This window comes from Fringilla coelebs (genome assembly GCF_963513975.1).
Source record: "Fringilla coelebs genome assembly, chromosome: 1".
Classification (NCBI taxonomy): domain Eukaryota; kingdom Metazoa; phylum Chordata; class Aves; order Passeriformes; family Fringillidae; genus Fringilla; species Fringilla coelebs.
The window spans coordinates 68,391,967-68,536,145 of record NC_140028.1 but is presented as its reverse complement, the minus strand read 5'-3'; positions in this window follow the sequence as shown (position 1 = coordinate 68,536,145).

The following is a 144,179-nucleotide window of genomic DNA, read 5'->3' as shown; positions in this document are numbered from 1 at the left end:
CTATTTTCCTGTAATGAATACTTTCATTTATGACTGGCCTTTCTGAGTGCAGCAATTACAGCAATGTTATAGTCAAACATCTTTGAACACAGAATGCATTTTCACTGCTAAAGAGAAATATTCAGCCTCTCAGATTTAAAATGCCTTAGATGCAAAACTTTCAACCAATGCGTGGAGAGTAAGATATGCATGTGAATCTAAAATGTCCTGACTGCTGGATGCACAAACAGATATTTGGAATTGCTAATATCTGCTCTTCTTGGACAAGTTTCTCTGTAAGATGGAAGTTATTTACACCAGACTTCTCCTGTACAGAATGATAGGGATAGCAATACCACACTTCTTCTGTCCCCAAAGACTTCTAAGCTGGAAGATTTATGGTCACTGTTTAGAAAACAAAAAAATAAGAACCAGAATTTTAAACATAAACTATTCTTTAGACAAACTAAATTTATGTTTACATAATAATTTATGAGCACAGAGAGTCTTAAATCTATTTATAATTCTGTCCAAGTAGCTCAGCCTGTTCCAAATCACACTTTGTCAGGCAATCCAGATTTCACGTTGTCTGACAAAACCTGAATGTGCTGAAGTAAAAAAAAACTGACATGAAGAGACTTGTATGTAACATGACATTGTTGCATTTGGGGAGGGGAGGGAGATAACATCCCTCTTGGCACATGCTTATGTAATGGGTATCTGTAGAAACACTGGGTTCTGTGATATTAAGTAGCCCAAAAAGAATTAATGATGCACAAAAAAGGATTCTGATGCAAGCCTGGCCATTTACTGAACCCCCGTATGGCCCAGTTCCATCTTAAAAAACCAAGCCATAAATTGATAAAGGATATAAATAACATATAATAATACAACATTAGGATCAATTTAGTGAAGAAATTAGAAAACACACTTATCACCTGTGGTGGGGTGGTCTTGAACAGCTGCCAACCCAACTATGCTCTGAACCTTCCTTACCTGATAGGAGAGGACAAGGGAGAAAATTAAGTAAAAGTGCCCATGGGTCCAGATAAAAGCAGTGATATCAATCACAAATATGTGAGTGATGTCACTGTCTTCACAGGCAAAATAGACTCAGCTTGAGGAAAATTTAGTTTACTGTAAGCTACGACAGAGTTGGGAGTCAGTCCAAAAGCCTTTCAGTCTCTGTGACCAGGGAGGCAGACTCCTAGCACCCAGAAGTGTCAAATGTTCAAAATCCAGTATATGTCAGGAGTGCAGACTACCACATTATGCCAAACTAAGGAACGGCATTTCCCCATATCTTGCCAATCAAATTCTCAAACCAGGAAAAAACCCCAAAGCATTATTTACTCAATTACATAAACAAATATTATATTGAGGATATCAAGTCTAATTATTAAAAATACACTGCATATGCAGTGGGTCTACTAAAATCAGCCATTTATTATGAATGCTCCAAAGAAAAAATGTGAACAGTGAATTCAGACATATTTACCCAAAATCTTTTTAGGAAAGAGTACTTTGGTACTCAAGAGAAGTTTCTCCCTCGCAGGCAGTCTTTCTTCCTCAGTGCATCTGCCCATTCTGAATGATGTCTTCAAATACTCTCTTAACTCCTGCAAGTTGAGATATGTCCAAAAAAGAAAAGGAGACAAGAGAACAAGGCTTACAGACTTTGTACAAAATTATGCTATCTCTTATTAGACGGAGAGAATAGTGAAACACTCAACACAAAATAAATACAAAGCAATAGAGAAGATGCAAGGATATTCCTTAAAAAAGAAAAGGCAAGTTAAGAATTTTAAAAAAGGTTTAAAATAGTGAAATACACAGTTTAAATATAGTGATGTTTAAATAGATACAGAGAAGCAAATCCATTGCTCACATACTTGGGCCGAATCCAGGGGAATTACACCCACTTAACACAAGACATGATTTGATCTGTGATCTTTAATTAGCCCAGCAGAAGTAATTTGCCTCATACAACTGCCACAGGTTTTTATTCAACCTGACCTTTAAAGTCACAGGCTAAATGCAACTGCTATTTAACGTCCAAAGCTGCTTGGGAAGAAGTGGCATACAGCCAAGACAAAGGAACAATTGAAAGTGACAGGCAGCAGGAAAAAAGTCACCAAAATTCCTCATCATAAGATTATATATGTCCTTTGATGTTGTCCAAAGGAGCCGATCTTACTAAGGAGGGGAAGAAATGGAGGATGTGCACTGTTCACATGTACAATAGTCCTTGGAGACAGCGATATTCTACTTGTGAATCAAGGACAGGTCACGGTCCTGACTTTCCAACAGTGCAGAAGTTGCTGTCAAATTATATCTGCTATTGCACATTCTCTGCAGCCGATTCAAACCATCATTCCCCATGACACCCTTTGTGATTTCCTTTGGTTTTTATGAGGTGAAACAAGCTTCCAGCTTCCCTTCTGGGCACAAACACTGCCTTCATACGCAGTCTTTCATATCACATTGCATGTCACTCACCAGGATATAAGCAAGTAGCTCAAAACCAGAATTTCAAGTACTAGCTTAACTCTCTAACTGAATGTTTTATTGCTTTTATTCATAGATTCACAGAATAGCATGGGTTGGAACAGACCTTACCATCTAGTTCTGACCCCCCCGCCATGAACAGTGACACCTTTCTGTAGGCTAGATGGCTCAGAGCTCTATCCAAGCTGACCTTGGATTCTTCCAGGGATGGGGCACCCACAACTTCTCTTTGCAATCTGCTCCAGTGCCTCATCATCCTCACAGTATTTGTCCTGGTTCAGGGCAAATTTTGGCGAGAACCCCCAAAGGGTTCCTCTAGGAAAGCAGATTCAATTGACGCCTCCCCCCAACAGTCCGGGAGAAAAGTGGAAAAAACCTGTTGATTAAACAATAAAACCAAAACAATATTAAACCATAAACCCCCTTGCTGCTCCAAAAGAGGTGACAAACGGAGAAAGTCCCCTCCCCGGGGACTCAGCTCCCTCAGTCCCTCACCAGTCCCTGCGGAGCCGGAAGTGCCGCGGCCCAGGCCCGGCCCGGCGGGCTCAGGTGCGAGCTCCGGGTGCTCTGCTGGGGTTCGGTCCAGAGCAGGTTAAACAGGTCCAAAGGAAAGGGAAAAACCCCACAGTCCAGGGAAATTCTTTGCCTCAGCTAGCTAAAATTAACTAAAACAAAGGAGAGCTCTGTCCCGCTGTCTGTCCATCCGCAGACAACAGTCCAGGAGCAGGAATGTGGAGGAGTGAGTGCAGTGTCTGAAAACAAACTGCACTCTTCTTCTCTGCCCCCTTCACTCTCTGGAACAAGTCTTAAAGGTGCAAAACTTACTATTCAGCATAAACAGAATAAGACTACTGGAGATAAAAGCATCATATATTCAACCAGGACAGCGAAATGGCTCAGAGCTCTATCCAAGCTGACCTTGGATTCTTCCAGGGATGGGGCATCCACAAGTTCTCTTGGCAAACTGCTCCAGTGCCTCATCACCCTCACAGTAAAGAACTTTTCCCTAATATCTGATTTAAACTTACTCTCAGTTTGAAGCCATTCCCCTTTTTCCCATTACTATATGCACATGTAAATAGTCTCTGCATTTTTCTCGGAGGCTTCCTTCAGGCACTGGAAGTTTGCAATTAGATTACCTCAAATCTTTCTCTTTCCCAGTCTGAATAAATCCAGTTCTCTCAGCCTTTTTTCATAGGAGAGGAGCTCCATCCCTCTCAATATCTTGGTGTTCCTCCTCTGCACTCACTCCAACAGGTTGATGCCCTTCCAGTGCTGGATGCAATACTCCAGGTGGGGTCTCACCACAGTGAAGTAGAGGGGCAGACTCAACTCCCTGAACTTGCTGGCCACACTACTGTTAATATTTGATTATTGAGAGATGCCTCTGCCCAAATTAAGTTGCAAATGAGACCATATGCTGAAGTCAATAATATGGATTCTATTTAACAGTAAATTTGAGGATCAGATATAGAAAGAATAGAAAAGGGGAGAAAGAGAGACGGATCAAAGAGAAGACAGTCACCACATGTGGATCTGGAGGTATCCTGTTTGTCCTACTCCACTCTGAGCTTCTTGGTGGTGGAGGCTCCAGAGTTTTCTCCTGGAGGTACCACCAGCACCCCCAAATCTTTCTCAGCAGGGCTACTCTCATCCTCTTCATCCCCCAGCCTGTGTTCATATTGGGGGTTGCCCTGACCCAGGTGCACCTTGGAGCTGGTCTGGTTAAACATTGTGAGATTCCCATAGGCCAAATTTTTGAGCTTCTCCAGGTCCATCTGGCACTCTATTCCTCAGGTGTGAACTGCACCACTCAGCTTGGTGTCATCTGCTAATTGGCTGATGGTGCATTCAATCCTTTTGTTTTTGTAATTAGTGAAGTTATTAAATATCATTGGTCCCAATATGGACACCTGAGGGACACCACTCATCACTGATGTTCATCAGGACTCTAAGCCATTTACCACTACCCTGTGGATGCAACTTCCAACTTTCTTATCCATCTAACAATCCTCTCAAAAATCCATCTCTCTCCAATTTAGAGAGAAGGATGTTGTAGGGGACCATATCAAAATCTTTACAGAAATCCAGATAAATGACATCTGTAACCCTTCTTTATCCATGGATGTAGTCACTCTGTCATAAAAAGCCACTGAGTTGGTCAGGTAGGTCTTGTCCCTGGTGATGCTGAGCTGGTTGTCCTGAATCATCTCTGTGCTCCCTCTGTGCATAGCTTTTAGGAGGATCTGTTCCATGATCTTCCCAGGCACAGAGGTGAGGCAGACAAGTCAATTGTTCTTTCTACCCCTTTTAAAGGTGAGTACAATGTTTCTCTTTTTCCAGTCACCTGGGAACTTTACCAAACTGCCATGATTTTTGAAATTTCATGGAGAGTGCCTTGGCAACTACATCAGCTGAGTCCCTGAGGACACTAAGATGCATCTCATCAGGTCCCATAGAATTATGTTCATTCAGGTTCCTCAGTTGGTCATAAATCTCACCTTTATTTGCAGTGGGAAGCACTTTCCATCCACATCCTGCTGTCCACCAATTCAAGAGGCTTGGGAAGAGAGGTTGCCAATGAAGTCCTTGTTTCTACTACCTGTAAATTTGTTTCTTTCCCTTTAGTTTGATCAGCAATTCTTTACTCAACCATGATGGTCTCCTGCTTTCCTTTACCCAGTTTTCTTTCTCTTGTGCTTTAAGGAAAATTTCTTTAGTGATCTTCCAGCTCTGTTCACAACACTGTCCTGGCTCTCCTTTTCCCAAGTGCAGTCTCCCAGGGAATGCCACTGACTGCCTTCCTGAAAAGCTGGAAGTCAGCTTTCTAAAGTTCAGGGGCCCAATTCCACTTCTGACATCACCAACATCTCTCAGGGCAGCAAATTTCACCAATGTATAATTGATGCAGCCCAGGCTGCCCCCAGTCCAGACATCCCAAATTACATCAGTTACATTTATGACCAACGCATCTGGTAACATATCCTGTCTGACAGAGCTGGCTATTGCAAAACAATTACCTTTATTTTGAAAATGCTGGCTCTCATATGGCCAACAACAAAAATCAGTGTGTTGTAATAATCATATTAAAGAGAATATTGAATATCTTTATAATACCTGAGGGTTGTATAGTGGTATTCCATCATTTAATGAAACATAGGCTATTGATTTCTAGGTGAAATTTAAAAAATCAATATGAATTGAGAAATCATGTTCTCAGACAATCCTAGCTGGATATGTGTTGGGTTTTTTTGTAGAAAATGCTCTGATGACAAGACAGGATTTCATTTGAAAATAGAGGTTATCATAAACAATAAAATAGTTTATATATTTAGGCCAAGCTTACAGAACAATCTTTAAAGACACATTTTCTGAGTTATCATTAAATGTATAAAGTGATATGAAATCTCTAAGCAGCAAATAGAGAACTTGGAGGTTTTAAATTATTTTCATTTCCAATTCATCAACCTTTTCCATGAGAATTTTAAGACATTGAGAAGCAAAATGTATGGCACAAAACCCTTTTTTAAATAACAGAGGAATAAAAGCTCATCTCATCAAAGAGCATTTAGAAGGACCAGTCCTTGGAATTCAGTGAGCACACACAAGGTTACAATCCACTTGAGAGATCCTGGAAAAGTCATAAGCCAGTAGAGAGCAGCTCAAGCAGCTCATGAATGACAAAAAAGCCAAGAGAGATGATTATAACCTTGCAGTCATTCAGCAATCAAGCATCATCATTATCAAATATAGAGAAGCTTAAAATACTTATGCATTTTAAGGTTGGTCAGGTCTGTCAACTCATTCAACAAAATGTCATATGAAAGTAAAGTAGGGTTGGAGAGATGGTGGAGACTGTGGGGTTTTGCATTTCCCAGTTACTTAGATAATAGTTAGGAGAATGAAACAAATTATTTTTGTAAAGACTGGGTCTTACAGGAGGGATATTTTCACTTCTGACCACTTCACAAATCTATGAAAAATACTTGTAAGCTTTTAGGTCTTCTTTTTTTAGTTATCAATGGACTTAATTTATTCAGCTGAACAGGTCAAACAATTTTCTTTTTGTATTTAATAGTGCTTTTGTTCTTACTGTCTGCATACATACCCAAATTAATTATCTCTGGATGAAAAGCAAATTTTTTAGTATTAAAATGAAAAACCTCATGTCAACAGAACCATTCCAAATTGCTTATGCCTGTCTGTACCTGTAAAGAAGAAAAATTACAAACAGCAACTTAAAAGGAAGGCCTGAAATCTTGAAAAACACTGAACTATTAATTTAAATAACTGCTATTATTTTAGGTGGGATGTAAGACTATTTTAGTCAGAGATGATCATTCAAATTTGGAATTCAACTGCACATTTTCTTGCTACAAAATAAGTCTGCATAGGACTTCAACAACTTCGCAATGGAAGGCTATAATTACAGTATTAAATTTTCACTGTTCTAACTTTTGGACTATTACAAGTTTATTCTAATGTAGTTAAAATTAATTGGACAAAAGCAAGACAGACTCCTCTGTATGACGGCATCACTGCTTCACTGCCTGTGAGGACGGGCCTAGATAGAAAGGGAACAGACACATCAAATCCTTCAGCTTTTCAAGGATTACTTGGACAAGTTAGAGCTTCTTAAAAAAAACTACCTCCCTATTTCCTCCTCACAGATGATGAAAGAGTCATTAAATTATGTATTTACAATGAAAACAGTAAATGAAAGAAGAAATCTTACAACTCCCCTTTTCAAATAATGTTGACAGACAGTTAGCAGGCTTTCTGCAACCTTAAAACATGCTGAGTTTATAAATTGCTTTTTGCTACAGTTATTTCCAAACTTAAATATTTAAAATGTATGAGTCAAGATCGAAAAGAAAGAAGACAAAAAAAAAAAAATACACTTTAGTGAGTTTTGGGGGCTGAATTTTAAAGACAGGGGGGCTAAACTGAGAAACTTTACAAAACATACTTAAAGAATGGCACTTATGCTCTCACATAAGTGATAAATTCTGAGTACTACCCACAGTCTGAAAAATATTGATGTATTGTCACTTAGCACTGAAAAGAGAAGAGATCCAAGTACAGGTTCTATATGAAATACTGATAAAGTGAAACTCACTTCTGTAACTTAATTCAGTTTTAGATCATTTTTTCTGGGCTAAAAAACACCCCAGTTAACTGTAAAAACCAAAGAAAGCTTCATATTTTCTCTGCAATCAAATATGTAACTATAGTTCATAGGAGTAAAGTTAAATTTTGGAAGACTGCTTTTATAAGATGGATAACTCATTAACTTCCTTCTGACCTGGTCAGCTTAGCTGGAACTACTACAGGTTTTCATGCTTCCACTCCATCCCCAAGCTTGTATCTCAGCTGAGTGTCAAAGCTGTGAAAAGCACTTGCTCAAAGCAGGATGACTGCCAGCATCAGATCCATGGCATTCTCTAACCAAGACCAGGAAATCCTGTGGGATGGAAGGATCCCAGTGCTGCTTATCTTCCCAATAGAGCAATTTAACCTAATATGTAATTAAACCTTGAACACGCTGATGCCTTTCCTACTGTAAAATTAATTTCTTTGAACAGGAATAGCAGTTTTGTTTCTCTTTATCTCTAGATGGCATGAATGCTAGTGAGGGGAAAGCTCTCAGATCATCTGGATAAAACAGGAAAAAAATCCTCTCCCGTGCCCTCTCTTCTAGCAGTGTTGGTCCTCTCCTGCCGACCATATAAGCAAGAATGTGATTCAATAGCAGCAGATGCAGACAGAATGAAGAGGTTGTTGCTGCTGATGAGCCAGGAAATGCATTTCAGGAAGTTTACACTTATTATTGGGTCAAATTTGGTGTCATGGATTAAATATTCACTAGAAGAAGTAGAATATCAAGTTATTTTTGGAGCAAATCTGGTTTTGAGTCCTCAAAGAAATTTGATTCAGAGAGTATGTGAAAGCTCTATAACCTGGGACAAATTTCAGTAAGTGGCTACCATCAGGAGGTTAACTTCAAAAGCACACTGATGATCTGAACTGCAACTCATTTCCAGCACTCTCTGCCTTTCAAATCCAGACCCTCACTGTAGCTCTTAGATTGAAAGTATTCTCTGTCTTCTGCTCTGGGACACTAGAAAAGACTCCTTTCTATCACATCCACAGCTTCAGTGTCACAAAGGATATTGATTATTAGCAACTGGAAGAAAAAGAGTCAAAGGCAATCCTGACTTCTAACCCATCACCTGGAGTACACACAGTACCTACTAAATACTTGTGCTGTGATGATGGGTTCCACATAGACCTTGACATCCTGAAGGATTTGTCTTGCCCAATTCAAAGTTGTAGCATAATTAAATGTTCAGTACCCAGGCTGGTTATATGGGGGCCTAAACCTGAAATATGTTTAATATTATGTTCTTATCTGGAGCTGCAATAATTAGCTACCAAAACCTAGCTGGGGTGAGGCTCATTCCTCTGAGAGAACAGATCCTGGAGGCCCTCTCATATCATGACTGACGTTGGAAAATAATTAGTTCACTGCAGGGAATAGTAACACTTCTCCCAGAGAGATTCTCCACATAAATGGGTTGCATTTTCAAGGTTTTCAAGAAAAATATTCATGCAAGCCCTTTATTTTCAGGATGAAACCAACAGCTAGTAGTCCAAAAAGAACATTATCCACAATATTGCAGAAAAGCAAGCACTGCTCTTTTAGACAGGGGCTGCTCACCCACTGGGCAGGATTGGTGAGTGTCCAGAAAACATGCCAGCCCTGCCATTTCAAGTGCACTAGAAGCACTATTAAAACAGCCTCCTCACAGCATAAGTACAAAGATTAATTACGTGTAATGTCAGGGAAATATGTGTAGAGAGTAGTGATGCTAGAGCTCCTTTTAAACTGTTCTCAACAGGCAAGACATAAATATCAGACTGTTTTTACACACATATGTTCTGACAGTGCATTTCTGTGTACAAGTGTAAAAATTGAGTCAATAATTGGAAAAGCTAGAACTCAGAAAACAAGGTATTTGTACAGATATAAAGAAAGTAAACACTTTCAAATGCAGTCATATTTGGATTTTCTTTTCATGTCTTCATCTTGCTTTTATCTCAGAATAAGCTTTTTGCTTTTCTGGTTTTGCCCAAGTTCTGATTTTTAATTGAAAGTAAGTGACACAAACATCATTTTTCAAGGGCTTTTTTTTACTCATCTTCTACCCATTCTCACAATGCCACTAATGCCTTAAAAGTAAATATTCTCAAAAATAAAGCTTTTTTGACAGTGTTATTTAGCAATCCTTCTGTGAAAGATCACCTTGCTTAGTGCTCATTATAACAGAAAGACAGATCCCCTCAACCATTTTCTTCAGTTTGCAGAGAAACCCTCTTCTTCCTACTCATAATACCAGTGGCAGGGAAAACAAAAAGTAATGGCATCATTTAAATCAAAATCGGTGAAAATCCAAAATCTGTGTAAATCAGTGACTCAGCTGACCTCTGTGGAGGGATTTTGACAACAAATTTTTACAACAGATCTAAGTAAAAGAAAAATTCATTTTATTGTTTGTTGTTTTTTTTTTTTTTTCAAAGATACAAAGCCATGTTCACATGGCTAAAATTAATAAGGTCTATGAACATTTGGAAAATAAATTACTTTTATTTTATTTCAAATAAGATTGATAACTTTTTTCCTTCCTAAGCAAACAAATATTAATCTATTGTTTTCTGTGAATTTGACACATGTGGTTACAGAGGCAGCACACAGGTCTCCAGTACGTTAGAAAACTGGAAGCAAACACAATCATTGTGTCTTAGTGTTTAAATTTGAGGAATAAAAATACTAAGGGCAATGGCAAAGTGTCACATTTCCTCCTAATACTCTGATTCTATAAGGTTGTCTGAGTCAAAACATTTTCCTGCGATATGAAGTTCAAGTAAGAGCAGGATTTTTCAGGACTGAAATCTTAGGTCGAGATCCACATAACTGTATACATGTCATTGAATATATACAAGTATATAATATATACAATCTACATACTTGTATATATGTCATCCTCATTATCTTTGAATAGTGAAGCCAAAAATTCCAAGTTCATAATGAAGAGAATTTGAAATAAATATCTGGAAAACTGCAGAAGCCCAGGCCCTGCTGTGTAAGGAATAACTGCCTGAGTTCTTCCTGCAAATAACTTAATTTCTCTACTCATTGTCCTTTACCCAGGACTGATGCTCAGAACTGAATATTTGAAAACTAGAGTCCTTCATGACACAATCATGATTGCCCTGTAGAAGTGTCTACACTGCTTCCTGTAAAATGCCATGTAAAACACTTCATTTTTTATAGATTTTGTTCACGTCTCCCAATAATTGCAATTGCATAACTGGTTCAGTGGCGTGCTTTCCCGTAACATACATTTTTAACAAGTGAATGCATCAGAGCAATGAAGGAAAAGGATTTGGTCTGGAATTATCTTGTTCAGATGAGGCTGGCAAGCCACAAAAGCCATAGCATATGCAAGCAGGGTTTAACTTTCATGATCAACTGTGACCAGCAAGCTTAATAAGAGCAGTTAAAGCTGGCCTTATGGCCACTAAAGTAATGACGGCAATGAGGACAAAAATATTTTCACATTTGAGCCATTTCTCTTGAAAGTAAAGTATTGTATGCTTTAAGAAGGCCCAACTTTTGCTTTTATACTTAATTAAAGAATGGATCTTTCTATAATAAGGCCTCATTATACAGCAAAATGGAGGAATAATCTCTCAGGCTTTACATGCTAAAATCCTTATCAAGGTCGGGAACTCTGTGGAAGTTTTGAAGTCTATCCAGGCTTCAAATTCACTAGCGTTTTCTTAAATTAGTCCTACAATATGTAAGGGGTTAAGACTGAGGTCAGAGTTGTTAAAATACACAATCTTTCATTGTAAACAAACCTATCCCCAGTCTATGACAATGTGTCACAGATTCCACTGGATGCATCTACAGCTATCCTGCCTAAAAGTGATCTGAACATTAATATGGCGCATCTACAGGCACCATTTTCTGCTTCTGAAATGCAGAAATCTGACCCACGCTGAAGTCTATCTAACACTAGCATGCTACTGGATGTGGAGTCCATTCCCATGTAATGAATACAAATATTAAAAAGCTTATTGTAGGCTTACCATTGGTCCTATATTTTCACAGCTTTTTCATTTTCTTGGATGTCAAACAGGGGTTTTTTCCTGCTCCGCTGAATTAGAGATTATTATTTACTTCATGTCCTATGGTCTGTAATTTATCATATGACCTTGTTCTTCTTAAGAAAAAAATACATGTGTGTGTGGCTACAGATTGGGTAGTCTATCAAGCTATTTTTGGTGAAGAAGAGGAATATTAGAAATCAAAAAGGCAGCTTTGGATTCCTTTTCTGGTTCTTGCCCACATCCTTTTTAAAAAAATAAACCAACACACAACCAGTTGGCAACCTCTGACTGTTTTATCTCAGACAAGTCCAACCACAAACTTATTAATTTGGTTTTTATACTTTCTACAGTCTCCAGTCACCAGAGCTGACCTCTGTCATTACCCAGCTTTCTCTCAGATCAAGACTCTGCTCAGTAAGACCTCTACCTACAGCCTATCATCTTTGGCCTTAGGGAGTCCTCTTCAATATAGAACAAATCAAAACTAGAACTTCTTTAGTAAGAAAGGAGAATCATATTCTGAAGCACTCATGTGAAAATAAAGTGGTTTATGAAAAGACTGCCAAAACACTATGTTCAACAAATAAAAAGACAACTCTGGGACATTAGAAATCCAGGCTGTAGAGTACAGGAACCATAAGGTCCCCCCTGAGAAATTTTTATTCAGAGAACCTTTCTTGGAGCTTAAGCCCACCCCACAGGAGCACATCCTTGAGGTCTATCCTCTTCTTTCAGTAAAGGTCACGCATAAAGTAAAGTGAACCTTCAGAAATTTTCTATACTAGAGTGGACCAAGCTTACACGCTGGATTTCTCACGTGAGACAAAGTGGAGAAAAATGAGTAAACAATTCCTTAGGTTTCTTATCTCTCAATTTGTAGCAGTTCCAAATCTTATATTCAAGCAACAGGTCGAAGGAATCTGCAACACAGTAACCTATAGCATTATTACTGTTATTTGCCAATAAGCAGTAATGATATGCATTACAGTGTAATTTGAGGCAAGCAATCCTATGAATATTATTTGACCTAGCTTCAAATTCAATGAAGCGTTTCTAATAACTTGCATGTTCAAAGATGAAGTTTAATGAATGAAAGCAAAACAGAAATACACAGTCAATCTAAATATCAGCACAGGCCAAGTTCTGCCACACATGCTGACACCAAACCTGACCATACAAGCTCTTCTAGTCAGCATTAGTGGAACAACATTTTTTGAAATAATTATATTTCAATAAATGCCCATAGGAAGGGACTCTATGTTATTCCTCACAATACATAAGCAAGCAATCAAAATTAATTTTTGTTGCTGTTACTTAGTCACACCATGCTTACACAAAAGCATCTCACCCAATACAAGGCTGTGGAGCCCTCCACCATCACACACTATCACTAATCCTCATCACACTCATGTACCCTTTGTCCCTTGGCGTCATATCCAATACAAGAAACAAGTTTCCCTGTTGTTCGCAGTGATGCCTCATTAAATTATGTTCCACCTTTAAGATGATTCTCCAAGAACTTCACTAGAAACAATCCAAGTTTTGCTGCTGCAAACAAGACTAAGTAGCCACTATAAATCCCTCTTGTCAGAAGTATTATACATTTTGTTCTCTTTCCATATTGCTAGTATTTTGCAGTGGTAAATGTAGTACAAGGTTACAGTACAAATTATCAACAAGGTATGTGCAGAAGTAGAATTAGAAGGAACAACAAAGTTATATTATATTGCTTCAAAATACTCATTTGCATTTTTCTGCTTAAAATACGGAGCTTCTCTGCAATATCTAAACTGTGGGGTATTGTTGTGCTAATGGCATCGTATGTAAAGCATGAAAAATTGAACAAATGCCTATTGAAATTATATCAGATGATAAATAATTCAATGGATGAGCTTTATAAAATGTAAACATTCTCAAATTACTTTGCTATGAATTAGTAATCAAAAACTAAATTATTTAAATTTCTGCCGCAAAGGGGAAACCTAATGAGATCATAAAGATTCCTTGTAAGAGATTTCCAGACTAAAAGTATGTTTTCCAAGCAGGTAATTTACAGTCTAATAATTTATAGCCATAAAATAGTGTTTCTGCAGTCAGGATGATTTATTTTCTGCACTTACCATGATGAATGTTTGAAGTGCAATGATAACCTCCTTTTGCAACTGTGCAATATCATAAACACTGAGAAGGTCTTTTCATAAACTAGACTTACTTTCAGTCCAATTTTCTAGAAGCTAGCTTCAGGTAGTCAGTAGTTGAGAATATAGTCATTACTTTATTTTAAAATATTTACAATGCAATCTATCTTCAAGAGTGATGCCCCTAAGAGTGTCAGCACAAAAAGAGGAGAGCTAAACATATTAAGATGTAAAAACCCATCATCTTAGTCTCTATGAGAATCTTTCATAGTGAAGAGACAATTGACAATTTTTCTGCTTCTTTTTACTCTGAAGTCCTGAACTATTGATACAGTTGTTTATATTCTTACAGGAAGAATTTCCCTTTTCTTTCACTGATTTTAGTTTAATTTAGACTCTAAACACAAGAAAAAGACACCAAAGCAGATGAAGCATTAAAAAAGCAATTGGTAGATTCCTGTTTAATTTGCCCATGACTGATAAATCTGTGACATGCTTCCTATAACATAGGAAATACAATAAAAAGAGGTGGAGATTCTTTCTCAGTCCGGCACACAAGAAGGCAGCTGGAGAGGTGGCTGCTACACTGAGACAAGCTGGGCTCATGAACAGAAGGGGAGAATCCTGCCTCTCTCGTGCCCTTAAAGAATCTTAGTTTTGCAGGATGGGTCAAGCAGGGACTCAAGACTGCAACCCATTTGGCTAGAACTCCTAGGGAACATGGTTGGTAACTAGAACAAATTGAAATATTACTTTCTTCTTTATCATAAAGAATCAAAGTAAGAATGGTGGAATATAGCTTTGAAGCACTGTTCTGGATTATATCCTTAATTTAAGAAAAAAATACTTGGATACCTTTTCTATTCTGAGTAGAACTGGAAGATTTTAATTTTGAAATTACTTATGACAATCATAAGGACCTTATATATTACAGAAAACAAAATTCATCTTTACTGTTTTGATGCTGTGTTAAGATCCAGGACAAGAAAATTTACAGGAGGTCTACAGGACAAACTTTGGAGAAGTAATAGTGACAGAAAAACCATGCAAAAAGAGCAGTAGAGGCAGATGGTATTGGGCCACTCAATTGGGCACAAAGTTACTCTCTGAAAATCAGGGCTGAAAACATTGGTAAAGTATACAATAAAAATATCATGGGCTTGGAAGCCCATATTTTGGAAAACATGCAACAGAAATTGCTTAAATACTTTTGTAAAAGTACGTAAGTGTAAGCACAGACTTCATATCAGGAGAAACAGCACCACTAGCTCTGAGCAATTCCTCACAGGGACAACAGACAACACTGCAGATGAAGATGAATGGGCTATTAGTTTAGAAGTACACTCAATATTTATTTTTTAGTTTACAGGCTTATCAGCTCCCGTCAATTACATTACCAGAGAAAAGAAATCAACAAAACAATAAAACTTGCAGTGCTGATCTAATCTCTTAAACAAGTTCACGAAGTAAATATGATTCTGAAGCTGTCAAAAATACAATTTGTAATAGTACTGTGGAAAAAATACTTTATAAAGTTATTGGATTAAAACTAAACCCATGTTCTATTGCTTTCAAGATGATGCAATTTTTGAAAAAGGCAGAGACAAAAACATCCCAAGGAGAAATTGAAGAGTGGCTCTGTAAGAAGTGGAACTTCTTGACACTCTCAGAAAAAAAGCTCAGCTTGTCCAGCTTTTTTTGCTGGGAAGAAAAAAAAAAGTTACTTAATTGTCTAGCCAGAGTTCTAGTGTCCAGAAGGGGAAAAAAAAAAAAAATCTGTATTTTCATACTAAAACCTGTATATCCATCTTTTCTTTAAAGTGCCATTTACGTTGTGCATTCAGACATCTGAGAAAATCCACAGAGGAAAGAGGCAAAAGATACTAACCTCTATAAGGACTACAGTCCAGTGGTACAAGAGAAAAGAAAAAAGAGAAAAAGAATGAGCACAGTGAGATGCACTTCAATTGTTCAAACACTGAACATGGCTCAAAAGGGTCACCATCTTTGTGTCACCTTTTTCCATGATGGCATTTCACAGTCCTGAGCCTAAGAGAATGAAATTTAGCTGTCTTTCTCTGAGAAAAAAGAAAACAAAACCAAAGGAAAACAAAATCAAAACCAAACCATAGAGCAGAGGGTATCTGTTAAGGATGCTGTTCCAGACCTAAGCAAATTAAACCACAGCGTTCCTCTGAGAAGAAACCATCAAATCTGAATATTGACTATTTTTTTTTTTCAGAGAGGAAAGATGTGTTGGATTAAGGCCATATTTTGAATCTCCATTGTTCATTGTTCTCATTGTTATTCTCTCTTCATTTTACAAGGAACTGTAGGCCACCCCGAAATCAAACTGATCTGCTCTGCCACTTCTAAAGGAGAAAGTAACAGAATTCTTACACAAGCATGAGAAGCTTTGAATTGAAAATAAATAAATTAGTTTAATTGGCTGTAACAGCCTAGGTTAAATTTATTTTAAAATTCTTCTAAATTATATTTTTTATTTCTTTTTTAACTCACACATGTTAAATTTGTAATGAAAAGAAAACTATTTTCAGTATTTTCTTCACATCTAACACAATTAAAGCAAATTGTGACAAGGCTTAAACTCTTTAAATAAGCAAGGTAAGAGAGAAGCAGCGTTGCAGCCAGAGCAGCTCAGGTTGGTTATCAGTGCACTGTAGACTGGTGAACTAGTGGTAGCCTACCTGAGCTCATGAACTACCTCTAGTGAAGGAGCACTAGTGCCTCTAAACAACTCAAGCTCCATGAGAATGAGATATGGTTATATGATGTGTAGTGACAGAGTAGTGATACCCTCAGTCATTCCCAAAGTGACAGTCCAGGAGCCAGTGAAAACTGCTCAGTCAGCACTGAGCACCACAGCACACTGGTTACTGACAGCCAGTCAGAAAATACACTTTGAGTGCTTGCAGTTTATGACCCACCAGCTTTCCATTGTTTGCCTCCCCTATTGCTCCTTTCATATTCTTTTTCCTTGTCTTGTCACATCTCTTTCTCTCTTAGACCTCTTTCAGAATAAATCTCCTGCTTTCATGTCCCCACTCTCCCATAAGATTCTTGTATCTTCCATCTTTTGTACATTTCCTTATCTCTCCAGCCCAGAAAATCCCCTGATATCCATTCCTTGAATACCACTTCTCCTTTCCAATTCATCCATTATTCTTTGTAAAGCTCCTGTCTCAAATTCAGCCCTTGATCCTTTATTCCGGTTTCCACTTTCTGTTTCACCTAGACACCTCTTTGACAATTTCTTTCCCATTATATATGCATTTCCCATGATAAATCTAGTCTTTCTTCCCTGAAGCCACTGATTATGTCCCCAATCCTTTCCCCATGATTTGACACCCACTACTACATATCTCTCTTGAGTAAAATTCACTGTGTTTCCTAAAAGTCACAGGTACTGCAGGTCCAGTAAGGAAGTAAAACATCCTCATCTTCCCTATCATGTCTCCTACTTAATTTCAATGTTCAGAGCCCTATTCATTTTTTACTCTGTTTCTGTAACCTAGGGTGTCCTATAATGTTCAGACCTTCTGTCTCCTTCCTGCTGTAGCTAACCCTAAAACCCAAGACATTTTCCCCTCAGACCACCTATTTTAAGTGACAGACTGCCTTACATAAGTCCCCAAGCCTGGGTAAAGTTACTTATATGTTCTGCTTTTGTCACACAAAGTGTTACCATTCTCTTTTCCAGTATAAGCTATAACATTGTCCACTTTGGAAATACATGAAGCAAGATGCTCAAAAGAGATTTTGTTTCTAAAAATTCTGAGCATTGAGACATGCTTTTGTACAGCTTTACCTAAAAGCTCCTTCGCACATTTCCAATGATAGATTAAGTAATAAGATTTTTCAAACTTCTTTTAAAACCAAATGAACCAGTTAGGCATCTGTTGAAAAATGAAAGTACAGGTCAAGGGCAGCTTTACTCTGCTAATCTCTCTCAAGGACTTTGCCAGTAGTCCTGAGTTGATAACACTGAGACTGTGAAGGGTGTGGTGTAACCATTCTTTTAAGGGAAAGACACCTTTTGTGCTCACCTCCAAGCATAAGAGTGGCAAATTAAAATCACAAACATAAGAGTGAAACTTTAAAATCTCTACACATACAAACAATGTTCAAGTAGAGTGCACTGGCACATAACCCAGAAAAGGAAATGGAGATCCTTAGGTTAACTAACCTCATCAGGCATGGATCAGGCCTTGAGATGTACGAAAGCTGCCATAGAGGAAAATCACTCTTGCAAATGTCCAGTCTGTATCTCACGTGTCCAAATTTGAAGCATGCTTAAACATGGGGATTTCATCAGGCTTTATCTCAGTTCTGGACTTTCTGCATATCTTGGGCTGAATTATTGTCAGTAGTAACATAGAAGATTGGAAGAACCTACTTTGCTGGAGGAAATAAAATATGCCCACATTTGTGAAGTGGAAATTATTAAGGGAGTAAGTATGAAATTCCACAGTGGCAAATTTTTACTGTAAAATGAAAGGAACGTTTAATGCTGGTAAGAGTATGGCTCTACAGAGACTTGAAATTCATAGTGAGAGGTTAAAGAATATATCCAGAAAGCACAGCAGCTTAAGGCAAAAAAGGTTTCCACCAGAGAAGGAAAGGTATTCTTTAGCCAACATTTTTTTCCTAAATAAAATGGAATTCTTTATTGATTACATCATGCAATATATAAAAGGCATGGCAGAACATGGGTGTTCTTTTGATTAATTTCATCAGCGTTGACATTGCTCTGTCCATGTTTACTTAACATACTGAGTTGAGTCACAATTTTAAACCACTCTAACTGCACTTTGGTAGTAGATACTGAAAATTCTATTTTCAAAGTGGAAAATAACAGTTAAAAGGATAACAGAACCATGTAAATGCCTGTGTGGAGGAAGCATGTGCAGAGCGTGTGCAGAGTAGAATGTAGGAACTCCCAAATGGAAAAGCAGTGCTGAAATACACTTATCATTAGTATATTCAACCAATAGAAATGAGTATTGTACTTCTAAGTTATTCCACCTCCGCCTCCTAGGTGAATCAAAATGTGTCTTGCCCTGGAAAAAGGTATGACCAATTTAACAGTAATGTTGGGCTTGGTGGAAGCAACAGTTTTCCTTTATACACCTCCTTAATTGCAACAGCATAAATCACATTTTCTACGACATGGCTTCCTGAATCCTTTGAGGACCAGTCCATGAAGCCCTTGTAATTAACATCATATGACCATCTGCAGTTCTCTGCACAGTGCTTCAACCTTCCCTCAGCTATTTGCCCACTTGGATTTTGCAATAGGAAAAAGGTTTTAGTGCATTTTAAGGCCCAAGGTTTTTACAAAAGGAAGGTAGCCACCAGACCTATTTTACCCTTCATTTATCCTTCTAAGAAAGCAAACTTTCTTAGAAATTTTGTCTTTTTGGCAGGCACTCCAAATGTAGGTTTGAAATTAATTGACCTGAACATAAATTTATATTTAAGCACTTTCTAAAATGCAAACTTTCTCCAAGTTTTATTAATTGTGCAGGAAAAAAAATGGTTTTTTTTCTCTTATGTACCAAGACATACACTTACAGACTATGTTCAATTTGATTTGCTTTAAGAGAGAAAAGGGAATCATTCCTATGCAATGGTAATCATCTAATTCACTGCTTCTGTCAGGCACATTTCTTTCTTTGAAAAATGTATTTTAAGTCCTTTCTGAATCTCATCAGCAAAAACAATTTTTTCCTAAGACAGTGCAGAGTTACTCCAGCAAGGCAAGTGCTTTATTATGTTGCATGAGAGATGCTCATGCACACAAATCACAAATAGTTTGCTGCTTTTTTAAAAAATTATTATTTTGCTGCCTTTTTTGCAAGGTGACACCAAAAAAAAAAAAACCAAACCTTTAATACTTAGAAATACTCAGAAAAAGACTGAGGACTTGCAATCATTATTAAAATGTACAGTTTCCTGACCATTGATGCATTCTACAGAGGTTTGCGTCACACTGCCCTCATCAAGTTCTGATACTTACCTGGAAATGCCATTGCTCAGACACTGAAGGAAGCAAACTTCTGGATTCTTTGGCTCTTAGTGGTTTATGCCAATATGTAATCCCCAAAGATACGCCATCAAAAGAAATGTTAATTGTTAACATAAAAAGCTAAAGCTCTGGTAAATGGGACAAAGAAAACTCACTCTGTATGTGCAGGGAGCAGGTGAGGAATAGAGGGCACAAGCTGTGAAATGGTTTATGTTTTTACAGTGAGAGGAACGCAGCAGTAAGACTAAATCACAGAAGTGTAATACTACACTAGAGACAAAATTCAAATTAACGAGATATGTTTAATCAATAAGAAAAATAAGCAAGCATGAAGAATCTATGAATAAGATGCTGGTGAGCCATTCTCGAATTTTTCAAAACTAATTGGGTTTCTCATAAGCAATAACATGATTGGTACCTGTAGGTGAAAAAAGGTAATTCTGAAGAGTGTGCTGGATGCCCTGAAATAAACTCTAGGCAAAGCAAAAGACCCTGTCAAAGAATTTATCATATTCATATGGATGGTTATGAAAGACAACATCTGCCTATACTTGTGGAAAATTACTAAGGAAACCCTATATTTTATGGAGCTTATAGTCAAAGCCTTCTCACAAAGAGTATGTGAACCTACATGCATTAAAAGGTAAAAGAACCAATCTAATCCCATGTAGCAGGCACGTCTGGGGAGAAAAAGTTAACACAACTAAATTAACATTTCCTCTCCATTAGCACTAAGTATTAAAACATTTTTAGCTTATAAAGGTGCATGGGTAGGCTCCAGGTAGTCTGTCTGACTGGGACTGCCTTTACAAAGTTTGAAGAATGAAGTAATTTCCGCTGTAAGCATCCTCTTCTCTAGTAAATAAGATCTAAAAGTTATAGGAAGAACACTCTAATTTTAAAGCAGGGAAAACACAGCATGTTGGTTTTTTTTTTTCCTATTGTAATAATCACAGTACCACATGACACAGTATTATCTAATAAATCTCTTAAAGTTACATGAGCTCGTGTTTCCTTTATGTTTCTGCCAAAAATCAACCATTACCCAGCTGTTCTTGTGTACTAGATCATTCTTTTTTAGGACTTAGTCTCCAAAAGATGTTTGCTCTACCAGTCTGGGTTAACTGTGAATACATATAGGGATATTTCCTAACCACATCAAAATAATTATAACAATGTGAAGGTAGATAAACATTATGTGAGAAATAGGAGGAGCATACAGAAATTAAACTTATGACTAGCAAATCCATTATACATAAGTCTGTGAATCAAGGCAGAGGGTCAAACAATACATTCCATGTAATCAGGAGAAAGCAGTAGTGACAAATGCAGCAGGAATATTGGCATTTCAAGAGAGTAAAATTGAGTGACTAAAGTGAAAGAAGAATAATTAAAAAGAAAAGAGAAAAGGGGCAATTTGGGTTGATGAAATACAACGTGGCATCTTTTCCTTTTAATTTCTCAACCAATGTAGTTTCTGTAGGCTGGAGCTAAATAGGCCTCTGAAGTAAAACTTTTCAGTTGTCTTTTTTTTTTTGGGACAAAATGGAAAGAAACGAAAATCTAAATATTCCCATAATCTGCTTACAACAAAAAGCTCATCTCATAAAAAAATATGATCATTTCTTTTTGTTTTAATTCAATTTCCAAATCTTTAGATTATCTGGTTTAAAAAAAAAAGAGTTTATATATTGTAATATCCGAATCACTATAATTCCATAAAGCAAATATATATTCCTTTCCTTTTTTTGGTAATTATTATTTATGGAAAAAAATATTGCTCAGCCTGGATGCTATTTCAACAGACTAAGGTCCTACATTTTTAGCATGTTAAAACCATGCCACAAATCAAGTGAACAAAGTTATCACTTAGTTTTCTTAAAAGAATTTACAAAGCAGTAACAGTGACAAGAAAACTCACAAAAAACCCCAAACCCACAGGTTTTCACATTTCAGAACTTCATTTTCTCTTTTTTTTCTACATTACTAAAAGATGCAATTGCACTCATGTTTCAATTTAAAAAAACCTAAACAAACAACAAAAACCCTCACAATCTTCTTTCACTTGTCAAATAAAGCTTTCCACAGCATCTGGCTTTACTCACAACAAAAAGTGACTGATTTTGCCATGCATAGGTGAACTGAACTGACTTAGCTTAGCTATTCTGTCTCTGATGTGTTATTCCAAGTAGCTCCACAAGCAGGAGAACTAGTCTCCCTTTACTGTGGATTTGTGTCTCAGGACCAAGCTTCCATGAGGATTTTCAGTTTTCTACTAAATGAATCTCTCTCACAACCACAGCATTCATAGGATATCAACATCCATGACTCCTCTGCCAGTTCTGCTCCAAATGGCCAATAGGTTTAAAAACTTCCAGGTGAGAATGAACTTCTTATGATGTGTGACTTAAACCTCCCCTGATTTTCATGGCACTCAGTATGAAAAATTATGAGCTGTTAAAATGAACCCATTCCTGACGGAGATATGACATGAATTTGATGGGAAGAAATAGCATCTCTTGAATGTGACAATCAAGGTCTGAACAGCAGTCATCACAAAGCAAACTAAATCAGCACTAATCTTACTGTAGTCATGATATGATGGAATCCCTTTCTTTTATGGCCAGGAAGAATCAAATAAATATTTTCTCAAACTCAAATAATTAACAGAAGTTGTGCATCTTTTTGCTTATCTCAATTGGTGTTTATACTGTACCAGTCATTAGTAGTGCTTCAGATACTGCTTGCTCCAATTAGAGCTGACAGCCTCGGACACATATCTTCTTCTTTACCCATAGCTGATAGATTCAAAGAAAGAATGGAAAAATACAGTTCTGGGAGGATAATTTAGAAACACTCCTCTTTGAAGAATTTGGTGTGAATGCTTAGAAATAATTCTTTAACAGACAAAAACGACATTTTATGGGACAATAAAAAGAGCATGGGACTAAGAACACGCTTTTCTCTGATAAGACTCCACAACTCATGTAAATCAGATACAAATATAAAATAATTCAAGGACACACTAGCAGCAACAGAGGTGTTCACATGAAAAACTGAAAGCAGCTTGAGAATGAAGAGAATTAATTACCAAGACAAAATTTATGGTAGAATTTGCCACTTAACCATTAACCATTTTGTTAGATGAATTAATTTTAATACCCATGCAATTGCCTTGGGAAAAAACCTTGGTAATAGCTTTGATGACTTTTTTCAATTCAAAGGTGTGAGTCAGTTTCCAATGAAAAACCTGAGGAAGAAAAACAAAACTACTAAGTTTAATGCATTGGGATGTTTAGGAAGATGAGGAACTCACAGAAGAGTCAAGTGCATGGAAAATACCACTCTACAGGTCTTCTCTGTGACAAATAAAATATCTTATGAGTGTAAATGAGAAGAAAATCTCAAATTTTTATGCCTTGAGGACAGAGATAAAATTTGTTAACTTTACAATATTCTGGCAAAGAAGGAAGATTACTTAATAGAGATTTGAAGGCTGCAATAAACAATGAAACCCACAAAATTGCGCTGTAGTTTTAGCAGCTCCTGTAAGTTACCAAAAAAAAAAAATTCAAGACTAAAAACAGGTCAAACAAGCCATATATTAATTTGCTAAAAGTTATAGTACTGAGTGGGGATTTTGTAAGTAGACAGTGTTTGTGGATGATGATTTCACCAAGTGAGATAGAGAAAATGGAATGAATTATCTTCATTTTCCACTTATTTTTTTCTTTAAAACTCAGTCTAGGAGATTTGATAGTGAAAGAACACCCAACACCTCACATGATCATGCTCCACTAAGAAGTCTAACAAATTATGCATGTAGTTATTCTGCAACAGACCTAAGATTTCATTTTCATCATTACTTATTTCTTGTTCTTCCTTTTCTGTGCAACTTTTGCCTACAGTTTTTTTGTGAGTGATCAAGAGTGATAGGTACAGGAACACCATGTACTTGCAACATAAAATGTCAGTCCCCTCTTTAATTTTTTTTTTGTTCAAAAATAAAACTCAGACTTACAAAGCTTGCATTTTGAACATATCACCTAAGATATGGAAACAAGATGAGCAAACAGCTTTCATCTGAAAATGTCATTCTCTACTAATTTTCACTGTTTGGTGCATGTCCTGTGGGTTCATTGGGATGCTACCCCACAAGTGATGCTTCAGTCTGGTATCACAGTTTAGATAACAATGCCTTACGTTATTCTGAGAACAGTTGGTTCATTTTTATTCCCTGCATCCTTTGAGGCCTAATGCTGATAAAAATTTCAGGAGTCTCAAGATATACCTCTCTTTTACCTTACCTGAATTAGTTTTTCTTCTGTCTTCTCAGCCTGTGAGTGACCCTTGTGCAATTATGGTGACACACCTTAAGGTGAGGTCATTGTGGGTGACAAACACATTGCAAAGGGCTTTAGTTTTAAACTCTGCAAGCTGGAATGCATTGAGAAGTGAAGAGCACTTTATCATCAAATTAGCACAATTGGTTTTTCTCAGTCCTTGTAATATTTGTTCTTCATGTTCTGAGCCTGGAAGCATCTGTCATAATCTCAATTGCTGCAGAAGAAAAGATGTGCAGTGAGAATCCTCATGATCTATATATCAACTCCAGTCTTTTCAAGAGCAGCCAGAGGACTTTGAAAGTCAGTGACTTGGAAACTTAAATTTTAGTCTAGTGATTGTGATTCATCTTTACAGCTATAATTTGACCTTCAAAATTGCTGGTTAAATTCCTGGTGACTGTCTAGAACACCAAAATTGTCCTGATTGGCTGCATTTCCACTGACATTCACTGAGATAATGTTTTCCATCTCAGTAATCTAACTATGGGTAGTATCCAAATAAATGATCAAAACAAAATACTCAGGACCTTCTGAAAATATTTTGCCTGTCTTAGATTTCTTCATTCTGACTGCATCCTGTATCTCAGTTTCTGCGGCTTATACCAGAGTCAAGCCCAATTTTGATGCCTTACATTCAATTACCAATGCACTTTTTATCAGTAGTATATATTCCCTTGCTTATGATATCTTGTAGTTACCTGATGTGCTATAATTAAATTAAAAAACCACTGTTCCTAGGTGCACATACATGTCCTATGTTTTGGGACAAAGTAATGTAATTCATATTCACTATAGGTATTGCTTCATCTTTTCCATGTTCCTTCATTTTCATTCTTATCAGAGTACGAGATCATTCATTTAGCATTTATGTCACTTTAGTTCTTGTTTGTGACTACCCAGATGCTTGTTCTTCTCACAGGCATTTTTCAGTATTTCCATTAGCTCCTAAGGCATGCTGGGCATTCACTGTTTTCTATTTTCCTTTTCTAGGGTCAGGCCATCCACAGTTAATAGGCTTTCATCTCTCTCTGAGGTACAACCCCATTAAAATTCTGTTTTGACTTGTCATCCTCATCTAGAAATGCATGGTTTTATGAGCAGCAGGCGAGGTTCCAATTTATCTTTGTTGTCTAGTGAGCCTTGAGTCCTTCCATGGAAGTTTGTAGTTTGAATGGGAGTGCTTTCAGATGGCTCACTCTTCAAGTAAATTGGAGACTTGTGATCATCAAGGATTATTTATGCATAGGATTCCTATTCTCTTTCTTTTTTGTCCCATGTATATTTGAAAGTATTCAACATTTTAAGTTGCTGACCATCTGTCTCCTTCAGGTCCTGCAGACATCAGCATCACCCAGCTCCTTCCATCTGGCTATGCTTTCAGAAGTGTTTCCATTTTAAAAATCTCTTGGAGACATTTTTCTAACAACTTTAGCAGCCATCTCAGTTTTCCTTTGATGCTTTGCCTTCTAACCAGAAAAATTCTTTAATTTAACTTCCAGAAATTAAAAGACTTGTTTAATTCCCTGATGTGCTTTCTGTCATTTTGATTGTGTCCACACACAGAAAATGGTAGGTCACTCTTTTGAACAATATTTATGATAATCATAGCAGTACCTCCAGCCAAAATAACTGCCTGGCTCCTTCAGGCATCATGTAAACACTGTAGAATGACAGCCCTGGTGCCCAAATTGATCCATCTGCATTCCCACTTAGAGATCACAGACATGACACCTATCAATAGAAGTCATGCCACCTTTCAACAGAAATCAATACAGAGACATCAGAAAGAGGTCCTTTATATAAGAAACATTTTACATTACAAAGAAGGTGACCAAATGATAGCACATTTGCATAGTTAATTTCCTATTTAATGGTCACATAATTAGCTGTCATTTCTAGTGCAGTATAAACTTTTTGTTTAAGCACAAAATAACACCATTAAATATTTATTTTTACTGCACTCTTCCTGTTATTTCCAAGTCTAAGATATCATATAAATGCTATGTTTGGTTTAATTACTATGAATATCTAGATAATGTTCTTGTTTTTAATGACATTCACTGCATGTTTCTCTCATCAACAGATCAGAAAGGGGAAAAAGTAACTACCTTAATTTGTATTTTCTTTTGTCCCTCAGAATGTATTACCTGCCAACTTAAAATATATAGCAATGCCTTTGTGCTTCATCAAAGTTGAACGTATTCAATAAAACACTGCGAGGGCATTCAATTTCCCATTTTCTCAACTTTTCTTTTGTCTCTATTGTAAAACACTTTTTCTTGTCCTTAGAACTGCTCTCCTGTTTTAAAAACAGTGGAAATGAATCTTTTTTACTCTGCAGGATTGTTTCAATAAATTAAGGGGGAACAAGTGGGAGGTTGAAATGAAAAACTGATTTTCATTTTATGATCTCAATAAAGTAATCTACTGATAGAAAGAAAAATCACACATCAACAAGTCACATTGTAATACAATAATTCTTCTCTACCTTGTGAGCATCAGTGTCACATCAACAGGTTGAAAGTCAAAAAATGCCATAAACCTTAGATTAGTAGCTAAGTAGGGGAGGGGGAGGAGGAAGCAGAGCAATCTCTCAGATGTCCAAGTTTCTTTCACTCAGAAAAGCAGAAATGCTTGACACAGCAGACAGGCCAGGTCAGTATACAGGGAAAAGCTACTCAGGGAAAAGATTGTAAGATGGTATCCAAACTCCAGCTCTAAAAATTAATGAGTCACACTCTTTCTTTGCCCTCTTCTGTACATAGCTGCTCTATTCCTGGATACTTGTAAAAACACAAACACTCCAAAAACGTTAATCCTATTGTGTTTTCACATATTGTATTATGTGAGTACATTTACTCGCTTTCCATACTGCTCCACCCTGATTTTTTTTCAAAAGGAATCACACTATCTCCCTAGAGGCTTAATTTTTAATGCTTTGGTGGAGAACAGGGAGAAATGAGAAGTAAGGGGAAATGAGAGAGTGGCATCTCACACAGAGTATACCAGGTGACTTGTAGGGTAAAAAATCATTTGAGAATAATTGAAGCAGGTGTTATTCCGGAAATAATTTACTCTGGAAATCCATTACCTACTCTATATCTCACATAAACCTGAGGGCAAGAGCCACTCTCAGTGTTGAAGGGAAAAGTCACAACAGAAGTCCTTTCCCATTAGATAAGTGAGCATGAAAGTCTTTCAGCAGGTTTTGAGGGTCTGAATAGAAGAGGGACTCTCTAGTCTTAAAAAAATGAGGAGGATATTTTCTTGAAGCACAGCTGAGCACCTGTCATCTACTGGACAGTACCTGTACAACCTGGACAGTAACAGTAAAAAGCACACCAAATGATGGCAGAAGCATTTTCATTGACCCAAGTGGAAGAAATTCTCATTTCCTCCTTGAGGCTGGGAAATACATTTCTGTTATGACATTCTCATTCCTCAGTTATTTGCAGTAAGTACAGTTAAGAGTTGGAAGGGTAAATTTAAATGAATTTAAGTCAACATCCAGGAAGAAATGAAATTAATAATTGCTATCAAACTGTTACACATTGATGAGGTTGTACAATAAATATACCACAGCAGGATGATATTTGCATTGAATAATGAGAAGCCGTATGTAATGAACTGAGTATCAGAGGATATTCTCAAATGTCAAAATCTTGAGATACAGTCTTAAGATATACTTGTGATGTTTGTCCTACCATTCAATTATTTGTCACTCTAAATGTATGAACCTTACAACTGCTAATCACAAAGTGATTTTGAAATCCAGATTACGATCTCCCTGTACAAAGTAGCTATCCAAACTTTTAGCGAGTACTAATTTTTATAGCTCTAGCTGAGTGAACAAACCTTAGCAAAAGTTATACGTATACTGAAAATCTTAATGTTCTCATTGATATGAAAAATGCTGAAAAACTTTCCTCATGCATATGTTTAAACATGCTAGAAAATAAGGAAAGAAATGTTGTTATACAGAGGCTTTTCAAGTTGGGGAAAAAAAGAAGAAATCAGTTGCTGATGTCCAAGTAGCTTGTGGTTCCTATATGTCATTTCCCTTCATTTTTATTATTTCATGCATGCCTAACTCTCTCCAGTTCTTCAGACTTACTTCTGTTTCACAGTCCTTTGAGCAAGCAGATGAGGCCCATCAGGTTAATACATTCTTATTCTGTACTCATGTATTTTAGTGTTCTTGCTTCTCAGACATAAGACTTTATTTATTTAAATGTGGCATTCACCCTTTAGTGCATTTATTACAAGGCTGACATTTTACAATTTTTTTCCTTCAAAATCAACCAGGAGCATTAACTTTTATTGAGGCCTTTATCAGCATTTATCTGAGTTAAAAGTTTTAAAGGCTACTTATCATTTAGATGTTGTTTGGACTTGTATAATTTTACTTCATTCTCTTTTTAGAAGTCACACATTTTTCGGTGTGCAAAGGAAGAGTCCCGAACAACAGCACTGCTTTGTGAGTCAGAAAAGGGAAAGCAGAAAAGGGCTTTGGGCAAAGGGGGGTGGGGTGTTCTTGGTAGGGTTTTTTAACTTTTCTGAGCCAGGAAAGAAAATTCTGATTTCACTAAGAGCGAGAAGAAGCCAGAAATCCTTCTTGTCCCATATCTATCTCTAAAAGAAGACCTCTCTGTTCTGCCACTCTATGTAGTAAAAGACAAGTTGAGGAGAAGGAATTAGGTGCAGGAATGAGACAAGGAGTTAGAAAGGGATAAAATGGCTTTGTTTGTTTTTTAGCTTTTCCAACCTGTGTCTTTCCTGAGACAAGGTCAGGAGAAAACTTATAATCCATATGTTCCATGTGTTGTTGATGCCACACACAGCAAGCAGCATATTATCCTAAAAGTTTTCTCCTAATGGTCAGAGCTGATACCTCCAATGAAATTAGTTTTTGTTACAAACAGTCCATAATAAAAAGCAGGAAAATTCTGAGTCCTTATTTCTTAGTCTTCTAAAAGGGAAAATAATCAGAGAGTTGACATGGAATAACCAATGATCTTGTTGCATTCGATGATTTTGCATGTAATAGCCATTTCAGCAGAGATGCATAAGATGAATCCTGGATGTCATTGGGTTTCCCTGATTATGAACTCCTAAGTACTTGTTAATTTTTTCCTACTTAACAGGAAAGAGTTTAAAAAACGTTACAAAATTTGGAGCCATTAGGTAACTATTAACTGTGTGATGAAACAATTTGTTGAAATTATACTGGAATTAAAAATGCCCAATAATCATGATTTGATCATTTTTCTAGCTACACAAACTCCACAACTTCCTTCTCAAAAAGAACCCCAAGTTTTCTTCACAGCACAACCTGCTGCATAACCCTCAGGTGTACTTGTCATCCACTCAACTCTGCCAGGAACAAACCTCAGGTGTGAATTCTCCACTGAACAGACAAGACACAATACACAGGAGGAGCACAGCAGCTGCCCTTTCTGGACATGGGATAGCAGCTTGCTGTCTGAATGTTAAGGAACACCTTCCCCCCACAATTCCCTCTGCCACTGGCTCTCCCTGAAGCACAGCCTTTTCCATCAAGAAAAATCCTGGGGTGCCAGGGGATGAGTGCTTTCAAGGCTCTCTCTCTTCCCCAGGCCCCATAATAATTCCTGTCTTGTTCAACTTTCACAACACAACTGTTAAACAATGAGGATTTTTTAAAGTCATCAGGGACATGTCTAAAGGTCTTTCTTGTCTGTCTTCTGTTTCATGCTTTTTTTCTTTACTAGAGTTTCTATTCTACATTACTTCCCAGCTCCTTTGCTACTGTCATGCTTGTTAGCAGCCCCATCACAGCAAGTAATGTTTAATTTTAATATTGGCTTGTTCCTTTAATCATCTGATCACAAAGCATTTTATGAAAAGGTTAGTGTTATATTTCCCATCTGTTAGATATGAACAGAGGATCTCAACCTAGCATTCAACTCCTTTGAAACACTTCAGTGGGAATAGCGTATATTATTTCTCCATTTAAGCATAACTGTAACATTCCCTATTTAAGCCTAACTAAAGACAAAGCAAAATCCAAACAAAGCATGTTTTCTAGGCTTAATAAGATAATTCTCTTATGGATTTTAAATGCCAGCACAAGCACCATTTGAAAATATTCCATTAAGCACAATTAACAGATAATTGTGGGGATTCCCTGTAAGAAAGATATTTGTCCTTTCTCTATCTCCAAAGCATCTCTTCTGACCCTGGCCCTGTCAAAAATTTTCATGATTCAAACTGACCTTAGATGGAAGTAGAAAAAAGTAAGTATTAAAAAAAAAATCTCTGCAGCCTCCCTATTATGTCTGTGGATGTGACAAAGTATTTGAGAAAAATAAGCTAAAGGATTTCTAAATTGATTGTAATATATTCCTGTCTGTATATAGATTTATAGTTTCTCCCTATGAAAGTGCTAGGTAGTTCTAAATTTAATTACAAAATTACTCTGACAGAAATTGTTAGTCTGGAAAGCAATCCCATAACTGATATTAATATTTTATGTTCAAGAATTACATTTTTGGAGTTCAGTTTGTAGAATAAAATAGATTCTTCATACTGTCATCCAGATTATTTTTTACAATTTGAATAGATTCTGTATTAAACTCATTGCACAACTAGCAAAAAAGGCTACTTGAAATCATAGTCTAACAGGAAAATTATATAAAAATTAAGAAACTCAGGCCTTCTATGTATAAGGAAACTTCAAAAGCTATTTTTTCTTTTTAATATATTCTCAATTTTATTGGAGAGTGGACTCTTTTTTTTTTTTCCATCGAGGATTCATTCACAGTCTGGCAAAAAATATGACTCTACTTTAAACATTAAGAAGCGCTGTAGTGCTTCTACATTATTTCACAATTATCAGAAAATCTTAAGCAAAATTTCTAGATTTATGTCCTCAGCTCCACAACTTGGAAAGCCTAGATATCAAAGCTCTTCTTTGCTTTGGAAAACTAAGGTTTTCAGCACAGTAAGTGATGAATGTATAGCTTCCTAATAGAGTGTTTACAGTATAGAGGTATATTTTAATTTTCCTTTAGGGTATGTTTACATTGGTGGCAAAGACAAATCAGTCTTGAATCTTGTTGTTATGTTTTGGTTTTTTTAATTAATAAACCCTGATTACCTCTTGTTAACATTTTTATTTTAAAAAAACCCAAAACCCAACAACAACAACAATAAATAAGGAAGAAAAAACAAGTACGGAGGAGGAATACCAAGTAAAAGAGCAAACCAATGTTCAATCTTTTAGCAAATAAAATCTTGTAAAGGTTGTAGTTAGGACTGGATGCTGGCAAGATTGAAATGGGAATACATTTCAAGGGAAATACCTGAAATTTTCAGTGTTATAGAAGTAAAAAATAATAAAACCCAAATCAATTGAAGCCACTTTATAATGCCAGGATGCAAAAAAAAAAAAAAAAAAAAAAAAAAATCATCTCTAGCCCAATATAAATTAATTTAAAAATATTTTCAGGCATAATACATATACAGAAAATTCAAGTAGTACACAGAACTTTTCCAAGCATTAGAATGTTGGGTATTTCTAAGTATCCACTGTCTAAAGAGGGAATACAAAAAGGCTAGAGTAGGACTTTTTAAATGGGAATGGAGTGATAAGACAAGGAGGAATTGCTTTAAAATAGAAGAGGCTAGATTTATATCATGTATTATGAAGAAATTCTCTCCTGTGAAGATAGTGAGACACTGGCACAGTTTGTTCAGAGAAGCTGAAAAACCCTGGAGGGGTGTTCAAGGTCAGGTTGGATGGGGTTTGCAGCCACCTTGTCTACTGGAAGGTGTCACTGCCAATGTCAGGGGAGCTCAAACTTTGTTTGAGTTTTATGTTTGATTATGACTGAACTTTTCTGCTTGACATGGGAATTGTCCTCATCCTCATTTACCTGACAAAAAATACTATTAAAATGAAACTGAAAAATTAGTCCAAAATGACATAAAAATTAAAAATTAACTGAAATTATGACTAGTTGCCCTTACCTATTAGGACATATTTGTTAATGTCCAAAATATCCTAACATTCTAAAACAGAAAAACCTGTACAACACCTTACTTCAACTAGTTCAGAGATTAATAAAGTCCTTCAGATTATCTCATCTAATTTAAAACAAATGCCTCAGATATATGTTGGGACTTTCCATGACTGCTGGTCCTAGCTGATCATAGCAACCTGATCGTGATCAGGCCACCCTGTAAGCACCAAGGCATTGACAACCCTCTGTCCAAGCCTATATTTGTTTAACATTAATGACTTGAGCTACCTTTTAATGACAGAGAGAGGGGCTGGAACTTTACTCATAGGACAGGAACAGGCAGAAGGTTTTGCATCAGCATGACTTGAGTAGAGAGGGCTCATTTTGAAAAGAAATGTACCACAATAGTGTTAATCTGTCAGGAGGTCGACAAGGACACTCAAGGATGGAAAACTATGAATAATAAACTGCTCATGAAGACTTTTAAGACTCACTGTCAGTCCTTCAAAGGATATGCAGCAAATCAGTGTAGATGTGTGCCATGATAAAGGGAGCAGGTTGCACAATGAAGAGCAGCTCCTCATCAGAAAACAAAGCCGGTAAGGCTTGAACCCAACCAAAATAAAGTAATAATGTATTAAGCAAGTCACTCACATGCCAGTCTTCAAGGCAAAGACTAGAAAGCAACTGAAAACAAACTGTGAAAGAGAGAGACAGGCTTTCTTACATCAAACAGTCCCTCAGGTGAGTCAGAAACAAGGGCTGAATCCTTCACCTCTCTTCTAAGCACATTCAAACTCTTCCAGTGAAATGAGTCTCAGGACAGCATTGTACTTAAAAAGAATATATCCTTTAGTATCCAGGCACTGAAAAATGGAATTTCTTTCACGAATATGCTGAGAGGGAGAATATCTATAGACCAAGTGTGACTAAAGATAAATAAGAGATAAGCAATTGCATTACCAGCAGAAGACAGAAAATGGTAAAGGCTGAACACCAAGAAAACTGATGTTCTTCATCTCTCAATCTCTCATTTCAATACAGACTAATTTGTAGCTCAATTAGCACTTTATGAGATGTGAGAAATACAGATTTAACTTCTTTCAGGCTAAAGTCTTATTTGAACTGAAGTACCTCATTTCCTGCTCAATTGTTCTAGAATTTGTAGGAAAAGACCTATTAAACCCCACCACTTCCTTTGCTTCCCAGTCATTACTTTTCAAAGAAGACTGTAAGTTAAAAAGGAGTGATCCTACAACTGGTTTGGAGATTCTTTGCATCTCTTTTTTGTCTTCCCACTAAAGGCGCTTGCTAGAGCTCAGCAGGAACACTTAGCTTAGATTGAATTCTGCTGCTCAGAGTAGGAAGAGTTTCCACCCTAGACATCCGGTGAATTTTTTGGAATATCAAAGAGATACCTGCAACATCAGCAGGACATGAGTGTAAGATAAATGCTGGACTGTAATTTTGTATGAAAGACTTACCAGATCCACCTACATTGTTCTTCACCATCAAAATCCCTTATTGACCTTGGTCTTTGAGTTTGGTACTTTTAGGTTTTAAGATATTCTGTGGAAGGCAGCTTTGCTATGGTTTCTTTTAACTGATTTAATAGAAACATTTTAGTGTTCCACCAGTGATTGTTACCAATCCTATGTGTATTACCATGATGGCTTGAGCCCAGATAACAGCTAGGTACTCACTCACTTGCTCACTTCCCAACACGGGGCTGGGATAAAGAATCGTGACGGTAAAAGTGAGAAAACTTTGTGGCTGAGATTAAGGCAATTCAATAGCTAAAGCAAAAGCCACATACAGAAGCAAGGCAAAGCAAAATAAGGTATTTATGCACTACTTGCTAATGTGGTAGCACATAAACCTCTCTGCAGTCACTTCCTAGAAAGGAAGGCTTCATCACATGTAGAAGTCACTTGGAAAGACAAATGCCATCAGCACAGGTATTCCCATCTTCCTCCTCCTTTCCCTGAGCTTTTATGGCTGAGCACAATGTCATGTGATTTGAATGTCCCTCTGGTCAGCTGACATCACCTGTCACTGCAGTGTACCCTCCCTACTTCTTGCCTTCCATCACACTAATGGCTATGGAGAAGAGTGAGGAAAAGAAAAAATGTTGTGGAAGTACTGTGCAGCAATAGTAAAAACATAGAGCAACTGCTTTAGTCACAAGTCCAAAACAGAGCACCATAGGGGCTGCTGTGAAGAAAGTTAACACCATTCCAGCCAGATCCAGTGCAGCAACTTACTTTGGATTACTGATTGAGATTCCATACAGTTTCAATATGGAAAAAAAAAAAAAAGGTCCTGTTAAAGTGCCTTATTTGTCCCATTCTGAAAAATATAAAGGTAAATTCCTGCTTAGAATAGGGTAAAAGACAGGCTAAAGCACTGAATGGGCACAGTTCTCAAAGAAATTCTCAAATCAAGGGAAATAAAACCCTCCTCAGTGTGGAATACAACAACACAGGTTCTCAAATACCTACATGAATGAGAAAGACAAAAAAGGCAGCTCTACAATTGTTTTCGTAGGTGTCAATAGATGCTGTTAGACAGGTGTAAACCTCACTGTTATTTTTTTGTTCTGTATTCCTCCTAGAATTTATCACTAGAACCTTGGCCAGACCTAATTTCAAAGGGAGGTTAATACATGCTTCATTAAGAATGAAAATGTGTGCCTTCTTTAACAACATATGGATAATGCATGGTTTTAGTTTTTGATCTTACTTGCATGTTTTTATATTAAGAAAAAGTTCTAATTACACTATTGGAATTATGTGCTGACAAAGTCACTGTAATTGATGAGTTCAGTATTAGTTATACAGAAAAGAAAAGGCAAGAGGAAAACAGACACCAAGCGCTGGGTTACAGGCTCAGCATAAGCACTCCTGATTCATGGACACTTAGAGAGAACCCCTGCGGAGCTTCAGAGCTCCTTACACATTCACATCCTATTTAGAGGAGGGGTGGGAGGGGAATAGAGTGAGAGAACACATTATGATTGAGAGACCTATAAGAGCACTAAATTGCCTAGTGCATTTTAAGGGATAGAATGAGGATTTTCCTGCAACAACACTGCAGATTATTACCACAATTCTATGGAAACACTGAAGCAGGAGAAGGAGGAAACTGTAGCATCGTTTCTTTGGTGCCTCTCTTTATTGTGACCTTGAAGTCCCCACAATTCTTTTCTAATAAAACAAAATTCATCTATAAACAGATGGAGTTGTTTCTTCTTTTTGTTCCTTCTGGGCATACCATAATGATAACACAGGGAATGTTTATCTCAGCCAGTCTTTATCACATTGTTTTAGTGGCAAAGTACACTTGACTTATTGGATTCTATACTTTTTGTTAAAACTTATTTTATTGTTATCTGTTTTATCTGAATCACTATAGGTGAAAAAGGAGAGAAGCTTATAATTAGAGGAGTCTGAATAAAATAATTAACAAATAGTAAATTGCAAGCAATAATTGTATTTCTTTAAGTATCTACAATAAAATCTTTCTGCAGCTATTTGTAATGAGCAAAAGACTTTCCAGAAGAGAAATAAAAAGACAGTGAATTTTATTAAAGGCTTAGTTTTCCATCTTGGTGACATTTTCATCTAAGTGAGTTAAATGTCCCAAAAGACAGGAGGACCAAATCCTTGCCTCAGTAGCACAAGAAATGAAAATCTAGACAGATCCAAGGTGATGAAAAATAAATAGCAGGTCTTTGTAAATACATGAGATCCCAAATACAAACATTTTCCATTTCAACATTCAGAGTTGAAACATGGTCTCTTCTTCAGGGCCATCATCCTAAATAAGTCCACTGGGGCACGGTAACATAGGTAACTGACATTAACTCTCTAAAAGACTGAAGTGTTGAACCCACTTATTTCCATGTTCCCCCCATGTTTCAGTCTGCCTGCAGTTTGTTTTCAGTCTGTGTATTTCTGGAAAGTTCCTCTGTAAAGACGGGGTTCTTTTAAATTTGTTTTATCTGTTTATACCATGAAGGTCACCTTTTAGTGAACGTAGTCTTTTGAGTCACACATAATTACAGGAAGTAGAAATGTAGTCCTGGGGGCAGGATATGAAAGGCTCTGTACCTGTGAGTACAGTTTGAAACATGTCTCTCTTTCTTTGTCTCGTGATTATGTGTGTAAACTCCCTTACGTGTGAGCAGCAGACCGCAAACCACAACAGGGATCTCTCCTTCCTCCCAGAACAACCACAACAGAGCAAGCTTTACCTGCTTTTCTATGCTGTGCATGCTTCTAGAACCATCTCTTTACTTCCTTCCCTTCACAAGCATCCATACGCTAACCCCAGGTAAACACCAAAAAGTGTATTTATTCCTTTATAGCATTATTGTCAGCAGCTCCTGTTCTAGAAGTTGTCAAAAAGAAAACTTCAGAAGAAAGATCCCCTAGACCTTGCATAATACGTATTTGACTGTCCTCTCATTCAAACACATTAAAAGATGTGCTAGGGCACTTTATCTTTAATCACACTTCACAGAGTTGTATCTCAGAAGGAAATATGATGGCTGAGATCACTTAAAAGTATATGAAAAACTACAGTAGAAGAGAACCCATGGCCTTATCTATACATACACACATCGGGCTTTTTTTAATACTTATATCTCAAACAAATAGGTTAGACATAATTTCTATTTCCTTTATATTTTTTTAGTACTTCAATTCATATACAGGAAAATAATCACTCTAAATGGCAGGTCATATATCAGAAAATACTTTAGAAACACTGCCATGCACAATTAAAATAAGACATTTACAAATATTTCCCCTTTTTCATATTTATTTAAATGCAGAGGGGAGAAAAATGCAGCACACAGGTCCATGGGTGTCTAATAGTTATTTAAACAAACTGTTGCTAAGTGCTTTTGCAGATGCTTAATACATTAATCTGCTTCACTGACAGGTCTTTCAGGTCTGTAGTTGTACACTGTTGTTCTAAGTGAGATCAAAGAAAATGTGATGTTTTGAGACTCAATTTCCATCCTTAATCTTGGTTGATTCAGGCTGGCAATATAGTTAGTAATGATTATGTGTCACTCCCACCATCAAGTAACCTCAAAGTTAGGGTATTTTCTCTTTGCCTCCCCAGCTCACCACATGACTTTTTTTCTTTGATGCCTATCAGTGATATCTCACTTGAGAGTAATTTCATAATACAGATTCCAGAAGTAAACAAAAAATATGTCAATATTTTCATGTCTTTATTCTTGTTAGGAGTTTAACCATATGTTCCTTTTTATTTTCATATATTCCCTATGCTAGAGAATTACAAAATAGAATTACAAGCCTGTCCTGCTTATCTGTGTACTTTTAATATACAGTAATGATTAACAATGCAGCAAATATCTTTCTACCTAATTTGCTACATTTTATGACAATAACTTTCTGGTGCTATACAGCTACCAAGGGCAATAATATTCTTAGCTGCAAATACCACACCTGAAACCTTATGTTCATTTCACAGAGCAGAATGACAGGAGCTCACATCAGTCAAAACCTCAAAGATCCAAAGACTTTGAAACTTGAAAAAAAAATCCAGGTTTTATGCGAATACAAACTAGAACACTTAACTTCTTAAGTGGAGAAAGTTCAAAGTAACCAAAAGACTGAATAGATGTAAGAGATGGATAAATTTTTCCTTTTCTTCACTGTCCTTCAAGACATTTCTCCCACTTCCAATTTTAATGACTTTGATAATTTCCTGAGCTGCAGAAAGCCCTGCTCTATCCCCCCATTCCTCCAGCCATTCCCACCATCAGGGCCTCTTTGCACTCCCAAGTTCAACGCTTGACCTGTAGGTCTCTTTGATGACACTATTTACAGTTTCTCCCTCTGACCCCCAAGAAAAAAGCAACCTCTCCTTCCACACCAGTCCTCTGGACTTCCCATCTCTATTCAAACAAAAACTGAATAATAATGAAATTGAAAATAGTTGTTGCCACCAGGAGGAAGTTACAGGTCACCAATGTGTGGCCCCGGTAAAACCAGGCAACTGAGCTCTGAAGAGGTGGCGGTCCCAGTATCTGTCCCAGTTTGCCCTGTGGCACCAGGGCTTTTCCCAGGACCAAAGGTGATGGCATTGTGCTCTGTACCTTTTGATGCTGCACACATGAAATATGGACAGGGTTTTACCGGGAGGCCACACTCTGCTTTTTTTGGGTCACATGGTCATCACAAAAGGCATCTGAGCTACTTCCTCCTCCATTACCACATGGAATCATTAATAAATGCACCTTTGTTGCATGCGCAAAATCACATCTCAAATAATACACATCTGTTAACTTACAGGTAAATTTTATGGCACTTAAAACTTACTTACATTTTCAGAAGCATCAACTGCAGCAGACACCTGAAGTCTACAGGTAAATCCTTTTCTTTCCAGAGGTTTCTAGAATGCAAACTTAACAAGCTGTTCTGTAGTACAGCAAAGCAGCTGCATGTGGGAGAGGAAGATAATGAGCAGATCACCTCTTCAGATGTCTGTGCAGGTATAGAGTATTTACCTTCTAGGCATTTCCTCTGAGGAGCTGCAGTGGAAAAACAGAACTGCTTGTGACAAAGTGACAGCTGTGTGGGACACTGGAGGCAGAGGACTATGGAGACAGAAAAAGGACACCTTAATTGAAGTTTCTGGAAAAGAGGCTTTCATTGCACCTTTACTGGTTCAGAAATGTTGTCCTGCATTCATTATGGAAATGTGCAATTTATGGGGAAAAGACTGACTCAATGCCATGGCATTCAGATGGCTGACCACATCTCAGGTCTCATTGTATGTGATCCAAGGACTTCACTTTCAGGGTATCAAGGTAACCTTTTTTTATTGCAGGGAACACAGCCAAGATCTAAAAGGCATCAACCGTAATGCAGACCTATTTTTTTTAATATCTATTTTATAGGGATAGAAAGAGTTATTTATTTTTATCAATCCAGGAAAACCTGAAGTATTTATTTTAGGACTATGCAAATCTGTTCTCATTTAGTTTTGCCTTACTAAAGAAAGGAATTAAGAGATTATCAGAGGTCACTAACTCATTTTATTATTAAGACTATAATCTGTTCAAGAAAAATTATGCCATAAAATTACTTTGATAATCAATGACCCTTTCCTCCCTGGAAGTATTAGTATCATTACTACAGAGAAAATTTTCATCTCTTGTTGGGATCATCATTGTACTACAAAAGTATTAATTTCTCAAGTGGGAAAGAAAGCTGTTTATAACTCACAATGTAGTAAGAATCAAGGCTGGAGAATCCTGTATGCCATGGTCTTGACCTATTTTGTTATTGGAGAGTAGGATCATCCATCAAAGGAGAACATAGAGAATCACAACTGCCAAACAAATAAACCTCAGGCATTTATATGTATCCATAGATTGCACTATCTCTGTGGCACTGTTGATGCCTGAATGCAATTTTATAATTAAAAACAAAGTAAAAACCAAACTGAATGACAGATATTATTAAATCAAAACTTCAGTATGTTTAGTTCCTACAGATGTGGGTCTGGGACTGTTTCAAGAAAACTTTTCTGTTTCCTGAAAACCTGAGCTCTCTTGCTCAAGGCTGGGTTTCTATCACAATAGAGAGCAAAAGGCCATCCAAGCAGCTCTTGCTGATATTTGCAGTGTCATTGTGCTGGTGTGCTCACACCCTCGGTAGCATTCTGTCAATATTCCCAGCTGGGAATAGATGGGAGCTTATGAGCAGTTTATGAAGAAGTGGCCATGTTTTCTTGGGTGCATGGAGTTCACTAAAGCCCAGATTTTGTCACCAAATGCAGATGAAGCTGCCATCAGCATATTATTCCAAAATAGCAACAACGAATGTGCACAAGCCAGTGAATAGAGGGCTGGCTGGGAAGAGGACAAAGAAAGCTGGTGACAGATCTGAAATCTTCTCTTCAACTTACATATGCATTTTTCACAGCAAAACCAAGAAACTCAGGAAAAATAAATAGGTTTTTTTCCCTTTCCCTATTGGTCATGAAGTAACTAAAACAAATTATTTAGATCTGATTAGAAAGTATTTCCCTACTTCCAATTTCTTTTCCCAATAAAATTTTTAAAGTAATATTTTATTCTGCACCATGTAGGGGACATAGCTAGACACGGTAAGTAACTTCTCTACAAGAAGGGATAGAATATTAACTACATTTTTTGCAAGGAAAACTTATGCTTAAGTATACATAAGATATATAGAATAAAAATAAATATTTTGCTGCTTCATAAGTGAAATAAAAAATTAAAAAAAAATACAAGCAAAGCTTGGAGGGGAGTAATTGTTTATCATGAGAAAATTTCCCATGCACACAGCTATTTTCAAGGATTATTACTCATAGTCAGTTGAAAACAACAGGACTATTCTTGCCTAAAAATTGGGGTTTTTTCCTTACATATTAAATCAATGCCTTGCTCATGATGGTGATGACTGAGTGACAAAGCTGAAGAGAATGAATGGAGAAAGCAGATCTTGGGAAGCTTTTCCACCACACTTTACTCCGATCTGTCAACTTTTGTTAGCTACTGGTCAATAAAAGCCTTTCAGCATTGAATTATTTAGAGAGGGGATGCCAAAAATTATCTGGAGAAGTTCCAAATAAAACTAATATTTTGTGGTTTTTAGAAACCATCCACAAATTATTAAATTATTTGAACACTTTAATCAGCAGTAGTACTTCAAATTGAACTGCTTTGAGGGTCATCTAGACACTCAGTGTCACCAATAGGTTTATCTTTGTGGTAAGCTCCATGGTAAAATTAGCAGATATGCATAGGCTTTGCAGCTTTGGAGGGGCACTCTGGCATTTGACTCTACCTGTTCTGCTTGGGAGGCATTTATGTTAGTACCTGTCCAGTCCAGACAGATCTTAAATAAAATGTAGACATCAAAATTCCAATACTGAGGAAGATTTAAATGACATCCAGGCTTCTTGCATTCTGCTTCCGGGCGCTGACCAGACCCAAATCCCTGCTTTGAAGCACTGCATAGCTTGTGTAATGTCCTACTTCAAGTCCAGATTTGAGTTTCGTGCATGAAATCCGAGACTACAGTCTCAAAAGTTTTTTAATGAGATGGTTTAATAGGACAAACTAAACACAGAGTCCATTAGAGACACCAAAGTGCTTGTTACTTCCCTATTCCTCCACAGGACAACCCCAATTTTTCACCAAAGGATTGTCTACATATTTCCACAGAAGCATTTGATATTGCAAGGAGCATTTTTTATACTATGGGATTGTGAAAATATGTCAAATGATTATTCCTGTTTCCTGACTGAATTAATTTCTCATGAATATTTCCCAATATTCAAACATACCTGAACAGCAAAACAGGGAAAGAATGTCAAGTGATTACAAGAGTTTTGTTCAGTAAACTGCTCCATAATATTTTTTGTACAGTTTTTTGTTTTTTTTTCTTTTTGCAATAGCTGTTGATGGATTTTTTAAATTAAAAAAAAAAGAAACCTCAAAAAACCAACAAAACAGGACCAGTTTTCTATTTGTTAAAGCATGCATCTCACTTACTCTTCCTTATAAAATATCAGCTCTTTTCTACAATGCTAAGAATTGCTCCTGCTTACACAAAGAACTCACAAAACTCTTCTGAGCTGTAGTATTTCTTTAAAGAAATAAAAGGACTATTTAAACTTAACTTTTATGTTTCATCAAGAGTTACAACAGACATCAAATTTAAAAGTACTTTACTTTATCCCTAGACTTCTAATGCGGTAATTCAGGCTTTTTATAATTAAATTTAATACTGCAAAATGAAGCTTGTCAATCCACATTGCCATATTGAATTTTTTAATAGTCATTCTCCAAATAAAGAAATATACCACACCATAAAAACAAAAACTAAAATTTTCTTATGGCTATAATGGTGATAATAGCTTATGGTTTAGATCATATTATCAAAGAGGCTAGTAAAATTGGACAGCTCCACCAACCTCAAACAACACAGCTTTTATGTTTTTTATTGATTTAAAGTTTAAATACAATAAAATGAAAGAAGCATGCTAAAACTTAATATAAGATAATGAAAACAGGGACCAACACATTAATAAAAACTATATCTAAAAGACAGTTTGGACTTCTCATAAATGATGGTATTAAGAGCTATATTATTGGAAAGTAAAAGGTATAAAGCTGCTACATAAATCCTGACAGAGCAGACTGATGGTCTAAAAAAAACTTTCAAGTTTTATCTCACAGATAAAACCAATCTTTACTGATGAAGTATGGTCCTGGAAATGGTCCTGGAACCAGCAAAGCTCTCAACCTCTGGAAACTTAAAAGCTAAAGAGTTCTTGACCTATGGAAAAGAATTTCAGATGTCCATTCTCCATACCATTGCAGTTCATTCTCAAAAACTCAAAAAAATATTAAAAAAACTCTCCCAGCACAAGGTGAAATCTCAAACCTTGAGAGTAATCCAGGTAAAGAGATTTCCTCTTGGCAGATCAGGCATGGATCTTCACCTCTGGGGATACAGAAAGTCTCGTTTGTAGTGAACAGTTTTTCCTACATCCACAAAACAAAATAAATTTGGAATACACTGACAAAAATACTCAGGACATCATAGATATTTCACCTGTACTGAGCATGCTATTCATCTGACATGAACTTAAAGATTATGCTTAGTCTAAGCTAATTTTCTAGGCACTTTCTGTAGGCAGTTGGAGACAGAGATATCTCCACACAGCAATTCATCCTGCCCTGTATAAATGTCTATCAGCAGCATGGAATTAACAGAGATTCCCTTTTTACCATAGGGATATATAAATTAGATGACGCATCTAACTTATTACATAGATAATGTGCAATGAATCCCACTGTTAACTGGTTGCAGTGACACAGAACTTTTGACAATTTTGATTTAAAGTGCTAAAAGCGCATTCATTGAGAGATGCAAAAATAATCCGCAGCCGCTATGAAAGATAATACTGATTAAACACCTTCTACAACAGCAGACTGAAAATCAGTGACAGAATCCATCAGTTCAATGGATGAAATGATGTTCATCCTCCAGTGCTCTTGTCACTGACAGCTCACGTAACACATAGCAGCTCTGCTACAAACTGTTTGTCTCCCTGCTTTTTCAAATCAGAAAATAGGAGGAATATTTCCATCTGTACTGAATCTTAAACTCTACAGGTATGCAGGGTAAAGAGGTTATGCATCAATTTTTCCCATGTAACTCCCTGTAAAGTCATTTAAAATGAAACTTTGAAAAATTCTACTTTCTAGTAGAGCAAGAGGTGCTATTTCCACTTAAGAAGATAAAAAGCACAAGAATAAATGTACAGTAAGAAACCCACTTTGCTAATGAAACAATTTGTGTTACTTCCTTATTAAAATATCTAGTGCTTTTATATTATTATGCTTTGAAAAAATTTCTGAAAATCAATTAATTTGTCACTGGAAAGTAATGTTGCTGTCCTGCTCTTGTTCCTGATAATAACCACTATTTATTTGTAAGCCCTTATGCTATTTCCTGAAGAGGTTTAATTAATTGCCTGAGTCTCTTCAGCAGAAAAGCTCTTCTTTCTTAATATTTTTCCCCTTTTTAGAGAATGACTTTCAAATAACACTTTATTTCAATTGCAAATGAGTTCAAACTTACTGTACCTCTAAAGAATTCATAAATCTGAGTGTGCCTCAGTCAGGTTCAGCTTGCATCTATTCACTGAAGAGAGCTTTGCTGCAAGATTTCAAGGTATGTCAGGACTCTTTCGCTGTCCTGACATTTTGCAATGAACTGCACCCCTAGCAGGTATCTTTTGCAACCCCACCCATTTTCTTTTGTGTGTTCTAACACACAGCACTAACCAAGTCCAGTATGCTCCACAGAGAACTGGCTGACAATTAGACTAGCAGGGACTTCATTAGAACAATTCTACCCTGAACTTCCTACTTCATGCATTCAAAAGAGGGATATGGTCACATTTGTGCAATCAGTTACGTATCAAACTCTTCGCAAGCATACAAAATGTACTGGCTTTGCACTAGAATCTTCTATTTGTTCACTGCAAGCAGAAAATGTACACACACATTTATGGTTCAAGTAGTTGATTTCCCATATTTGAAGCTCCTAAAATATTTCATAAATGTGCTATTGTTAAAAGAGAGCTTTGAACTGGTAAAAAAATTGAATGAGAAATATTGCATGTATGCCCATAAGTGTCCATATGTTGGTGTGGTGCTGACAAAGCTAAAAAAACCCCAACCTGCTTTTGTTCAGAGATTATTTTTCTCTCTTTCATAGCAAATGTATATCCATTATGAATTCCAGTCACATCTGATGAAAAGCAGAGACCTTTCCCAACTGTTCCTAAACCAATGTCCTAAGCTACTGCAGTAGCTGCTCTTAGTGGAGAAATCAGCTTATCATTCAAATTCTTGAAGGGGGGTGTGGAAAAAGGGAACCTTAAGTAAGAGAGGTTGCAAGTAAATTGAAAGTGAAAGATATTTTATCTTTATATTTTTATTTCCATTATTGCAATATTCCCATCCAGTAAACACAATGGGAATACAAACAGCTCTTAAGGAGGAAAGCTGTTTAAATTTGGTTTAAAACTCAGTCAAGTTATTGTGGCAAATGTTACTGTGTATGCTCTTAACAGCCTAAGATGATTAAATTTAACATAGCCTATGGTGAAAGCTACAGCACAGGAAATAAAAACTACTTAGTATATCTAATAGATTTGCTATGAATAATTGAAATGTAATTATGCTTATTTTTGTCATTGATATATTTTGACGGGAAAGAAACATAGAATTGCACCTTTGAGCAACTCTGTCATAAACCATCTCAGTTATATGTCACACCATGTGCTAGAAAGAAGACTTTTCTGCATAGAAAACAAATACTGCATGAAGCAGGTGTCTGTAGGAGTCCTGAACAATTCTCTTATCATGCAATGTGGCTTTCCAGGCTTCCCCAGAAAGAAGTAAGTCCTTGCTAAGTTTTACATACATTCTTCACAGAAGCATACTACTTAGGAAAGATTTAAGTTAGCAACTTGACCCCTCAGGGAACACCTGAAAGTTTAAAACACACATATTTTAAAATCAGTACCAAGAACTTCCACTCTTTTCTGCAGAGTTCTTGGGTCTCTCCTCTCCCCATGGGGCTGACGGGGAAGGAGCTGTTACTGGCAAGTCACTCAGCAGGCTTCAATGTCACACCCCAGCACCTGCATGCAGCTGTAAACACTCCTCTTTTCTTCCTTAGATGTTGTGTGCCTGTAGATAAAAATTGAGAGATTTATTCCACATTCAAATTTATAGCCAAAGTATATAAAAACAACTGAAACATATAACTTTCTATATTGGGAATTCATTTGAGGTGACCAATTTTGCCAGAATATCTTTGCCAAAAATTAATCTCATACTGAAATCCTATAGGTCTGTTTTTGGGAGAATTTTTCAGCAGAATTACTTTCTAGTATGATTCAAACCAAACTGACAAACATCTTACCTGTCCGTCCACATGCTTGTCAGATATGACACTGACTCTCCCAGATAGGGTGAAGTAACTGCAGTTGAACTTCTTGCCAGATTTCTTTTTTTTTTTAGTGCTGAAATTTATGACAATTTAGTCATAAATCACATCCTATATCACACTGAAATCATATAGCTATCCCAAACATCTCCTTATTTAATGGAGTACACAGACCATAGCTGAAAAATTTGACCTAAAAGTAGGAGTTTATGCTGTGGTGTTGATATAGGTATCACTTCAACCATAGGTGAACTACAGAGTTTTGTCATTGGAACGGCTATTTCTAGTTGAGAATGCACCAATTGCTCTCAATATTTTACTCTCTCTATGTTATTTAATAGAAACTTTTTGTGCTTCTCTGTCTTTGTAATTCTTGTCTTTTGAATTGTATAAGAATTATGAATTCTATTAAGAAAACTTCTAAGTTCTTTTACAATATCAGCAGGCCAAGAGCTATCTATCATCTATCTACATTCTTTGTGAATGGAGGGGGAAGGAATGTCAGCATCTCTGGAATGCAGCTGAAATGCAAAGAACTGCTGCAAAGCTTAGGTGAGTCTCTACATGTGATGTACAGACACAGGTAGAGATCTGAGACAAGGTCAATTTTCATTTTCATTTTGGTCTCAGATCATTTGCACTGGGGAGGATATAATTTAGTGTCCTGTAGGTCTATAATTTTCCTCTTCGCTTCTTCTCCTTTTCTTGGTTCACTTTCCCAGTAACTTTTGCAAATTTCTTTCACAGAAGTGACAGTGTAGATCTGTAGCAGTTGCAAATATTTGGTAGTAGTTTATATCAGCCTAGTATCTAGTCCAAAATATCATGAGCAATAGAACTTTAAATACTCTAAGTAGCAATGCAAAACAGAAACATTTGGGTTAAAATAATTATTTTATTTTATTTTATTTTGGTTATAACCCCCAAAATTTCTTGAGGAGATGGTGGGGGTTTGTTTTGGGTTTTTGTTTTGTTGTGGGTTTGTTTTGCAATTCATTCAAAGTTTTGTTTTTTTCTTTTTTTTTTTGAGGTTTTTTCATTAGGAATCTGATGATCAATTTTCTCACTTTCTACTTCATGGGAGATTGCATATATGTGGGAGAGACATGCAAAACCCACCTTGTTCATAATTCTTCGCTAGGCTATGAAGACAAAATTTGCAGATCATTTGAGATTCTCAGTCAAAATCTACTCCATATCCAAGCTCTAGAGCAATCCCATCCCTGATAAAGGAGTAGGTTTGATTTACACCAGTGTACATTCAAACCAGATTCTTATTCAATTCCAGTCTTATGCAATTTATTTATGCTTTGCAGTAGGTAAATTTGATGCTCCTTCTCTCATATTTTAAAGAAACATATAACTAATGAAAAAATCTGTATTAATGTAGTCTATTAAGAAAGTTCTCTCTAGAGCCGTTTGTGAAATTTTATTTAGTATATCCCAGGCATGATCAGCTATTTAAGAGATATCATTTTGGGGGTTTTTAACTATCTTAATTTTGGAAGACAAATGGAATAGTTTTGTGTTATTAGCATGAAGAAAAAACCCCAAAATCTGATGCAAACAAGAAAATAGCTTCTTACCTTACTGCATGGTTCATTCCTCTTTATTTGTGCTTCATTTTCTTGTCACCAAATAAAAAGGAAAACCTTCTTGCAAATTAATTTTCCAAATACTCCTATAACTCAAGTATGCATATAAACCTCCTTAAAAAAACCTGTATCTAACACTGTCACTTTTATGCAGGAGACATCTTACATATGTGTGCCCATACTGAAAGAACCGCAGGGATTGCTCTACGCGGCAGGGGACAATTGGCAGGCTATTCTTTATTCCAAAGCCCATTTATTTCTTTATTTATAACTTCTAAAATACTCCCTCAAATTTGAAACTCTTCATAATGTTTCTTTCCTTCCTGAGAAGGAAGCAATCTCAAGAATTTCACCCATTTCTTGGTGATTTGGTTTTTTTTGTTTGGGGTTGTTGTCATTATTATTGCTGTTGTTATTTTCTTGCTCTTGTCTCCCAGCCTGAGACTCTGACTTTGAAGCACCCCTAAGTCTGCTCCACCAATACCCACACTGAAGGATCTCAGGAAAAGAAATCTTACATAGCAGACAGCAAAAATGAACAAAGGTTTCTAAACCATCCTTTCCACAGACTTTCACCTCAATTGACTGTGCATGTCTGTAACTCTGAAAGGTGCAGTGTCTCCACTTCCTTCACCTGGAGGTTACTGAATGTGCTTCCCATCATGCAACAAGCTCAAAACATTTCAGGCACTAAAACATCCTCTGTCACCACAGTTATTCTTAAAAATACGATGTAGCAGAGACACCAAGAATTTACACTTCTTGGGTCTGCATTTGAGACATAACTGGTTTATTTTCAATTGCATGTGCTTGTGCCATATCTGTCAGCTTTCATACCTCTAAAAACTCTCAGCCTAGCAGGCAGCTCTTCACACGCCCCACCAAAGCCTGGCTTTCTGTCTACTGCTGTCTGACACAAACAAGTCTTGAGTGAAACACGTTGGAGGTGTATTTCTATAAACTAGGTATGACATATGTTCCTGCCAGAAAGATACCGCTAGTATAAGCAGATCATTTATTCTCCTGCATCCATATAAAACTAGCTACTCCATCCCATAAGTGTCATTCTCCCACAAGGCAAGACATTCATTTCAGAGACATTCACCTCAAATATTTTGGAATTCTCCACTCACTGCTTCTCATTCTTTTTGCAAGGTTGCACAATTTGCATCAAAGGTGTACAGCATAAAAAAAAAATTATTAAATTAAAAAAAAAATTGATGCTCCTGTGATCCCAGAAAAAAAAGAATTTACAAGAGAGGTAGGAACCTGGTCAGTATTCATGCTGTGGTCTCCAAAGACACTGAACTGACCACTATAAGAGCAAAAATGAGCTTGAAATTTATTTGTAAAGTATAGATGCAATTAAAAAGGGTAAAAGTTTATGGTATTACGAAGGAGGGAAAGACGCAGAGAGAGTAAAATACTTGTCTAAAATACGTATTTTCTCTAAAATTCTCACAGAATAATATTATTTTTAATCTTGCCATAGCTAATTCTATAAATTGAATTTTATAAAAGCTATAACTCAGACTAAGTCAAAAGATGAACACCTTTATTTGATTTTCCTTCCATCTCTTACTCCTTTCTGAACCTCTCTGCTTGAATAAAAATGAACACAAAGTCCTATTCATCTCTCATTTTATTTATGTAAAACCTTACCTGAACTGGTAGGGCTTTACAAAGTACAAACCTAGCCTCCTACATCGAACTATAGCAGTTTCACTTCACTTAAAATGGATGGAGTGAGAAACTTTCACAGCTCAGTTATTTGCCAACATCTGGGCTGCAATGAGGCTTTACGCCGGACATTAATTAAGCCTCTGTGTGATGGAAGAGGCATCCCTTTACTGAAGGAGAGGGACACTACACTGCAGGCATTTTGCAAAAGTAACAGCACAACACCACTTGAATTCCTCCCACAGGCTGGGTGTTTTGGACAGACCAGCCTGTCACAATGTGCTACTGAAGGATGCTCTCAAGAGGGTACTTGAGGCCGGTGTTGAACTTGCAGAGGAAAAAAGAACTGTGCATGGTTTAAGGTCGGTACTGAGATAAAGAACTCAGAATAATCTTTTTAACAAAATCCTCACACTAGAAGCCAGAATTGACTTATGTCCTATCATTAATGGGCTCAATTTATTTCGAGCATTCTTACAAACCGCCATGAATATTAAATGAACAATGAACATTTACCATTAAACTTGCAGAAACTAGTATTTGCTTTGAATCCAGGAATGTTAACCACCATCATACTAATGTAGTTTTTTTGACCAACTCTTTTTGACTTTCCATTTTCTTTGGAAACAAAATAACACATTATGCTCACAGTCTCCTAAAGCTGACCATGTCTTCATGGTTTTTGTACTAATTATAGACATTTTCAATGTTAAACAAACTATTGGATTAAAAACTAACCATTCCAGGGAGAAGTAAGGAAATCAAAACAAATTCATGATAATGGATATTTTCATTCTTTTCTGCTCCAAAAGCAATAAAAACAAAATTAATGCTGGCAGCTTCTGGCTTCCTCATTCTGCTTTATATTAACTTGTTTCAACTTCATTAATGGAAGATAAAACTTCAAGTTTTGTTTACACATGAGCAAACAGTAATGCTGAACTTCATACCAGAAAAGGCAATATGATTGTGAAGGACATTCCCTCACAAATTGGAGCTATCAGATATTTGAAAGCACAACCTTCTTATGAAGTAATAAACTCCTCCATCTGAAAAGAATATATTTAAGGCACTTCAAACCTAAAACATAACTATTAGCACCAAGAATAATAGTCATCAAGAGGAACTCAAAAATGCATTTCATTGACCAAAATATTTAAAAGTCCCTTTGCATGGATCTATGCAGCTGCATATATAGTTACATATAGAAACACACACATAAAGATTTTTTTCTAATTTTTCATAAAGACACATCTATAATGCACATATGCTTGTTCATATATGAGGATGAAACATTTTAAAATGTATTCAGCTTGCTACAGAATCATCAGATTTTAAAGTGTTTGTCAATACATAACTGTTTTGCAAGGAGCACATACACTAATCCCACCACTGAAAACAATAAATGTGTTCTTGTAGCTAAAATTGCTTAGTATTGTGGTTTGGGGACAGATTGCATTATTTACTTCCCTTGATGTCGCACTTATCTGGCTCATACAGAAATCACCTAGGCTAAACATTAAAATCCTGGAGATCCCAAATGAGATACCTAAGTACATTTGTGTGCCTTCAAAGCCCTGGTTCAGTCATTCAGTTTCCACACTTTTCCCAGAGGTTGGGTTTGCATGGTTAGCTTCCTTTCAAACCATATTTTTGTGGAAAAAAAAATTACTTCCTTAGTTGTTAGCGCTACTACTGCTACAATAAAAGAAGTAATTCATACTTTCTAGATCTTAAAACAAGCATTTCACAGTGTATGTCCCATGATTAATGGTTCATCTCATGGTGACTTCTCTGCCCACACAGGTGCCTTTAAGGTAGGAACCTTTACCCACCTAACTCTCAGCTCTCATTGTTTGCAATTTTGTTGCCACTGAAGTGAATCAGCTTCTAAATTGGCATCCAAGGTACAATTGAAGTTTCCTGCCTGCTGCCTGTATATGATCCTGGGTCGTATACAGAATGCAGAAAACATCTGGACAACCGATCAGACGAAGCTTCTGGATGCTGAAAATGACAAAAGAAATTATAGTTATATTTTTTGTTTGCTTCTGTTTTAAGTACATTATATGAATTTACATAATATTTTCTCAGAAATGCAAGGAGACAGGATGTGATAGGCAAAGTTTGGCTACGTGACAATAAAATGTCATCTCTCATCTATGTGACAAGACTTCATTCCATGCAGAAGGAATTCTATTCCTTCTCATATTGTCCCATTTTTAAAGCTGTTATCACACATATAAACACACAAAAAAGACTCCTCATTTTTTGCAAATATCATCTAATCTAGTGTAATACTTCCAGTATGGAAAATAAGAGCAAGGGATTCAAGGAAAGAATACTGATTTAGGCAACAAACCCCAAGAATAAATACAGGAAAAAGACATGTGGCTTTTATTAACAAATCAATTCAATGCCCTCAGTCTGTTCAAAATAGAACAGACCACCTTTCATTAAACCACCTTTGAGTGAGCTCTTTAGAAAACGGCATGGGATACCATGCCATCAACTTGACAGATGTTATGGAGAATAGATGTTTTCCCTGTGTATTATTTTAATACCTTAAACTTAAGGAAAAAAAAAAAAGAAAGGAAACGTGTGTAGTGAAAGAAAGTACACAAGAACATCTAGACATGAAAAAAGTAATTTTAAGTTAAAGCACAAAGACATGCAGTGAGGCAGGTGTGTCAAGAGAGCAGAGTGAAAACAGCCAGAATCTATCTCCTTCTTACGATTAGCCTTTTGCCTTCCTTTCTTTCCCAGCCTTCAATACTCCATTTACAGGGAATCAAGGAGAAGCTGAGTGTAGTATATCAAGAAAGAAAAGTGAGAAAATTATTCAGTACTTGGCAGAATATATGTGAGAGATCTAGGTGGCCAGACCTCCAACTGCTAACCCCAAGAACTGCAATCCCAGTGAAATATGTCACAGCAACTGAAAAGGCATAGAGGAAAAAACCTACTAAAATTGTTTTATTTGTAACCTTTTGTTTTAAACCCTTTATCTTCCTGTAAGCAAAAAAAAATCTCTATGTTTTATTGTTAAGCTGTCTCTTGCCAGCAGATTTGGTGAAATCAGCAGACTTTTGGATGTGCTGTCCCCTTGGCAGCAGGGGCTGAGCACCAAGTGCTATGGGCAAAGAGACTGAGCTGTGCTCAAGGATGAGCTAAGGGTACACCCTGCTAAGCTGTAAGGAGGAAGTGTTGGTCCTTGAGCTTCCTAGGAGAGCGCTCAGGCATGCATGAACATGAGTTCCTGCCTAACAGGGGAAGACACCGAAGGTCTGGGCAAGAATTTGCACTAAGCTCTTAAAATGGCATTGAAAGTCAGCTGTGAGACAGTGCAGAAAACAATACTGATTGCATCAGGACATACTGGCAGGAGTGGATTTAGGCTCTTTCAGAAACTTGCACTGCACTTACGTGGGTATGCATTCTTAATGACTTCTAGAATTCATCTTTTGGGGACTAGTTCAATATTTGCAGTTTATCCTCAACAGTATTTTATGATATAGGGTCAGTAAAATTCTGATCTTTTAATCCATTCTGAGGAGAGAAACAAGGGAAATGAACCCTCCAAGACTCCAAAAATCTACACATATAGAAACTTATGTACATTTTACATCTTTCTTTGGCACCAAGGTTTTATTTTTTAATTTATTCATTAGGATCTGACTTTGTCGTTACTTTTATGTAATTACTGAATAAAGACAGCAAAAAGGTCCATGGATTGGTCTGAGTGATTCCATTTCATGTCATCTCAAGGAGAAAATTTCACTCAGGATTTCTTGCCAGTGAGAACAAATTCAATTCAGCATTTCATAAAATACCATCAATAGCAAATTATCAGCCTGTGAGGATGCAAGCTGCTAGCTCTGACACATCAGCTTGCACTTCCAGCTTACTTCAGCTGAGGCTTTTCTCTTATCTATACCCACCACCCATCAGATACACCATTCATTGCAAGTGCAGCCCTGGTTATTTGTTCCTTCTCATAGTGAAATGACTCAAAATATCAAAGTGTACTTTACATATTAATAGCATTTAATTATTTTCAATGTTTGTCTTTGATTTGTAAGGCTGCACTAGAAGTACATAATTGTCACTGGTTGACATGAATAGGGTTAATGCTGCCTGCCAGGGTCTCTGTCCATTTATATAATGCAGAGAGGTGCCTCCTGGGCATGTTTAGTCATGTCTCAGTTCTTAGCAAAGGCCAGCTACCAGCTGCAACCTTCACTTACTCATGTTTGGAGAATTGTTTACAATTATATTTAATAAGAGTAAAGAATTCTGTTTAGGATTAACTCCTTATAGAGAACACACACAATGGATAATTATGGAGATAGTAATGTCAGAAAATAGCCATCCTTCCTCAGATTCAGGGGACCCCATCACATAAAGCTATGGAATTTTTGCCCATAAACTGAAGATTAACTTAGGATACTTTTTCAATAGCTGGGTTTTGGCTTTATAGAAGATATATATATATATATATATATATATATAAATGATCCTAAAACATGCAAAGACAGAAAAGATAAACTTTTAAAAATGTGTGCTAATGATACACTACAGAACATAGTGCTTATATAGACGGCATGACTGCCAATCCCAAAAAGTTCATACTGTCCAATGCACATAGACATTTTTAGAGCTACTCTTTTAGATCACTTATTAGGGCAGTACCTGATACAAATCTGATGAAACTTTTACAAATTAATCAAAGGTGAGCACAAGTCATTATCCTTGCAAATCACACATTCAATTGTTTTTATAAGAATTAATCAAAAAGATGACTTCATACAATTTAAAAGTTAGATTCACATGAATACCTAGGTGCCTGATCCAAGTTTCATTAAAGATATCTGAAGCTCTCAGAGGGAGGTTAACTTTTAAAGGCACAGAGCTCAACTTTAGCTGACAGACCACTACAACGCACAGAACCAGATTCAGTGTATTTACAATTATTTCAGTGAAATAATTCCTGTCGATTTTACTGGGCTGTAGGCTTGATACAGATGAGGATGTCCCCTTGGATATGGAGATTTTCTTATGAGAAAAAGAGACCTTTCAAACAACACAAGGCCAACACCACTGCTGGCTTTCCAGTTTGGGGATCCTGCCTGGGGCCACCAAGGCACATCCTGATTCTGTACCAGTCCCTCCTTAGATGGAGAAAGAGGCACATCTCCCCTCTCTCTGCCTTGCTTCTCTGCATTTTTATCAGAGATCTGGAGAAAAGGATGTCATCCTTGCTGCCAGGAGGATACTAAGCTGTGAACCTGCAGGAGCCTTCTCTTGAGCAAACAGGAAATGGGAAGGCCTACCAAAGCAAAGCCAGTATGCAAAATTCACACAGTAATCAAGTGTAAAAGAGGCCAAATATATGTTTATATGTGTATACGTGCGCAGTACTGAAGATTTTTGTCAGCTGACATTATTCAGCTCTTTCTTCCCATATTTGATTTGGCAGCTGAGTCTTGGGAGAAAAGTACATTCCCCATCCCATGGCATGGTACACCTCATTGCAGAGCTGTGTGCAGCCCTCCCTCCCAGATCGGCTTTGGCATGCACACAGCATCTGGAACTGCTCTCAGCCAGCTCAGGGCTCCCTCTGAGCAATGCGGAGTCAGGAGCACCACCGTGTGGCACCTGGGAAATAGGAATTAGGAGTGGCTGCAACCCAAACAGCAACTGCAGGGACACAGATAATGGTGGTGAGGCTAAATTAGTATGAAAAGGCCAAAATTTTTTTTAAGGTAACTGCACTACTTGCCTTTTATAATAATAAAAAAAAAAAATCAAAGAAAAAAACAAACCACCAAAAAATAAAAATCTGGTAATGCAGGAAGCCAGCTAGCAGGTGATACAGTGTGTAGCATATGTAGGTGTGGAATCAAGGAGGAAAGATGTTGTATGGGTTTTTTGGTCTCTTTTCAAACAAAGATTTTTTTAATTACCTGCAGATAATTATTTAGCTTGCAATGTTTACATTTTGCAAAACATTTAGCAAAATACTGCTAAATTTGGCTTTCAAAGCTTCCATGACAAAATACTGTTTGTTATAAGAGCACAGCACGTTGTCATCTGGAAGTTACTGCTCATTCCTGGGATATGCTGAATAAGATACCAGTGCCAGATGAGCCTTGTGTGTGCACAGGTGCTTAAGGAAAGCTATAACATATACCACTGTTTTTCTGCAGGAATAAGTCCATCCTTTCAAAGTGAATGACTTTTCATTTTGATTAAAAGCAAAAAGAGAAAAGAAAATAGAAAACTGAGCCACAGCTAAACTTCTGTATCCAAAAGGACAGCACTGGGAGGATCCATAAGGTGCTGTGCTACTGCAAAACAGCCATTTTTGATAAAACACAGTTAAGGCAGCCTTAGGAAAAAAATTGCGTGAATTAAGCTTACTTGGCCAGATACAACATAGGTGTGTAACAGCAACTTTCCTTTGAATTTCTGCTCCTTCATCTCTGCCTTCTCCATCTTGGTCCCCTCCAAAATTGTGAAGATGATGCAGTGTGTTTCTCTGGCTAATTTTCTTTTGCAGACTTTTTTTCCTATACTTCTCCTCTGGGTAAAAGGTATTCTATGTGTCCTACAGATGTTTTTTATACAGTGACAATATTTTTACAGCATCTGAAGGCTGCAGAAGGAGAGACCATAGAAACTAGTCCTTTGGATAATGAGTTTCTCCCATTCTGCATCATCAAAAATGAATAGGATGGCTGGGCAGCTCTGAACTCCTGCCAGCCCCCATTGAACTCTCCTTCAATTTTAAAACAATCACCTTTGTGCTCCATCGCACTCCCCTTTCGAGCATCTCAGAAACATCTGCAACCTGTTTTATTGCTGTTTTCCAAATCTCCTTAGAGCTCTGCCTTTCCCAGTGCCTGTATAACACAATGACAGTCACAGTTCTGCTCTGCTGAGGGTCCTGACTATCACCCTAACTAACACGGTCACTTGCATTTCCCATCTGCCTGCACCTGCCAGTTGTACCTCACACCCAAATGCAATCTCGGAGTGATGACCATTTTTTATTCTTATTCTGCATTTGGAAAACTTCTCTGGCTAACAATAAGATATGTCAGAGATACAACATTTTGGTATGTGAGGTGTGTCATATCCAGCTTGTTGGGATGATGCCTTAAGATTTCAGCATTTACATTTTTCAAATCCCATACTGCCATAGTGCATAGCTCTAAACTCCATATAAAGTGTAGAAACTGTCTTCACTTTTTGGTTGGATGAAACAACCCCTCTGGGCCTGCGATTCAAGAACACATTACAGCCCCAGGCCCCAAAAGCATAAACAAAAGTGAGTTGGGGGGAAGTGAGCTGCGGGAATATGACTCAGTTACCTGAAGCTGTAATTGGAGAATTAACCCTTGATTTGCAAATAGACCAAATTAACTGTCTGAAAAACTCGTGGCCATGATCCATCTTGGGTTCAGCCTCTGCCAGGCTTTTACCCTGTCCAAGGTGTATCTGTTGAAGGCCTTTAATAAATACCTATTTTATTCTCTTAACTCTGTCTAGCCCCTGTTCTAGGTAGCCACTCCAAGGCATCAGGGACAACAAGAAGAGATAAAGTTAAACCATTACTTCTTTTTAAGGCATGTAGGCAGAAATTTAGTGCAAGCAATTAGTTCCAAAGATGTAGAGCTAAAAGAAGTTTTGTAGCTCTAAAAAAGGGTTTATAATAGTGATATTAAATATTCAGCATTGCTACATTTTCTGAACTTAATGAAACCAAATAATCAACACAACTAAACGCAGTGTTTCAAACAATACCAAAAATCCTGTATTTCACAAACCAAATTTTGTAGCATAAGACTGTGCTACTCAAATGCTGAATTCTACCCTTCATTCAGGATAAATGTAAATTTTCCTGAAAACTGGCCCAGGTCCCAGCCATGTAACATACTGCTGGGGGACTCCGTATTTCCTATCTTTCTATGTTTGTGAGACATTAAGGTGAGTTTCATTAAGGAAACCAGGCCCCAATGGTATGATATATCATTGCTGGTCCCAGCCTTAACAGACCAGAGCATCTTCTTTTTTTGTGGTCAGCCAGACTGTCAACAGGCAGACAGGGCTGACCTCCTTCTGCAGGAGACTAATGTCTCCAAGCAGGAATCTGTCTTCCAGCAAGTAAAAAAAATGTTGTTCTTGGGTGAAAATACCTATCTCAGTTTGCAAAAACAACAAAATGCCTTAGGCAGCTTTTACACTGTAAATATTATGGAGTTAATGCAAAAAATTCTGATGGTTGAAAAAAATAAAAAAAAAAAGAGAGAAGGAAACCTACAAGTAAGTCTGAAAGAAAAGAGTTCCAGTGGAAATAAAATACATTCTCCTGTAGAACAGAATTGCTGTGTAGGCGTGCCTATATGCATGCTTTACTACACTAGAACTGTATGCAAAAAGATGACTGATTTTCAAATGATGATCTCCAAAGACATAGATTTTGATAAAATTTAATTAGGGCTATTTAGTTTTTCATGTTCACGATGTGCCAAATAGAAATACTGTGTCTGAAGCACCAGAATCTGGTCTGAGTATATCAGTGTAAATAAAAAAAAAAACAAATTGAGTCAGAAAATCAAAGCAGGAATCAGAGATGGTCTCGTGAAAACAACTTTAGGGTTACTGTTTACAATAGCTAAATGTCTAAGTGATTATTTGATTTCTGGTTGAGCTGAGACATCAGTTTAGATCTTGACTACTTTCTATTATATACTTGTAAAAACATACCCTCAGAATCAGCCACTGGTCCAAGAAGAAAAAGAGAGAGCAGCAGTGAAGTGCTTGCTGGAGTTGGGCCAGTGCTGCCAGACACTGTGGATCTGAGTCAACCCCAGGACATTTAGGCAAGGTTCTGGCTAAATGACTGCTGCTGCAGCCCAACACCTGCAGCTTTGTACCACTACAACTTTCTATTTATCAGTGGAAATCACAGAAAACCAGAATTTCTCAAGAGATTTCTGGCATTCCAGCCAGAAACAGGATTTCATGAGTTGGATTTTTTTTTTCTCCTCTCTTAAGTATTCATAGAATCATAGAATTATTTGGGTTGCAAAGGGCCTTAAGGATCATTTAGTTCCAACGTCCCTTATTTTGATATTTTTTCTTTCAAGACCAGCTTGCTTTTGGAAGTACAGAGGTTTGCAGCAATAACAAATAACCAGAGGAATATCAGCTAACAGAACATTTCTGACCCTTCATAATTGTTTGATTCAAGTGTTTAGTGCAAGGCATAATGGAAACACTCCTGCCTGTATGCTCATGACAAATATTTTGATCACAGCTCAAAATGTTTTCCTGCATGGCTGTATTGCCATCACTAACTGGTCTCACCAGATTCCTGAAATTTCCCATATTAGCCAAACATTTAGCTGCTGCTCTTTACCCTCTCCACAATATTTCAAGAGACAGGAAGAGAAAGATTGGAGATACATATGTATGTATATATCTATTGCATATGTATATATCTATTGCATCTATTTTAAGGTCTTTAGGGAAATATTTCTTCAGTATGTATGTGGAAGAGGGTGGCAGGTTCTCTTTCCCTCATGGAAGTTCCTTTCTACTCTACCTTTTTCCCTGAACAGTAAATCCTGGCAATATGAACAATTAAAAAGATAATATGAACATATGGAATTTTCTAATTGCTGCCCTGCTGCAGATTATTAAAATAAGAATATACTTTATTTATGCAGCACATGTCTGTGAAAGCACCCCAGGCACTTTAAATACAGAGCAAAACTCATCATAAAAATAAGTATGCACGAGAGGAAAACAGAAATCATTAAACATAATTCAAAATACTAAATACAACCAGTGTACCTTAAAAGCTGCATTGTGATTAAAGTAATCCTATGAAGCTCAGTCCTTAAAAGAGCCTTTTTAAACCATCTTTTCAGTCCCAGGAGAAAACCTCATCCAACTCACCAAAGCCACAAGAACAAAGATACAGACACTTGTCAGCTTCTGTAGTGCTAAAGAAACACGTTTTTAAGCTCTCAGAGGAAAAGACCCTGAGATTGTTATTTACATTACCTCAGGTCCTTGGAGGTAGAGCAGCCAGGATTAAATACTGTGTGCGTGTAACACGTGGTGAGAGCCGCAGCACAAACCCCACGCTGGGGTGGGGAGCCATCCCTGCCACACCCCACAAGCCTTTCACCCGAGCCACAGCATCTCACACCAACACATCCAGAGGTCCTTCCCAGGGGAACCTCCTAACCACTCAGAAATGGCCACTGCAGAGAGTTCAAAGCTACACTTAACTTGCAAAGCACATAAAAATGGGAGGGAAAGGAAACCACAAAGACAGAAGCTTAGTTTCATAATTTCAGTTTCCAAGGCACTGCGAAAGACAGAAATAAAACTGAGAGCTCCCGTGTCTAAGCCTAAATCTCTGTTCCTTGGACTTGACAGGAGTCATGACAACTGACTGCAAACATGAGTACAACCTGAGAATCAAGCTGCTACTAAACTGCTTGACCTACATGGAAGATCTAACCAGAGGAATAATTATAGTGACAGCAAAAAAGGGAATCAAGCGCTTAATCCAGAGCAGAGTCTTACATTTCCTTCTCGGGTTGCATAATTCCATGATACTATGAATATATTCTACAATAATTGATGCATTCTGGACAAGCTGGCCAAATACTCAAGTAGCTCAACAAAACCATGTTGCTAGAGTCTGGACTTAAGGTCAAGCTAGTAAATATGCAATGAATACATAATGCAGTAAGTGAGGGCCAAGCAGTCTTCCTGAGAGGCAAAGCCCCAGACATGGACATTAAGTTCACTGAGATTAAATTTTGGTCCTTTTAAAAACATCACTATTTTTTCTCTATGTCTTCATAACATCATTTCCTACTCAAGAAATAGACTGGACTTCTCCTGTAGGCTGGATAGTAGATGTTCTGCTGTGCAGAAAATCACTTGGAGGTCAGCGGTCGATGCAGGAGGTGTCTGCTTTGCTCATCTCCATTGCCAAGCCAGGCAGGTGTGTAGCAACACAGATTGCTGAACACCTCTTGTAAAATTCCCTTGAAATATAACTGGGTGCATTAAATATTGATGCATTAAATAGAGATGGGCTTGCATATGCATTTTCACAAACAAAGCCAAAATAATTTCTATTTATACCTCAATTATGTATCTTTGTGTGTTACTGCCCAATACAGAGAATCATACTGAAATTTAATTCCTTAACATTCCCTTCACAGCCTTTCTACTAGCCAGACTTGCCACCTCTCAGTGACCTAGATTTTGACAGCACAAGTGAACAGATCTCTGACATGTCACTCCTGCTCCAGTTGAAGAGATCATGAAAGGAACATTGCTGCCTATTATTAGCAGCATCAGGGACCAAATTTTAGTAAGACTTCTCTAAATGGCAATGCTGAGGAAAAAAATTTAAGAACATTGATGCTATCAGTGACTCTAAGTTCTCTGCCCATAAGCAGAGCAGGGGCCCATGAGAACTCCCTGATTAGTTTAGGCATCTCCAACCTGCTTGAATGAGAAATGATCCAGAAGAACAAAGCTGACAACAGAACCCCTCAGAAGAGGCGGCGCTGGCTGCTGACCCACTGTACCAGAGACTAGTCTTATCTGAAAATATTGACAACAGCTCTTCTGGTCTTCTGTGATAAGAAAGTCATTACTGAGTGACAAGAAGAGCCTACAACATGACTGAAGCTGGCTGAAATTCTTGGTATAAATCAATGCTCCTCATATACAAACACAAATCTGGAAACACAGCAAGACACAGCTATTTCACCAGTTTTTGCAGCTTTCAAGTCACTGTCTCTGACTGAAACAAAGCTCATAAAAATTATTTTAATGATCGATATCTGTGTATTATATCTCCACAGGCCTTTGATTTTTCAAAACCAAGACGTTTCAGGAATAATAACAATTTTGTAATCTTTAAGCAGCAACAGTTCCTTACTATTTATTGTACCACATCAACTATTAGGCATGAGAAAACTCACAGCCTCAGAGAACTATGAAAAGATGGATTAAGATCTTAAAAAAATAGAAATAAATATCTTTTTCACCCATGCAGGGCATATCTACCTCCAGTTATACTCAGCAATCCTTACAGCACGTTTGCAGAGGTGGTCACATCATTCAAACATTTAACACAGGGGCCTTGCACAGAGATACAGTTGCCCAGGGAATCACTTGAAAGAACGCTCTAGTGGAGCACCCAGATTAAAGATAGCTTTGTAATTATGCCAGAGTCTTGAATTTTATTCATTCATTTGGCCCATCTTCTTTAAATTCAACCCCAGTCACTGTGCATCTGAGGCAAAGCCTGTTCAGAGATAAAATAATAAGAAGAGATAAATTTCATCAGCTTTATTAACTTTGTCAGCAATGCATGAGCCTGGTTCAGAATGACCTATGTTGCCTTGAAGTGGGGTGGAAAGCAGAACACAGGACAGTCACAGGGAACATTATCTTACCCAGAAGAACTGAACCAAGGGCTGGTTATCATCCTTCTAACATTATGACAGTGGCAGAAGGGAGGGACTGTGTCTCCTGTCCCACTTATCTTGGGAACAAGATGTTATAGCAGCGGTAACTTTTTAATCAATTCCTCACAAGACTCCTTTCCATCATTTGATGGCGATGGCATGCATGTATCTGCCCTGTACAGATGGGACAAAGATAAGTGCAGCACTTTCTCTACATTTAAGGGTGCAGTTGCATGAGTCATTTGGTTTTGTGGTGGGTAGAGTTAATTTCCTTCCCAGTAACTAGTATGGGAGCATGTTTTGTATTTGTGCTGGAAATGCCGTTGATAATTCAAAGAAGACTTCACTGATGCTGAGCAGTGAGGATTCCTTACACTGAGTCAAGACCTTTTCTCTCTCTCACCCCACCCCACTGGCAAAGAGGCTACAATGACACAGTGGGGACGGATGCCTCCAGCTGATCCAAGGGACATTCCGTACCACATGGAATCATGCTCAGCATGTATAGCTAGGGAAAGAAGGACATTTGGAGTGATAATGTTTGTCTTCCCAAGCCACTGTTACAGGTAAAAGACCCCTGCTTTCCTGGCAATGACTGAACACTCGCCTGGCCATGGGAAATGGTGAATGAATACTTTTTTTCTGCTTTGCTTGTGTGCGTGACTTTTTCTCTCTCTATTAGGCTGTTTTACCTCAACCCAGGAGAGTTCTTGTATTTATTATTCCAATTCTTTCCCTCAACCAATCAGGAAAGAGTGAGAAGGTGGTTATGTGAGGCTGAGTTGCCAGCTGGGGTTAAACAATGGAAGTTTTCCAAAGTCACCATCATTCAAGTTCCAGAAGGCATTAATTTTAAAAGATTATGTGTCCATGCTCAACAATATACTGAAATTTACTTCACTCTGCAACCATCCATATTTACCAAAAAGTCTATGTGCCGTGGCAGTTGTGCAGAGACCTGTCACTCCCATTAGGCAAATACTATACTGCTTGCCCTCAAACAAGCAAAAAATAATTGAGAAATGATTTTGATTGATTTAGTCTGCATCATTTTCAGATTTAAGCTAAACCTGCCACCCCCAATTAATAAAACTGATTATAAAGCATGAAGATAAATTTAACACAAATTCAAACAACAAGTCAAAAGGTGCAGTTCTCAACTGGATTATCAAAACCCCAAATACCAAACTTTTTCTAACACTAAATAAGGTAAAACCAAATCCCCACCTATTGTATGTACAAGACATTTTATGACAGCATCCATTTCCATAGGTAAGGTCCTGAACTGCCCATGCTTCAGGATATTTCCAAGCTGAACTTCCTCAGCCCGGGGAAACAGAGATGTCCCTCACTGAATGAGAAACTCTTTTTCCAAACCTCATAACATCTGGAATATAAAGGGTATAAACATCACTAGGATCTCAAAGTGGTTCCTGCTCCCTTTCAATGCTTCCCCTCTGCACTGAGCAATATCGCTCACAGCCTGGTTCTTGGTAGTCATGAATTTAAAAAAGTAAAAGCCTTGAGACCCAAACTAATAACTACTACCTTGTAACATTTTTAACTTTTGATTCATTCTTTTATGTTCCAGTGCAAATAGACCAATGCACCACAGACACAGAAATAATGCTGTCATGCAGAAACAAGTTCCTGTGAAGAACAAAACCCCTCTCTTCATGAAACCAAAACTTCTTTTATACATAGATATCCAGAACAAGGGATGACTTGTAGACCAAATTCTCTAAGGAATGCAGAGAAACCACTGCAACACAGCCTTAAGATCACAAAGTAAAAAAATGTGGTGCAAATTTATCATAGTTAATTGTTAAAAATAGCAGAAAAAGTGGGGAGACTGTACATAATTTATCATTATAAACTAAAATAAAGGCCTACTTCTGCTTTATCTTCAAGGAAGAATGACAGTAAAGGAAAACAGGTCTTGTCCAGAACGTATTTGGAATTCAACAGTCTAGGGGCTAAGATCAGTGTAAATATTTCATGCAGGAAAAGGATTATAGTTAGAAAAAGATAAAAAATAGAAAGAGATAAAAAAGAGGAAAATAAAATACTTTAGATATATGTTTGTATTCTGCTCCAAAGCTATACAACTCAGCCTGGAACATGTCTCAGGTCATGATCCAGAGAATTACAAAAGGAATCCTATGCTTCCAGTGCTAACACTTTCTCCTTTAAATTCATCCTTTGATGCATCGAGCCACAGGTTGAGACTTGAGGTATCTGAGGCCATGGAGCTCCACCATTATAACTCCCTTCCAGAAGAGACCTCAGACTCCTTCAGACCCTGATGCTTTCTCAACTTTTTCCTCATTCCTTGTGGATTTCATTTGTGTGTGTGCTATATTCCTATGGTAACTTGTAAAATTATATCACAAACAATGCAGAGAATATGCTAGTATGTCTTACTTTCTGTCACATACTCTGGGAAAAAAAAAAAAAAAAGCAGTCATGACTGCTCCTTTGCTCAGCCAAAATGGCACAAATTACTCACAGCCTATCAGTGGATGTACCCCACTGTATGTGCAGATAATTCTCTGAGAGCTGCCATAATTTGCAACCTACTTTCTACCAATGAAAGTCTCAGTTACCAGTGTCCCTTTCTCAAATTCCTAAAAGAAAGAAATAATTCTTTAGAAAGGCTTCCAGCTCTGCTTTTAAATTCTAACATGGCAGGAAGTGCTCAAAAATTAGCATTCTCCAGCTCCAGCAAATGCAGAGATGCACACCAGACAATAAAAATATTCTTTCTCCCATTTTAAAGAGTCTCATCTAAGATTTTATCTTAACTTACTCTAATTACTTCATTAGATTAATCTCCTCTTGTAAAATGACTATAAAGTAATCTCTTCCTCTGGTATGGACAGCAACAAATAACACAAAGAAAGGCCACATTTTATTTTCTCATCAGAGCTTGAAAGAAACTATTATAAAGTATAAAGATCAATGGCAGAGAGGCTCTGCAGAATTAGCACAGATGCAATATGAATTCTCTTTTTAATCTTCCATTTCATCTGTAAATATAAGCACATAATCTAGGTGTGCATCTCATATTTGCAGCTCAGTGCTAATAAAAATATGCCAGAGAGCAATGTAATGATAACAAATTCCTTTGGAAAGGTGCAAAATGACACAGAAGAATTATAATGAGTTTTTTACATTGCAGAGTCTTTCTTCAATTACTCAGGAGATAAGGATGATTTGAGGACTTTGTCATTCAATTGCAAATTAAAGCATCACTTCACATGCAGCAGGATCAGGCACTGAAATCACTTGTCAAGAGTCTGACACTTTTAAGAGCTTCAGTGTCTGGAACTCATCCTATCTTTTCCTGCAGACTCCTGTGCCTGGATGAGTCTGCTCTCTGCATTCAGCCATTAGTGTCTCAGTAAAGCTGTTTGTCCAGCTCAAAATGTTCTCAATAAAATGGAGGAAGGAAGAAAAGAGGAAGCATGGTTTCATCCCTATTTCCTAGCTCAGAAAACAAAATTTTGCACTAAATCAAAATTAGTTCAAGAACTGTTTCCTTATGGTTATCAGCTCTGCTTATTAACAAAATATTTTATGTATGCACAAAGTATTTTAACATCAAATATACCAGTTAAGACCACCAGTTAATTGTCATCACGCAAGATATACAAACCAGTTTGATTTGTGTGGGCTCTTTTTTGGAATAATGCCCTGATAGCTAAAGCAATTTCCCCGCTTCTGAGTGACTTTCAAATCTTTCTCCTTCATGATGGGTTATTTCTCCAACATTCAAGCCCAGTCACCTGGCTGTAGACTGTTCTGAAGTTCAATGTGTTCCTCCAACTCACCAGCTGCTTTCTCTATGTTTTCTATATAAAGACCTAAGATTACCTGAAACAGAAACCAAGGTCTTCTTCATCATTGAATAAGCGTCCCACATACCCTTACTATCAAAGTACCCATTTTATTTTCACTCTAAAAATAAATATGCATATTTTTTTAATGTGACCTGCACTAGTTTCAGTAACAGAGGCTGAGAGAATGCCAACCATGAAATACCACATTACTTAGAATTAAGGGCACTGCAGTGAAAGACACGACCCAGTCTTTATGCCCCCTCAAGGACCTGTGGCATTTTGTGATTTGTCTCCGGCATTCCTGAGGACTTCTCTAACCATGGAAGAATGAACCGAGGATACTCCTGCTCTCCTTTGTTTCAGGCCTGATAGATAAAATAGGTGGGGAAAATCACAGCCATCTCACAACTCTCAGAGCAAGTCCTGAGTTATTCCTAAGAGGGAAACAATACTGCTTTGTTGGGTTTTTTTAGACTTGACCCTTACATCCAATCACTAAGAGATCAGGCAGCTTTTGAAGTTTATGTTTTAAGGTCCGATATCTAATTCACTGCATGTATCTTTCACTTTTGATGGCTTCTGGAATTGAGACAAAAATTACAGAACCACATTTAAAGACTATGGAATATAGCCATGCATTGAAGCATAAATGGAAGCAGAAAAAAAGTAGCCAATTGTATAAGAATTACGACTACAATAACACCTTTTCAGTGTCAATATTAAAAGACAGTTTTTAAGATTAGATCTGCAGGCCCTGCTAGAAAAATACATTACACTGAAATAGTACAAACTGCTTACAGATTAATTAGGAAAAGAGTAACTAGCACTACACCAAAGATGTGAAGATATCTACTCCTAATTTCACAGACCAAAGGGGCTGCCAACTGCAATCATGAAATACAAGAAACACAATGTTTCAGTTCTAACAAAAATGTGTGGCAAATTTCCTTCATGTCTGTTTGGGCCCACTGACAGCTGATTCAGTACTGGCAACACTCCCCCACTTGAAGAATGGCTAGAAAAAATACCTTATTTTTTCTTTTTTTTTTTTTTCCCAAAAAGGACATTCTTACTGAGAAAGAAAAAAACCTGTTCAAAGAAGCATTCAGTTTCTTAACATCTCAATTGACTCCATCAAAATATTTTCTGTCTGGCTTTTTATGACGTTTGACATTTTACAAAAAGCTGAATTTTATCCCAAAATGGAAGAAACCTAGTCTCGTGGCGCAAGTCATCATGTCTTTAAATTCTCAGAGGCCCCCGATTTGCGCTACCCTGCAGGCATGGAAGCAAAGTTCAAAAATTCACTCTACCACTCACACAGGTCAGACTTTATTTTAAGTGGGAGCTTTTATCAGCAAAGACTTTTAAAACCACTGTGCCTGAAGTTTTGACAGTTGTCATAAATTATGAGAATTCTTGCTTCCAGACAAGACTTTTTCTCCCACAGCTACACTAACATTTAACTGTCCATTGAGACTGAGTAGGGGAGAAGAAAGGAGGAGTTGCACACCATGATGTGAGCAGGGAGGAAAAGAGCTGAAGAACACACAGGGCAAGGAAACTCTTAATATCAAGCAAGTAAAAATTCATGAGACAGATTCAGAATTTTGCTAGAAGGAAGGCATGCCTTCTTTTCTTATTCCTCCTATGATTGCATTTATGAGCCCTTTTCAGAGGAGCAGCCAGTAGCACTCCTAAGAGTGTATCACTTTTGGGAATAGCAATTACCTGCTTTAGGATGTAGTGAATCAGCCTCGGAGACATCCAGCCCAGAACTGTGAGAAAGAGGCTACAGTTGCAATCCAGCACAGTTATTTTCTTTACTGTTTGTTCTTGCACTTCCTTTGCCCTTACTGAACATTCTGTACCAAGCAGGATTCTACAAGAGAATGATATTTAATCACAGTGAATATATTCACTTATCCACAGGAAAAAAAATCTTTCCTCCACATGATTTTGAGAGGCCTTCAGAGATGAAAGGAAACACTTGATTCTCTTCGCAGATTCTCCTTGAGGATGTAAGAAGATGGAGGAGAGAGAAAAATAAGGAAATGTGCCTGTCATTCATAGGAAAAAATTCAAAGCAATGAAAGAAAATGGAAGCATGATCGATAAGGATGACTCTTGTTCCTAAATCTCAGTGCCTGCCTGATTGAAGGCGTTACCTGACAAAATTGGTGTACTCTTCCCACACACTTTTCTGCTCTGGTGCTTTATAGAGGATTCTTACCTTGTGTCCAACCAAGCAAAGGAACAAATCAAGAAAAAAAAATCAATTTGAAGGTAGTTTTGAATCTCAAGAAAGGAACATATAAAAATAGAAATATAAAACAAATGCAGACATCAGGTATTATCAGCTTTTTTCAGGAAATAGTCTTGATATTGTTCCAAAAGATCATTTTGGAATGCCTGACAGCCCGTGGATGTTTAGGATGAGAAAGCTCAATCAGAAATCCAATGAGAATTTCAAATAGCAGAGGCTAAAAGTTGCAAATTAGGCACTGGGGAAAGTACAAATAACTGGTTAAGTTTCACAATAGCCTGCATCATAGAAAAAACTGTAATCATTTTGCTTCTTAAAAAACACAAAGATGCAATTCTAAGAGCTGTGTTGAATATGAAATCAATACTATTATTATCAGTTATGAAAAAAACCCACAACTTTTTATTGTAACTTTTTTTTAAAAATTCTTATTCCTATGTAATACCATTGAAATATTTGAAATCATGAAAGCTGAATTTATGTCTTTATATATTCTGTATGGGAAGGGATTTTTTAATTTATGTGTGTTCGTAGATTATCTCGTCACAAATATTGTCCAGACTTCTCTATTTGTGTAGAAGCTTAGTCTCTTTAAAGATAATAAATTCCCAGTACATAAATATATATACGGTGGAAATTCTATGAAATTATTAAAAAACCCTACTTTTTAAACGAAAAATCGATAACTAGGCAAAAGGCTAACAAAAGGCTAACCAAGCCCAAGGATTTCTGAGGAAAGCAGAGTTAATTGTAGTCAGTTGTGGCTGTGACTGCCTGTTTTGCAGTGGTCCAGGGAGAACAATGGGAGGCTTGTTGGCAAAGGTTGAAGCAGGAGGCAAGAGCAGCAGCCAGGGAAGCAGGTAGGTTGCATGGAAGAGAGCAGGCACCAAAATATCTTGTTGCATTTGACACTGTGTGTGAAGAAAATTGTACACACAAAATGCAATTAAGAATGAAGACAGCACATGAAAATTTTTACTTGTAAAACTCTTTAGATATTCTATTAAAAAACCTTTGATTGCATAATTGATAGAGCATAATCCAAGAAAGATGGATATGCATAATGCCCTCTGCATCAGTTTAACTGAAAATAAACATTCTTCCAGACTTACACACTGCAGAGGTTGGTATCAATTGGAAAGCATCTTCTTAGTACCTACACCCTTGGTCTTGCTTTCTGATATGTTTCTTGATCAGATGACTGACTCACTGTTTTACCTCTTTTTACCAATAATTTCATTCAATTTTTGCCCTATTTTTGCATGTAGCACGAATAAACAGCAATTTTCTGAATTTGCTGCTTGGGTATGACTGTACATGAAAGGTCACAAACAGTAGATATGTTTGCTATCTAGCTCTTGTCTGATGCTATTTGGCTACACTCAAGCTCACAGATGTTTTCATTCAGAGCTGTTTTAATAGCCCTGGCAGCAAAGCAGATGTTGAAGGTGGCATATCCACTCTTCCAACTTACAAAGAAACACAGAGTCACAGAATGGTTTAGATTGAAAGGGACCTTAAAGCTCAGCTGGTTCCTCCACCCTTCCATGGGCAGGGACACCTTCCACCTTATATATTGGTAATGCAGAAAGAGAACATTCACCCTTTTAGGCACCTGCCAAATTCTCCCTGTATAAAGTAATGTGAAGAAACATAGAATCTAGGTCAGCACTATAGGACTAGATTTAATGAACTTTTTCAGATTCTACTTAGAGATTCCTTTGAGTTTATTTTTGGTTTGGTATTTTGTCCATTTTTATCGAGTTGCTATTTCTCCATATACTTAAAAAATAAAGAAGAAAAGCAGTTCATTTTGGTTGTCTTGGGTCCTTACCACTCAGTCACATGAAGCTGGACTTACTCAAAGAGAGTTTAACCACAGATACCACATAGGCATGTACAGTCTAGGCTAATTACTTCAGTGATTCTTTAGCCTCCAAAATAGTTGCCCATCTCTCATCTTTTCTTTCACCAGGGCACAGTTAAAACATTATCAACAGATGATTGATATTTTTGGTTGGTACTACATACGTTATAAAAGTTCAACCTAATCTTTCGCCTCTAAATCATTGATTATTTACTGGACAGCAAATGACAGTCTTCAAAACATCTGCAAAACATAAAGCAAAACATGAAAAATCTAAGAAAAAGTTATTTAAATTTACTCTTCTCTGTATTGTGTTAGGTTATCCTCAGGCTTTTTGCTTCTGTTTTCCAGAAAGGTTAGAAAATCTTTCAGTTCTACATAGCTGGGAAACAGTGCCTGAGGTATATATGCCTGTTTTTATTATCCCAAATAAATTCTGCAATAGCCCCCTCCAAAACCATTCAAAGCAGCATTGATTTCCCTGTGCTGTCCTATAACTCCCCCACAGGGCACCAAAAAGAAGCCAAAGGAAGTACAAGTGATGGAAGAAGGTGCAAAGGTCTGATTAAAGCGCTACTCCTGCTTTTACCCTAAGAGGCATATGACAAATTTCTACAAACTTCCCAAAAAGCTTTACTAAATTTTGTAGCAGCTTGAATTACACAGAGTATATTCTGGCCATGAAAAGAGACTATACAAGTTCTGGCTTTAGTTACACCACTGTCAAGTAATAAAAGGAGAGGAAAAAACCAAAACAAAGTCCAAGTGAAAAATGAAATTTGCCTCACTACTCTTCAATATAATACAGCTTTAGGAATGTATTCATATGTATCACACTTAAAGAAAAAAGGCAGTGAATGTCTGCCTCAACAAGAGGAATCCCATCCTAGCATAAGAAGAGAATAGAAAGTCTAGTTTTTCACCAAATATTAATAACAGAAATATTGCATTTCCTGCACACTGACACAGTGTGCCAGGTTGACTTTTGAAAATACAGACTCTTGCATGAAGAAGGTAGGACCACTGAATTAAATATTCCTGATGGTATTATATCTACACATGGAAATTAGTAGATGTCTGTAGTTATTAGTGGTAAGTAATTACTTTGGCTCCGGATGTCTTGGAATTGTGATTTGAATGGAATGGCAAGCAGTCTAATGAAATTCTTAAACATTGCTGAACAAGAGTTAAGATACAGAGTAAGAGATACATAGAATTTTCAAGCACTTGTCTTTAAGAATGACTGCTGGTGACAGACAGCTACATGCGCTAACATAGACTGCCTGAAATAAAACTAGACATACATCTGAAATTTATTGCCATTATCAAGGAACCAACCTGGCCTTAATCACCAACAACACAGATCCCTTGAAAGATGGCAAAGCCATTTTTAGGCAAAACCAGAAAAACTTATTTTATTTCAAACACCATGTGATTTGCAATTTAAACTTTATCTGATTAAAATAATTATGCAAAAGAAATCTGGAAGCAAAACCTCAAAATAGACCAAATTATTTACCAATTTTAAACCGTATTTAACCACAAGAGGAATTCAGCTTCTAACTAACATTCTGCAACAAGCTATACCCACATTGCATTATGCCTTCTACAGTTAGAATTTCCCTTTTGCACAACAATTACTCAAAACTATAAATATTTCAAATGGTGAATGGAAAAATTTCATATGATTTTTTTCAGGAAAGTCACAATACTAAATATTAACTGATTAAGTGTTGAGCTACTGTTTCCAATAATTCAAAATTCATTTGCAGCTTTTACTTGCATCTTCTCCAAATTAAAAAGAAATCTTTAATCTCTATTCCTGCTGGTTTTTTGTTTGTTTATTTCATTGGTTTGTTTTTTCGTTGGGTTGTTTTGGCTTTTTTTTTTCCTTGCCTGTATCTATTTTTTTTTAATCAGAAGAAAGGAAAGGTTACAGGTATTGTAAATTTTGGGGGATTTTGATTTGGTTCATTTTTTTAAGGAAACATCAGAATCACAGTGGTTTGCTTTCTTTTTTACTTAAGGCTTTGTTTGTTTGTTTGACCAAAGTGAAACATTTCAAGCAAACTGAGTTCTTTAATACAGTTTTCTTAGTTAATATTCATGTTGTGTTGAAAAATACTAGATTTTTTTTACAGTATTTTTCCAGATGAAACATATGAACTGTAAATACATTACTTGCATTTTCTCATGAAAACTTTGTAAAGACAAAGTTTTAGTTACCAGTGGACTTCATTTAAAAATAAACTATCTGGTAAGAGGATTACACTTACTAAAATTATTCCTATTCTTAAAAAAACCCCAAACAGCCCCAAAATTAAGGCCATAGTAGTGAAAACTTTTAAGGCCACTGCAGTCAACAGTCTCCTAGAGTCATGCTAAAATCCAAGAATTTCCTTTATTTGCAGATAACTGCAGTTACTTTGGAAATTGATGCTATCCAGCCTTAACAACTCCAGAAGCAAGCAACTCTTCTTTTTTCAGAGTTGTTATACATCAGTCCTCTGCTCTGGTGTATTTGAGAGGAAACAGCTACAGCATCCTTGGAAACAGATGCTACATGTATTTCCACATTTCAACAGGGAAACTAAAGTTGTGTCAAACAGATAGGGCACTCTCTGCTTCACACCTGGTGGTTCGTAATATCCTGAGACAGGTAAGGGAGCTTAGGCACCCAACTCCCCAAGCCCCTTGTAAAATATTCAGGCTAAAATCTTCCACAGCATAGTTGTCTGGCTTTTTCCACTTAATAGAGCTTGCTTCCTTATTAGAATTGGAAAATCAGTAAACTGAGCTCTCAGAGTGGATTTACAGCAATGTTTTTATTTTGCCCTGAAGCAGAACTTCCCTCAAGGTAGGAACTACCTTAAATGGCAGCATGAGCTGGGACTGTATGGCATTCTGCATATGGCAAGTTTGAGCAGCAGCCAGACTGCCATTTTTTTTTTTTAATTACAATTTCACAGTAGACTGTTAGAATACTAATAGACACATGGAAAACCCATATTTCTTTTTAGACAACACTGGAGAGCATCCAAACAGAGAAGTTGAAGTGTGTGAGGCTTTTACAGAAACAGAAATAAATACATCTGAGCTTAGAATATTTTGACACCTAAAAAGGACTTAACTCTAAAGAAGTATTTTGAATGGAAATACTTTTAAAAACATTCTTGAAAGTTGATTTGGGTTTGGGTTTTGGTTTTGTTTGTTTGGGGTTTGTTTTGCATTTTTTCCCCCCAAAAGATAAAAACACCAAAGGTGTTTGATTAAAAGAGTGTTTAGCCAAAATGAGATGGTTTTTAAAATGAAATTTGGTAGCACTTACAGTCTGCAAGCACAGAAAATAATGAGGGATAAATAATTTTGAGAAAACAATGTTTCATAAGTGCCTCCTGTCTTACAGGTGTGTCTCCTGTAAGTTTGAATATTTCTATCAAAGTGGAATAGTTAATCCAAAGACCATCTTGTCTGTCAAAACCCAGTTTGACAAAGCCTCTCCACAAAACTCAGTGTACTGGAATCAACAGCAGTGCCAAAAAGGGAGACACTCATTCAGGTAATCCCTGTTGACCCCTTTCAATTAAGAGAACTCTGCTGAACGTAGGAGTTAAAACAGGAAATATACTGGTTATTTGCCAGAACTTTCTAGCTTGTATGTTGTTTAATTGAGTTAAATATCATGTTGTATGACTGAATTCTCCTGTTTCAGCCAGTGCTTTCTTGAGGTTGTGAGAAAAACAGATGCACAAATGGTGAGTATATAGAAGCTTTCTATAACTCTGAAATCAACAGTACATGCAAATACATAGGCAATCTAGGATTTCAGTAACAAAAGGCTACAGAAGACATTTACAAAGTAGCACTTCTGACCCAAATGTAGTTGCTGTGTTTAATATGTAACAATATCAATTAATAGGACATTTCAATGATTAACGGAATTTTCTTTGCTTTATTATATCAAGCACTGTAGGTTATCAAAAGTAGAATGCTTGAGTTAATTAACAGCTAATGAATTTTTGAGATATTGAACTGCAGAATGTGAACAGTGTTGTAAATCAGGTGAGGTCCCTGACACTCAACACATTACAATGTTTTGGAAAGGTTTTACTTTACCATGTTGTGAGTTCTGGCTCCCAGAGATAAAATGATCACACGGAAAGACAACCAAACCATGACCAAGACTGGAGATATTCTGAATGGTGCACATGGCTTTTGCTGAAACTTCCACATGAAAGTCCAGATTGTTTTGGTTCTCTGCGTAGGACCTAGGTCACTAAAAGATTTATTCATATGACAAAAGACAGTACTTGTGAGTAAGGGATGTAAGGTATTAAATATTAAAAAAGCTAAAGTTCAGGTCTGGACTCCACTATATGATCAATTTGAAAATTATAAACAAATACTCAGATAACACTAGCTTTAATACTTCTGGTTTTAACTGAGCAAACAGAACATTTTCTCTCTCAAAAAAACTCATGAACAAAACATTGCAACTGCTTTTCCAGTCGCTAATTAAATTATAAATTATCTTAAAATATATAGTGAGTTCCTATGCACACTGGTAATTGCAGATATAACTGGAGGTAAAGCATGATTAACAGTGGAAATTAATTTCCAAGTAAAAATAGTTACACAATAATAATAAAAGTAGCACAATCTGGAGAAGGCCAAAATCATTATTGGTGTTACAACTTTTAAGGAAAAAAATCTCTTTTCTAGAATTTTTTATTCTATCAGTATTTACAAATATATATATAAAACAAATTCTTGATTTTAAAGCTATCTGGTCAGTCAAAAAAATGTACACAACTTAATTTTCATGGCAATATTGTCATCCCAGAAATAAATTTCAAAGATCTACAGCATTAACTGCATACTTGCTACCCTTCACTTTCTTACTCAATTTCAATGGGAAGGAAAAAAATAGTCCTTTTATCATCTTTCTAAACTTTCATGAAAATTTCCCATTAACTGCAAGTTGATAAGCATGTAAGGCAATCTCAGGTCAGTGCACTTCACAGCTGTAATAGAAAAAACCAGACCATATGAGCTGCCTCTCCCAAGGGACAGTGCCAAGAGCTTCTCCACTGATGGGAACAAAGAGTCTGAAGAAGCTATAGGAAGAGCAAGATGTGTCTGAAGGAGACAAAGGCCATATTTTTATTTGTACTTTTAGAATTTACCATTATGATTTTCACTTCCCCAAGATCTCCTCTAGGTTTTTTAGCTTTCTTCTTACTCTTCCTTGAACTTCTCAGTGACTGATACTGACCCAAAGAAAATTTTAAAAATTAATTGGGTTTTATAAGCTGATTTTCAAATAAATCCTTAACTCTAAAACCTTTTCTGATCTAAGCACTGTATTTGGAGGATGATTGATATTCTGCAGTTGCCGAAAGTTTTGTGCAAAAGCAGATCATGATTGAGACAAAATGAGTGAGACATTTCCTTGTTGCTTTTCTGTTCCATGCAGAGCTCGCTGGATTTTTGCACACATGGCAACTGTACACAGTTCAGGGAACAAAGATGTGGTACCTGCTTTTATAAATGGAAGATCATTGGACTATCAAACCTGTGCTATGCTGAACTGACCATGCTGCTCTGTATTCCTCAAAATGGTTCTTGGCTTACTGTAAACATCAGGAGACACAGCCTCATCCAGGGTGATGAATAGTTTGATGACAGTGACATTAGGGAGCAGATGCAAGTTCCCTTTACATATTCCCTTTTTTCTCATTTGGCTTTTCCTTCCCTGACTTCTGCTGCATTGGCAGCGTCTCACTTCTTCTGTTGTTTGCTAAAATGTCACAACAAAAAATGAAAATCCCAGTTTACAGCACTAGCATTTTGCCAGTTTCTCGGATGCTCAGCCTCTGTCCAAGCTCAATGTGCACTTGTTTAGGAGAGTTGTCAAACATTAGAAAAAAATGCACCTCTTTCCTATTCCCTAATACTAGAGCCTCACCATCTTTATGAGATTTCTTTACAGGAGGAGCCCTTATAATGTGATGTAGGAGGCACAGAGCTAACAAAGTTTCTCTTATTCTCCATCACTTATAAACTGGAAAAGGATAGACATATGAAAACTTCCGTGCCCCAAGGACAGAACCATTATGTGGACTCTGACACAGTCTATATTTACTGAAATTCAGGAAAAATGTGGCAGATTTCTTTGTGTCAAGATCTTTTCTATTCCATTTCTCTCAGAAAGATAATAACCATAGTAGAGCATGTGTGTTTAGCCTCCATTTTCCCACTCCTGCAAAGCAGCTCAGCTATTCTGACTGATATCTAAAAAGATTTTCTTACACAAGAAAAAGTCTACTAATTATTCATTACTACTGTGTTTGAATCTGAGACACTTTATGAGAGTGGACAGGAAATAGCACTGCTTTTCTGTTGGACCCTGTCCATCTGGACTTGTGCCAAGGCAGAGAGGCCCTGCAAAGAGACCTGCACCTGCCATGGGGCAAACATGGGAAATGCAACCCTGGAAAAGCTGCTGTGAAAAGGGACCTAGTCCTGATCAATGGCAAGTTGCCCATGAGCCAGCAGTGCCCTGGCAGCCAGGAGGGCCAACCCTGTCCTGGGGGGCATCAGGCACAGCATCACTGGGGAAGGGAGGGGATTGTCCCGCTCTGCTCTGAGCTGGGACAGCCTCACCTCCAGTGCTGGGGGCAGTTTTTGGTGCCACAATAGAGGAAAGACATTAAATTATTAGACTGTCCAAAGGAGGACAACAGAAACGGTGAAGGACCTTGAGAGGAAGCCATATGAGGAACAGCTGAGGTCACTTGGTCTGTTAAGCCTGGAGGAGACTGAGAAGAAGGAGAAGGAGAAGAGGTGACTTCATCACAGTTCCAGCTTTCTGTTGAGGGGAAGAGGAGTGGCAGGCACCGATCTGATCTCTGGTGACAGTGATCAGACAGGACCCAAAGGAATGGCCTGAAGCTGTGTCAGAGTAGGTTTAGGTTGTATGTTAGGGAAAAGTTTTACACATAGAGAGTGTTGGGCACTGGAACAGGCTCCCCAGGGAAGTGGTCACAGTTCCAGCATAACAGAGTTCAAGAAGTGTTTGGACAATGCTTTCAGGCACATGGTGTGACTCTTGGGGATGGCACTGTGCAGGGCCAGGAGTTGGACTCGATGACCCTTTTGAGTCCCTTCCAACTCAGATGATCCTGTGAGTCTGTGAAAATATCTTAAAATGTCCGGCATAACAGCTTTCTCTCTAAGCTTGAGATACATGGATTTGATGGGCAGACTACTCACTGGATAAGGAATTGTCTGGATAGTCACACTCAAAGAGTTGAACTCAATAGCCTTGATAGGAACAATTTATCTCAATGTCCAAGAGGAGAGCAGGAACGGGTGGCATTCTTCAGGGATAGGTACTGGTACTGTTGCTGTTTAACCTCTTTTTTTACAACACAGATGGTAGGACTGACTGCATCATCATCAAATTTATCTGGGTGGTACAGCTGACATGCTAGAGAGAAAGCCATCCACAGGGACCTTGACAGGCTCAAGAGGTGAGGCTGTGAGAACCTCATGAAGTTAAATGAGGCCAAGAGCTAGGTCCTGCACCTGGGTCTGGGCAATCCCAAGCACAAATACAGGCTGGCCAGAGAATTGATAGAGGGAAACCCTGGGAAGAAGGACTTGGGGTTGTGGATGGACGAGTAGCTCGACATGAACCAAAAATGTGCACTCACAGCCAGAAAGCCGATGTGTCCTGGGCTGCATCACAAGCAGTGAGGTCAGCAGGGCAAGGGAGCCTCTGCTCTGCTCTGCTCTGGCAAGACCCTACCTAGAGTGCTCACCCAGCTCTGGGGCCCCCAGCACAAGATGTGAATCTCTTGGAGCCAGTCCAGAGGGTTGAGAACCTGTCCCATGAAGATGGGCTGAGACAGCTGTGGTTATGCAGCCTGGAGAAGAAAAGGCTCTGGGGAGACCTTGGAACACTTTCCAATACCTAGGAGGGGCCTGTAAGAGAACCAGGGAGGAAGTTTTTACAAGGGCATGTAGTGATAGGACAAGGCATAATAGCTTTAAACTGAAAGAGAGTAGATTTGGATTAGGTATTAGGAAGAAATTCTTTTTGTAAGGGTGGTAAGACACTGGAACAGGTTGCCCAGAGAAACTGTCGATGCCAAATCCCCCAAAGTGTTTAAGCACAGATTGGAGGGGGCCCTGAGCAACCTGGTCTCGTGGAATGTGTCCGTGCCTATGGCAGGAATTGCAACTAGACAATCTTTAAGGTCCCTCCCAATGCAAACTGCCCTATAATCCTATGATAATATTTGGATTATTTTCTATAAAATAAATTAAAATGTCTAAATCATCCAGAAATAATAATTCTCCTGGAAATATTGATTTTAATTGATACTATAACTTATTATTCGCAAAAATAGAGCTTAGGTAAATACTTTCTGTAGTCAAAGCTCATTTATTTCCTTTCTTTCTGCCGCTCATGTGCTCATTTGCACTTGGTACTTCTCCATGACTGAGCACCATGGGCAATTGTCTACCCAGAAATTGTTGAGTGGCAAAGGCTTTCAGCAGTGAGGAGCACAGAGATCTAATGACTTCGCAGCCAGCTGAACTCAGGTCAAGCAAAAACTCTGGAAGGACTGTGAACAGGATTTGTTTAGAAGAGATTAAAAAAGAAAACACAGAAGAAAAATGCCAATTCAACCGTGATGTTTGAAGGAGCTCAGCCTGAATAGCTTCCATGTAGACTATTTACACCTGCTAGAAGACAGAAGAGAAAAATGTAGACACATTTCAGCTGCAGTCCAAATCCTGTCCTTGGACTCATCTGAATATAAACCGGGTAGAGTCACAACTTAATAATTGTTTGGGTTTTGCCTTTTCTATTTTTTTTTAACTATGTATTTAAATAAAGATATTGCTATTTTATTGTAATTAACTGGAAAAAGAAAAATCAAACATAACAGGAGGTTCCAGTGGATGACTTAGCAATTATTCCCATTGCTACTTAATTTGTTTTTCCATACTGTTTCTCTAGTCAAAAGTAATTTTTATGGTCTGCAATGCTAGCACTCATTATCCTAATCCCTAATGCAATTGCAAAGGAAAGGACTGAAAAGTGTCACCTTTATTTTTCCCAGAGAGAGGACAGTGCACAGATAATTTGAAGCCTTTTTCTAGGATTTGGTATCTATTTAAAAGTTGGTATTGATTTTAGATGCAATGCATTTTTAATACTTTAACACAGAGAAAAAAGAATTGCAGTGCAAAGGAATAGCATACAAAAAATTATTTCTGACAAAATTTTCTTCCAATTAAAGCTGGAGGAAAAATCAAAAAAGAGTATGCCAAATTACCAACAAGTATTGCAACACCAATTCAAAGTTCTGTAGAAACTTTTTACTTTTGTTAGCTTATTGAAGGCATATAATTTTTGGGGGGGGGAAGGCAATTAATTTTGAGAGCATCTGCTTAGGATTACTCTTCAAATTTTTTGAAACACAGATCTGTCAAGCAAATCTATGCATTTCTAGTTCAATTTTCGCTATATGCTTTCATGGTAGCACAAAGAACTGGCTCAGGGAATGATTTCATCCCCACTGCTGTAACCAGATTATAAAGTACACTAAAAGTGAGGTATTACAGCCAAATGGTTTGCTGAGGCAGCTGCAATTTCTTGCCTGACAGCAGCCTTGACTATGTGAATACTACTTTACTGCTCCATTTTGCAGAAAAACAGAGTTGGCTTTTACAGAGTTTTCTTACAGAATGAATAATCAGATTCCTCTGACCACCTATGGGCACTTAGTTACCCAATGCAGTGTTTGTGACCTTCCAGCTGAGATTACTGATACAGTGCTCTTCAGTTTCAGGCTAATCAGGCCAACAAGGGACTTAAGCTGGCTTGTCTTTCTGTATACTGGACATGTGGACCAGAGCTGCTTTCCCAGACAAGCACAAGTTGCATCTGTGAGGTATCAGCATCGCGCTTCAGGCTCATGCTACCCCTCAGTGTCTGCCTCTGCACACACTTCCTTGAGGGAGCTGATGCTCCCAGAGAAGTCTCACTCTTCTCTAAGCTTTTCTTCCAGTCATGATCAGAAAACTAAATAGAAATGGGCAGCAGCAAAGCCTTGAAAATTTCTTGGAACAATCACTTAGTTAGTGTTAACAATCTGGTGTGAAAGGAGAACTAAAAAGAATAAATATTTGCATCCATGTGTATTCATTCACTTGTGTTACAAGGGGGGACTGCCCTCATGGTGAATTTCTGGCTAATGCTCATGCCAGCTACTTCAGAGGGTCAGAAATCTACTTGGAATGTTTCTATATGAATTTCAGAAAATTCAGTGCAGTCCTTGATGCAGAAATCCTACTTAACCCCAGCTAGGAAATAAGCAAACCAATTCAAACTCCTCCAAAAACTTCCAACCTTTTTTCCCCCAGACTAGATATTTTTTGGAGGATTTACACATGGACATATTACAATTGCACATTCTTTTCTCAATTGCATCAGTACTGATCAGGAAGAAGTTAAATGAAATAATAAAATTAAATAATAATAAATTACAAAATTTATACTGGGATACCATGTATAGTAAAATGAGTGATTAAATGCAAAGAGAGCACTGTGGTGGCTCAGAGAGCTCTGCATTAGCTCTTAGATACAACACTTCTTTAAAACCCATTAAATATTACAAGGATACTTTCAAAATTGAAATATGATAGCTGAAAGACAACCAGCTTGTCAGAAACATACCCAAAAAGGCAATTAAAGGAATTCAAGATAGTCAGTGAAAGAGGGAAAAAAAAAAAAAAAAAGAAAAAAAGAGAAACAGAGCCAAAAATATATATAGGCAGCTGATACCAATGAAAAGCAGCAGCTATCTAGAATGAGCAGAAAACACACCTAGCAGCCAGTGTCAGGCAGCCACAGCAGAAGTGCTGCATCTTTCATTTTCAGATTGGAGACTCCTTTTTTGCTTGCACAAACATTTGGAGAATGATGGTTTCTCCTGTCACAATTCTGATTTACATGTAACAAGGCTACTTATGCACAATCAGGTGTATACATTATTTAGAATCCACTGTGAGCCAGGCGACACTTGTCTGCTGTTGCTGCTGGAGAGGCTTCTGCCAAAAAATTTATTGACATGTAAATTAGGTAACCAAGCACAGAGCACAATTAAGAAGGAGCAAATAACCTACATTAGTCAACCCACAGGTAAACTGTACAACCAAATTTGTTTGATTTTTTTTTAGTACTCACATATACAAAAATAAGAAACCAATATAAAAGGGAACTGACTGGCCTTCTTAGATATGTCATCTTACAAAGAATTTGATTATCCTCCCAACTTTATAACCACTGCTGTATAAACAAGAATTGTCTCTTAGTTCTGTCAGAACAGACTTGAAGAATCACTCACAACACCATTTAGTTCTTACCTGAATGGCATCTTGTGGAAGGGTGTTTGCTTAAGAGCCCTGGATCTCTGTTCTTAAAACAAGTTCACAGCAGTGGGTTCACATTTGAAATGACTTTTGTTTTACTTTATTGAGAAATTGCTGGTACAAGAAGTTAATATTTAAATAAGAAAATGGTCAAGAATACTGACAAGAATTCTGGTATCTAAATATGAATGTTGAGTGACTATGAATGCACACTACAGCCTTCAAGACATTGACACAGGGGTTTCAGTCATCATGCAAAACCTACAAGAGACCTGTACCCTTTAGAAAAAACATCCGCAGATCAGGAAAGACATGTCAGACCATTTGAAATACTTCTGGCAGCCAACATTAAGGCATCCAAAAAAGCACTATGACATGCTATTTTAGGGAGAGAAGAATGTCACATGCTGAAGTATGCCATACATAGCCTATGCACCTTTAAAAATAAGAAATAAGAAGCTGGAAACACAGGGTAACAAGACAGAAATTCTGGGTTTTGCTCCCTGCCCCACTTCAGCTGCTCTCTGAACCCACAAGGAGCATGTGCCAACAGAGCATGCAGCAGGAGCACCCTGCTCTGCAGGTGAGAGCCCCCTCCTGCAAAGGCTAATTATGAAATAAGACCCAAGGCTCCCCAGGGCTTTGGCATCCTTCCAGTTGCCTGCTGTGAGCCATGCCTTCCAGCAGCACTGCAGCTCTCCGAGGCCGGAGGCCTGACCAGGGCTGTCCTTCATCCCCTGCCTCCATTCCCATGGGAGAGCTGCAGCTCAGCACAGGCGATTAGGGTCAGCTAGGGAATTAAGGAAGCAGGAAAGGTAGCTATGTTTGCTAACTGCCCAGTGTAAATCTATCTGAAATTACCCACTGAGGACTATATCTTGGAGGTATTCTACAACCCAAAAAATCTGGGTAGTGACAGAAGAGCTGTGTTTCATTTCTGTCGCTGCTTCTTACTGCTGCTGTTTCAGACCCAAAGAAGTCACTATATGGCATCTGGTCTGTCGCTCCATTAGCACACACTCATCTAGCAGAAACTAATACTCCTGCTCCAACCTCTTTTCTTCATATTCCCATAGAGCTGCCTCACCACACATACAGCATAAAATATCTGCCATTCCAGGTGGCAAGAGAGCCAACTCCACAACCCAGGGCAATTGTGAAGCCTGTTACTATGGTCAGTCAATGCAGGTGGGGAGCAGGTGAAAACCCAAGTGCAGGGTCTTATCTGTTTCTGAGTTTTTGACTGAAGAAAAAGCAGTACGAAGAACCAGGACCCTCAATACAATTTTGTTTCAGCCTCTGGCCTCCCTGGTAACCTTCTCTTTTCTGGGCATCACTTTGGGAAAAACAACCCTTTATACAACACTGTCAGGTCTATTGATAAAAGCTACCAGCCATGACTTTCTTGATTCTACAGAAAAACCTCAATTTATGACATTCTCACAGAAATCCAGATAGCAGAAAATATTTCCTGAATCCAAACTTCAGACTTTTTTGAGTACATGCACCAAAAGAAAGGCAGAGGGAGTACAAACAGCTCCCCAAACCTTCCCACTGTAAACACAAAAATAGAGGTACATTTTTTAATGAAGGTAAGGGAGCACTCTTGCATCAATTTGGGGCTGTTTACTTGAAGATAGGAGGCTGCTTTAATAAGATTGTTACATTTTACAGCTTTCACTATATCGCAGTGCAATTTGGCTTTATGTTCTCAAGCCACATGTACACAATTCAAATTAAAGCTGTTGCTCTGACATCCTCAGCATAATTGTCTCACAAAAGACATGAATGGATTGTCATCAGGCAAAATCAAAAATCCACGTTATTTTGATCAGATGAATCATTAAGATAATATATCTATTAACATCTATAGGAAGAAACAGATGACATTGAACTACATAGTTTTAGTTTTCTTGATTCTTGTAATATACACATCACTATGAAAATAAATGTCTGAGTTTTTAAAAAAACACCTTCCAATTTATGGTTGGGGATGGAGGAAGGAAAGACCAACCAGCCTATAAGCAAATTTATAACCCAATTAGACTGCTCTTTTATAGTTTTATTGTTTGTTTCTTTGTAATTCAGGTCTCTTTAATTGGATTTCATGCAATTTAGAAATATCTATGAAACAAAAACATATTTTAAGGAGGACTTACATTTATTTAGAACTCAATGGAACATATAATCTACTGCTATTTATAAATGTATAGAATACTCCTTTTTTAACATGTGTAGACTTACGAGGGCATTTTGAAGATTGCCTAATTAACTACTCTGCCATTAAAAGATAAAATAAATTAGTTTAGTGAAAATCATGCTTCTGTAATACGTATCAATTTAACAACTTAAGTTTGTAGAGGGTTATCATGTTATTATTGTCTTAAAATAAAAATATTATTTATATCCTTATTAAGTAATAAAAATTAAGAAATATATTTTTATAATTAGGGATAATTAATCAGATTCTTAGTGCAATAACATTTACATAGTCATTAAATATATACAGCTTTTACATCTTAAATTCCTGCATTTTTTGCTCTCCTATATCTGTTTGCCAGCAGAAAATATGCATTAGATAATACAAGACAGCCTGGAAATTTGCCCATGTGAGTTGTCTGTCATTTCTTTGAACTCTTTTGCAGTCCTCCATATCCTTTTTTCCTAGTGTTGGTTACTTCTCAGTGTAAAATTGATAATTAGAGCCCTTATCTTTTGCACTGGTTTTAGCTTTCATATATGTAGCACTACAAAGCAAAGCTGCTGGTTTACCTTTAACCACAGAATAGGTAGTGAGAGTCAGAGGTGCTAGGAAAAAATGCAAGTAGGAGGAATCCATGAGAAGAAGAGGAGAAGGAGATTACCCGGCTCAGTTGCGTCTCACGCGTTAGAACACCAAACAGGATCCTTGGATGCATGCTAACACGGTATGAGTTCCTCACATCTGCTCAAGGATGCTTTTGAACCACAGCTATTCTGTCTTCTCAGCATATTTGATCTCTCTACATTATGACCTTTTTGTTTTCCAGAAGTACTAAGCCATGGCTCAACAAAGAGTCCTATGAGCTAGTTTCTCATACACCACCAGAGAAAAAAAGACAGTTAATTTACTTTCAGATTTCCTCCAGCTTTTGAGGAAAGGAAACAGTGAAATAAGAACTTGCAACAAGCACATTGTACCTGCAAGACTAACAACTGTACATTTTGCACTATTCTGAGAAAGGTGCATTTGCTGAAACCTATTGCATGATCCACCCAGGAGTAGCAGAGCTGAATTTGTAGATTTGCTGAGTGACATTTATAAAACCACTGGAGAAAAATACTCTATACATGCTTTAGTCATGCTAGGGAGAGAATGCTAATCTTTCTTAATATAACTGCACACTAACATTTTAAGAATTTCCAGGGGGACAATATTGATACAGTAAAAGCAGATAACGCCCAGCATTACCAAGGAGACCATCCCAATTAGAAAGCTGAAAAATGAATGTGTCTGTTTAGAGAAAACTGCACATTTGCCTCTTTGCCCCTGAGATAACAGGACTTGTCTCATTGTAGAGGTAGAGATGACTGGAACTGCAAATATACCTTTAGTGAACCACTTTTTATTGATTTGACAATAGAGGTGGAATTGAGAGATCCATCCTATTGCATGGGGAAGTCTTGGGAGGAGGCGGGACAAAAAAGAAGACTGAAACCTAATTACTGCTGTGCTTCTTACAACATGAGATTATACAATGTAAAAAAAGCTGTCATTATATTCCCTGGAGAAGTTTATGAGTGGGAAACATAAGATGCAGATTGACTGAAAGATTTCAAGTGAGAAAAGTAGGCACAAAAAGCACTAAATCTCTTGGAAGAAAACAAGAAGAAAATTTAAAACTTTCATACCTCAACACAAAAAGCAGTTCAAGAAGCTATATCATAAAGCTAAACAATGTCAGGGCTGTTCCCTTCCATACTCTTTGCCCATTCACTCCAGGACTCCTTGGACTCCCTTCTGCTCCCATTATAATTTTGACCACCAATCACGTCAGCCACAATATATATAGGCCATTTTCAAAAGCAGGATTAACACACAGTTTAGGCTTTTGTTACTTAATTCTCATTTTAGCTTATCTTTCCTAACCATTAGAAATGCAGGAGAAGGTGTAAATGGTTATGGAGAACACATTCAGTGGCAAACTGCAGTGGAGGAACTAGCGTCTCCAAAGAAAGCTTCTCACCTTCCTCTATACCATGTGTCTATAGCTCCTGGTCATTTGAGGAGAAGACAGGGAATGAGGGTATGTAAGCAATCCTCTGCTCTTGCTTGTTCTCTTTTCACTTTTGAATAGACAAGTAAAGCCCTACAGAGGTTCTGTGCCATTGCTCTGTGGATACATTAATACCAGAAACTATTACTGATCTTTTTCAAAACTTGGACTGCAAGAACTGCATTTTTTACAGTTATCCCTAACTTATGCTAAAACATCAAACATCCCTAACTTATATTAACATATCAACATTTTCATTTCTGAATAGGAGACATTGTAATTTTTGTCCTTATTCTTTAATGCGCCATGCACTCTACTGACTCTGCACTCGGCCTTATTTTTTCATCTAAGGTAGCCCTGTATTGCAAAGAGATCTGACACTCCACTCATAAGGTTTGTGCCACAGAAAATCCACTGTATGCTTACATCAAGAAATTATATTGATTAATCACATTTCGTTTACTAGCCACCTACTATTTGGTAGAATGGTCAAGTTATAGTTGATACCATTAAAAAATAATTTAGCATTGATATTGACAGACTACAGAAATTTAGGTGTTCTGAAGACAAAAGAATCACTAGACTTCTACTCTGGAAAGATATATGACATTTTTCCCTAAGAATGTCAGCTTTTAGCAAACTAAGAGGAGCCAGAATCCTACTGGAGATAGCATTTGCAAACAATGTTTAATGATGGTTTCTAATGAACTAGTTTTATTTGTCCAAAAGCAGATGGCCCAAACAAATAACTGCATTGCTGTCTTTTCCAGGTGTACATTTAGCAAATTTAAAGCTCTTTGCTGGCATCATTTTCCATGCATTTTCACCACTGCCTCTCAACAGGAGAGAGGCAACTCTTGTTTCTATCCAACCCTGTGCCAGGAGAGGAATGCCTGCCCTGGTTTGTACATGCAGCTATTTTAACAGGCAGCTGCCTGATTTTGCATGTCAGTATTCTTTCTATCTGCTGTTCACTGTAGCTCAGAAAGGAAGAGCTCCAAGAATTACTGATTTTCCTTCACTTTTATTTTTGAACTATTAAAGATCCCCTGAGCCTCTTGAAATTCCTGAGGCCATTTTATTTCTACTTACTTGCAGGTCAATCGTTCCTGGCCATCTCTTCTCTGGAAAAACATTTCTCTGCGTCTTTCAAGAAATAGAGTTATTCTGGGATTCTTGAGGTTAGAAAGACACACAGCCTTCAGTTTACAAGGACAGCCATTTACCTGCTCCTAAAGAATATTTAATTAAAGGAATTAATTCAGATCTGACACTACAGAGTTCTGCCACTGATAAGCAGTGACTGGAATTTTGCCCAAGTTCTCATGACAGAAAGTCAAAATACCCAAGATTGTACATCAAGGCCAGGCAGACCTTTAAAAAGGAAAGCTGTCATCAAGTAATTTCACAAACCCACTTCTTTAGAAAACATAGGGGAAAGGAGGTGAGAATGGACATAAAGCTGACAGCTGAACTGTGAAAAGCTGAACATGCTTCTGAACATGATTAAGTGGCTGTATATGCAGAGTCACTGATAAAATGTGTGATTCAGTTTGCAATTTTACTCTGGACTAATATTTAATAATAGATTAATATTTAAGCAAAATATCTAGGGCAACAGGTAATATGACAAACAGAACCTTGTTGATTTAAAAAGGAATTTTATCATGGAAGCAGAATCATTTCTCTAATCTTGCAGATGAGTTCCTGAGTCCCTGCACCATTTTGTGTGTGTTGCTGGAATTCAAATAGCAGGTAAAGTGATAAGTTATGAGGTAGCACTCCTGTCCTGCTTGAGCTCAGTAAAAAGTTGATCATGGCCTTATTTACTGGTGACACTTTTGACAAAGCTTTTGGGTTTTTCCTTTAGTCTGTGACAAACACATGAACATCTTATGGATGGAATGTCATCAGGTTTTACTAAATATCTGTTGCAATTCAATCCTTTATATTGTCTTGGCTTTTTTTGTATCTCATACAGGGAACATTGTCCATTTACTCAGTATGAATTCAATTTTTAAATCTGGCTTCCTAGATTTCAATTCATTTTCAGACAGTCCAAACAGAATGTGATTTTCAAAGATAATCAATCCATAGGTGATACCCTCACTGTGCTGCTCATAAGCATTGCATTGGTAAAGTATCTGATAACCACAGCAAACACACAGGGAAGCAGCAAGGAGCTTTTTATTTGGGAAAACAGCTTAGGTCAGTATGGTCATACCAGATTTAATGTGCTATCAGATAAGAATGGAAGCACAGGAGCAGTATTTCCATCAATAGTAATGAATACAGGAGAGCAGAAAAAGGATCTCCTTGTCTTTTTAGCTGGACTCCAACAGACATCATGGTGAGGCCATACCTCAAATCCTGGGTTAAGTTTTGGTTGCCTCTGTACAAGAAAGACATTGAGGTGCTGGAGTGTGTCCAAAAAGCAACAAAGCTGGTGAAGGTTCTACAGAAAATGTCTTGAGTGGTTGAGGGCTCTTTAGTTTGGAGAAAAGGAGTCTGAGGGGGAAGCTTGTCACTGTGTACAACAACCTGAAAGGGTATAGGAGTAAGGTGGGGGTCAGTCCCTTTTCCACGAAATAAACAAGAGCAACAGAACAAGAGGAAACAGCCAGGAGACGTTTAGATTGGATATTAGGAAAAATTTTGTCATGGAAAGCGTAGTCAGGTTTTGGAAGAGCTTACCCAGGGAAGTGTTTAAACCATCACCCCTTGCTGTATTTAAAATACTTGTGGCACTGAGGGACACAGTTCAGTGGTGGGCTTGGCAGTGTTAGGTTAATGGTTGTACTCAATGATCTTACAGGTACTTTCCGACCTAGATGATTCAATAATTTCAAAGGGTTCTATGATCACTTTAAACATAATTTCCTCGTTCAGAAGTTGCAGCCCTTTGTCAAGGGTGGTGTCTTGATGCCAGCACAACAATCTATTGACTTCAGGGGATCACCATTGCATAGTCATCTTTCCACTAGGAGCCATCTAAAAGATCTAGAACTTCCATTTGAGAAACCCCTCACAAAAATTATTCTCTAAATAATCTTTTATTTTCCCAACCTACTCCTCCACGCAGAAGACTGAAATTTTGAGAATTAACTTCCACTGCATTTTCTTGTGGCAGTGCTTAGCAACGCTCCACTCCTGCACCTGATTGAGCCCTTGAGTGTCCATAAGAAACAGCTTGCTCCAGGACTGTTGCCTCCCTCTCTTGCAAGTATGGGACTCCCAAGCGTTCCCAAGGTTATCTGAGGGCTGGTGTACTCAAATGACAATATGCAGTAGGTAAACAACCAGGTCACAAATCAAAGGACAAGGCTGATGAATTCAAACCTTTTATGAACATTTCTGTCATTCCTTTCCTTCCTGATACTCTGCTGCTTTGTACAAGCAATTTATCTCTTTTAAGTATTTTTATTTTATTCAGAAGCTACATCACTTACCACACATGAGCTTTACAGAAGACTAGAACACAGATAAGACTGCTTCAGAAACATTCACTTATTTTAAATTTAAACATTTTAAATCTAGGCTTCAGTAAGTAATATAAAATGGAATAAAATCTATTGTGCTTTAGTTCTTAAGAGTAGGAAAATAGTGTGTAAAGAAAGAGCTTCTAGTGAATAGCAAAATACATCAAAAATCAAGCAATGTGATTTTAGGGGTCTTTCACCTAAAACTGCCTCTATTACCCCTAGCATCCATATTTTGTAAGAATTCCACTTGATCTATGCCATATCTCAATTTTCTATAAGTGAGCAGGAAATACTTGCCTCTCATGCACATTTTAGTTCCCATTCATCCATAATTGCAAGATGATCCACTATTGCAGCAGTGAGAGCAAAATAGGAAGAACTATCTAGTTATTCATTCCAGTCCTGTAAGAAATTCAAGGACATTCAGGCAAAAATTATGACATTATCAGGGATGGGAAAGAGAATAGCATTTCTTTTGACCAGTTTTTAACATTTCTGTAACTGTTGTACTATTTAGGTATCATTTTTAAAGTCCTTTAACCCTCTTTTCAGAGAAACATCTACTAAAAGAAGGTCTCTAACTTAAAAAACTCTCACAAAAAGGGTTATGGCATGATATTTTTCCATTAAAAAATATTTTTACATCAAAAATCGTAAGAGAGAAAAATTGCACAAGAGAATTATTTTCTGTAAAACACTATCTTATCCTACTGATCAAACAACTTGACACTATGAACAGCCTAAATCCCTCATCCCTATTTGTTCCAAGCCAGTAAAATAGTCTTACACATTCTCAGGAAAACCAACCAAAACCATCATATTAAAATAAATATCATGATGATATTTGTATTCCCTGACTACAATCTCATGTCTCCCTCTCAGTGGTGCAGAAAATTAAAACCACCTGTCAAGTCTTACATTACCAAATTAATTAGATAGCTGAAAGCTAGGAACAGGGAGCAGTAAAGGAAGCTATAAGGTAAATGAAAGGATGTTCATGAGCACATTAATTACCATCTATGGGAGGGAATTATGCTGACTCTTTCTATGAAGTGCATGAAGACATTTGGGTATTGTCCTGAGTCGTAGTTGAATGTTCACCTTTTTGACAAGAGGAATAAACTACTTTATGAAACTATTTTTTTCATTCACATATTTTAAAAAGAAATGGGAGAGGAAAAAGAGGATAGGTAAATAGTTGGTATTAAAAAAAAAAAATTGTCTTCAAACCTTTAATTACCAATAGGATATATTCTCAGCCAAGACAGTCTTTTTAAATGTTTTTAATTCATTAAAAAAAAGAAGAAGAAAAAAAGGCAAACAACCATCAAGAATGAGAAATATCAGTTGTTAGCAAAAAGAGAGATAATCTATATTGATACCACTACTTATAGTGCTATAAATGTTAAATCCATTATGAATAGTTAATATGAACTTTGGTATAAAAAGGAGAAAAAATTCAAACAAAATAATATTTTTAACATGTGATGAATCATATTATTTGAAAAACAGTACACACAGAGAAAAAAACATCAGCAAAGCATAAAAATACAGAAGGAAACTTATGTGAAAATTTTTGAGCTTTTTTAGTACAGTAATTCTAAATTTAACTCATTCTAATATAATTTAAATGTTTTCCAAACAAGTGCACTTTTATACTAAAAGAATATTTTGCAGCACGTTTTTCTGGCCATAAATGGTGGGATAAAGATGATTTAAAGCTTCTGAGAAGCATGTTTTCAAAGGGTAGCAATGACCAAATCTGAACACTGATGTAAAGAATGTTCAGAAAGGAAGAATTAAATAAAAGAACAGCTAATAAAGGATTAATTTCCAAAATTACTGAAGTCCTAGAGATACGAGTCAGGTCAGTGATGGTGAATTTCTACAGTGTAACAACATGTACAATATAGAGAATTTCTGAAATTTTAAACTGATAATCAGAAAGACTGTTTTATCTGATCTCACAAAAATGAGATGGAAATATTCCAACACTGCCAGGTCATAGCCATATCAGATTCTTTATAGCACTGCAACAACAACAAGAGCAAAAAAAAAATCAAGTTTCTTTAAGAATCTTTTTTAAGGGCTGGCTAATATTTAAGATAAAGATATTGAAGGATTTCTGTTTTATTTCTGGTACTTTCAAATACATGCACATTCTTCTTTTAAAATAAAAGAAGTTTCTCTTGCTAACTCACATAGACTCCTACAAAATTATTATCTTTATTATATATTTCTACATTTTATTGAACTATATATTTTAAAGAGTATCAACATGTCTCTCAGATGAAGTAATATTTAAATGCGTAAGAATTTTCTCTTCCAGATTTAAAATAATGCAGTTCCTTACTTATCTCAATATGGCATTAACCAATCCAGTGCCCAATGGATATAATTTATTTTATTCAAATATTTTCTGATTATTTTGGGGATTTTTTTTTTTAAATTTTTTTAGGTCAGGGACACCTTCTACTAGAACAAGTTGCTGAAATTCCCATCCACTCTGACCTTGAATGTTTCCTGGGAATTGTTTTAAATACAGGTTTCTTCCATTGCACATTCTATTTTCCAGCCAAAATAGTAACTCTTCTCTATCTACATCTTTTCACAACTTCACTGAGTGACACCAAGGAAATTTTGATATACCTCACACTTTCAAGATGATAAAACCCAAGATCCAAAGGTAAACTAGAGCAGACTGGTCAGAGTAGTTGTCAGAACATCAGAAGACACCCAAAGAAAAGACCAATGAAATTATTTTTTTCTTGCTTGATGATCAGCCAAAATCCTTCCTGAAAGCTGAAACATCTCAAAACACTGTGGCATATATGGCCCCTCCTGAGAGCAAGTTTTAAAAGATCTAATTATAATGGCTAAACCATAAACATGACCACTTTAAGAAAAATCTATCACATTATTAAGGACATATATGGGATTGAATCAAGACCCTGGGACACGTCTACACTTTGATTCTGCCGTAAGAGTTTCATGATGTGTAATGAAAGTCTGTGAAGTTGCATTTACTTTCTTTTTCTGACATCCTTTAAAAGCAAGGCGTAATTCAGTTCAGCTAAATTTTAAAATATTTGATTTTAAGATACGACCAACTACTATATAACAAAAACTAATATTTCAGGTTTATATATAAAATATAAAATTATGAGAAAAATATGCAAAATGTCTTTGACAGAGGTTAGGGCTGGATCCATTTGCAGGTTAACACTCAACCAAATTTTTCAAAATTACTTGCTATGAAAAAAATTCCCAGAACGTTTGTAAGGTTTCCAATTAGGGAAGAATTCCAAGTGCTAAAGGTTAACTCTTTATATTAAAATATTGGAATATCAATTGAAAAATTTACTGACCTTTATCTTGGAGGATCTTTTAAAATTGGCAGGTCTGTCGAAACTGACACATTTGTCAGAAATAATGGTTGTATTAAAAAAATGTACCTCATGTCACTCTTGCACTGAGGTTGGGACAGGAACAGGTGAGAGGCAGGATTGTAGAAAAGGCAAAGAAGGCTTTATTCAAAAGAACTGCACGGTTTTTATAGAGTGGTATGATAGGTTCTATCCTATTGGCTAACTAACAGAAACATCTTCCTCAAACACTGTCCTTGAGAGGAACAGAAAATTAAAGTAGTAAAACATCACCTGCAAATTGTTTACAGTCAACGAATTATCACATCTTTCCAGCTCCCTAAAACTTCTCACAAGCCGCTGTGAGAAACGCTTGCTGTTTCTCTCTCTCTGTCCCATGGCATCCACAACCTCAAAGAGGAAAATAGGCCAAATGAAATTTCAATGTACTTTTGTCTCCTTAGTTTTAGGGGCAAGGACATTTCAAATTAATATCAGATTTTCCTTACATTACTCCCTCCCTATTCCTAATTTAGATACAGTTAAGAGCCAATTTTTTTCACTTTAGCACTAAAAATCAAGCTCTTAAATTGATGATGAGGCAACTCAACAAAATATTTGACTGAAAGTGCTTAAGTAACCAGGACTTATGCAGCACAGAGATCTTTCCATGTTCTACAAACATTCACGCAAATAAGGACAGTGCACCAGCAGGTCAACTTTAAACCAGAATTCATGATCAGAATTAAAATGTATGTCAAACATGTTTCATAGCCTCCTTCCCTGCACTTGAAAAGCAAAGTTAAATTCTTCCAGTCACTCATCATTCCTCTCTTATGAAGTAAACAAGTGAAAGCATTTTCCAAAATCTGTTCAGGCGTCCACATTCACATGTTCACAGAATTGTGAATGGAAGGATATTGTGCAATGCTTCCAATTTATTGCACAGGTTCTTTATAACGAAATAATCTTTAACCTAGGAAATTGCATTTTTAAGAGACTAACCCTGAGGCTTGTCCAGATCCTATCAATTCATCTCTCCTTACTCTGTATTATTTTACACACTGGCCTTGACCTATATGCAATGGTTGTACATTTCTGACCCTCAGGAGAAAGACATGTCTTCAAAAAGAATTTGAATTGAGAGATGGGAAATGTTTCAAATAGGGAAATGAGAGAATTTTCAAACATAATCAAAATTATGGAAAAATTTCTTCAGCCACAGTGAAAAAAAAAAACCACCAAAGCCTGAAGGGTCAAGACTAAGTAGATTAACAGAGGAGATAAAGGACAAGGAAGTCAAAGTTCATGTGGTGCTGTCAATAAAAAAAGATAGATTTATTTCAACAGACTATTTTTACCTACTTAATGTACTCCTTTGATACATCAACTAGATTAATGTTTTTCTTAAAGTAATCAGCTTTGACTCTCCTTTTACTTCTAGTAATAAAATTAAGAAACAGTATGTTAAAAAAAACAAAACTGCACAAACCAACCAACAAACAAACAAAAAAACCCAGCCTTTAGTAAAAGTAGGTTAAGAATTTAAGGAAAAAAATATTCCAGCTCAACTCAGGATAATCTATGCATAAATCTGCAACAGACATGGACTTGCACCAACAGCCTCAAGTTGTCTACAGTATAGTATCATCCTGCCATTTGTTAAAAAAAAAAAATCAATGAGTATTGAAACAAAGCAATGAGCAAATTCCTTCAATAAAAACATTTCTAGCTGGGATGTAATTTTTTTAGAATGAATAATAAAGAAAAACAACTGCATTTAAAGACAGTGATAATATTTGGATATATCTTTATATACGAGTAGTACATATTACATAAAGACTCAGAAATGCACAGGAAATGCAAAGGAATTGTTTGCTGTGAAACACATCAGAGACCATGTTTGTCATGGTGTGAGATAAAGCACTAGGTAAAACTGCTGAGAGAGATTCAAATCCTTGTTTGATGAAATAATGCAAAGAAATATTTATATGTATCCCAAGAGTAGCCACAAGCCTTAGCAATTCACTTACATGTTTTTTCAGTCAAGATGCGTGTGTTCTCTAGTAGGCAGGATAAAATTATGTAAATAGAAAGGTATCAACATGTGATGCAAAGCTGACAGCTTAAAATAAAATCTCTGAGATCCTGGTGAAACAAAATAAAAATGCAAAGACCAAATGGTGGGACACTGGAGATTTAAGGAAGAATTAGGAATAAAAAATCAGATGCCCTTCTAGTGTTTATAGGCATCCCAGCAAAGCAGAACACTTAGGGGTGATTTCCAGTTGACTGATGTATAATGCAATTTAGCACCAGTGAACAGCAAAGTGTGACAGCTGTCCCTGGGAAACTCAATAAAATAATCACTTGGCAACCATCACAGTAAAAATGATGGGCACCAAAAACCACTTTGTAGCCATAATGAGCAACCATGTCTTGACAGAGGAAGAAATCCATACACCCTGGTGTTTTAGGAAAACTCTCTGAATGAAGGAAGACATAGATAGACACATATTTCAATAACCTCAGTTGCTCTGAAGGCTGTGCTTTCTGTCATCCTTTCTTTATGCAAGGAAATCCTTCCAGGCCTGGGTGGTTAGAGATCCTGATGTACAAAGGTTCACTGATTCCTGCCTCTAATAGTCTCACACAGACATTTTTCACACCCCAAAGGTCCAGGAGGGATTGTTTTGAAGGGAAGGCCATTGAGTAACAGCTGGAGTAAAATCTAAGGAAGTGGAGTTAATTAAGCACCTCAGGCTATTCTGGGAGTTCATGTATCCTATATTTACCCCAGGCTCAGAAAATAAGGAACTAACAAATCATATTCCATCTCATTATATAGCATCTTGTATAGCACATACCTGTCCTCTTTCCCTTTCCCTCTCCCCTGAAAAAAATTCAAAATCCTACAAACCAAGCTGTAGAAGTCTTTGTGCCATTAATTTTGGGTGTGAAGCTGCCTGGTATCCCAACCATCACTGCAACCTAATCTCTTGGGTACTAAAGCACAGGGAACAGACTTAAGGCCCACAGACTTTTTTTTTTCCTATTCATTTACCATCAGTATAGAAAATTGCACAGCCCTGGGGCTCCCTGCTGAAGAGTTCAAAGCCCTTTTACATATAAAAGGGAATTAAATCCTCATAACTACTTCCCATTTTATCCTCCACTACATAGAAGAAGAGATTCATTATACTGTTTCTCTAATTTGCTGCTCAAGGTTAGTGTCTTCCATGACTGAGGTTATCTAGCCTTCTAGACTGTGAAGAGCTGCTCCAAAATTGCTGTAGAGAGCACAGTCAGGAGTATTTAGGGCAGACATATAGTGAAAAATTCAGGTGGTGCTTCCTTTGCCTCTGTTTCTCGCTGTTACCTCTTGCCCTATTGCTCAGCATCACTGGGCAGAGCCTTGACCCATCCTCTTGGCACCCCCCCTTCAGATAATTACAGACATTCATGAGGTCCCCTCTCATTCATCTCTTTTTGAGGCTGAACAGGTCAAGTTCTCTCCGCCTTTCCTCATAAGAGAGATGTTCCAGTCCTTTAATCACCTTTGTTGTCCTCTGCTGGTCCTGCTCCAGGAGCTCTGTGTCTCTCTGGTACTGAGGAGCCCAGAACTGGGCACAGCACTCCAGATGTGCCTCACCAGGGCTGAGTAGGAGGGCAGAATCACCTCCCTCCACCTGCTGGCAGTGCTCTTCCTAATGCACCCCAGGATCTTATTTGCCTCCTTGGTCACAAGGGCACACTGCTGGCTCATGGCTTCTTGTCCCCCAGGACACAACAACAGGCCTTTTCCAAGGAGCTTTTCCAGCAGGTCATCCCCCAGCCTGTGCTGCTGCCTGGGGCTATTTTCCTTGTATTTCTGGCAGACTGTGATGGGGTTGTAAAAGCACAGATGTTTAATGATCAAAACCTTAAGCCAGGTGAGCAATGAGGCAAAGGGTTCCACAGGAGTTTCTCAATAAATAATTTTACCTTGACAACACTGATGTTTGACTGTTTGAGGGTTAATATTGAATGCCACTGATCAATTTCAGATTGTTTCTCATGAATGCTCATTCATTTTCTCACAAACATTTATATGAATAGAACTTAAACATATACGTAAAACTAATTTGATTTAAAAATCATTAATATCCATTCTTAATCAAAATTTATACCCATTCATCTCTATTCACCACTATTTCTTTGTGCATTTCTTCACAATGATGTTTTTAGCATAAATACAGATTATGAGCACACCAGTAATTCTAGAATTTACTTTGAAAATGGAGAACACTGTTTTTTATAAAATGTGGCAGAGCAAAATAAACATGGAGATCACAATCATGTGTCTGTTCTAAGCAAATTTTTGCTGGTAAGATGAAAAAAGCATTTTTGGCTTTAGCATCAGGTTAAGAAAGCACAAAAGTTCATGATTATTTTCATCTGCCTTCAGGATAACAGTTACTATGAGTCAAAATTTCAGTATCTTAAAGGTTTGGAGGATATAACTTATTCTAGTGATAGTCATACATTCTCTCCCTACCAAGAATATTCTCCTCAACTAGAGTATTACTCTTTTATGAGTAAGTTTCCTTGACATAAAAGACTTGATTTTAGTAACTCTAACTGAACTGTGTTCAGTGTAGATCTTAAAAAACTGCTCTAAATTAACTGTAGATCTTAAAAAACTGCTCTAAATTAACTGGACAGTTGTGTTGTTTGCCTGTATGCCTACAGCAGGTTTTTAGTCCCCCAGAGACAGACAGACAGACGCACAAATATATATATATATATATATGTATATGCACAGAGGACACAGCAGTTCTATTCAGCATGAATTACCATTTGCTTGCCCTTGCTTATGCAGAAATTATTTATGGGGTGCTCTTTATCTCCCCTATCCATGCACAGAGCAGTATAGCGAGATAGAGGAAAATCCCGTTCATAGGATAGCAATGACTGCATTGCTTACAATGCAGAAATTCAATTTATTTCTCAGGTTTTTTTATTTCAGGGAACACACTTTGGGAGGAAAACTGAGCCATGAGATGTATGCAGTAAACAGAGCACAATTAACAAGGGACACAGTGATCTGGCATTGCTGCTTATACCCAGTGTAGCATTGATGCACATTCACAACATTGAAACTGCAGGCAATCAGGCTGTTAGTCCTGGTGCTCCCAGGACTATTGTTTAATACTCTTTCTAACATACCTTCACTCTTTTTGTCATCACTGTTATATATGTAGTACCTGACTTGAATACAACGTGTGTCAGATCCAAAACCTCTTCAATGTATCCTTAATTTTAAATGTATATTACTTAAAATTTTTAAGAATAAATTTGTGCATAAGCATTTTTTCTTGGAATGGAAGAATATTTTTTAACCTGAGCATATTTAGGTAGTCTTAGAAGAGAGAATCTATGCTTTATAAAATGTAGTAAGTTTAAATATTTCTGAAAGACTGCATGGGTTTTAAAAATATCCACCCAAGACAGCCCTGACAGCTTTGTCATATGAAAGGCTAGTTGTAAAAGTTTGCATAGGTGTCTTTCCTTTATACTTATGAAGCATAAATAAATTGAAGAGAAGATCTTAGGTAATTTCACTAATCATTGACTTCCAAGATGATTTAGGATCTCTAATGTCGATCTGTGTGATGGAAGAATATAAATGTTGCTCACAGAAATATTTGCCTTTTTAAGGCCCCATTGAATCTCTCATCTTCTAATGACAAGTGCTGAGCAAATTCCCTCTGTGTTCTCCCAAGCTGATGAACCACAAGAGGAATTTGTACTTTCTTCATGAACAATGGGTCCTTACAGCTATGGTGTCAGGAAGATTAACTATTTTCAAACAAGGACCAAATACCTTTTTCCCTCTCCTACAACAGAGTTATAGCTCTATTATTCATACTTTCTTGTAAAGAAAACATTATTTTCTGTATTAGTCAGGTTTTTCTTTGAAAACTCACAATGAAAGTATGCTCTAGGCTTCACAACTGGGTTTTACTTAGGGTTGAAAACCTCCACAATCAATTGAAGGTAAAGATTTATGCTATACCCCTTTGGTTAAAGGAATTCTGTAATATGAGTATTTTACAAACTTTTTCTGAAATCTATAGCCCTCATTCTCCCTCAAAACACTCAGGTTTTATCATTTATTATAGTGCTCCATTTTATCTGCATACTTTTCCTACCTGGCTAATATGTGCAAGCATTAATTCCTTGGCTTACTCCATTAAATGCATTCCCAGTAATTCACCTTCTCTTCCAAATACCCAGCACCTTGCACAGGTGTCTTCTTGAACCCATCCTATGTGGTGAGGTATTCAAGACAACCATCCATACGTGCTATGCCAGCCAGTCATCCTGTTTTTATACTACTGACTAGAAAGTCAAGCAATGATATTGACAAGCACTAAAAGAGATAAAACACGCTTCCACAGTGAAGGAAAACATGCAGCAAAATTTGTGCAACCATATAGCAATGTTCAGCGCAGGAGGATAAAAACATTTTACTTTAAAAGGAAAGCAGTGTTGCTCACACAGCCAAGCCCTCGTATGCCCTGCAATGCTTACATGCAAGCAGACTGTTCAGCACACTGGCACAAGTTGTGTGTACCCAGTGGTTAGGCCAGGATTTCATGCAATGACATAGGAAGGCAAGACAGCTTTTATCAAGCCTTCATTGCAGCTTGTTTTTTTTCTTAGACAGGAGATCATGTGTTTTGATCTAATAATGGCTAAGAAAACTTGTGCGTCTGTCCTCTTTAATTTCTGTGAATTTCCATTAGTCTCCTGATGTACGTCAAGTCTCCAACTCTGTTCTCTTTCTTTTTGTTATTACTTCTTAATTGCCTGAGGCTGTTCTGCTCTGGGAGCAGGCTCTCTTTTCTAGTTCTCTGCTTTCCCAGACTGGTTGCCCTGAGAATTGTCCCATTGGTATTCTGTGGATAACCTAGTATCACCTGTACCTGCCACTCTTAAAACCTTTCTCACCTCCTTTTTCTTGCTTCCACATCCAGACATTCCCTTTCATTCGCCTTCACACCAATTTTAGCATATCTACATTTAGTGCCACTACAAACCTCAACAACAATATTTGCCCCTGCAGATTGAAAGAGGTATTTCAGAGCAACATCAGTGTCAGAGAAAGCCTTGAGAGGGTCTGGTGGTTTCAGAAGAATCTGAAAGGGGAACTGGATCCAGAGTATTCCCCAGAAGTGAAGAAATTCTGTAGAAACTGGGGAAAAAAGTATGTCTGTGCTTGTAGGCCTCTCTGCTGATCACAGACATGATGAAGATTAAATTTAATGTATTTAAACTCTTTGCCTGGTTTGTTTCTGACCATTAGCGCTAATCACTAATTTGTGTTTGTTTTTTTAAGCATAGATTTAGCTAAGCAGAAATTATGAGGGAAAGCAAACATTCGTTATTACTGTAATCAAACAAGCAGGCTTACAGAGAAAATGCTTGGTGATACTTTACTATCTCTTTCACATTTAAAATCTCTACCTGATATGACAAGACAATCAAGGGATATTAAATTATGTGTCCTTACATCACAGATACAATCTTGCAAACATGACTTACAAATAAATGTGGTGCAGAATAATTTTGAGGTACTTTTCTTCATTCTTTAAACACACATTCATTTAATGAATCTTCCTAGCTTATGAACACTGTTTGAACCCCAGAGATCTCATAAATGGCATAAAAATTCAAACACTTCAAACTTGCAAATAGTTTATCTTCATCTCCCAATCTAACAAACTCCAAACTTAGAAATTAGCTTTCCTTCATGCTTTATTGTTTCACCACCTAGTGTTTTAAACTGGTGCCTTATTCTGCATTAAAGTCATCACAGATATAGCTCTATTCCACTTCCATTAGGTCAATTAACAAAGGTCTTTTTTAGATAGATATTGCACCTTTGAGAGGCCTTTCCACCTATTCTGCTACATTTCTAAGAAACCTCAATATACCAATAAGATTAAACTCTGGTGAGAATTCTGTGACAATATCAAAAATCAGTAGATATCCTGTTTATGTGTATTTACACATAAATAACTGGCACTCAATAATCTCTCAAGTTTTACAGAAAGCTCAGGTAAAAAAAATCCCCAAAATATTCTGTATTGTTATAAAGTGGGGACATATTTTTCTGCTTTGAGTTTATCAGGTACCTTTGCAAAAAAATATTTGCTCCAAAGTTTCTCAAAAATCTGGCAAGTGTTGTGAGATTCACACTGCACCAGCAACTGTGCAAGTTTGTCGGATAGATCTGTGTTTGTTTTGTTTTGAATTTTTTTGCAAGACCACAGGATGCACAATGGGAAAATATTTGCATTTTTCTGAAAAAGCACAGACCTGTAGCAGGAGAAACCCATAGGAAGTGCCACTAACAAGATATACAAAGCAGGTAAAAGGATTTTTGAAGCTGGATCATGCTCCATGTGAGTTAAATACCAGGTATTACTAACACACACACACAGGTGATGCAACAGAAAACAAAACCTGAGGTTAGCCTGACCCAGAACGAGGAAGGCTGCAAGTAAGATTTGTCTGTAGCATGCACTTTACACACAATTAATTTTTCTGTGTTGTCTCAAGAGAGTTGCTTGAAAATTATGATTTATTACTTAACAGTTTTTTGATTAGTGACAGGCATTGTCTCCTTTGTTCAGAATTGCAGTCAGGAGACAGCTATAATCCTAAAATGGAGTGCTGTGGTAACAATTGAAGCAAATGAAAAATAAAAATATTAATTAATCTCCTAAACACTAGGGATCCTACACAAATCTGTGATAATACAGAAGTTTTCATGTTACCAGTGTATATTTTAATAAGATTTTTATCAGCCAAGAATATATGTGCCTTTTGACAGGACACAGGAGGTTAAAGCACAACTTAAAAATCATTGACTTCACAGTTAATTCTTCTCTTTTAAATATTAACAGTGCAAAATACACTGTCTGATAAGTCTGAGATATGCTTTTATAAAACGTTTAATGCCCTCATCAAATAGACGCAGTTCTCTGAAAAATGGGTAACGCTTTACAAATTTACATCAACAACTAAATTGCTAATTGTCGTCAAATAATACAAGGTTAAGATTCTTTTAATTAAAAGCATTTAGATACAAACATATATCTAATGCTAAAACTAAGAAATTATGCCCTAAGATGTACTTTTTCTTTTTTTTTTTTTTTTTTTTGTAGATATAGGAAACTCCACTAAAAACTGGAACAAGATCATCAGTTCATAAATAAACCCACCTCCCTTGATATCATCACATCCCCATGCACTCCTCAGAAGCTCTTTAAAAAGAGCTTCTACATGTCCCTTCCAACCAGAAGCTGCATTTCTTAAGAGAAGACAACTGGTCATGAGTTAGGATACAGATATTTTAAAGCATGGTCCAACAAATTTTATGAATGCTGCTATATATTGTGACTAGCCCAAGATTTATTTTTCTGAGAGAAAAGAAAGAGTAAGCTTGCATCTGATATTCTTAGCAGGGATGTCCTACTACAAGGACAGACTTTAAAAATCCCTAAAAAACAGGCAAGGCAATGGAAAAAGTCTGTGGATTTGGACAGCTGCTGTAGTATAGAATCTGCATGCTTCTTTTACCTCCAGAGATTCTTCTACTGCATCACCAACCACACAAAACCCTCTCCCCATCTCTGAAGGTCTTTTTGTAAAAAAAAATCAAACCTCAACTATTTAGGTGTTAGCAGTATTGAAATTTTTTAACTCTCAAGATTTCTAAAACTAAAACTTACTGTCTTTTAGCATCTAGATTTTCTTCATGTGCTCACAAAGGAAATACTTCTGAGTTACACAGGATAACCCCTTTAAGTGTTTTGCATTGGAATTCTGTTATATATTCAAATCCCTGATCTTTTTATTTCTTTGTTTTTTTTTTTTTTAATTTCTCTTGCCTAAAAAATATGTTTTACAAGTATTCAACACAAACATTTTCAGTTTACTTCTGTATTTCAAGGTTGCATTCTAGATGTTCTGATCAAAATTTAAACGTTGATGTCCAATTTTTAATGGTGTTAATTTGAAGTAATGCCATTTTCTTGTGACAAATCATATTAAACCAATGAAGAAAGTTGACAGATACAAATTTTCTTGGCCTTTGATATTTTTTATTAAAATAAAATATTTTTAATAATATATGGGATTGCGTATTAATATTATATATGGGGTATATGGAATTGTGTTCACACAGTAGTAAGAACTAACAGATGTCAGTGTTAAAAAAAAAGATTAAGAACTAGTTTTTCCAAATAATTTCCTTCTGTTCAGTTAAAGAACACAAGAACATAAGTTTACGTCACCTCATACTGAATTTTGTGCTCAAAATGCTTAAAATAAATTGTTTGTTTGACTTGTTCAAGGGCGTTGTTTTCAAATATTACAGCAATGCAATATTCAGGAAAGCATGCCTATAGTAGTTAGCATCTACCACTATTGTAGAACTTTTATTATACTGCCAATTCTAAGTCCAATATCTTGTTAAAATTGTATGAACAACTTAGCTCTTATGCACGATTCCTGGGGTTTTCTCAAGATTCTTAAGAAGATAAATATTAGCAAGTTATATTTTTCAGTATCTATATTAATATGAAATATTATGCAGATTTAAATCTATGCAATATCAAGAAACAGAAGGTTTTTTAATTTTAAAAAGACCACACATTTTTAAAATAAATAAATAAAATTACACTGTAAGGCAAGAAGAAGATATCCTGTAAAAAAGAACCCTCAGAAATAAAAAAGACCCTCCATAATATTGATTTGTCATTCTTGTTATTATAATAACCTCAAAGCAGGAGGGAATGGTTTAAACCATATTCATAATTTTTGAACCGTTGGCTCTGACAGCTGCAGTATCGTATATCTTGGGTTTGAGGAGTAACTTAAATGAAGCTTCCTTACAAATACTTCACTGTATTTCATAAATGAGTTGTATGTGTGGAATGAATTAATATTCAACCAGTTATAAACCTACAGGTGACAGTTTACAAGAAAAGTAAAGCATATATCTCCTTCTGTAGACAGACTGTATAAAGACAGACTGACTGGCAATCTACCCTTAAATCCAACAAGAACAATTCAGTGCTTAAGAATTATGAATTTTTCCTCTTCATGCATTTCTGTAGTGCCTACCACTCTGGAGAAAGCAGTATAGACTGGGCCAGGAGGAATTTCCCTCTTAGTAAATGCACACCTGCAGGTCACACAAGATGTGGTCACACATCCACACAAAGGTCCCGAGCCCGCAAAATATATTAGTGCCTTCTACCTTCTTGAATGAGTTCCTTTGGCTTTGGGAGGACCTGGAATAAAATGGGTTCATAGCACCATGAAGTAGTGCACCTCTGCCTTCCACTGGGCAAACCCAGATGCTTTCCCACTCATCTGGCCCCACACTCCTTGTGCCATTGAGGAAGGCCTCAATGAGTAGGATTACATGCAAGAAGCCTTGAGGTAAGGAAAACCATTCTCATTTTTATAGGATAAAAAAGTGCTTAGTGTGAATGAAACCCCACTGTGAGCAATGACAGGGAGAAGGTGTCCTTGCTGCACCTAAGCATGAGTTAACACATCCCGCTGAAACACAGGCACTCACCTTCTCTGGACACTAAAAACAGGAGGGTGAACTTACACAAATAAGAATGGAAACCATCATAAACTCTGTATCTGACAGTAAAAGGAGTATGCAGTTTGGTACAAATAAATAATGATCTAGTAGGTACTTACCCTAGTCATCATCAGAGCTGTACAGGTTATTGGCTTCCTAGCTAGCTGTGGAGGACTTGGCATAAGCATTTTTGTCTCAAACATGCTACCTGTTGCCACAGGAAAGTTGTGAATGGGAGAGTCCTGGGGAGGTGAGGCAGAGCTGTTCTAAGGCAGCTTCCTTCCCACTTTCTAGGCTTGCAAGTCTGCCTCAACACTCCTGTTTCAGTGCACCTGTGTCAAGAGAAGGATTGAGACCCAGGCACCTCAGTAAAACCAGGACCACCACAAACCCCCAAATTCTCCTGGCATATTCCTGGGAGGACTCCGACGGGCTGACTGTACACTCACAAAAAGGAGGGCACAAATGATGAGAAAAATTTGTATTACATAAGAGGAGTACACTAGGTAAAGTATAAAAGGATCAGTGGATCAATCTCTTGCTCTCTGTTTTTTGTCAGCCCCAGAGCCAGATCACCCACAGCAGCAGGAAGAATGCAGGATCTAAGGACTGGTGACCTTTTTCCTTCTCTTTGTCTCTTTCTGCCTTTATTCCTCTCCTCCCTCATTTCATCCTGGCAACAGCAGCAATCATATTCTACCCCTTGCTCTGTACCAGAAGCTTGTAGAGTTGGGAGATTATTAAAGCTCTTTGTAAAAGCTGGGAGCTTATTAGTCAACACTTCTACCAACTAAACAGCATGTTAGCTGCTGGAGTTAATTTATGCAATAAAGCATAAGAGTTCCCTGACATGTGAATTAGTGCCTTTGTTCAGCCCAACAGGGATTTATAGTGAACATCATGCCCACTTCCAGGCTGTGACACTAGACTGCCAGGGAGCCATGAAAGGGCTGGTCCCTAGAGTTAAAACCTATTTTGGTTTGTTTCTTTTGACGTTGGAAATACTATGTATGAAGTCTCCTCAGAGCATTTACTACAAACACTGTCAGGTGCCTCAATAGTACCTTTGCTAAACAATTAAGGTCTAAAAGAATGTTGTAAGTGATAATAATTATCTCTTTTAAGAAAAAGTGCTTTAAATCCCTGTTAATCACTATGAGAACATGAATCTGGGCTCCCTACTGTTAGTGTTATTATATTGGCATTAACACGTCACATTAAGAAAAGTAAGTTCCCTGCTTCAGGGGATTAGTGCCAGCTACAAAAGACTCAAACACCTAGAGATGAATTAGAATAGCAATAATGATAAAGTTGATCTTTCCAGCTGGAAGAAATCTGAGCTAAAACAAAATTTATACAGAAATAGTGTCATCTTAAAAAGCCAAATAAGAATCAACACTGTAGAGTAACACAACAGTGCCTCATGTCTCAGGAGACATAGAAGCTTAAGTTACCTAAATATTGTATTTATTATTGCATCCTGTCAGTTTCACAGAGGTAATAACACTTATTTAACCAAAATTCATTACAAACCACTGACAAGAAGTAGAAGAAAAGTATGGTGACTTACAAGCAAATTAGAGGATATCATCTTAGTTAAATCTGACATGATTTCTAACTAAATTCTTACAAATAATTTCCAGGATATTCTCCCCATTCAATTGTTCATAAAAAGACTTTAAATAGGATGTGTAATACAATTAAACTCCATCTTAAGAACTTTACATATGTACATTACTAAAGAATTTTAAATTGCCATGCAAGAATACAAATGTGAATATTTTTATGAGGGTTATTTAGCAAAATTATTAAATATCACACTGGAAGAAAGCACTATCACCATAATTAACACTTTCCAGTTATTAAGTAATGTAGCTATAATAGCCTTTTCTCCATTCAATCACAGCAAATATGCCAAATCCCTATTGAAATAAATACATTTGTAACTCCCTGTTGCCTTTCAGGTAAAGAAAAGGACAGTGTGTGATGCATAATGTACATTGCATGTATGGAAAACCCAATCCTGCCCTTTCTGAATTTCTGGAATAACTACTTTTCAGTGTTGATGCTAATGTCTCAAAGACCGGATGTTCCTCTCATGTGGAGTCTAACAGCACCAAAACATGCTTAAGTAATTTGGGCATTCATTCAGGAAAATGAGATGGGTACTCTTTTAAGCCTAGGTGGAAAAATTTGCTTTTATTATTTTGAATCACAATTGTAATCTCTAAAGTATCTATTTCATCATTTACATGAGAAGAAAATTTACCATCAGATTTATTTGAGACAGAAGAAACACTGTTTGAACTGTTCTCTGCAATAGAAACATTTTTTAAACCTATTCTGATAATGCTTGAGTCAAATGCCCTCTGAGGTGAAAGTGCACCAGGGCAATGTGCAGCTTCAAGGCATGCATGTTGACTACATAAACATGTTTTGGAACACCGTACAATTTTGTAGCAAAAGTTATGTCATGTCAATGGAAGCAACAAGATCCTTAGCATATGAGCTACCTTGTGTTCACAGAGGCAAAGCTGCTGGAGGAAACTTAATTTGTCATTCACTAGATTTAATAGGTCTCAAAATTAATGTTCTGCGCTTAAATTGTGTAAATAAGCAAGAAGAAACTATGGAAGTCAGATTTGTATCACCTTAATATTGCGTATTTTGTTCTGTACAGGTCAAGCTATTCCATGAGAATAGCTTGAGATAATTTGTCACTGACCACGTAACAAAAGTCCCAAATTTTCTATTTAATTAGTTCATTAAAAATATTTTAATGAATTCTTCCAGAAATTATTTAACATGACTTGGATATGAAAAAGTGTGTTCGCACTGCAATTAAAATCTGTTTAGCTAGAGCTGATCTTGTTTATTTTATTATTTTCCTCAGAAAAAGAGTACAAATACTGCTTTAACCAGCTAGTGTTACAGAGCATGGTGACATAGCTCACTTTAAATAACATAGTCTGTAGAGAAGCCTCATGACCTGCTGAAATAGACTACATTGTGTGGTGTTTATTTGTTAGGATGGTTGGAGAACTCTTAACTAGGCTACTGCTTAGTGCCATCTGAAAGAAAATTACAAATGTCAAATAGGTGTGTATATTACCTGAAAGATTTATGCAAAAAAATGCTGCAAAGACAATTCCTTGGTCTTAAGTTATGTAGAAAACCCTCAACCAAATGATTTGTGGGCAAACATTTGTGTGCATTTAGAGAAGGCAGTAAAAGAGAAAACAATCTGCCTAAAAAAAATCTATGCCGCTCTCAAAACTTCACTAAGGGAGAACGTGGTACTTTCACATTTCCTTAAAATACCAATCCTCCACCCCTTATGTTTTTCTTCTTTTTGCCTTTACCTCCCTGTTTTGCAGTTCATTTTACATCTGAAATAGCATCAACTAGTGTGAGCAATAAAAATATGTCTCTTCAGAATAAAATATAATGACTTTTGGGTAAGGAAGACGCACAGTCACTGACTTAGTAAAAGACTTTTTTGTCCTTCTCTTGGTTAGCATTCTCATAAGCTAAATAGGGAAATATGATCCTGGTGAAACTGCTACAGAGTAGGTGCAAAGCTGAGTGATAAACACAACCAGGAGGCTGCTTGCAAAAATTAAAAGATGCACTGAGCATATTTTCTGAGAGATTTGTTTTAGGATGAGAGAAAGTGAATACTTAACTGAGAGAGGAATAATTGATCACAAAACTATATGTCTAGGATCACCTACTTGCATACAAACCTTCCCCAAAAAAATCAACAATAGGATGAAGGAGAGATCAATAGCCTCTTCAGGTGTATAAACAGGCAGTTAAGAAAGAAAACCTGAAAGAATGGGGGTTAGACTAAAGAAAAGACAAGGAGGGACAGTGATTGCAGCTTCAAATACAAATGGCAGCTGCAAAGAACAGGACAATCTTTTCTCTGTGCCTGTGAACAATGAATTATGGATTTAAAGCACTGCAAGACTGATTCATGCTAAACACAAATGGGACCCATCATGATCAGAACAAACTTTTCTAACTAATCTTTTGCCTTCAGCAGGGTCTGCACATGCACACCATTACTGATCCCAATTTGAGCTTTGGACAAATTCAGCTAGGAAGGACCCCAAAAGCTGAAGTGGTGGATAAGCACACCTTACAGAAGATTTCCTAACACTAAGAGTGCCTAACAACATATCTCCAAAATTCATGATGGCCATAAACTGTACTGACCACAGAAAGGAGATTATTTTTCTGAGATACCAGGTCTAAAGGAAAACCAGTGCTGAGAGGCTTCCTGAAAGATTGTAAGACTTTGAATGCACACACAAGGAGGACAAAAATTCTCACAATTCAATCCTGTGACACCAAAGCCATAAAGGTCCCTTGACAGCTTCTGATGAAATTTCTCAGTTTCCTTTAAATCATCTAAAACACATCTGGCTGTGCTCTAAGCATTTCCACTCAGCAGAAAACCTAGATCATATATGACTAGAACATAAAGGGATCGACAGATTTATATATCCTAAGGACAGGAAGAGACACTGTTATAACCTAGTTTGATCCTCACCTACAGGAAGAAATCATAAATATTGTCAGAAAAAGCACATGCAATTAATATGACACAAAACTGATAGGTACCTGCTACGTGATGTCATCAAGAAATGCTAATTTAGAAGAACTCTACAACCTTAACAATCACATTTTTAATATGATTGTAGTTTAAAATTATTAAGTTCAGATTGTTGTGCCTTGCATACAGAAAAAGGTGTCTTGTTCTTCACTGGATTTAATTGTAGGATGCACCAAACCCTAAGATCCATATAGATTTTCTGAGATACATAGAAAATGATTTGCTGATCTACAATCTTTATAACAAGCCTAAATGTACTCAACTCAAGATCAATACTAACATCAAATGAAATCCAGGCTTTTCTCTTTAGTAGAATAGTCTCTTCACAAGTCCTTGGGCCAGCAAAAGGATGAGTTTGTGATATTGCATAGTCACTCACTTCTCCTCACCAACCTGCAAACATTCAAAACTCACTCAGTAAATAGCCTCAGCTAGTTAAATAGAAGAAAAAGCTTTAAAAATGAGTGGCAATCACTGTATTTCTTTCATTTTTAAATAAATTCATACAAATAAAAAAGATAAAATTTCATGCTTTCTTAATCACATTCTTCTTGGGTCTTCCATATGGAACCATTTCTTCCAACAGGCCATCATTCCAAAGTATGCTATCAAATATGAGACAAGACAGATTAAAAGAATCAAAAGATCATTCCAACAAAGGTTGCTGGATGAATCCCACTTCTTCATTGAAAATTAAAATTATTGCTCTCACCTCTATCCCTACAAGAATGGACTTTATATGAATCACTGGTTAGCATCTCTAACAATAATCCAAAATCAGGAAAAAACCCCTATATCTAGGAACAAAAAAATTGCAGTTCACAAAATGAGGGACATGACAGAAACAAACACATGGACTTGTCTCCACATAAAATGGGATCCGTACTGACTCATAAGTTTCATTGAGATTAAGTATCGCCATATGCTTCATATCTATTCATGATGGTTTAAGCCTGGATCTTTTAAAAGTTTTCTTATGGTTAAAAAAGTCTGGGTTTTTTCTATCCTACCTACCATGATGCTAGTCTGTTTCTTTCAGAGGGTTTTTTTTCATGTATTTTAATATTTTTGTTTTCTCAGTCCAAGGAAGTCAGAAAAAACCATATTAGGACTGTCTTTTTTAAGAAGGTGTAGCATTTGTCAGCTTTCCTGCTGCCCAGCTGAAATTGCCTTTTTAACACTATTCACAGCCTCGCTCAGTGGGATGTTTATATCTTTTTCCTGATCTCTTTCTACATGCAAGGATAGTCAAGTGGTAAAATCAAGATATTTGAAATTTTTCACGGTTTAAAGAATTAAATAAAAAAGTAATAAAACTGTAGTTTTCACTCAAGCATTCATTTTGAGGATATCTGATTTTCTATTCCTTTTTTTAAAATGGACTACAAAACAAGTTTCCATTGAAGCAACTGCAGACTTTCTAACAAAATGAAGGCAAAGTTTCTTAAAGCAACTTACTTTTATAAGGGACAGTATCTGCTAAAAGACAAAATGCTAAAACTCTACAATAATGTATAAGAAATTTATAACTGAAATGAAGGAGTTCATTAATGAAGCATCAAAACTTTCAACATAATTTACAAAGGAAAATAACAAGAACTTGCACCTTAGCAAGTGGAATATAAAACATGTAAAAGTGAGTAATGGCTTCTACTGACTGGAGTATATTTTAGCTTAATTATCAGGTATTAAAACTGTGGACTCCCAAAATCCCTACTGCAGGTACATTTAAGAATATCTATGTGAAAACAAGTCACAGGTTAGAAGTTAGAATACCCCACAAGCTCATATTCCTTTCAAACAATATTTTGGCTTGACAAAGAAACCCACAACAGTGTCATTATGTGCATATTCACATTTGAGACACTGCCAAAGAGGGAGGTGATTCTCCCTCTACTAATTAAATACAAAGGCTGTGTATGGCCACTAGCTTTCTAAGCTGGGCATTTCCATTGTGTCAAAAATAAGATGAGGGAAATCTATAGGTGGATTGCTGCTTTGTTTCTTTGGGTGCTCATATATACTGAAGGTTCTATATGTCTCTGAATTTCTTACCTGTCTACCAGAAGCATCTTGAGAATTCAGGCTTTAAATTCAGATTTAAGAAGAACTTACATAAGAGAAAGATAGCACCTTTCAACCCCAGCTGTCTCTGAAGGATTGACACCTCTAAAGAAATTGCTGGTGCATGAAACAGGCTGAAAGGTTGCAAAACTGACAGTGAAAATAGTAGATACTTGAATAAATACCATTGTTTCAGTTAGTAGAGAGCAAGTAAATTGTGCAGCATATTGGAAAAGGTACATATTAATCAAAGTGCTTTGCTTAATTAACAGTTGCCTGCCATATGCTTGGCACCTTAGCACTGCAGGACAGTTGTAGAGCTCAGTTAAGTAAACACTAGTACCAGTTGCAAGCCATTTGTTCTCATTGCATGTTAATCAGCAACAAAGCATCCTACAGAGAAAAAAAAAAAACACACAGAAAAAGTCCAACACCAATTTAATTTTTTCCTGCCCTAAAAGATGAGACAGTGCCTGAGGAGTGCCAATTTTTATTATGCTTGCATTATTATCAAGGTCTTAAATGAGCAATGACAAACGCAGTTAAAAATATTGTCATTATTTGAGTAACCTAGTGCCAATGGATAAGAAACATCTGGTTGGAAAATTTTATCATCTTCTGAAAGCATTAAATGCCCCAAGACCTTGCTCTCAGCAGTCCCTGATCTTCAACTGATAATGCATTTACGTGATCCATCTCTGTCACCTATGCATAAACACCCTCTGTTTTCCAGGAATGCCACACACACACAAAGCATCCCATATAAAACAAGTAATTTTGAAACTACAACCCCAGGGCACAGTTCTACTCCAAAGAGTTATTGTTTATAGACGACATAAGTTTTGCTATCCCCCGATTAGTATTTTCCACCTACAAGTAATAAGATTGGTTTTGAGCTTGACTCATGGCAGGGCACCTCATTATTAATAAATGGGAAAGCAAATGACATCTTCTTCCACACCTAAAGACAGGCGTTTTTCAGACTAAAATCTGTTATACATATTTGCATACACCAGTATGCCTAAATCTGCACGGGGTTGTGCGAGGGACTGATGATTCAATCCTCAGCAATATTCTACAACTGAGATTGTTCCACAGAATCACTGTTTCCAAATTCTTCAGGACACAAATCCAAGTGTCCATTAATATTCTAGGGTAATTTTCTTCAATTTTGAAGTCAGGTGCTGAGAAAACTTCATTAAGCATCATTTATAAACAATTAACAGATACTCCATACTTGGGTTTTCAAAAAATTTTAAAATTCAAGTCATTAAAGTTTCTTTAAAATATGAGCTCCCTGTGGATAAAGGAAAGGCCTCTATTAATTTATTTTTAAAAATTATTGCAGGGCAAAATTGTATAACTACTCTCTGTAGATGAAGAAAGGTGGTTACCAGGAGGATCATATATGAGCCTGCTCACTTCAACATCTTTATATATGATCTGGGAAAAGGGATGACTTGTGAAGATAGAAATTATTCAGGATTATCAAAATATAAGCTTAAAGCAGTACCTGTGGGGCTGAGAGATAAGACAGAGATAAAAGAAAGAGCAGATTAAATTAAGTATTGAAAAATGAATATAACACACATGGAAAAATAACATTAACATCTACAGTGACCTACCCTAATGATTGAAAAAGAGATCTTGTCATCCTGAACCCTTTGAAAATTCAAAGTTCCACCAAAGAAGGACAAATAGAACATTTGCAATTGTTTAAAAAAAGCACCAATCACAAGTGTCAATCTGATTCTGGGGAAGCTATCATATGCCTAATTCTTATCAGCATATACCAAGACTATGCAAAAGAACTAGAAGAAGGATGGTGGACAGCCAAATTAAGAGTGATCAGATGTAAGGAAAACTATATAGTTAAAAAAAAAACACACAAAAAACAAACAAAAAACACCAAAACAAAACCAAACCAAAACACCATAAACCTGTTGGAAGTTAATAAAGCATTGAATGATGTGGAGAAACTAAGCCAGGAATGATTTTTGCTGTTTCTTCTGAGACAAGAACATGTGAAATGTTCTTGTGAATGTGATGTGAAACATCAATGAAATCATCACAAAGCAAGTTTAACACAAATTAACAAAATTTATTTTCCGTCAAAAGGAAGGGCAACCGCAATGCACATTCCTGTGGAATGTGGAGGCCAAACATAAAAATGAGTTTAAAAAAGGAATTGACAAATCCTCAAAAGAAAAAGTAATCAATATTCTTAAAACAAGGTGCTCCAGACACACCCCACAATTCAAGAGAGTATTATCTGATAATGAGAACTAGATAGGAAATTTCTCATGGAAAATTTTTCTTCCCCTTTTCCATGTCACAGATTTCCTAATCTGCAGCTACCCAGGCTTTTGAGTGAAAGAAACTCTGCTCTTTGGAGACAAAGATGACTTTGTACATTGCAAAAGTATATATGTAATTTTATTTTTCTCCCTGCCCAGCTGAGGCAGGGAGTGACAGAGCAGCTTTGGTGGGCACCTGGCATACAGCCTGGTTCAACCCATCCCAGCTTACAACAACAATCACCACCCCAGACTCCTGGATGACTTAATCCAGTAGACCAATTTTAAGCAGTTGAGTAGAAGCCAAATATGGCCTGACTTGGATCTGGTTCTCACACATTCTGAAAAATACGTGATCCTGAAAACACAGGAGGATTCTTATATAAGTAAAATTTATATGGGCATATGAAATTGGGACATAAATGCCTCATTAAAAACACAAATGGAACACCTCTGAAATGAGTGCTGCTATGGCTAGAACTACGAGCAACCCCACCTTTCCCAACTGCAACTTCCCTCATGTAACTTCTCAGTTACATGAGAAGTTTCCCACAAACTTGAAAAGTATAATCATTTTTATCTAGAAGTAAAAGGAATTGCAAGAATTGCAAGGCTTAAAACTGGCATTTTTAAAGGCCATCTTTTGCAGATACAGAGATACTTAGGGAAAAGGCTGGATCTGCATGGTACAGTCCATCAGGAATAATCAACAAGCACCAATGTATTCACAAGCCGACCTACTTATACACCTACACTTGTATTTATGATGTACATACCTGAAACGCAAACACAAAACTTGCCATTGCCCGCATGTCTAGGTTCAGAACAGGAATGAAAAATAGCTCTGGCAAATAGCACCAAACACACCTTAAAACTCTGCTATTCAAAAAAAAAAAAAAAAAGATGAATAAGGGAAAAATTCTGATAGGTTTGAAAAAGAAAAACAGTAGCAAGAAGATATGTAAGCTGGGCTGCATGAATAGGCAGCAATACATTGACTGAGATGCTAACCCTGGGCTTTACCCAGGTCTCTACCAACTTACAACAAGCAGCTGGTTCTGCAGCTGGGTCAGTAGAACTGTTGTTTGCCAGTACATGAACAATTTACAGCTCCTCCACTCATGTAGTTGTGTGTAACATCAGCCAGGCCTCATCTGTATTAGCATGATAAAGGAGGTGGAATTATGGATTTCTGGAGAAATTGAGAGCTAGGAAAAAAATCACAATTATTGATTATAATTGCCTGTGCTCAAGAAAAACCATATAGGAGTTTTAAAAGCTCCTTATCTTCCCTTTGAGGTGAAAGCAACACAAAGAGGTGTACAAGCTGGGCGGGTTTCCAGATTCATCTGAAAAACTGATGTGTTGCTCAATCTGTTAAGAATGGTCATTCTGCCCATGACAACAAACTAAGAACTCTGAGGATGGGCTTCGGGCACCTGCTTGTTTCAGTAAGCCATCTGGAGAGCACCATGACTTGACAGCTACCTCATTGAGTCACAACAGGTGATACTCACAGACACCTTGCAAACCCCTAGCTAGCCATTTGTTGTATTTAGCTATTTATGCTGGGCTGGAGATACAGCTTGCATTTGTTCCCATTGTCTACATTTTGAATGAATTTGTCTGGCCTAGACACACACACTGATGTTTCCAGTTAATATGTCACTTGAAATTTATTTGTATTAGTGCAATTCTCAACCAGGAAACTGTTGACTAGTGTATTCAAGCTGTGTGCACAATATACCATTTTATGTTTCACAGAGTAATGGATAAGAACATTGAAAAGGTTTGGTTCAATTCCTAAACTCCTCAATTAGTTAACTTTGTTGCTCTTAGTCTCATGTCTGCCCCGTCAGCTAATATTAAATCTAATTGATCTCTCTCCATAGGCATATGCCAGGATTCAAGGTGGCAGGGATATAAAGTTAAGATGTGATCCTCACAGTTATCAAAATTACTGTGCCGCTGGATTAAAATTTCATTGCCCAGGAATTGCACAGTTCATGAAATACACTTCTGTAATAATTCTATCTCAATGCAATGAGGTGGTAGATTCAGCTGAAAATATTTTACTAGGAGAGTCTTATGTTGGAACGCTGACTCTACAGTATCTGGGTGCTCCACAACACAATGCTGACTCCATAAAAAGCTTTGATATAAATAAGACAAATGATTTCCAGATGCCTTACAATTCCACAACCCCCTTGACTGTGGAGCTAAGCAGCTTTGTCATTGAGCTTAATAAGCTCTCCAGTTACCAAGCTCCCATCTGGGCATATCCTGGGAAAGACAAAAATTTCTTCCCAGTTTCCCATCTCTGGACAAGAAACTGCAGTGGCAAAACTCTGGGATGATAGCAACTCAGAAGAAATCAATAATAACCGTAACTGTTAGTGATGGTAACAGCTAAAAGCAATAAAATTTGTGGTATATAAATGGACACTCAGAGAAGTTAAAGGAAGCACCAGTGTTTCTGGTAGTTTCTGAGAATAGCTGGTTCAGTAAAGGAGAAGACAATAGAAAATCCTGGTTACTCTCACTTTGCTAAGACTTTTGATATTGACCTTAAGAATGACAAGGTTTGATTGATTTCTTCTGTGGTAAGAAAACTTACAGGCTTACACGTGCAGTGCATCTCCTTTGAAAGTAAGTATCCAGATATCCAGAGATGGTAAACTTTGTAGGATAGAAACCTCGATTAAGACTAACTAAGGGACCAGAGAAGAAGGAAAGCTCAACATCCTCCTCCTCATACAATAGTTTTCACTGTGATTAGTGACTGGTATTTACCTAGAGTAGCATTAGAGAAATTATTTTAGCAGGTTATCTTTTCCTCTTGCATCACTCTTTGCTTTTATAGTTTTTCCTTTTATGTGTCCTTTTTTTCAAAAGGTAAGAAAAAAAGTAGAATTATATCACTTCAGAAGGATCATCTAAATGATAGGGCTGTCATTTTAGGAGAGCAGCTTGGTGTTAGTGGACTGGAACAAGTGACACAAAAGCATGTAAGTCACCAGATCATATGATACACGGAGGGGTATCAGAGGGAGGGAGCTGGGATTGTTTAACCTGAGGGCTCACAGGGGATCTTACCAGTGTGCATAAATACCTGATGGTGGATAGTAAAAAGATGGAGCCAGACTCTCCTCCATGGTGCCCATGACAGGACAAGAGCCTCTGAACATAAACTGGGGAAAAAAAAAAGTGGAAAAAAAACCACCAAGAAATTAAATTTAAATGCAAGAAAAAAGAATTTGATTTACTGTGACTACGATTGAGCAATGGAACAGGTTGCCATAGAGTGTCCTGTGTCCATGCTTTGAGGTATGCAAACCTCACCTGGACACAGGCCTGAGCAACCAGGATTTCAGAATATGAGGAGCACCGGAATACAGCCCGGGCCTTTCAACTTGTTACTGAATCTGTGTGAAAATGCACAATTTTCTTTTAATCAATGCAGATGAATAGTTCCTACATGATCTAGCTAAAAAGGACCAAACTCCTTATAAGCAGGGAAAGAAGTTATAGGGTGAAAAAGCAAGCAAACTTCCTATACTCTATTGGTAGCTCAGATCAGATGGAAATTTGAGTACATTGATTCCTTGTAAACACATTTTGAGTATTTATACTACTACAGGAATGAGTGCTCCAGGAATAAATATAACATTTACAATTACCTAAACTCCTTGCAGCACAGGATTAAAATAGTCCAAATCCCAGCCCAGGAGGTTGTATAAGAACTGAAACTTTGTAGTTTCACACCTGATTTACAGCTAAATTAAAGTACGAGATTTTATCCAAATTGCACTTTAAAAGATGTGAGAATAATGCAAGTGTTTCAATTATAACTCACATGGGCATATTAATTGTGTCTGCAAGTACAACATGCTTATGGAAAGTCTAGTCTGAGACATTCAGTTAGATACAAAATAAAGAGACAAGTTCAGTAAATTAATTTATTTGGTCCCTGGTAAGTTTTTCTATTAAGAAAAGTATTTTCTACCCTTTAATTTTTGGCACTTAGTTTTACTTATATTGTGTTTTTTAATCTTCCTGCAATTTGATTGCTATATACAGTGTGGGAATAAAAAGCTCCCTAAAGCACAGAACTTGCTTTATACCCCATTAAATATCTTACTTCCACCTTAAGTTTTATCAAAAATTAAAAAAAAAAAAGAAATCCAGCTTTCTCATGGAGCAACTTTAAAAAAAATAAATCATCACACAAGTTCACAAAACCTTTTTTTATGAAATTTCAATCATGAAGGCATTTTGAAAATTAGCTACAAAGTCAATTTTCATATTATCTTTCCTTCCCTCTCTGACCAACATGTACACTATGCACTGTTCACTGTAAGTCATCACATGACATCAGCATTGAACGTATGGACCAAAGGATGCCGATCACTCCCAAGCAAACACTGACCTGACTGACTGGCACAGTTTAAACTCATGGGACACCTACACCAATTTCACCTACAGCCTTAGAGAAGTAAGGTGGAAGTAGCAAGGACAAGTTGGAAAGCATGGAAAACCACCAGAAGAGGTTTGTCTATACAGCCTTTCTACTGACCCAGGCACACACCAACAGCAAATGAATGGTCCAGCTGCTTTCTCATCTGATCTCCAGTGCCAGACAATAGAAAAAACAAGAGTCATGGTTCCTCACTAAAGAGATCCCAGTGGGATGTGCTGAAAAGGCAGATGACAGCTGTGGGCCTCAGGTATGAAAGGGCCACAAGGTATTAAAGAGTGTACACTGCTCCTGGATGCAGCATGTCCATGCCTGGCAAACAGAGCCAGACACCGGTGGTTAATTATGATTTACTGAATGAGTAATATCAAAATGTTTGTTTGTTTAGTATCAGTGAAGATTGAAATGTCACTTTAAAAAATATTGCTCAATAACATTATTTTGACATTTTTCTTTCGACAAGTGTGATTAATAACATATAAGTACATCTTTCAGAAGAAGCACAGATCAGTATTTTAAACAGATAAAAATTGAGATCCTAAAATTCTCACTTCTTCATAATAAGAAGGCATTAAATCAAATGAGCCTTAATTTCAGATTTTTTTTTTTTGTTCATTAACTCTAATACAGCTCTTCAACTTTAAAAAAGGGAGATTTTTAAGAGATGTTTAGGTATCAATTTAAATGTTTAATTTTAGTCACTCAGTTTTCAGGTTTTGTCCATTTTAACTTGCTCTCTATAAATTTCAATGAACATATTGAGGAAATGCAATTACTTACATGGAGTAGGGACTGAAAGCACAGGAGCACAATTACAGTATTTTCCAGCTAATATAGTTTTTTCATGTTAATAATTTATATACAAGAGAATTTTTGAGTTGTCATAGTATTATGCATAATGGATTTAAAGATGGGCTTATATGAAGGTTAGCTTGTAGAAGAAAAAAAACTATTTAAGAGACTACAGAAACATCATGTGAGAGATTAAAAGAAATCCTGCAAAAAAAAATCTTCAGACCTTCACAATTATCAGGATGTGAAGAAAAAAGAGGTCAGATGGAAGAGACATGGAAATATTATTACAAAAAAGGTTTAATGCGAATCTAAGAAGGCCAAGTGTAAAGCAACAAAAGATGCCTGACTAATGAAAAAAACTCAAAGAAGGCTGAAAACACTTCAGAAAAAAAGATGAGAAAGACCTTTTTCTTTTTTTTTTTTTTCAGAATGGTGAGCATCACCAAAAGCTATTATTTGGAGATTTTTTTTCTGAGGATGGACCTGTTCACATTCATAAGAATAAATTTGATTCTTCTGGAAGGTGAAAATAAAACCCCCATTGACTCTTCAAGAATTTTAAAGGGTAAATTAAAATAAACTTATTTTCCATTGTGTGCTGAGTACATAAAATGGTCTGCCTAACTAACAAGAGTATTGCAGAAATGAACCTCCTGTTCTGAAAGTTAAAAATAACTTTTTACTTTGCATGAATTACTCTGAACTGCAAAAGAAATAAAATCCATCTAAAAGAAAACAATAATAAAAAAATTACCTCACAGATATTTCAGGAAAATCGTTCACATGGTGATTACAAAAGACAATCATTAGAAATGTTGGTGCTAAAAATACTAATGCAGAACATGAAATAATACCTCATCATTATTAAATTGTCAGGCAGTTGCCTGGAGAGAAGCTTAAGAAAAATGTACAAGTAAATCCATTCTTTTCAATGAATATATTATCTTCTTTTAAGTAATCTTGAAAACTTTGCTAAAAGCCAACTCCATGCAGTTACAGATAAATTGATTTCTTAGTAATAATTGTGCTTCTCTACTTCACCCACAAGGACACGGAGATCAAATACTGTGTCTCGCACTCATGCATGTGTCCTTTGTTTCATATCAAACCTGATATTGAAGCAATAAGGTGCATTTGCTGTTCAAATGAATTAACTAAAGAAGTGAGAAGAGGTGTTAAATGTACAGTTGGATGGTTTGTATCTTTGCACTATATTCACTGACATTCCTTTAGTGCATGAGATTTAAAAAAAAAAAAAAAAAAAAACAGAGGAAATTAAATTAATATTCTTAATCCAAAATATTTTCTTTTGGAGCATGACCTGAAGAACTGTATTTCTTACTAAGTATTCTGATTTTAGCCCAGTTTTCTCTTTTCTTTCATGTGGCATATCTCAGCTTGGATACTTTATACTTTCCAGGCACAGATTTTAGCCATAGTCATGCAAAATAGGGACCTCAGCATCTACTGTCTGAGATGATGATAAAAATTGTCCTAAAAGCACCATTGAGAGTCAACTGTAAGATCTGTTGAAAGAGCCACAATGATTTAAGCACAGCTGAAATTTTTTTACCTAAATTTATCAATCAGACCCACTGTCATCCTGCTTATAGTGTCATCACAAAGAACTGTTTACCGAATTGTAGAATTAGCATCACTTTAGAAAGAGACATAAGAGTGTAATGTAAGTGCTTGTCAGCTCAGAGAGAAAACCCCTTTTAGCCATCATACATATTTTATTTTTCTGTCAGTGGTTTTTGGTTTTTTCTTTTTCTGTAAGAGGTGTTATCTCACAAGAGAACTTTGCAGCTGATACTCCTAGAAATACCTCGTCCATTGACAGACAGAACTGGCTGTGCTCCAAACAGCTACATGCTGCAGCTGAGATAGAAATCCATAGCTAGAAACAGATTGCATAAGCAGAAAAACACTTGGACAGGCACTCAGAAAGTTGTCACATAAATTGATTGGCGCCTGTGAAGAAGCAGAAAAACCCTGAAAAAGAAAAAACTGACTTCTGGTCCGAAAACAGCTTTTATACTGGTGAAAAAGGACAAAGAAAAGCTAAAGAGGAATTTCATCTTCACTCTGAAGAATGAGAGAATCCTTCAATCAAAAAGGATATCACAGAATGTGGAAATTTATATTTTTTCTAATTACTCATTTATTAGTTACACAATTAGCCATGTGAAGCCTAAGACAGGAATTTATGTTGAAGATACTTTGAAGGCAGGAATTTTTTCTGTGAATAAGCAAGCCCTGGTCCCAGCAATATCATAACACTACTTTCAAACATACTAAAATCAGTCACCATTATACATTAAATGGTATGGTCAGACTTGACATTAACATTTTGCAGAGTTTTTCAGTTTTCATTTTCCCAGAAGCACTGAATCTTTCATCATGATGTAGAATGTTTTCCATTCATGTCAGTGACAGCATCATATTTGAGCATAATTTTCCCAAATTACATGTTTTTAAAGAGGACAACTAGTAATCAGGTAGAAGATAAGGTGCTCAAAGTCAAAAAAATTGTTGTTATTTACATTAGGCAGCTATTAAAAGTCAGTATAACATACACAGAAATGTATGTTATAAAAAGCAGGAAAGTTTTTTTCACTTCTCATATTTTTATGATGACAGATGGAGTGTGAATCCTTTTCATTTTGGTCAGCTCTTCTCTAAAGCCTTCACTATAATGATCTTGAAGGGCTTCATGCCTCATATAAAGGATATCATGTTGCTATTTTTACTGTTCAAAAGGCAGTTATAAAAAAAAACAACAATTGGGGGAGGGGTGTTCTAATTTTCATTGCTTTCACTCAAATTTCTTTGCTCATTTTCCCCTTTTCCTACTTCTTTTTCTTTTCATTATCCTTGGTTTTCAAAAGCTGGTAATATTTCTAATGATCAGTCTTTCCTTCCCCCACTTTTTCTTACTTTTCTCAGTTCTTGTGCTAATTCCTTAGGTTATCACCCTCACTATCCATTAAAACTCACTCCATTCTAAACTTTTTATCACAGCCCCTCAATTTTCCCAGTTTTCACAACTAATTCATATTTCCCTCATCTCACTCTTCTTAATCTGTCCCTGCTCAGTCACTAGTTCTCCCTCTCTCCTCTTGTGTATTTAGCAATTGATCCAAAAATAGCTGACCCTCGGAAGAGTTCTCTACTTACACAACAGTGCTGAGGAAACAGAGAATCTGAAGTCAAACAGTGGGTGCTAAAGCTGTCAAACCTGGCACTGAAAATCACCTCTTTGAGCCCTGGTCAGCTTGAACACTAAAACCATATAGTTACTGCCTTTGCCCTTCTTTCCTCTCCCATTTTCTGCTTGCATATGTTCAAAGAACAAAACTACAACCCCTCTTACTTGGTAACCAAGAGGTGATTATGCAAACTATTAGCATGATTTTTCCTCGCCTGAAGGCATGAAGGATTGTTCCATCCTATGACTGAGAATTGCATTTTCCTTTATTCCCAGTATTGTGGAAGCTCCTTCTTTGAAGCCAGGTCACTGCTCTTCCCAACCCTTATTTCGAGATTAAGGAAATTTTTGGTTTGAAGTTGCATTGCCTAAAGTTCATAGAAACTTAGCAACATGTTAAAGCTATCACTTTGTTTTAAAATAATCACTTCCTAGAAGTCAGCATTCAGATGCTGAGGGATATTGTTCAATCACACTCAAACTATCTTCTAGCACAGTTAAGGAAGTGGCCAAAGGACAGCATCAGTATCACACACTTCTCTCAGATCTTGTGGTGACAAAGTTACAACTCATAAGAGTGACTGCACTAATAGCAATGTTTTTCTTCTTCATTTGCTTTTATTTTACTTTTTTATAAAAGGTAATAAATAATTTCAAATTTGCAGTAATTTGAGAAAACCAAGCTTGGGTTAATCCCCTTGTTTTTCTACTTTGCCCACTGCCAACAGTAGATGTTCCAGGAGCACATCTCTAAGCAAATCTTCAGAGTAAGTTAGGAACATTTCTTCAGTTGTGGAGTGTTTATAATAATATAGTAAGTCCTGGCATTATGAATTAGAGACAAAGGTCAGTAATACATATGCATGTGTTGGTGGTTATTACTGTTTTTCTGTTTTAGAACAAGCATGCCTACTTCTGCTAGCCACAGATAGCTCTAAAATGCAGGAAAATTCAGATTTCCATTTTGTCAGGTTTTTTTCTCTTGTGCCTTTCCAGGTGGCAGTCAGTAATTAGGCAGGGATATAACACTGGAGACAGAAGGCTTTATTTCTAATACTTCAACCTTAAGCAGATGTAGCCAATTTAAAGAGCAATAACAACAACAACAAAAATACCCCAAACCTACTTCATATTTCTATGTGTCCACATTTCTCTTCACAGAGAAAAGCAAGGCGCGACTTCCCAAGAACATTTTCTGCAAATCACAGTGAGGAACCTCAGAGAAAGGGAAAAGAATTCTTATCTCATTTGCTGTGCCTGTGTTTGTGCAAAAGTAGAATGCAGTGTGGAGATTGTTTACCCAAAGTGATGGTGTTTTGTTTCCTTGGCCCATCAGGCCAAGTGTGCGTGCAGACTGTCGGTCAGCCGGCAGTCACGAGATTCTGCTCAGTTGAGTTGAGTGCTCGTGTAAATTCGGTTTAGATGTAGTGTAATATAGTATAGAACAACATTGTATAATAAAGTGATTAATTAGCCTTCTGATACCAATACGGATACATCATTTCTCCCAGATGCTGGGGTTGTTCTGAATTTTACTATACTTCTAAGGCCTCAGATACCAATGGATTTTTCCTCAGGCTTAAGAGGGCATCTTAAACCCATTAAAAAGTCTCCTAGCTTTTAAAGCAGAATCAGCTTGAATACAACTGGCAACACAGGCAGAGCAAATTTGATTCTGTCCACAAATCCCTTTGCAGAGATGCCTTGGGACATCCCCATAGGAGTAATCAGGAGCACAGTTTGGCCTCGTGTGTCTTAATTTATCCCTTAATTATTATCTGACTAGTCACTCAGGGGTTTCTGTCAGGTTTTCCCCAAAATCCTTGTGTATTTGGAAGCCTGGCAGTCAGCAAGATAAATTTCCTAGACAATGCTTTAATTTCTCAATCACTGAATATACATTACTTAAGGACCAAACTTACTAGTGTCCAGAGTTCCATTTGTTTCTCAAAGACAGTCAAATAACTTCAGACAGGCCTCTGACTGAAAAAGCTGAAGCTGTACTTTTCCAAATCACCATTTGGCAGCCTCATACACAGCAGCTTCCATGATTATGGTATGTCCTTTAAAGGAGACTTTAAAGGAGTCTTTAGAAACATTGAGTGCTCAATAAAATATCTGAGTTAATTTCAAGATATTAGCTTTTAAATACTACTTAGTCTCACCCATAAAACAATAAAAGCAGATGCAGTAAAGTATTCCTTGTTTATTTTCTCAGATTTTTTTTCTAGTATTATTGCTATTTTCCTATTATTTTGTCCTCTCTACTTATCTCACAAAACTCTACTTCTGAATAAACAGATGTAAGCTTCCCTTTTACTGCATAGAGGAATACTATAGTCACACTTTACTGCCACATGGTTAAACTGTAGGTTTGTGATGAACATGCATTTATTATTTACTGAAAATATATCAATAGATGTGAGATACATCTTTTTGTAATAATACAAATTAATTTGTGTTGCTATACTCTTCAAAGAATTAGAGGTGTGATTCTACAAAATTCAATGCAGTGCCTCTCCCTGATTTTGGAGGGTATTGGCTCATATCCAAATGAAGGGTGGCAAAATAGCCAGGTCCTCCTCCTCTTCAGAAAACCATGAAGGAGTAAAAATAAGAGGAAGAGGGGAAAGGATTAAAAGAGATTTGCAGATCAGTTTCCTGCAAAAAGAATACCATCCCTATCTACTGAAAATTCTTGGCAAATATAAACACTGCCTAGCAAAAACATGAGAAATTTGTTTTATTTCTGAAAGTTAATGCCTGAGTGTTCATGCAACATTTATCTTGTGTTTATTTGTAAAATCACTGCTTTGCCATTGCTTGGGTTGTGTAACTGGCCTGCCAACTGACACAGCTGTGCTACTGCTCAGTGCACGAGCTACTTTCCTGGCAGGAGAATCACTGAAAAATGAAAATTGGTATGAAAAGTTCTGAAACAGATTCTTGAAAGTTTATATGAACATAATTATTTGGATAAATTAAAAAAATGTATAGGGGTTGGATGATTCTTTTTTTTCATTTAAAAAGTAATACCTTTTTTATCTCAGCCAGTTCAAACCAGTAATAAACAAAATATCAGTATAATAACCTATATCTTTCTGTTATACTTCTTCAAATTTTCCATCTCCATACCTTGCCACATTGATGAACCAAAAAAGCACTAAAATTTGCTTTTAACCTCAAGTCTCTGACAATAAGCCCTTTCTACACTGAATTTCTGCTCAAAATGGAGCTGATGCTAAAATATTGCATGACTATTTGTGAGAAGCCTCCATAACACTCCAATGTTAATGTGCTCACTGAAATATATTTATACCTAGAGGCAAAATTCTAATTTTCAAAAATACTGCTTTGAAAAAAAGCAAAATGTCACTCTTCTGAATGATCACAAATCAAAAAAGATTGTAAAAACAGAAAAGTTAATTATCTGGTTTTATTTGCTATATTCATTCTACTTTTGCATGAGGATTTTAGTCAGCAATTCCTGGCTCTGATTTCATGATAGACAGTAAGAAAGAAGGCAGTTCTACACATAAATGCAGTAATAAAAAGCAATCATAAAGACTACTCAGACAATTATAAGCACTCCAGAAGAACTATAACATGTATTAAATAATATGACTCAACAAGATGCAGAATCCTTGGGATCAAAAAAAGTTAACAACTTCATGCATAATGAACAAAAGGCCATAGGAATTTCTAGTGTTATTTAACTTGTTTTATTTTTTTTTTCATAAAGCCTAATTGAATACTTTTTTACAGAATGTTTATAGGGATTTCAGTGTAATAAGTAATCGGATGGTAGTACATGCCAAGCAGGAGAGGCTCCCATACCATGCTCTCCTAAATTGATGCAAGTTACCCAGATAGATATTTTTCAGGGAATAAAATGTAAATCAGACCTTTTTTTTACCCTTGAGACTATCACCCATCCTAGTAACAGGGGAGATGCATTTTCCCATGGTAACAGAACAAAACCACACAAATTTTTTGTTGGAGTCAGATGATGAAAAAGCATTTATTTTTTTGAAGCTACAATGCCAAGCTTATTTCTGTGCAGAATAAAAGTTGGCCAACCTCAAGTCATCTTCTTCAGCACAGAAATGGACTCATTTTGGTAGAGGAGACTGATGTCATACATAAAATACTCTTATATTCTACCAAGACTATGTGAAGAATTCACTTTATAAATTAGCTAACATACTTGTTAAAAAGAAAAAAAATATATTTTCCATATTCCAAAGTATTTATCACACTTTCAGGTCTGCTTCTTCCTTTTCTTTGATTTTAACCCAGAAGTAATTCCCTTTCCTAGAATCAGGACAACTTTAGCAGCAAGAGGAGGAAAAAAATCCTGCTCTCCTTGTTTGGCCTATCCATTTGTGTCCTGTCAAGAGGAATTCTATGGATCCTATTATGTTGCTGTCATGTCCCACACTGTATGACAGTCTTCACTTTTATCTGAATATATCTTGACAAGCCGGGGCATTGCGAGGTAGCAAATAAATATTTTTAAATCCCAACAGTCTGCTATTGTTTTCAATATGCATGTCAGCAAACAGACCACTGCTGAGAGCAGCACTGCCCAACAGCTTGGCAGGGGTGTTACTTGAGGATGGAGATTGCTCCTGAGCACAAGGATGAACTGACCTGCATGCTGAACTCACCTGTTCTCCCCACAAACTAACTACAGTGCGAGTCAGGGCAGGAGGGGCTTCAGCATCCTGCTCTGACAGACTTTCCGGAGAGGAAAAATGTAAATCAGAACTTCCCCTTTCCCTTGAGACTGCCAACAACAGCACTAGTCTCGGGGAAGATGCATTTTCATTGTAACAAAACAAAAATACACACACTTTCCAAAGAGGCCACTGTGTTTCTGTCAGGCGCCTTCTCTCCCATGACACTGACCTACAGATCCTTTGGAGCAAAGGCTGAATTGTCAAGCTCTGAATCTGAGCAACAATAAAGCTACTGTGAAGACATACTCTATGGAATGTTTAGCTGATAGAAACCTGCATTGCACATTGAGGCAGATATGACAGTTTTATGTCACTTAAAGATATTAATATCTTTACCGTTATGGTTAAAGAAAAGTTAGCTTGTATATAGTTCTTAAGCAGTTTGTGCATGCTCCCTGAGCCTATACACCATAGTCTTGAACAGTCTATCCTGTAAGTGTCCACATCATTGTCATAAATATTTAAGCTGACAGATTATTATTCAACCTAAATATCAGGAAAAACAAGACAGAGATGTACATTGGATTCTGCCTTGGATTTTGAGAGATTCATGGAGAATTTTGGTGGCTTCTCTTTCCCAAAGACAGAAGAGCTCTTCAGTAAGGACTTTACTAAGATGCTCCCCTAAGTAAAAATCTAAACACTGTCACATAAGAAAGTAGGCAGATGCTACAGTGCCTGTCTGGCATCAATAAAGATGCAGATCATATATAAAATTGCATTAAGTCAGAAAGACCAAACTATTTGATGGGCAAGAAACAAGTGAAAAACCCTCCTGATGCATTTCTGGAAGTAAAATCCCTTCCACTGCACATTAAAAAAGGATTGACCATTTGAATCTCCATTCCTAAACACACACTACAGTGTCTTTTATTATTCCTCCACTATCTCCTACACTTCAGCAGCTGCAGAAAATTTCCTCCCAGAGGTAGGAAAAATACCCATATTCTGATGCAGCACTCACAATAATAGTCACACTCAAAAAAATCCACAATAATATCTTGACTGACCATGAGCAAAGAATAGCACCAAAGCCTCCTTCTCTGCCTCCTTGCTCCTTATTGAACAAGGCACAAGTACTTGCTGAGTTCACTGGCATCAAGCAGCACCCTTTCTTATGAGGACTCTCATGAAACCCTCAGTGAGGTTTCTGCCAGGGACTCCTTTACTGTGTTAATTTCTCAGTACAGTGAGAAAGTGCTCTTGGAAGGGTCTCACCCTGCCTCAGATTTCTCCCTAAAAATCACAAATTAGGATCACTTAAATGATATCCATATCTACTCCACTGACCACCTTTGAATCCTCAGTGTGCCACAGCTATGTCACTCAACCTGCTAAGAAGAAGTGGTGTGAGAGGGCAGGAACTGACCAGCTGCTCCTATGGAACAGCCTAGTGGTACTCTAATATCCATAGTTATCCTAAGATATGCATGTATAATGTCTTCTCAGCAAAAGATGCTGCCTCTTACTTGTAGTTGTTTTAGACTATGTTGTGAGTTCAACCTCCTGTGCTTCTTGACTCACCTTCCAACTGTGCCAGCGAGGCCATGTTCTCAAAGCAGCAGAGATTTGATACTCCCAAAACATTAAAGTAAGAAGCTGTCTGATGTAATTATTTTAATTATGGCAAAAAGGAAACATATCTCAAGAAAGTTGGGACATATATAAAGCCTCCATTCTTGTGTCCTTCGCAGGAAATGTCACCACCTTAGGCTGCATGTGACCATATTTTTTGGTCTTCAGGTGTGCTCACTAGGGATTGGAAATAAAACCATAGATCATATGTGGAATTATTTTTTTGTTCTTTTGCATAATGTAATAGTTTAGGTGCCTACTGTCTCCTTATCTAGGCTTTATGTTTCCTATACTGCTCTTTCCAGTGTAGGCTGCAGCAGGGACTGTTCATGCATATGTATCAGTGATTCTAGATACTGTGCTCATTACCAAACCAGAAGTGACTCCATCTCAATGAGGACTTATAGTCATGCCCTTTGCAGAAGGAAAATATTAATGATAGCTGCCTTGAGGAACATGCCCAGCAGACATGGAAGAAGCAAACTGTAAAGTGTTCTGGCACAGTCCAGGGTCAGTAACAATCAAATACTTTCCAGACTGACACATAACTTCCTGGCCCTCATCCTGCAAAACCTCCACAGCTGCTTCCTTCCCATGAGAACCACAACTATCTTTTCTCCCACCACTCTAAAGGAGTGCACTGAGGGAACTTCCTTCAAAATAGCCAGCTGCCTCAGCCAGTGTCCAGTGCTAGAAGTAGGGCCCATTAGCTGTGGCTTATCCTAGAGTTATCATTCAGATAGTTTCTCTGACACTGTGGTTTAAGGATTCCTTTTTCATCTCACAGAACGAACGTGGAGGGCTTTCTGCAGTGAAATAAATCAATAAATAATTACCGCTTCATACAGCAGGGCACCACGAACCACCAGCACAGCTACTCGGATGAGACAGATAAGTACCGACAATGTTGGAAGAATCCTGCCTTGATAGCCCTCAGCTTTCTCTAAATATCTGTCATCAATGAGCAAGAAGCATCTGTCTAGTGCTTCAGGCCAATTCACACAGAAAAAGGGCACCTTGCAAAGAAATAAATGTTCATCCAAGGAAAGAGATCCAGAAAAATAGCAAAACAACAATTATATTTACATTGAAAAATGCTGTGTCAACAAAAAAGGCTAATCAGCCTCAAAATCTGTCTTCAGGTTAACTTGTTCATTTCCTATACAAAAAGCTCATAATCAGAGACCACTGTAACTCCAAAACTGTCTAAAATCTTGCATCTGAGGCAGAAACTTTCATCTCCTGAGGACTTGGAATTCATCCATTTGCTGCAGGATATTAGAGCTGATCAGTACAAAGTCTTCAAGCTCCTGTCACCAGGTACACATCCAGTGTCATAAAGCACGATAGTTCCAGCATCAAATTTAAACTGAGAAATTTTTAAAAGACGTGAGATTAAACCATGAAAGCACAAAAGAAACTATAACTATTCCCCAACTAAAGACAGGATCAACAACAACATTCCTCACTGAAGATTGTAGAACCTACTCATAAAAACCTTTGCAGACAGAACTTCAACAGCTTATTTATGCAAATCAGCTTATTTATGCAAATCACATAAGTCTTGACTTTGCTACCTATCAGGTAGCTTGGCCTACTATTAAAACTAAAGCTCCTTTACTGCAAACACTTGAATCTGCGCTATAGATTATTTCCCTCCTCTTTGTGTTTCCTCTTACATACTAAAGCACGCTCTGTTCCCATTTAATTCTCTTTTTACCCAGAAAACTCATTTCTTCACCGTTCTCACAATTCTCATTGTCTGTCTCTCCAGTTTCTCCAAACATACTTGTCACAAATTGCTGAATCTGGTGGATCAGTTCAGGCACCCCAGGCCCAGCCAGCAGTGATGTGCCTGAGTGTACTCTAAATAGACATACAGACAGTGCAATATAGATTCACACAACTGGCCACACCAATACAGAAACACTGAGCCCATCATTCAAACAAAAAGATGACAAATGGCTTGATCTTGTTCCATTTACAGACACACATAAATAGAATATGTATGTCTTCAGCAGCTGGCCTTAGCCATTCAGTCTGCCTAGTTCCCATATCCTTGATGGGTTGCCCTCCCAGCTGCCTCACTGACACACACAAACAGATGCAACCAGATCCCTCCAGCTGCTGACCCACATTTATGACACTTCTGAAGCTCCACCCCAGAGGCCATGCTCTCTTCAACAGCTGGCTTGGAAATCCTGGTCCCTCCACTGGTCAGCTCACAGGCTGCTCAAGTTCCTCCAGAGTCATGGCAAATCCAATCTGGGACTCCCAAGCTTCATCTTACTCACTGACTACCAGTTTGGTGTTAACTAATCATTATACACTGACACAGACATCCACACAGTATGGATGTCTCTTCAGCTCCTGGCTCCAGAAACACACAGGCCTTTCATGGTCCAACAAAACTTTAGCACTTTGACCTCCACAGCAGTAAGTGCACTGAAAATAGACGACTTTTTTACCCTGGAAAATGTTTAAAAACTAAGCCAGACAGGAAGACAGTGCAGAGTGTATTGATCAAGCTCAGGGCACAGCTAGGCAAGCACACTGGTCAACAACTTGCTTACATACAACAGTCTCATTTTATTCTCCTCTCAATTTTCCCAAGAAAATTCCTCCCCAGACCTCAAAGATTCCTTCATTTTTCCTGGTTTTGGTTCTCTCCTCAAACCTCCCTTAGTAAGACATATTCAATGCTGAGATGCCTTTCCCCTTGCATCTCACAACAAGGCCCCTACCTCCTAAGCAATAGCCCCCTAGAGTCCAAAAAGGAACTCAGAAGAACCTTTCCCATTGTTTGTTATGATGAGTTCCATGCTGGCACAAGAGCTGGTGGTTTCTGTATGACAGACCTGGGAAGAGCCGGGCAGAAACTCATGCCTCTATCAGGGTTTCTGGAGTTCTCGGGCCTATAATTATGTTTCTGCGCTTCTTTGTGCTCATGTGTGGTGATGAGTCTTTAATTCAATAACACAAGATATTTTCCTTGCATAGTAATGCCTAAAACTGAAATCAGTTCTGCAGCTGTAGCTTTACAGACAGGAAAAGCAGGGGGTGGATGGATTCACATATCTGAAAACAGAAGTCTCACTAGCTCTCCAAAATACAGTATTGCCTTTTCCTTTCTCTATCTGCAACACCTTACTCACAGTTCAGCTCTGATGCATCCACTTTGGCAGAGCTGCTACCTAGCTATCTTGCATTTACACAATCGATTATTCCTGCTTTAGCAGGAAATTTTAATGGATTTCACCATATTTTTAGGACATTTCTGTAAATTGTCAATGTCACCTTTAATTCTAATGCTCTCTCCCAGCATTCTTCATTCCGAGTGGCATAATCTGTGCATTAATAAACAAGCTCTTCTTTTGAGCACCCAACTTGCAAATGAAACTATTAAAAAGCACCAGTCCTATGAAAGGCCACTGTGGCCGCAGAAATATGAAGGTACCCCCGCCATTTAGCGGCGAGACTCCATAAAACTCATTTCTCTGATGGCGAGGTTTACACTTGTGCCTCAGTTCAGGGTTTGTTTCTCTGTTCCTACTTAATCCATGTAGTTTATAATTTTACCTAGGTTCCCTTGTTGTGCATTACCTTTTCTTTACTCTGGAGTGCAAGAGTTTAAGTTGGCACCATTACTATTCTTTAGGGGAGTTTCAGCTACTCTGAATTCCACATATCCATGCACTTGCTTCTTAGGTGATTAATTTTTTAGTTTGTTTTTTTTTTTTTTTAATTTATTAAGGTTTTCTTTTTAAAATCTATTGGGTGGGCTGTTTTGGTTTGTTTTTTTTTTTTTTTCTCCTGTGGGTTTATGTATTCATTTCATGTTTTCCCCCTTGTCTTTTCTAAAAATAGATTCAAATTATCCACTTGAAAAGGCAAGAGTGAGCCTAAAATTAGTAGTTAACAAATAACAGAAAGTCCTGGAGACTTTCTGCTACTTCTGTATGAGAAAACTCTTATAAGGACCTGCAAAATTTTGCTGCAAGCTGTATCCTTTCCAAACAGTTACTCCTCCAGCTGATGTTCTCCATCACTTTGAAACTTTGTGCTTTGGATAACTGGTCCAAAATATCACTTTCCAGTCTCGATTGCTAAGTGATTCATAAGTAACCCTAAATGCACCTTCTTTCTCATTTTCCCCACCCCTTTTTCCAAAGGAAAGAAGCTTTCCTCTTTTTGCAACTCAGAATGTAACACTGCTACTCCTCTTTCCCAAAAATACTACTTTTTAAAGCAAGATCTTTTACCTTACTTGCATTCAAATCTTTATGACGATCCAGATGAATGTCATAAAAACATGGATTTCAAAAAAAGTGTCAGATGTAAAACTAAAGAATATAAACTTTAACTTCACAGAAAATTTCACAGTGCTCCAAGTACTTTGGCTACATTAAAAGTCTACAGAAAAAAAGAATCAGACAAATTTGCAATCATAAAAAGTTCAGGGAATTGGTCAAAGTCAGCAGGAATTTAATTAATATCTTTTACTACTTGGACCTTGCCTAGATATTGGACCTGAACTAAATTAGCTCACAAAATAGTCTCCAGAAAGTGAACTGATTGCCTATGTGTGGTATTATAATCTGTAAACATAAATGCAAGATACTTAAAATACAGAACAGAAGGTAGGACAGTCATGCTAAAATGCTCCATTTCAGGTGTTGAACTATACCAACCTGGGATATTTCAAATTGGACATTCATATTCCACATGTCAACTCAGGTGTCCCTTTAACAAATGGCAGTTAGATCTGACATGGAGTTTTGATCCAAAATCCTCTTAAAGCAGGGAGAATTGCTGGAAAGTCCACTTGCTGAAATAAAACCATTGCTGGAAAGGAATAAAAAGAAGGATTGGAAAGATTTGAGGGTGAACATGGAATTTGCAATACTTGCATATATAATCTTGCAAATTATTTTGTATGCTACTGCTGTGCTTCTGTAATTCGACAATCCCTGCCTCTGAACAGAGATTGAACTAAAATAAATAAAAAGGGAAATTTAGCAACATGGCAATACATATTTCTTCAGAAACTGTCAGTTATATGATGAAAAAGACACTGTTTGAGCCATTTTTAAGTTAGCTTAGTTTATGTAGAATCAGATATTATCAGACATTGATTAGACCGTGATATTGCCATTCAGAATATTAAAAAAAGGATCTATTGATTATTTCAGACATTTTATTTAGAGGTTTAACTCTTCAGAAATAAAAACAAATTCTAAAAACTAAAAACTCTGCATCATTCTGTGCATGTAATGACCAAGCTGACAATGACCACAGTCCATTCTGTCAAATAATTAGGCATGTGTATGATGATGCATATTCAATTTAAAAATATTTATTAATGTACTTTACTTTTCAAGGACTTCTAAATAGAACACCTATCATGATTCTTGTTGTGTAAAGCAGAGTCCACCTAACTAAACAATAGCTGAGCAAATATATTACATGCAATACGTTTCCAGTGTAAAAAATTAGATTTACACTGATTTTGAAATCCACAATCTGCAAGGTTTTAGTGGTACTAGAAGATCCACATCTGATTCAGATTTAGTGTCATCCACCCACCATAAAGTCGGTCTTCCTTGTTTTGTTTCTTCACCAAAAGAATTTATAAAAACACAAAATTTTTACAATTAGCAATGAAAAACGATGAGCATTTAGCTCTTTGCTCATCTGGGGCTAAGTATTAAATGTGAATTTCTCATTGCTTTTGTGGTTGATGGCTATCTAAATAAAAATCTATTATACTAATAATGCCAACTATTCTGAATTTTTCTTTTGAGAAGACTAAGAACTTCAGCTTTCATAGAGATAATTAAAATATTTCGGTGTGGTCCAGGAATATATTGAAGCACAACAGAAAATAAAGCATTTTCTGTAGTTGTTCAAAATGTTACAACAGAAAATAAAACCAGCCACAACTCTGATTGTTTTGTGGCCAGAAAAAGCAAGCATCTGGACTGTAAACTATGAGAATCCCATGAGACATAAATGATCCAAATATGTTCAGACATTCTGGTAACCAAATTAAATATATCAGAATACAGGCAGTTCTTTCAATCTACCTGACTGCATGAACAAAGGTCTCCTTGTCACAGGACACCCAGTGAGAAACTTCCTGAGATTTAGTGAGGGACTGAGAGACTTATTCCACACCATGTTCCAGATAACATGGGTAAAGTTATTTGTATAATACACTGTTATTAAAGCACACAGGAGAGAGGAGCAGAGGACATTGAGAGCATCTCATTATCCAAACCAGTGTCTATATCAGCATCCCGTCACTGTCATATTTTTGTACCTTTCTTTCCACACAGTTACCTCTTCTGGCAAATAAGAAAGAACAAGAACACAGGGTGGGGTGAAAAAAATCATGCTCAGAAAGCTGGTTTTAAAAATAATAAAAAGGTATGATAGGGCAAATAGAAATCTCTCACCTCTCAAAAACAGCTGAATGATGTTAGAATGAGAGTAGGGCATGATGTGCTCTCTCAGCAGACTTTCTGAAATCTCCAGTCACAAAGTATTCACTGACCCATGAACACTGATTGCTAGTTTATGGCTTATGCCATCAGCCATCTAGCTAAGAACATCCATTCTTCTACAAGTTCTGTGAATGGCTTTTTTTCAATAGAAAAAACAGATTTAGGAATCATGTATATATTTTTATAGAAAGTAGTTTTGCATATTTAGAATAGACCAGAATATTGTAGCTTACCTTCATAGCAATAAGAACAAGTTTTCCAAAGTTGTTCCCTCTGAAAAATAAGAAATTAGCCACTAAACAAATTATCTTGTTATATTTACTGCATGCACACTGGGATCTCTCAGCCAAGAGATGAGATACAGGCAGAGATTTAAAAGTCAATTTCCAGCCAACTGCTGTTGTTAAAGGAGATGAATTTTCTTTCCAGACACCCAAATTTGATAAAATACATGGCTAAAGCTCTAAGGAAGGCAACAGAGCTGCTGCTGACATTATCACCTGAAGAATTCAACAAAGATGATGACAGATCTGATCTTTTGGGTCTAGATTGTGCTCAATGGATGACTTATTTTTATCATTTAATGGCCAAAGTACTGAAAATGTGTTTCAGGCACAGCCAAAAATAAGATCTGATATAATACTTTGCATTTGAAACCATAAGTTTCTACAAGTTTAGAGAGAAATTATTTAATCACTTTTTCAAGTTTTTTGATTGAAGTGGAGTACTAGGTGATACACAAAGAGATACCTGCACACACAAGAGCCACATCTAAAACTTCCAAAGAAGAGAGTTAAAATGTTCTCTCTAGTTTATGAGCATCTGGTTACATGATTCCTCTGGAGAGCAGGCTACAAATTCCTACTGTGCACCTTCAGAATTTTCCCCCACACTTTGAAATGTCAGCTCTTCTGGCACACATTTGTCTCCATTATAAACAGTTTCACTTTATGTGAAATAATCTCTGAATAGGGTCTGGAACTCAGGTATTCCTGACCTCACAGATGACCTTTCCATTGCTATATCCTGAAGTATAAGAATTAGCACACAACAAGTTCAGAAGGAAAGAAATGGAAAAATCCCCTCAAAGTTCTCTTTCTTAATTTTTATCCATCTTCTTAGACCTGGAAGAATGAGACAATTTGATGACTACGAGAAGATTCTGAAAAGGATCAGATAGCTTCTCCATACCAGCATGTTTTTATACATACTGCTGTGTCCCCAGTAAATCCAGAGAAATACTTTGGACCTATTTCAAAAAATGTTACTGTGGAACGACTTTTTAAATTAAAGGTCCTAAAGTATTCACCCAATTTTGCAACAGTCTCAAAGTTTATAGACTTTATATAGACTGAAACTGTATTTTTCACTGAATAAAGCTATTCACTTGGAAAACAATACTCAACCTTTTCAGAGTATCACGAATCAGTTAAAAAAATAAAATGCTACCAGGAGATATAAGGAGTAAAAAAGGTAAAAGAAGGTATCAGGAAGATATCTCTTAAAAAAAAATCCCAAGCACTAAAACCCATTAGTTGAGAGTCAGGAGGAAAAAAATTAAAAGAAGATAGAAGACAAAAACCAAAAGGAAGAAGAGGAGTCTAAAATAACAGAAGTGTATGAGACCCAAAAGGAAATAGTTTGACTTTGAAACAAAATAATTTCTCAGCTGATCCATGGTTTCAGGTCATCTAATCTCCCAGTGTAAAGTTAATGATTACAATTAGTAGACTGTATCAGAAGTAAGCATTTAAAAAGAAAAACCTAAGTGAAAGTCACTATAAAACATGAGGAAAGACGAAGTTTTTGCTTTTGGCTTTTCATGCCTTTAAGGAGGGAAATGAAAGAACTTGTGACAGAAAGCATTTTGAAATACTTGACTGTTCAGTACTATATGACAACAATATTACTGCTGTGTAGTACTATAACCAGAGAGCCATATTACACCAAATGCTCAGTATGACAAGCAACACCTGTGTGTGCACTTGCCATCTTTCAAGTTGACAGAACTTGCTAATGCTTTGAATAAGAACTGGTACTTTTCTTCACAAATTTTCAACATATTTAATTGATTTCTTTTTCTTTTTTTACTGATACAATTGTTCAGGAAGTACTCACTTCTGCAGCAATCAATAATCCTCACCACAGTCCCTGCTTCTGTCTTTTCCCACATGGCAAAACACACAATCATTTTTAAATTACTGGAACACTACATTTAGAAAGAGCCCATTTTTAGTCTGTCATTTATCTCACCCAAGACAAACTTCCTTTGCAGGAAGCCATATCAATACTCCGATAAATCCAGACTTTAAATTTGTTGCTTTGAGAAAAACCAATTACCCACTGCCTAAGCAATGAAACAGGTCTCCTTTAAAACTTTATTTGTTATTTCATGATCAAAGTCTTTCACTCACCAGCAAAATTTTTTGCTTATCCATTCATTCAGCTGAATATTCTTTCCATGACATTTTGCTCCTTTGTAGTGATTTTTCATGCTATTTGTTACTTATTGTTAAATTTGTTTCTAGGTGTCATGCAAGAAGTTGTTATGAAGCAAGAGATGAGATGCAAGCAATTCACTACTGGATTTGTGTATATCATTGGAATTCTGTTTTTGCAGACCCTCCAGGGAGTCCAGTATTCTATGCGCTATTTTCTGCATGAATTCTGTATAAATTCTGTTCATTCTGTGTGAGTTCAGGAGAGACACAGAGGGGCTTCTCAAGAAAGCTGATATTTGCAGACAGTCAAAATGGAAAGCTGTACCATAGCCCACTCCAATGAAATTTTAGAAATAATGTCAGATGCTAATCTCTAATTAATTTTTCCACAATTATTATTTTTGTTCTACCACCACATTTTTTCTTCATTTTTCAGCTTTAAAAAGTATTAATTATTATATTATATCTATTTATCTCCTAAGTTTATTATTTTGCCTGAAGAATTTTTCTTCCTCAGCAGTTGGTGCACTGATGAATTCAGGATACCCAGCATACATTTTCTTCACCATTATTTCCACTAAATGCAAGCTGGATTTTTCTCATATCCTTCCATAGGAGCACTACCTTTCCCTTCTCCTGCTCAGCTTCACACCTATATCAGTTTTAACCCCACTGGTCTCAAGTGTGATCGGTCAGGTTTTTATCCAGTGTTCCTCATATCTATTGAAAATGCTCGTGTGCATTAGGAACAAGAAAAAAACCTTTTTTTCTGGCAGCACAGTGGTCCAGATAGAAAAAGTAATCAAGCAACCACAACTGCTGATATCAAGCCTCTCACCAAGAATTTTGAGTAATGAAATGTGTGGTGTGCCATTGTGCTACAATTTGACCTCTTCAGAACCACTGTAACAAAGGTAGTTATGAGCCCACTCAACTGAAAGCAGTTTTTTTCCTGTGATAAATCTTATCACATCAATTCAGATATAAAAATAGGCATTAAGCAAAGGGACACTGAAAGTAATATATTTAATAAAATTTCTAACTACAACATCTTCCCGTTCTTCATACTCAGAGTATTATTTTTAAACATCCCTAATCTACAGCTGAAGCAAAAAATGCAATTACAAAGAAACAAATAAAGTTTTTAAAACAAAATATGTGTGAACGTGCACATATAACCAGTCTGTTAAGGCGGGGATATTTTAGAATCAGTTTTTGAACCAAAGACATACTTTAAAGTTGTGCTGAAAATACCAATATTTGATAAAACACCATGAATGTCTGCTATTATTTTCTCCTGTTCCGAACAGCTAAAGCAGGGTACCCTTACCATGCAATAACATCATTCTAACATTTAAAAGAATTCGTACTTTCACTAAGTAGGAAAGGGAGAACTAAATAAAATCTGTTCCAGAAGAAGTCCTTATCAGAACATGAATAAAATGCATCATAAACAGTATATGAATGGTATGTTACACCATGTAGCCAACTAGCTAACGCTATAAAGAGTTTGCTTTGCTAAAAAAACCCAACAAACTAATTTCTAGACTATATCATTCAACCCTCGTAACTAATTCAAGACTAATAAATTTTAAATGCTGATTTGATTTTTCCTGCAAAGAGTATTGAATAATCATCATCCTCCTTTCTGGGCAGCCAAGAAAACATGGATTAAATGAGAGGCAAGTGGACTAGCACACAGCTGTAAGAACAGAAGTCTCAAGAAGAACAGCACACTATTGCCATCTTCATATATATTTTTCAGGTGATTTTTCCTTTACAAGGGGATCCAATAAAGAGCCGCCTCCACAAGGAATCACTGAAAATTTAACAGTGGGGTAAATACAGATAGACATTTTTTGATCTTCTTAGACACTTTTGATAGTGAAAGAAAAAAAAATAGAATGATCAGAAGTCTATGAAATAGAATTTAAGGAAGGAATTTTAGATATTATCATGGTTTTAACCCCAACTGGAGATGAAACTCCACACAGCCACTCACTCAACCTTTCCTCTTATATAAGCCATCCTGGTAGAATGGGGAGAAAAATCAAAGTAAAACTTGTATGTTGAGATAGGAACAGTGTAATAAGTGAAAACAAATGAAAATGTAACAATGGTGAAATAATTATAATATTTATAATTTTTTAAAAAAGGAAAGAAAAAACACCCAAACAACCAGTGGTGTACAACACAAGTGCTCAGCAGACAATGACCAATGCCAGACCCCCCTTCCCAAACCCAGACTGGCCACCCTTCCAGGTAACTCTCCCTAGTTTATATACTATATTCTTCATAGGGTATGGCATTCTATGGTGTGGAATATCCCCTCAATCCTTTCAGTTCACCTGTCCTGGCTATGCTCCCTCAGAGTTCGCTTTTCATTTGACAAACCACCTCACTGGCAGAATACGAAATAGGAAAAAAGTCCTTGACTTAGGATAAACACAACAGGAAAAAAACCAAAACATCAGTGTGTCATCAACACCATTCCTATTCCAAATCCAAAAAGCAGCACTTAACAGCAATTGAAAATAAATTACCTTTACCCTAGTTGAAACCAGGGCAGATGCTCTCAGTATTAGTCCCACAGTTGTTAAAAGCAACATTCTCACTAAATCTACTGGTAGATAAATTTTGCATGTTTTTCAAGGGAGCCCTTTATCACCTGAAAGGAACACAAGGCTCACACTGAGGAATCTCTATTGAATAAACAGATGAATGAGTCCTTCCAATTTGGCTTAGGCTACAGACAATAAGTTTTATCACAGGCAACTACTATTAAAAGCCACAAGATTAGATCTGGAGCTGACTGATGTACCACAATTTATTGCAATCAAAATTTTAGTTAGTTTATATAGACTGTAAGACTTGGATTTTACTGAATTGTTTTATTCTACATTTCCTCAACTGGACATTAAGAGCCATATTGTTCTCTAAAGAGTTTGAAGAAATGTGAGAAGGTAGGAAGATAGAGAAAACAATTTTAAAAATTACCTGCAGTTCCTTTGAAAGATTAAAAATACTATTTGCAGCTTTTGCTGGATTAACTAATTCTTATTCCTGTATCAGGCTTCATTAATTTGTATATTCATCCTCATCATAATAGCCATATTTGCATTAAAATAACAACTTCAGAATCATTATTCAGGTGTCTTATTCACAAACAGCCTGCTTTTAATCCCAAACAACTCTTAGTTGAGCTCTCTAAGGAGAGAGAGAGAAAGGAAGAAAATATCCCTAGTGAATATCCCCATTAAAGCAAGTGGTCTTCTTACAAACTGAGCTTATAGGACCAGGGCTGTATCTCAACAGGTGGGAATCAAAACCATCACTCACTTATCCCTTGACACAGCCAAGCCAACACACATCCCATGACTCAAATTTGCCCATGCACAGATCAGAATTCAATATTCTTTGTGTCCATCTGAACTGTCAGCCAGCTGGTTATTTCTCTAGGGGGTAAGAGCAACCATTAGAGAATTGCAGTCTCTGATGGGGTCTTTGTTCTCTGTCCCAGTGTCTAAGGACATAAATCTTACACAGTCCTACCTTCTGTATGCACACACATCTATCTGCCTGCTGTCAACAGCTCTCTAACAAGCAACCACAGGTATTCCAATGATAATAAATTCTGTCAGGGACTTCAGGACAAGTTCCTGAGTCCAGAAAGGCTGGCTGGTGAACAAAAAGAAGAGAATATAGATACCACAGCAAAAAAACAAGCATACTGTGAGGCGAATTCTTATAATAAGACAGTTGAAAATTCACACGTGGTAGAATATATTTTAAAGATGTAGTAATAACTAATCCAATAGGCCAATTACATTACTCCCTTTAAATATCTCAAAACCAAGACCTGAACTAAATAAGTCCATTTCAAAATTCAATTAAAACTCCCCCTCCATATTTAATCTTTTGAGTGCTTCTGCCCACCTCCAGCTTGGCACTTTTTTTCCCTGAAGCTCAGTTCTGAGCTGGCAATGCAATTGTATTTATGCACATAAAAGGAGTAGTCAGTGAAAACTCACGAGGCCTACTAACACAATACCTTTGCACAATAAAAATGAGTGTTCAGAAGGCCAGAGGAAAAAATAAACAGAATGAAAAAAAGAAGAGAGATCCCAATGTATGTGTTGTATCTGCAGCACTGAAGGCATATTTATAGAAATTAGTGGTGACAATAGCTGTGAAGCTGCATAATTTAAAAGCACACCACACCAAATTAAATCTTCACTCTCAGTAATTAAATAAAATCTATTGACCAGCAAATACATCCATAGGGGGACAGACATAAAAAACATCTGAAAAATTTCCAAAGCACATTAAATTATCTTGGAACACTGAGTGCATGGCATCTCTCAGAAACTGGCCTCTGTGATGGGACAACGCAATAACCATTGCCTACTTTGCCAGAACCATGGAAAAATGCCTATTTTCTCCATTTCTTTCAAATTCAGGCAATTTTATTGAGAAATTTATTATATCTTGTTTCTAACTGTAGCTCACATCTTTGTGCTGTGCTTTGACCTTGTCACAGGAAAACCGAACAACTAGATGTAATGTTACAATATTCCCTTACTCCTATGGTGTGAACATTTGACAAGCTGTTAGGCAAGCTTTGACCATTAGACCATTTTTTATCTAAATCCAAATGTCAAAAGGGGAAGGATGCAACTTAAATAGAACTTTATTATCTAAAATTAAGGAAAAGGCGTCTTGGGTAGCACACCTCCAAAGGGAGATTTATATACTTTGATTACTTTTTTTCTTAAGATAAAGCAAAAAGGTGAATATAAAGACTTCTCTATTTCAGATGGAGAAACTGGTTTTCTGACTCTTCATCATACATCCACCATCTACTGAATGTCAACAACTGGAACACACTCACTGTGAAGGTAAGTGCTCCCATAGTAAAAGCAGCACAAGTCAACAACTTTTGGCTTCACTCATATGTGGATTGCACATAAAAAGGGCTTAGCACAAAGCATTTGAGAACTGAAAAAACCCAGCTTGGTTTAGCTCTAACACTGGTCTAAGCTTTTTTTTTTTTTTTTTTTTTTTTTTAGAATAATGCTTTTACTAATAGAAAATTACTGCACAATTCTATATTATGAAGTTACTTTGATCAACCTCTGAACAGCCACTGTAAAAAGACATGGTAACAAAAGACTTCAGGATCTATTGTATTTACTACTTTTATCAGACTAGATGCTCACAATCCTCATATACTTCCACTTGTGAGATTAAGTGGAGCAATTCTGAAAGAATTTAGGGAAGGCTTTGTGACAACCTGATAGCATCCTTCTAGCACCTAATGAAGGCCTTCAAGAAAGGCAGAGAGGGACTTTTTACAAGGGAATGTAGTGATAGGAAAATGACAAACGCCTTCAAACTGAAAGAGGGCAAGTATGGGTTAGATATGAGGAAGATACTCTACTGTGAGAGTGGTGAGGCACTAGAACAGGTTTTCCAAAGAGGCTGTGGATGCCCCAACCTTGAAAATGTTCAAGGTCAGGTTGGATGGGGTTTTCTTTGAGCAGCCTGCTTTAGTGGAAGGTGTCCTCATGGCAGGAGAAATTAAACTGATGATATTTAGGTGTCTCCCAGCCCAAATCACTCTATGAACTCACCCTTCCCAACACAGTAATTCTAGTAGCTTTAAAAATGCGCAGTTATACTCCTTTTTATCTAAATCCATTTGTAGACCTTTTAGTGTTAACCTAAAATAGAGAACATATCTATCATAAATTTAACCCATTTAATTTGCATTCAATGAAATAATTTCAATAAACATTAAAATAAACTGTTCCTGAAATTTCTTTATGTTCTGGTTTTGTTTTGTTTGAGTTTTTTTAAGTAAAGAATTGCACCAGGCCAACATAGAATCACACAATATATTATTAAGTGACATATTGCACAATGATTCACACATTTTTTACTTTAATGGTACTTGACTTCTAGCCTTATACTTCATAGGAATAAGTGTTCTATTGTATCATAATTCACACCCTGCCATATCCATGGCAGATTCAGAGAATTTGATTTTAAAGGCATCAGGAGAATGGGCAAAGAATGACAGCTGAATGGTAACCTTTGAAAGGTGCAAAGGAAACTGTGATCTTGGGAGTTTTCTGTGATCTTGTTGGAAGAGACAACGTGGGATAAAGAGAGAGAAAAAAATACAAGTTTCTAGGAGTAGTAAGTAAAGAAACAAAAGAAATATTTGTTTGCAATAATATGATAATGCAGGCATTGAAAAGCAAACACAATCCTACCTAATTACAGCTAGGACAACAATACAACTAAGATAAAAGAAGTACCAGATTTTCAGCTTCTGCTCTTCATTACAAAGTACGAGAACACAAAAGCACGGTACCAAGTGTGAAGGAAAATTTGAATAGCAGTAGTTATCTCAACCAGAGCTTTGGAGCTCTTTTACTGTTGATCATCAGCAGAGTTGCTCATACACCTTGTTTTCACCTACAGTACAATAATATCCATCAGTTAAATTTGTATATGATGGCTTTTATTTATGAAACTTTATGCAGTCATTTCACTCTCTTTAATAATGAACAAGAGTGAATTTACAGAAGTGCCCATAAGAATAAAGTAATTTATGGTAAAGACCCTAAAATCATTCTCATCAGAACTTGGAACAGAGGGCAACACTGAAAATTATCTACCCACAAGAGGGTTGATAATTCATAAATCAATTGCAGATAGATATTGAGTTCTGAAAACTCCATCTGAGGGAACAAATGTCAGCATTTCCTAGGATGTTGACCAAGATAATACACAGCTTCATAAAAACTTGATCAAGAACAAAATTGTTCAGAAAGCAATGGAAAAATACTACAATGAATATGTAATTCAGTTTGCAGCCAAAAGCTCAGTATGCCAATGAAAAAGTAAACCATATATTTAGCCACCCCTCTTTTTGAATAAAGACAATACACACTAATTTAAGATAAATATTCATAGCAAGTACTTCAGGGTTTTTTTATAGTCCCATAATTCTGAAAATACGTAATAAGCATGAAAGGATTCATACACCTACTTACTTTATCATAGATGAATTGGATCTCCCATGTTAAAAAACAAAAACAAAAACTCCAAACAAAGAAAAATAGCTACAATACCAGAAAACTAACCAACTCCCACAGCTCTGAAAAAAAAAGCAAGCTATACATATCTTTGCATGGTAGAGTTGTTTCACACTGAAACAATTGTTTCACACTGAACAATTATTTAAGGCACACAGATAATTCTACTTCCTCATTGTTCTTATAATATATTGAACTGATGGATCTTTTCATGTATGCTTAAATTTCGACCTAAAATCATAGCAAATGATAGGTTTTGATTTAACAACCTTCTGTCGTTACAGCCTTACTCTTCCTCTCCAGCCTAGTGTTAAAAATGTCTATCTTCTTCCCTGAAGTCTCATCTGAAACTGTCATGTCATGACAACAAGCCTTTAAAAGCATCAAAGGGCAGAATAACCACTGAACTAGAGGCAGACAGGAGGTAGCAGGAGACAGCTGAGGACAGTACCTAGCTACACATGATGAGCCCTTCTTGACCCTTTTAATTTCTCCATGTCCCTGATTCATCTGCCATGTCTGCACTCAGCAACTGTGTCACCAGGAAAAAAAACTGCAGCTAATTGTGAGTATTTCTCTGCTTTCCTTGATATACACAATAAGAAGTAACACATCTGCT